At 43.1% G+C, this 128291-nt stretch overlaps 2 protein-coding genes across 3 annotated transcripts; one reads left to right on the top strand and one right to left on the bottom strand.

Annotated features, from left to right (window-relative positions):
• The first annotated feature begins 29865 nt into the window (after window positions 1–29865).
• TRPT1 (tRNA phosphotransferase 1) lies at window positions 29866–61699 on the top strand. Of its 2 annotated transcripts, XM_089652811.1 has the most exons (9): window positions 29866–30020; window positions 30240–30285; window positions 35753–35838; window positions 36759–36840; window positions 41021–41190; window positions 46701–46869; window positions 49241–49297; window positions 53038–53148; window positions 56833–61699. In XM_089652811.1, exons 3-9 carry the CDS (start codon window positions 35791–35793, stop codon window positions 56853–56855), a joined length of 660 nt encoding a protein of 219 aa, XP_089508937.1. In that variant the 5' UTR covers window positions 29866–30020; window positions 30240–30285; window positions 35753–35790; the 3' UTR covers window positions 56856–61699. The 2 variants fall into 2 exon arrangements, with proteins under 2 accessions (XP_089508937.1, XP_089508938.1); XM_089652812.1 differs by lacking the exon at window positions 30240–30285.
• Window positions 61700–62729: 1030 nt separating this feature from the next.
• On the bottom strand, window positions 62730–122599 carry FERMT3 (FERM domain containing kindlin 3). The gene is made up of 15 exons (XM_089652810.1): window positions 122028–122599; window positions 93101–93273; window positions 90877–91110; window positions 90663–90788; window positions 81654–81825; window positions 80503–80605; window positions 80278–80385; window positions 76181–76312; window positions 72809–72858; window positions 72604–72728; window positions 70033–70139; window positions 67680–67883; window positions 67428–67552; window positions 65372–65513; window positions 62730–63588 (listed from the first exon to the last, which is right to left on the bottom strand). The coding sequence occupies exons 2-15, from the start codon at window positions 93258–93260 to the stop codon at window positions 63409–63411; spliced, it is 1968 nt and encodes a 655-aa protein (XP_089508936.1). The 5' UTR covers window positions 93261–93273; window positions 122028–122599; the 3' UTR covers window positions 62730–63408.
• Between the last annotated feature and the right edge of the window lie 5692 nt (window positions 122600–128291).

Below are 128291 nucleotides of genomic sequence, written 5' to 3'. Positions count from 1 at the left end.
ACTGCCCGAGGGCCCAGGGTCAGTAGGGGGCCCCATGAGATGCCCCTGGTACCTTTTTCATAGGCTTTTTTGAGTTTGGGCAAGGGCACAGGGGCCCCATGATCCCCTATTGCCCAGGGGCCCCATGAGTTGTCAGTCCGCCTCTGGGATAGAGTGTTGCATGACCGGGCAATTGTCAGTGTGATAGCACGGAAAGCTGAAAATTGTGCTGGACTGGAAGGGGGTGAAAGTGTCCGGACTTGAAGTGGTTAATATGCCTTTGCTGCCCTATTGCTTCAGCTGTTAGCAAAGAGAAGAAGCCGGGAACAAGCTTGAAGTCACAAACTGGTGCTTTTCATGGTGGATGAAGGGGAGTTAGTCATATCCTCCCAACAGCTGGATGTACACTGTATTGTTCTATAGTCCTGGCTGCCGGGTTGGCAGGGGTGCAATGGGAAGATGATTATGTGCTACTGGTGGGGCTGATTTTAAATTCAAACTCATGCATAGAGGACCTTTAAAGTTGTATATTGTGTACTGATGGAGGACTATGTGCATGATATTTGGCTTTCTCAGGTTCACAGTGCAAAAGGCCTAAAATGAGCTGACGTACAAAAAGAATGTTAATATTTACAGATGTCTAAGTAAATATTTCAGTACCTAATCTGAATTGGCAATATCTGAGAATCTTTGTTTCTCTGATGGCAATGGCCTCTTTCAGCAGGATAATGTTCCGAGCCACACTGCAAAAATGGTTGAAGAATGGTTTGAGGAACACAGCAAGGAATTTGAGGTGTTGACTTGGGCTCCAGATTCAACACCTTTTACAAACAAGTACCAAATCCAATTAGTATGTAAAGCACAAGCTTCCTGGAGCAAACAAAAAGCTTCCTTTACTTTCTATGACTGAGCCAAATTCTCCTGTGTTTCTCAAGCGCCTCTTCTCTGAGACACTGCAGCTCACAGTGGGAGGTTTTCAGAATCTAGGAAACTGTGCCCAGGCCTAGGTGTAGCCAGGTGCTAATTGAATAAAGACAGGCTTTTGAATCAGCAGTGACAATGCTGATAGTTCCCCCCCCCCGCCACATTTTTTTATCATGCTGTAGTGCAGTGGTCTCCAAACTGCGGCCCAGGGGCCAGATGCGGCCCTTTGCTTACCTCTATCCGACCTTTGGGACAATATTGTTCCAACTGACACCAATGATGAGGCACCATTCCTTCCACTTTCACCATTAATGGAACACTCTTCTTCCCACTGATACCATCGATGGGGCACTATTCTTCCTGCTAAGACCAATGATGGGACACTATTCTTCCTGCTAAGACCAATGATGGGGCACTATTCTTCCTGCTAAGACCAATGATGGGGCACTATTTTTCCTGCTAAGACCAATGATGGGGCACTATTCTTCCTTCTAAGACCAATGATGGGGCACTATTCTTCCTGCTAAGACCAATGATGGGGCACTATTCTTCCTGCTAAGACCAAGGATGGGGCACTATTCTTCCTGCTAAGACCAATGATGGGCACTATTCTTCCTGCTAAGACCAATGATGGGGCACTATTCTTCCTTCTAAGACCAATGATGGGGCACTATTTCTCTCACTGACACCATCGGTGGTGCACTATGCCTCCAATTGATAAACCAATGACGAGGCACCATTCCTTCCACTTTCACCATTAATGGAACACTCTTCTTCCCACTAATACAATTGATGATTCACTATTCCTCCTGCTAAAGCCAACAACGGTGCACTATTCCTCCTGTTAAAACCAATGGTGGAGCAGTGTTTGTTCCCACTGATGCTGGGATATTTTTTTCATATGACCGTCACACCACCGCATAGAAAATCGGTCGTTCGTATGCGAAACGACAACATTTTTCACTGTTGTTCAACCGGATTTTTTCCTTCACAATATTGTTATCGGTTAAAACATCCTGCTCATCAACGAAGAGAAAATTGTTCGATCAGTGGTTCTGCAAAATTTTTGTATGATTTTCTTATCGTGTGTACGGGGCATTAGTGTCCATAGTGCAGTTTCTCTCCTCCTCCCTCTCCATCACATTCTCCCTCTGCATGGCAGTTTTATTAGGACAGATTTCTTCATCTCTCACTTTTCAAAATAGCACACTTTGCAAACAGCTCGCTCATCAATTTAAATACAACTCTCCGCACTGGCATGGGTGGGCATCCTATGATTTGTAGTTATGCCCTTGGTTGCAAGGATACATGGTTTAGCCTTGTCTACAACCTGCGACTAAAAGCGGAAGATTCCACAGATTTCTTACTTGGCCCAAAGAATACCTCCCCCAGTATGCATACAAATAGACATGAACAAACATTATCTGGAAATCCGATGAGAAATGTGTGCACAACCTGCTCAATGGTTTAAAGTGCTTTTTTTATTTGTTTAATAAAGTTGAGGGTTTTGTGCTTATTTTGGTACATCCAGGCTTAGCTATTAACAGAATACTGCGTTTTTAGTTTGTGTATCCCTTTCTCTGTAGTGAATAAAAATAGTGTTTGGTCCCCCTGGCATGACTTGTCAGATAAAGATAAATAGGAATGTGAAGACCAAATCCATCTTCATCTTGCTATTTAAAGGTCCCTAAAGTGATATTTAACCCAAAAACAAAAAATATTTATACTGAAGCTTACAAATCCATAAAGTGGTTGTAAATGCTCATGGTTTTTTACCTTCATACATTCTATGCAGCATCCCCCCCAGCCCCCCCAATATTCACCTAAGTCCCTTCTTGATCCAGCAATGTGCACTGGAGTCTCAGCTATTCCGGGACTCCCTCTTTTTGTTGGCTGAGAAAGAAGCAGGAGCCATTGGCTCCCACTGCTGTCAATCACAGCCAGTGAGCCAATGAGAAGAGAGGGGGGGCCGAGCCATGGCTCTGTGTGTGAATAGACACACGGAGCAGCAGGTGCCCCCAGAGCAAGATGCTTACTGTTGGGGCACCCAACAGGAAGGAGGGGCCAGAAGAGCCTGCGGGAGGACCTGAGAAGAGGAGGATCCAGGTTGCTATCTGCAAAACCACTGCGCACAGAAGGTAAGTATAGACATGTTTGTTATTTTTCTCTTAGAAAAAAAATAAAGTTTTAGAATGACTTTAACCTGCCTGGCGGTATGATTATTTCTGATTTTTTTGTGCTGAAAGCGGTACCATTTTTTTGCATGGAAATATGTAGGCTGTAATTTTTAGGAATAACTTACTGAAATCTGTCCGAACAAGAGTCTAGTAAACATTCCGGATATGATAAAACTTGAAACACGAAATCATAAATTATAATTTAATAAATAATCATAAAAAATAATAATATAATAATAATATATTTAATTCAATAATATAATCAAACCAAAAACACTGAAATTTGAAATAGAGAGGCAAATTCGCACATCGCTGAGCAAAGTCGCAAAATCGTTTTCAGTGTCTGATGACGAATTTCCCCACAAATCATTATCACTCAATTCTGCAAGTGGTTCTGATTTACTATCGCTGTTCTCTAGCTGGTCTACAACCACTTTTCACATAAGGGACGCTTTTTGGACATCATGGACGTTTCTAAGTTTCCAGGCAGAAAGAACAGTCAAAATGCAGGCAGGGCACAGGACAAAGCAGTAGGGCTAAATATATGTGAAATGCATTGAAACAGCAATGTTTTACTATATAATAATCATTTTTTAAAAAATGACATTTTTTAAAAATTTCAAATTTGCCGCTGGTTCTGGCGTCCGTACGTCCCAATGTCACAGGGACTAGAGCACGGAAGCCGGATGCTGGCATCGGCCGGAGGAGATGGCTGGGGACGCTGCAGGGGACACATCGTGGGAGCGAAGGACAAGGTAAGTGCTGCAGGGACTCCCTGAGCAACGCCGCATGGTAAGCCCGAGTGTAGCTCGGGGTTACCGCTCTTGGTACTGAAATTTTACCCCGAGCTACACTTGGGATTACCGCCAGGGAGGTTAAATGTGGTGGCTGCATGTGTTTTCTTTTTTCAACTCTTTTTCCTTGATTTTCAGCAGGTGATCTGGTCAGTCACACCTCCTGTCTTAGAGTGTCTTCAGTCCTAATAAATGAGCAATGGAGACACCTTTGAACAGCAGCATTGTAGCTCTTGGGAGACGGTAGTGTTGGATGCACTAGAAAATGTATGGTCTTGACTAACACATTCAAACAAAACTCCTCCTAATACATTTAGGTGTATAGCAGTTTTTTTTCCTTTTGGGATAAAGGTTTCACATAAGTGAATAAAAGCTGACCACTGTAAGCACCCCTGCCAGTATTAAATGGTGTTTCTCAACCCTCTAACTGCCACTTTTGTTGGACAACTTAGTCTGTTAAAGAAAGTTAAAGTGGAACTAAATGGTTTATAATTAACTTTATAACCCTCCCTTGCTGGTACCAGCATCTTCCCCCATGTGCTGGCTTTCTGGCCTTCTTCATTGGCTGGTATGAGATGGCGTCACTCCTGCACATGCACAAGATTTAGTCATTCTGGAACACAGGGATCTGGCCAGCCGCTGTAGGCTGAACTGCGCATGCAGCTCTGCTTCTGCAGCTGAAGGCTTCTGACTGTGAGCTGCATTGTGTGGAAAGGGGAGCACATGGGACACAAATGAAGGATGATTTTACTCAGGGAAAGAAAAGGTCATTTCTTGTTTACTGTGCATGTCATAATAACTGTAGCTGGCACTTGTTTACAGTTTTGTATCGGAGCCTTTAGTTGTATTTAAAGAACTACACTACACTAATATTCAAAGCTAACTCACCCACCCAGCCATGTCCCCATGCTCTGTGGCCATCTTAAGTAAGGGCAGATGATTCATGTAGCATTTACTTCCTGGAATCCATCTGTCCTTAGCTCAGGCATGCATATAGGAGAGGATGTGCTTAGCTGAGAAAGCCTTTCCTCCACTACTGAAGACACCTGGGATGGATGACATAATTTGCCTAGGCATGGAAACCAGGAAGTAACGGAAGAAATTCAAAAAAATAATTTAAAACAAGCAAATATGATACACTTTCCTATCTATGTACTAATGCTAGCAGCATAAGGATTAAAAATAGTCAATGTTGATTGAGAGAGTGAAGTTCCGCTTTAACCTCTTGTCAACCGCACTATAGCCAAATGACGGCTGCAGTGCGGTTGTCCAGTTCTGAGAGGGCGTCATATGATGTCCTCCCCAAACGCGTGCACTCACCAATCTCCATAATTGCTGTTTCCTACGAACACCACTGATCACGTGATGAGGTTAAACGCCAATGACAGGGGCCTGTTACCACGTGATCAGCTGTGTCCAATGACACTGCAGATCACCAAGTAAATACAGTTGCCGGTTATTGGCAGCACTGTTCTCATGCTGTCACAGTGCAGTGCCCCCCGTCAGTGCCCCCCATCAGTGCCACCCAGTAGTTGCACCCAGCAGTGCCGCCCATCAGTGCCACCAGTCAATGTCGCTAGTCAGTGCTGTCAGTCAGTGCTGCCAGTCAGTGTAGCCCGTCAGTGTCGCCCATCAGTACCGCCTATCAGTGCCCATCAGTACCGTCTATCAGTGCAGCATCATCAGTGCTGCCTCATCAGTGCCACCTCATCAGTGCAGCCTATCAGTGCCCATCAGTGCTGCCTGTCTGTGCCACCTCATCAGTGATGTCTATCAGTGCCCATCAGTGCTGCCTATCAGTGCAGCTCATCAACGCACATCAGTGAAGTAGAAACATTACCTGTTTTCAAAATTTCATAATAGAAACAAAGAAAAACTTTTTTTTTTATTTTTTGCCCTTTTTGTGTTTATAGTGCAAAAAATAAAACACCCAGCGGTGATTAAATAACACCAAAAGAAAAATCTATTTGTGTGAAAAAAATTATAAACATTTCATTTGTGTACAGTGTGGCATAACCACGCAATTGCCATTCAAAGTGTGACAGCGCTGAAAGCTGAAAATTGGCCTGGGCACGAAAGGGGTAAAAATGCCGGTAGTCAAGTGGTTAAGCGTGCCTAAGCAGTACCCAGAAAGGTTACACTTTGACTTGAATTCGTTCAAGAAGTAGCAGTGCAATTCCTGTGCCTTGAGCCTCAAAGCCGTTCATCTACAGAGCAAGCTCATCCAAGTCACTGATGCTTCTGACTGCTAGTCTCACAAATTTGGCTTGAGATTTGGTCATGTCACTGCTGCAGAGCTCAATGTTTTCCTTGCTGAAGAGGAAACCACAGTGGAAGGATCTCTCTCTGATTTTGTTTTATTCATTCTATGGATGCTTTATTCTAAAAAGTAAGACAGATAGACAGCTACTATGGATAGCTAGCCTTGTAGACTGGTGCAGTTAGTCTTCCCACCTGTAGGTGACCTAGAGCCATTATTGCATGGGAAGTGCCCTATAGATTAGAGATTTTATTCAGTACCTTGACAGAGGAGAGAATCTTAATGAACACCAAACTCTTGAAAGATTTCAGTGGCCATCTTGAGTGAGGAAACGTTTCAAATAAGGACCTCACGTAATTTTTTTTTTGTTTTAACAGAAGGTGACCTCACTTAATATTGGAGCGTTTCTGGCAAGTGAACAATCAGGTCAGGAACCTACTTGTGAGTGACAATATAATGCGTAGGGAAACATTTCATTCAAGGAGGGCCAGCTCAGGGCAGGATCCTTGTTCATCCTTTACACTCAGGTGGCCAGTACAGAGGCATGGAGCTGGTCCAAGCTGCAGAAGTATCTGGTACATATTCCATGAAGGGACACTACCCCCTCTAACTGAAGCTGTTCTCTGGTAAAACATTTGAATAATATTGAAACTATTATTCCGTATTACTATACATACAGTATATCAGTGCCAAAGTTTAGTTTGTCTGTCTCTTCAACAAACGTGCTGAAAACGTCTACGAGCCCAGGTGGTCTCTGGATCTGACTTTGAAATCACTTGACATCGCATTATTTCAAAGTTGGATGTCAGTGCGACTTTAGGTGTGACTTGGAAGACATCTGTGCATGTAAGTCACAAAAATCGCAAAAAGTAGTGCAGGAACTACATTCAAAATCAGTGCGACTCCGTCAGAGTAGCACCAATTATAATGGTTCCATTGCCAATCATAGAGTGCGACACTGCCAAATCGCATGACAAATTGAATCGGTGTGAACCAGGGCTGAAGGATATTGCTGCTGTATACTGTACATCAGGGGTCTCCAAACTGCGGCTCGTGAGCCGGATGTGGCCCTTTTCTTGCCCTTATCTGGCCCTTGGGCCACTATTTCTTCCACTGATACAAGGCACTACTCCTTTCAGTGACAAAGATGGGGCACTAGTCTTCCCACTGACACCAACAATGGGGAACTAATTATCCAACTGACAACAATGATGGGGCATTATTCTACTAACAACAATGATGGGACACTATTCCTCCCACTGACAACAATGGTGGGGCACTATTCCTCCCACTGGCAACAATGATGGGGCACTATTCCTCCCACTGACAACAATGATGGGACACTATTCCTCCCACTGAGAACAATGATGGGGCACTATTCCTCCCACTGACACCAATGATGGGGCACTATTCCTCCCACTGACACCAATGATGGGGCACTATTCCTCCCACTGACAACAATGGTGGGGCACTATTCCTCCCACTGACAACAATGATGGGGCACTATTCCTCCCACTGACAACAATGATGGGGCACTATTCCTCCCACTGACAACAATGATGGGGCACTATTCCTCCCACTGACAGCAATGATGGGACACTATTCCTCCCACTGACAACAATGATGGGGCACTATTCCTCTCACTGACAACAATGATGGGGCACTATTCCTCTCACTGACACTAATGATTGGGCACTATTCCTCCCACTTACAAAATGATAGGTTTTGAAGGTTTGGAGACCCCTTCTTTACACAGTGTGCACGTGCTTACTCCCAAGTAAGGTACCTATGATAGGCCCTGCCTACAATTACTTTATGTGTCACTAACAATATTTGTAGATCTGCAGCATAATTATTTAATGCCTATATACATCACAAGGAAAAGAAAATGACAGAGAAAAAGGCTCAATAAATATGCATGAAAATATTTATCAAATGTGTCATATGTCTGGTCATCCTATTCACAAACTTACTAAGGTAAGATTTCTTTATGATAAATATGTGCAACCTGCTACTAAAGCACTCATAATACTGATGGTGGGGCCTTAGGTCTGCATCAGCTTTTCCATTAATGTACGAGGGGCATTCAAGTCAAACCGGGACATGAGTTTATATAATAAAAGAACAAATTTCAAGGCGTGGAAACTGCATTTATTTTTCAACATACTCCCCTGCTACATTTATACACTCATCCCAGCGTTTAACTAATGCCTGGAAAGCTTTGGCATAGAAAGATTTGTCAGTAGACCTGGACCGTCTAGGAAAGCCTGCTTCACTTCATCATTGTGTTCACCGATCCCACAGAAAAATTTGTCTCTTGTGCAGTTTCATGACAGGTTATGTGTCGATGATCCAGGATCAGGCGTTCCATGCACTGAATGTACACAGGAATGACTGCTGTGGGCTGGGAACTACCATGGCCAGGATCGTCACTGATGGACGTACGGCCATCTTTGAAATGTTTACACCATTCAAATGTCTTACTGCGGCTGAGCGTCTCATCACCGGACTGTGCTTGAAGTCTTCTGTAGATATCCACGGGTTTTACATCTTTGTTCGCAAGAAACTTCATCACCACACGCTGTTCCATGCACGTGCTAACACTGTTCTCTGCCATTTTGATTAACAAGTTCTGGACTGGCCCATGACATGTGCGCCGCCTATCAGTAATAGGACACATTTGCCACTTACTACTGCGTGTAGGACCGCCACGCTAGCATCCCTTTTTATACCTGTAAAATGAAAAGTCCCGGTTTGAGTTGAATGCCCCTCGTAACACTGATCATACTCTGGCATGTCATAGAAGCTGCATAGCTACCCATGATGTGGATAGCAGACTCTCAGAGTTCTTTGCCATGTAACTAATTAGAAGTCTTTCAGACCTGAGGCAATGTCACGTGACAGCTTTTCATGCCAGCGATTTCATGCCTGCGATATTCCAAACAAAGCTGCATATGTGACAGGATCAGAGATGTTTCTATTGTTGTCTTCAGTCAAATGATGCAGCTCTAATGTGCACTCTGGAAATTTTTCTGTCAGTTCAAAAATCATGGAGTGAAAAAGCTCTCCTGTGACCCTGGCTCAGAGGTGAAGTCAGATAGCAATCTAATCAAAGTAATTGGGAGCAGAGGAACCATTGCAACCAGTGTATAACATTAACTATAAGTATATAGATGCAGACCAGTATGGAAATAATACAAGATTTACAGTCATGGCCGAAATTGTTGGCACCCTTGATATTTCTCCAGGAAATCATGTATTTCTCACGAAACGTATTGCATTAACACATGTTTTGCTATACACATGTTTATTCCCTTTGTGTGTATTGGGACAAAACAAAAAAAGGGAGGAAAGAAAGCAAATTCGACATAATGTCACACAAACCTCCAAAAATGGGCTGGACAAAAGTATTGGCACCCTTTCACAACTGCGGATAAATAAGAATGTTACAAGCATGTGATGCTCCTGTAAACTCACCTGGGGCAAGTAACAGGTGTGGGCAATATAGAAATCACACCTGAAAGCAGATAAAAAGGAGAGACGTTCACTTAACCTTTGCATTGTGTGTCTGTCTGTGCCACACTAAGCATGGACAACAGAAAGAGGAGACGAGAACTGTCTGAGGACCTGAGAACCAAAATTGTGGCAAAATATCAACAATCTCAAGGTTACAAGTCCATCTCCAGAGAACTAGATTTGCCTTTGTCCACAGTGCGCAACATTATCAAGAAGTTTGCAACCCATGGCACTGTAGCTAATCTCCCTGGTCGTGGACGGATGAGGAAAATTGATGAAAGATTGCAACGCAGAATAGTCCGGATGGTGGATAAGCAGCCCCAAACATGTTCCAAAGACATTCAAGCTGTCCTGCAGGCTCAGGGAGCATCAGTGTCAGCGCGAACTATCCGTCGACATTTAAATGAAATGAAACGCTATGGCAGGAGACCCAGGAGGACCCCACTGCTGACACAGAGACATAAAAAAGCAAGACTACAGTTTGCCAAAATGTACTTGAGTAAGCCAAAAGCCTTCTGGGAAAACGTCTTGTGGACAGATGAGACCAAGATAGAGCTTTTCGGTAAAGCACATCATTCTACTGTTTACCGAAAACGGAATGAGGCCTACAAAGAACAAAACACAGTACCTACGGTAAAATATGGTGGAGGTTCAATGATGTTTTGGGGTTGTTTTGCTGCCTCTGGCACTGGGTGCCTTGACTGTGTGCAAGGCATCATGAAATCTGAGGATTACCAAAGGATTTTGGGTCGCACTGTAGGGCCCAGTGTCAGAAAGCTGGGTTTGCGTCCAAGATCCTGGGTCTTCCAGCAGGACAATGACCCCAAACATACGTCAAAAAGCACTCAGAAATGGATGGCAAAGAAGCGCTGGAGAGTTCTGAAGTGGCCAGCAATGAGCCCAGATCTAAATCCCATTGAACACCTGTGGAGAGATCTTAAAATTGCTGTTGGGAAAAGGTGTCCTTCCAATAAGAGAGACCTGGAGCTGTTTGCAAAGGAAGAGTGGTCCAAAATTCCGGGTGAGAGGTGTCAGAAGCTTATTGATGGTTATAGGAAGCGACTGATTTCAGTTATGTTTTCCAAAGGGTGTGCAACCAAATATTAAGTTAAGGGTGCCAATACTTTTGTCCAGCCCATTTTTGGGGTTTTGTGTGACATTATGTCATATTTGCTTTTCTGCCTCTGTTTTATATTTGTTCCAATACATACAAAGGGAATAAACATGTGTATAGCAAAACATGTGTTAATGCAATACCTTTTTTGTGTGAAATACTTGATTTTCAGGAAAAATATCAAGGGTGCCAACAATTTCGGCCATGACTGTATATAAGAAAAGATGAATAATATAACATACATGCAATGCACAAAACAGTATATCATCAACAAGAGTCCTGGATGAATTGTTCTCATATACCCAGGTATATATACAGTAGTTTTTATTTTAAATCAGGAATCAGCTTTATGAGAATAAAAAAAAACATAATAGTACAGAAATTCCAGAATTGATTATCCATTAGAACATAAATCTATTGTTTTACCTCCAGCTTCAATGATACACACCAAGCACATTGAAGCAAAATCGGTAGGACAGCTGTAATGTTAATTTAGCACTACCCCCATAGGAGTTGCTGAAGATTTGGGTCCTCCTATAGTCCTGCACATCCAGGTAACACACATTTTCTCAGACTTGCATTCAGAGTCAGTAAACAGTCCTTGAGCTTGGTTTTATGTTTTATTAAGGGAGGTTGAACTGGGATGGGGTAAAGGGTGTATGGGATGCCCAAGGAACAGTGAACTGAGGACAAACTCTTTATCAACTACTGTATGTGCAAATCTTTACACAGCAGAAACTCTTCTTGGAGAGCTCTCCAACCCCTCTTGGTATACCACTCCAGATAATCCTCTTCTTATCCAGCTGTCTCTGTCCTGTGTGCTGATCTAGGTAGGTGGCTGCCTTCAAGCCTACCGCTGGGCTGGCTCGTTTCCTGGCTGTACAGGTGGTACTCACTCTGGGTGCTGGTGAGGCTGAGCTATCCTCCATTCCAGCTTCCTGCCTGTAGGTAGGCCTCTTCCCATTGGGCCCCCTCCCAGGCTCCTGATTCCCAGCTTCCTCACATCTTCCACCCGAACTCTCCTGCTGCTGAGCAGGCTCAGTCATACTTAGGGGCTGCTCTGGTCCACTGTCAAGCCTCCTGCTTAGGGATTGGCCAGAGTCCCTTGAGTAGGGGGGGGTATCAAGGAACTGATCTGCAAAGCCTCTCAGTCCGGACCCAAATTTGACACAGCTAACTATTGCCCAGGCTGCTACTCATCCCTTCCAACTGAAAAAATACTCAGCTAGCTAATTAGGAGGGTGCTAACATATGGCATAACAAAGAAAAGACAGTACATGGTCTAAGTAGTATTCCCAAACAAATGACCACCTGACCAGGGGCATATATCAGCCCACATGGAGTCTATCCATGACTAGGTCTGACGAGCTCAGGCCTGCAGAACTATATACATTTTTAATAAGGATACCTCCAGATGAATGTTGCAGTAAAAATTGCACCAGAACCTGAGGATGATCGAGATGCAGCGTCCATCTTTCTATCAAAGACCTGGATTACTTTTTTAAGCGGCAGAAGGGGATTACCCCCTCTCATTGCCTTTACAGGGTTGTAATAGCAAAAAAGTAAAAAAAAATAAATAAAGCTCAGTGTAAAAAAAATGTAAATAAAATAAATAATAGAAAAAATTATTTTTAATGTTCCCCATGCAAAGGTGAACGCATGCCTCGGTCCTTCACACATATGTAAACAGCAATTGCTTCACACATGTGAGGTATTGTCGTGAATCTCAGAGCGAGAGCAATAATTCTATCACCAGACCTCCTGTGTAACTAAACTGGTAACCTGTAAAGTCTGTTAAGTTTTAAAGTGTTGTCCATGGAGATTTGTAGGTACCTTAGTTTGGTGCCTTTCCACGGGAGTATGCAATTTTAAAGCAGGACATAGTTGATAGCCATTTGGCGTAACACCGTCTATTATATTTTACCAAACAATTGGGTATGATCTTTTGTTTTTTGTGCATTAAAATTCATTAAAGTGTAGATTTTCCCAATAAAATAGTGTTTGAAAGACTGCTGCACAAATATTGTGTATCATAAAAATATACAACATCCATTATTTTATTCTCTAGTGCCTCTACTTAAAAAAGATATATAATGTTTGGGGTTTCTAGGTAGTTTTCTAGCAAAACAATTATGATTTTATATGTAGGAGAGGAATGTCAGAAGTGTCCCTGACTGTAAATGGTTAAATATGGTAGAACAAGTTATCATGTGACCCCTGTATATCTGTTTGTATATAATAACAACATTTGGCTGAACTTTATAAGTATCGTAGTTGCAGTGTTAGGTAGGTCACATGATGATGTGTGGAGTTACTAACTTTACATGTTTCTGGGTCCAATGGTCCCCCTTCTTCAAGAGAAGGAAAATGAACATGGATCAGTATACAATGTAGAGGGCATTCCAGATATGTACAAATGTACCCACAGTACATTTCAGCATTATATAGTTGATGAAAGAACTCATATTACCTTCAAAATCAATGCACACATCTGTAATAATTCATTGCCTGGTAGAGTGTGTCCATGTGAGACCATCAAAATACGTTTTTCACATGTGCAGTGATTTTCTCACACTATAGGCTACAGTTGGGGGCTGTAACACTGAATAGTAAATGCAGATAATAAGAGATAACAATGACAAACTAAAGAAACATATGGATCTTTTTAGAATGAAGAGAATCTCAAGTCTATGTTTGTTTTAGAAATATATTCTTCTTGGCACACGGAGCCTAGGATAATCTTTTGTTTTTGTGTTGGTCATAGAAGAATAAACTTCTAAAAACAGGTCTCCTTTCTGAAAAAATGAATGTCAGTTAGCTATGTATGTTTATCCTGAAGCTTTATCACATGCAGCTGAGGGCCTAGGGGTTAAGGTATTTTGTGAGTTTGGTGGAGGAGGTTCCTTTGGAAGTTTTCAGTCTGAACAGAGAACAATTTGTGGTTGGGGTCAAAAATGAAGGAGCAATGACCAGAAGTTCAGAGCAAGCATCTCAAACTGAAACTTGACTTCATTTTATGTCAAGACCTATCACAGTAGATTTAGACATAAACAGGGGAAAAGTGAGAGAAGAAACAGAAAGTTAAAGGACGATAGGTCTCATCTAATGAAAAATGTAATGCCCAAGACTGGATTTCCATCACTGGCGTCAGTAGGTACAACTACCCTCTAGTAGGATCAATTGACCTTTTTCTTATTTTAATGGTCCTAACCTGACTTGCGACAATTTGTAAATAAGCCTATATGACATTACTGTATTTCCACTGATAAACTGAATAAAAAGTATGGCCAACGACTATAACTCATCAGCCTATCTACTCTACATCTTAGTCCCTAGTAGTTTCTAATCTGTCATGCAACTGGACCTCCAACTACCAGAAGGGGGCATCAGATGCTTAACCTGGCTCTAGCCTAAGCTAGTTATTGAGTACTAAAAAGTATGACCAACAATTATAGAGGGAAATATTTCCCCTTTGCGAATGTTGGCTATAGGCACATGCCTTCTGTGTCTACTGGTAAACCTGGTAACATATGGTGATGTAAGTAGTGAAGCGAGGACATAGCAGTGCAAAATGCGCCTTAATAACAAGTTACCAATTGCAGCCTTCTTATTTTTATTTAAACATATTTCATTGATGGGGTTAAAATGCAACCCTTTGATTCAGGCATGGTTACCAACAGTATCACTTGATAGACTAATGCTCAAGTATTTAACTTAACAATCTATTTCCCAGCATACACTTTTGATGTAATAACAGTTTATTTGCAGGTAGCAGGCCCAGTACATGTAATGTTATGTGGCCTAGTGTCATTTCCACACCTAAATGTGAATGGCAGTCACTTCTAGGGTAAACTACTTTTAAGCAATGGGTGCTTGATGATCATTGGGAAACGCAATGTGGCACTGGAACAAGGCTCCTAAATAGTAATAAACAAGGGTGGCATTTCTTAAAGGATCAACTCACAAAGCGCACAAATGTTTTCAGATAAAAGCAAGATGTTAGGAGAGATACTTCATTGAATTACCCTTTAAAATGTAAGCAGGCCAAGGTGATAGAGCAAGCCCCTGTCTTCAGACTCCATTGTATCTCATAGGAATTGGTGGTACACATAGTTTTTCAGAGAGATCTAGACTTTAATTCTTGGCTGCTGCCCTTTGCGACTCACGTTTTATTATGGACGATAGGCACCATTGTCGCTCCACATATGGTTACCACTGCTTCAGCTCCCCAGCCAACCACCCACACTTTAATAAGGCACTTTCTTTCCATGCTACAGTTGTGTCCAAAATTATTCAACCCCCAATGCTGTAAAGGGGTTTAGGGACTATAGTGTACATTTGGAATTGTATTCAGAATCAAATCCTACAAGGACGTTGTAACTACCCAAATGCAACTAAAATGACATCAATTGTTTATGTAATACAGTAGTAAATGGTTCTTATGTGGTTTCTTCATTGCCACAATTATTCAACCCCTTAAAGACTACCACTCTGAAGAACAGAGGTTCATACAGGTGCTTTCCATCAGGTATTGAAAACACCTGTGGATGTCACCGAGCAGCAATCAAGCATAATAAGCACCAATTAGGCAGCTTTAAAATGACTGTGATACTCAGCTCCTTCTAGACATTTACTGGTGTGGTTACAAACATGGTGAAGGCAAGAGAATGGTCCAGGAAGACAAGAGAAGAGGTGATTTCTCTTCACAGGAAGGGCAATGGCTATAAGAAGATTGCAAAGATGTTAAACATACCAAGAGACACCTTAGGAAGCATCATTCGCAAATTCAAGGCAAAGGGCACTGTTGAAACGCTACCTGGTCGTGGCAGAAAGAAGATGCTGACTTCGACTGCTGTGCGCTACCTGAAGCGTAGAGTGGAGAGAAGTCCCCGTGTGACTGCTGAGGAACTGAGAAAAGATTTGTCAGATGTGGGTACAGAAGTTTCAGCCCAGACAATAAGACGCACACTGCGTAATGAAGGCCTCCGTGCCAGAACTCCCAGGCGTACCCCCTTGCTGTCTCCAAAGAATAAGAAGAGTCGACTGCAGTATGCCAAAAGCCATGTGGACAAACCACAAAAGTTGTGGGATAGTGTTCTGTGGACTGATGAAACAAAATTAGAACTGTTTGGGCCCATGGATCAACGCTATGTTTGGAGGAGGAAGAACAAGGCCTATGATGAAAAGAACACCTTGCCTACTGTGAAGCATGGTGGAGGGTCAATCATGCTTTGGGGCTGTTTTGCTTCTGCAGGTACAGGGAAGCTTCAGCGTGTGCAAGGTACCATGAATTCTCTTCAGTACCAGGAGATATTGGATGGAAACGTGATGCAGTCCGTCACACACCTGAGGCTTGGGAGACGTTGGACCTTTCAACAGGACAATGATCCCAAGCATACCTCCAAGTCCACTAGAGCATGGTTGCAGAGGAAAGGCTGGAACATTTTGGAGTGGCCATCGCAGTCACCAGACTTAAATCCGATTGAGAACCTCTGGTGGGACTTAAAGAAAGCAGTTGCAGTGCGCAAGCCTAAGAATGTGACTGAACTGGAGGCCTTTGCCCATGAAGAATGGGCGAAGATACCCGTAGATCGCTGCAAGACACTTGTGTCAAGCTATGCTTCACGTTTAAAAGCTGTTATAACTGTAAAAGGATGCTGTACTAAGTACTAAGATTGAATGTCACTTGGGGGTTGAATAAAACTGATAATGCTGTGAGCACAGAAAAGACATTTGTGGTTATTTCATTATAACTGTTATGTTATATTTGTCTGACCTACAAGTGCCTCTTTAATGTAAATGTAAGCAAGATGACTGAATGATCAAAAGCAATGTCAAACTGGCCAAAACACTCAATTTCAGTGGGGGTTGAATAATTTTGGACACAACTGTATCTATTTGTAACACCCTGCTATAATGCAAGTTGCAGGATATTAAGAGAAACACAAGATGGCAGTGTCCTGCGATTCAATGGCACTAACACTCTGTAGAACAGCCCCATAGATCTTGTATGCTGAACCGCAGGACTTTTCTGGAGAGCAGTGTACCAGAGGACTACATTTCCCAATGGAACTGGCATGTGGGCAGTAGAGATATATATAGAAGTACGGGAGTATAGACAGGAAGTGAGAAGAGAGAGAGTGTGGAAAGAAGAAGCAGAGAGAGAGTTGTGATGACTGCCAGAGCACCAGACCAGGCCGCAGAGCTAGAGAGGAGAGAGGCAAGGAGGAGTCACTGACTGTCAGCCTTGTCACCCTGTTCAGCGAGACTTTCTGCTAGCAGGTGACCCGGAACACTGCATGTGTGACTGAAGAACCGGTGGGGGCCCCCATCTACAGAGAGTGAGAGACTGCCAGGACTTGAGTGACGCCACAAATCAGGTGCGAGAGTCCCACACACTAGCCAAACAAGTGAACACCGAAATTCCTATCAAATCCACTACTTTCCTGCACACAGTTACGGACATTGCATAGAGTTCCCCCTAGTTCCCCTGGCCTCTATTATTTAACACATTTGCAGCATATTTCAATAATCAGAGCTGACCGCAGTGCACGCCTTCTGCAGGCCAGACCACATAATGTTTCTTTACCATTGGCCTACCCTCTTAAAGGAACATCTTCCACTATTGCTATTAGTTACTGCACTCCAGACAGGAGTTGCCCTTTGCCAGCAAGTGCTTCTGCCAACTTCTGACACCTTATTGCCTAGAATATGCAACCTGATTAATGCATTAAAGGCACTCCACCCAAGTCAAGTGCAACTTAAAGGGATAATACTTGTCCTTTCTTCTTTTTGTTTTGTATTAATCCTTTGAGGGGCTGTCACCTTCATTTCTTCCCACTTAAAAGGTCTGGATTGTTGTGGTGCACCAACTGGGCCCCAACAAGAGTGCAGAGGATCCCTCACTGCATTTAAAGGGATGTCGATTACCCTAATTAAAGAGCTTTTTCCTGTCTAAGATTTAAACCTTGCCATCAGATCCCGAGGGCCCAAGGTGAGCTTTTTCAACCTTTGATAGTTTCCTTGCTCACTGGGAACTAGAAACAGCTCAGGTTTTAGGTTTGGGTTAACGTCTGAATTGCAGACCTGCCAACATTGATTGAGGTTTTGCTGTATATGTTGTTTTCTTTGCTTAGTGTTGCTAAGAGTGGTAAATTGCCATTACATACACATATACCATTTTATGCTGTTTGACTGAGATTACAGTCAAGTTCATTCTAAACATTATATCAGTTCACTCTAATCTGTGTGTGAGTATTTTTTGGTGATAATTTACTCTGGTTGGAAGAGTACTGTGGTGTCAGCCTGGGTTGGGCTTTCAGAGTGGAGTCCAGAGCGACAGGGAGCTCGAAAATAACTCAATGACTCCTAAGGGGGTAGCGCTACATATTTATTCTCATCCTTCCCACTTTATAGGAGCTCCTACTGCAAACCAGATCCAAGTACAGACTCCCACACTCAGTATGGTGGAATTGCTGGATCCTGCATCACTGATCCAAATTTGCTCATGTCAGTCCTAAAGGGTCTCCTATTTACTTTTATTGGGAGGTCTCTAGGAGAGTTTCAGTAATTTCTCTATATGTAGCGTCCTCTATATGGCCTGTTCTCTTTGTGTTTGGTGGATTGTTCCCAGTTAAAAGAGAGCAAGCCAGCATGTGTGGCGCGGTGTTGCATAATATAGTAGTGACCATAGGAGTGGGAGGCTGTGTCTTTGACCTCTTGGAGAAGACGTTTGATGAGTAGTGTCAATGTAGACAGTGTTTAAAATACTATTTGCTGTGCTCTCCTGAATTTGTAAGAGACTAGTGCGTCACTGAGACAGAAAGTTCCAGTAAACAGAGCTTATATTGTGCAACAAGCAGCATTTGTGTGGACTACATCTACTCCTGCACTACAAAGATGACCTGTCTAAAGGTAATGTAGTCAACTACAAGGTAAGTAGTTGCAGAAGGCAGTAGTTGTCTCTCTCTCCGCACTGCAAGAGTTAAATGCTTGTTTTGACTAGTGTTCCAGTAAAAAGCACATTTACCTACTTTTTCCCTTACTTCAGCAGGCTCCTCCTTCCATGCAGCCTGTTTCCCGCAGCCTCTTCTCTTTGGCCGGTGTTTGCAGCTGTGACATCATCAGGACCATCAGTCTTGCATTGTAAGTTGAGGGCTTATTCAAGTACAGACTGCAGGGCACAAGGAGAGAGGGATAAGTTAAGTCAAAGTGCTTTTTAGTGGTATCCTGGGCAAAAGCTAACAATGTAACCATTGCAGGGCCGCAGGAGCTCTACTGCATGGGTCATTTTTTTTGATCATATTCCCAGACTTCAGCTCCAATTGTTTCAGATAAATACACCTGTTAAAGTGAAGTTGTTTCATGCTGGTATGGGGATACTTCTGAGGAGCAGGGAGGTCATTTATCATTTAAACTGAGATCTTGTAGCAGTCTTATAAATACCACTCTGTTTGAAAAAGTATTTATACCCCTTGAAATTTTCCGCATTTTGTCATGTTACAACCAAAAAAGTAAATGTATTTTATTGGGATTTTATGTTATAGATCAAAGCGGCGTATCACTGTGAAGTGGAAGGAAAATGATAAATGGTTTTCAAAGGTTTTTTCAAATAAACATCTGAAAAGTGTGGTGTGCATTTGTATTCAGCCCCCTTTACTCTGATACCCCTAACTAATATCTAGTGAAACCAATTGCCTTCAAAAGTCACCTAATTAGTAAATAGAGTCCACCTGTGTGTAATTTAATCTCAGTATAAATACAGCTGTTCTGTGAAGCCCTCAGAAGTTTGTTAGAGAACATTAGTGAGCAAACAGCATCATGAAGGCCAAGGAACACACCAGACAGGTCAGTGATAAAGTTGTGGAGAATTTTAAAGCGGGTTAGGTCATAAAAAAAGTATCCCAGGCTTTGAACATCTCAGGGAGCACTGTTCAATCCATCATCCAAAATAGAATGAGTATGGCACAACAGCATGGCTGTCCACCTAAACTGACAGGCCGGGCAAGGAGAGCATTAATCAGAGAAGCAGCCAAGAGGCCCATGGTAACTCTAGAGGAGCTGCAGAGATCCACAGCTCAGGTGGGAGAGTCTACCCACAAGACAACTATTAGTCGTGCACTCCACAAATCTGGCCTTTATGAAAGAGTGGCAAGAAGAAAGCCATTTTTTGAAAGAAAGCCATAAGAAATCCTGTTTGCAGATTGCAAGAAGCCATGTGGGGGACATAGTAACATGTGGAAGAAGGTGCTCAGGTCAGATGAGACTAAAATTTAACTTTTTGGCCTAAAAGTAAAACCCTATGTGATGTGGAAATCTAACACTGTACATCACCCTGAACACATCATCCTCACTGTGAAACGTGGTGGTGGAAGCATCATGTTGTAGGGATGCTTTTCTTCAGCAGGGACAGGGAAGCTGGTCAGAGTTAATGGGAAGATGGAAGGAACCAAATACAGGGCAATCTTAAAAGAAAACCTGTTAGAGTCTGCAAAAGACTTAAGACTAGGGTGGAGGTTCACCTTCCAGTAGGACAACGGCCCAAAAACATACAGCCAGAGCTACAATGGAATGGTTTAGATCAAAGCATATTCATGTATTAGAATGGCCCAGTTAAAGTCCAGACCTAAATCCAATTGAGAATCTGTTGCAAGACTTGAAAATTGCTGTTCACAGACACTCTCCATCCAATCTCGCAGAGCTTGAGGTATTTTGCAAAGAAGAATGGGCAAACAATGTCACTCTAGATGTGCAAAACTGGTAGAGGCATCCCAAAAAAGACTTGCAGCTGTAATTGCAGCAAAAGCTGGTTCCACAAAGTATTGACTCAGGGGGGCTGAAAACAATTTCATGCCACACTTTTCAGATATTTATTTGTAAAAAATGTTGAAAACAATTTACCATTTTCCTTCCACTTGACAATTATGTGCCACTTTGTGTTGGTCTATTACATAAAATCTCAATAAAATACATTTACGTTTCTGGTTGTAACATGACAAAATGTGGAAAATTTCAAGGGGTATGAATACTTTTTCAAGGCACTGTATCTAATACTGCTTTCTGTGCAGTAAAAATTATGTCTCTCCCAAACAGGCCGATTAATATCAAAGCAGACTCTGCTGGTATTAAGTAACATATTTGTAACTACAAGTTATTAAGAAATTGTCAAGTGCTCATTAGAGTAAACATAGTCTGTTTCCAAAAGAGTTGTGTGCCAGTTTACTCACACCCTGTAACTGATAACAAGGCTGGTGTGGGGCATTGGAAATCTTTAGGTCTTGGTAGGCCTGCATGTCCATACATGGTTTATGCTTCTTCCAGCAGAACAAAAGTGATATTAAACCCTCATTTTTTTACGTGGTTTTAAAGTGGAAAGGTTTTTTTTTTACCTTAATGCATTCTATGCATTAAGAGAAGAAAACCTTCCTTTTTTTTAGTTAAAAAAAATGACTTTACAATCTCTTTAAATGCTAACACTTTCAGCAGCTGATTCAATCTCTTATGGAGTATGTAGCTTCCTTATCTTTTAATTCTTGCCTATGTTCCAGTTTAAGTTGGTGTCATGATCACTCCCCCAGGTTTCCTCTTTCAGGGTGTCTCTTTTCTCTTGCAGAATCCTATGGAGCCACCCTTGCATGCAGGGACTAGAGTTGTATCTTCCTTATAGCAAAGCTTCAGGCTCCACCCAAAAAAATAAAAGTCAGCAGCTACGAATACTGTAGCTGCTGACTTTTAATATAAATACACTTACCTGTCCAGGGATCCAGCCATGTCCTCACCAGAGCTGATTCTTCAGTCGGCTTCGGTTGCTGGTGCCAGCATCTTCAGTAAGGGAAACTAGAAGTGAAGCTTTGCGGCTTCACAGCCGGCTTCCTGCAGTGCATGCACAAAGCGTGCTACAGTTTGGGTATGGTCCCGCAGTGCTACAGTTTGGGTATGGGACCTGTGACTCGTCCCAGAAGACTGCAGGGGAGGGCGAACTTCTGGATCAGATCGCCGTGGTGCATCTGACACAAAATGGGAGCTGGTACCTGTCAAAATCAGGTATCCACCCCCCTTCCTCCCAAAAAGTGCCAAATGTGACAGGGGAGTGGGGGAAGAGGTAAACAAGCTGAAATTCCCCTTTTGGGACTGTGAGCATTAGGATAGCAAAGCACTCCCCTGCTTCTCCCTGCTGCTCCCTTCTTCCAAGACAGGAAGTTCAGGGAAGCAGTACTGAAACAGCAGGATCCATCAGTAATGAACGTTGTGAACTGTAGGTGCTGGTGTGAGACTTTTAACAAATAGTTTACCGGGGAATGTTTATATAATATAATAGTTTATTCTTTCCAGTACATCTCTTAAAGTTACAGGCACTCCACAGAACAATTTCCAGCCTTGACTCATTTAGGCTGCATTCACATAGGGACGTTTTGAATGGTGGGCAGAATCACCACGATTTTGGCTGTGATTTCAAAATGCTCTGCCATAATGACAAAGCACAGAATTATGTGTTCAGGTGAGTTACGACATTTGGGAGAAGATAGAGAAAACTTGGCACCCTTGATTCTCTCTTAGCGAGTCCCGTGGCTTGATTTAGAGTGGCCCGGGGCCTATGGAGGGTCTACTTTGTGTGAGAGGACGGAACACCCTGTGTTAGTATCACTGTTGGCAAAAGAGACTGTAAATTCTAGGGAAGATGACCTAAACTATTGGGATCTCTGGAGTGTTCTGCACTTGTGTGACCACTTTATAGACAGTTGGGAAATAAGAGAGAGTTCTGCACCATTCATTTTAATGCCACCTGTAAAATAATAAAAATAAATCATGCTGCAATTGTGGCAAACTGCATCACACAGCACGTGTCACCCAAAAGACATTCAGGAAATTCTTTTGGTCGACACGCATTGCATGATTCAGTGCAGTGGTCACACAAGTGCAGAACACTTCAGAGATCCCAATAGTTTACACCATCTTCCCTAGATTTTACAGTCTCTTTAGCCAGTGATGAAACTCACACAGGGTGTGTTCCTTCTTCTCACACAAAGGAGACCCTCCATAGGCCTGGGGCCACTCTAAATTAAGTCATGGGACCTGCTACATGAGGGTCAAGGTTTCTGCTCCCAAGTGTTCTCTCTCACCACCTTGGTGGTTCAGCCTTGCAGAGGGCTCTTTAGGTAGGCTCCAGTAAAACATGCCCTTGCTTATCAGGGCTGTAAGCATGTCCTTACAATGTGGAGAAAAATGTTGCTATAAAATGGGAGACGGCTGTACTCTGACAGGGCTCTTGAGCACATAGGAAGGAGAGCAAGCTGGGCTGCGGACTGATGTAGCTGTTATCTCTAAGGAGATTAACCCTTTTATGGGTACCCACCCAAGATCCAGTGGATTGTCTGAGCAAATGACTTTATCACATGGAGAGGTATGAGCTGGCAGCCTGGGGTTGGAAGGAGAGGTTTGTAGCGCTACCCCCGAAGGAACCACTTGTATGATGTCCACAGGCTCCCCTTTACTCACCTAGCAGCCAGGCACAGTGTATATCTTCAGCCAAATACACTCACACACACACTTCAGCTTGTTATCTTCAACACCAGTCTACGAGATGGTTTAAGTATGGATTTTATTGTAGAACTGGGGATAAGGATGGGGAATTGTAGTAGGATACTCCAAATCAGAACTATTCACACTGAGGACATCTAGCTGATTTCTTAGTAGAACACTGTAGATGTCTTGGCTGACAGTAGATAGCAGACTTCCCTTTGTCACATATAGCAGCAAGTGATTTAGGAGTGAGCAACGTCCCTTTAGCAGTAGTAGTTACAGGGCTGAGCTCCTCAACTAATAAGCCCGTGACAACAGACTGTGACAGCCCAAAGGTAACGTAGCTAGGTAAAGTCCTCTGCAGTAGTAGCACTTGGACACTACTCTTCAGAACACTAGCCAGTGTTCCCTTTTTCTAGATCCACACTGACTATCAAGCCCCAGGGGAGGGGGGGGGGTGGCAAGCACACAGAGTCCCCAAATTCCTCAATGTCAGAACTCACAAGACTCAAGGACAGAATGGCTGACTCCTTCCAATCGTCCAGGCGAAACCCTCCAGTGATACCAGACAGAGCTTTGGTGGACAGCTCCCCTCACTCAGCTTACTGAAGAACCAGGATCACTCTCTCTAATTCAGGTCCTCAGATTGACCCACCTGAGACCACATGGCAGCAGTTGCCAGGCGAGGCAGCCTGCCTCTAGCCTGGCTGGTGCAATTCACTCCTGGGAAAGACCCAGAACCCATGTGCTTCTAGAACATAAACACCACTCCCAGCATGCAATGGGACTGCCTTTCCTTGCAATTGGACAGGGCTGTATTCATGTTCATGCTGTTCATTTGTCTAGCCCCTCCCCATGTTCTGGAAGGCTCTCCTAGTTTCCTGAAGGCGGGCATAACTCAGACAAACTCCAACAGCATCATAGCAGCATGAGCAGACCTGACTAATCCACCACAGCACTCTGTCAGGCAGAATACCACACTGAATCTACATGACAGCCTCTCTAATAAGCAGAGAAACACAGCTATGCTTAATCTAACTATACACATCCTAGCACCTGACTAGTGTTGTATTGTCCGTATCTGCAGAAGTTCTTCAGTAAATGTTCATGAACTGTTCAAGTGCGTGGTCTGAAGGTCTTCTACAAAGGGGTACATGCAGGGCTGGTGCTGCCACTAGGCAAACTAGGCGTCCGCCTACAGCGAACTGCTCTTAGGGGCACCTGGGCACAGCACAGGCCAGCATTCTCTCTGTGTGGGATGCCACCTCATCATGAATGATCCTTCAGTTGAGAGTGGAAGTAGCAGAGGGGAAGAAGAAAGGTCAGAAGAAGGTGTCTAGGGCCAGTGTAGCAGCTGAGCTGCCACTCCTTTCAGTGTTCCTCTCAGACTCAGTCCCTTACTGCAAGCCAGCTGGCCACTGCTGATCACTGTGGAGTTCCAACCTATTCATCAGCAGAGGTGGAGGAGGTAATGTCTGACCAGGGGCGGACTGACCATTCGAGCACTTGGGCACTGCCCGAGGTCAGTAGGGGGCCCCATGAATTGCCCCTGGTACCTTTTTTATAGGCTTTTTTGAGTGTGGACAAGGACACAGGGGCACCATGATCCCCTATTGCCCATGGGCCCCATGCGTTGTCCATCCGCACCTGTGTCTGACTCTGATGTAGCATGTCTGTGGGTGTGACCCAGCCGGCCGGCCATCCATCACATGTGCAATGTGTCAGTGAGTGATGATATCATCACGATCCCACAGCTTGCTCTTCTAGTGCCTGCTGATCTGTGTTGGTGGTGGATCTTTCACTGTGTGGGATCACTCAGTTCAGCTGCCTGCTGTCACAGCCAGGGGCGGACTGACCATTTGGAAACTCGGGCACTGCCTGAGGGCCTAGGGTCAGTAGGGGGCCCCATGAGATGCCCCTGGTACTTTTTTCATAGGCTTTTTTGAGTTTGGGCAAGGACACAGGGGCCCCATGATCCCCTATTGCCTGGAGGCCCCATGAGTTGTCAGTCCGCCCCTGGTCACAGCATTGCCAGGAGAATTCCAGCCTGGGATCTGTCAGAGTGTGGATCCATCTTCCTCCACTCAGTACAACAGTCACCCTGCCACTGCCAGCTACAGATACAGTCCATCCTGATTCTGTCTTTAGTATTGGTGCTGTGGCCTCTTTTGGCATTTTGTTATGCAAATTAAAAGAAATGCAGCAGTTTTATGTTTTGTTGATTTAATATTTTATACTGCTTTTTAAAAAAAAAAATTTTTTTTTGGGGGGGGTTGGACTTAAGTAGCTGGTCTAGCAATGGCCCTGAGTAAATGCAGGGCATATCAGGAACAGGACTTGTACAAAAGGGAATAAAGAGATGTAAGAAAGCCACAATACAAGGGTTAAAGTTGGTGGGAGATGTGGCTATATTGCTGCTGCTACGAGTAACCAGCGCAGTGGTGCAGGATGCTATAGTAACCAGCCAGCTGGAGGTCGGTAGCTGGCATGGAAGATGGCGCCGCCCTGGTAGTGAAGGGGTTGGCGAGTTTGACCCGCTCCCTAGCAATCGGTACCCTATATAGGACCGACATCGCAGCACAAGGGACCTAGGGACCTAGGCTGGGGGCAAGAGGCAGTAATGAAGTGGATCCAAGTCAATTGTAAAGCTTATTAGCAACATAGTTCTGCTCTGAGAGTCTGGCGGGAACTCACATTGTCACTGAGATTGGGGTGACAAGCTATGGCTGTGCTGGTGAGCGAGACACAGGCTTCACATTGTCCCCTCAGAACTGCTGCATTCATGAGAGGAAGAGTACAGTGACATGAGAAAAGTGCTTAACCTCAAGTGTCTGAGTTAGGGTGCTGCTTTAATGCTGACTTTGCATGACTGCGGCCCTGTGCTCTCAGGGCATTTGTGAGCATGTTCGTGAGGGTCCCCGTATTGGGCGCTAAGCCCCGTCCACAGGGTGTCCTGCTTCCGATATCCCAAGTGCACTAGATTACCAGTCCCACACATTTTGAATCTGGTGAGAGACATGAATGCAGACTTGGATGAGCAAAACAGTGCTTCAGAAAGCATAACCATCCCCACCCCCCAAAAAAAAACTAAAGAGGTGAGAAACGGTGTGGGAAACAGATTAAAGCTGAACACCACAAAAAAACAACTTTGTAATGGGGCCCCTCCAGAACTGCAAGGATTAAATGTTTATTTTGTCCAAGGGGAACATAAAACTGCAATATTTATCCTATTCCTCCCTAAGTCCCCAGTCACACTGGATGCGAATTAGCATGTGATTTGCATGACTTGCAAATCGCATGCCAAGTTGCACCCTATCATCCGCAACTACAGCGGTCATATCGGTTCAGTTCCGACTTGGTCGGAGCCGCACCGAATTCAAACTAGTACATGTACTACTTTTGGTGTGATTTGCATAGACATCTGTGTTTGATGTCTTGCAAATTGCATCTGAAATCGGTATATCACCCAACTTTGAAATCGTGCGACTTCACTGCAAGTTGCACGATTTCAAAGTCGGGTTTGATGTGACCGGGGTGTTAGACTGGTTCCCCGTCAGTTGCAATCACTCTGACATCATCACATATAATGCAGAAACAGCAGTCCTGCACTGAAATGAGGACACCGAGGGCCTGCCAATGACCCAGAGCAGGTTCTCCAAAACGTTTTGTATTTCAATGGTTTTTATTAATTTATAACAATTAACACAGGATCAACAAATCACGCACACACAGGGGCTATCAATTTCACATAGAAGAATTAGAAAATTAGAGAAAATCAGTGCTCTAACAACAGGGCAAAAGATACGCCCACAGAGGGGCCATCAATGGCACTTAAATAACAAAACATAAATATAACACTGATAATAACTCAAACTAAAGGCAGCTATCCACTGTCACACCAAAAGCAAACAGAAAAAAGGGGGGAAAGGAAGGAGAAGTACAAAAGAAAAAATATAACCAAACCAAGAGCAGGGATCCAAGAACGCAACATCACATCCCCAGGCTAGCCAGGGAAGTGTGGGAAGGTATTGCAACCACTGCTCCCATATTTTCAAGAATTTACGTTGGGAGTCGTTGCAGATACTCGACATCTGTTCATTGAGCATCATAGTGGTCATACAGTCCCGCACCCCTGAAGAGGGACAAACGGGCGTTTCCATGCCGGAGCAATTGTTCTAGAGGCCGACAAAAACAAATAGGAAGCCAACTTCTGCTGATGAGACAAGAGGCCCAATATGGGACAATGAAGCAAAGCATATCGAGCATCCTGTCGTATAGAGAGATGGAACAAGGTGAAAAAGAGGCCAAACACACAAGACCAAAAACGAAGCAGCCTCGGGCATGACCACCAGATATGCAATACATCACCATGAAAGCATCGATCACTGCAGGCAGGGTTTGCCTGTGCCAAATGAGCCGGAACCCAAAACCAACAAAACTATACCTTGTAGGCCGCCTCCAGCGTGGTCGTATTAAAAGAGCATTTAGCTACAAGCGACCAGGCTCTATTCCAGTCCCCCAGATCCACAACCACTCCCAGGTCGCGCTCCCACTGAACGACATATGAAAGAGAAGTATGCGATGAGCGTCTATTCAAGGCTGCATAAAGAAAGGAGATGAGGTCTGTGGCGCCCGGCCGCTGTTGGCAAAGCAGTTTAAAGGCAGATTTCTGGTACGGGAAAACAGAAGTGCCCCGCAATGAGAGCAGCCAATGCCGCAAATGAAGGTAATGAAAAAAATTCCGCCGGAGGGACATCCCATGACTCCCGAAGAGAATTCCAGGTGGGGAAGGACCGAGAGGTCAAAAAGTGTCATACTTGTGAAAAACCGTTGGCCACCCACCAAGAAAACGCCCTTGGTTGATCTAAACCTGGTAGAAAGAGGGGGTTGTTAGTAATCGGGAGCAAAGGCAAGAAAGGTGACATTAGGCCACTGGAGTAACCTTACGAGTCCCACACTTGTAAACCATGGAGCAAAATCGGACTCAGTGCTGTGGGGCGCAGGGCAGGGGGAAGCCATAGAAGTGTCGAAATCGCAATAGGGGCACAATTAGGTAATTCCAGCAGGACCCAGAGAGGTATGTCTGAGGAAGCATACAACAGATAGATAGCGGGGTGATCTGGCTCGCCTGATATTTAGTTACATTGGGAACCCCAAGGCCACCCTGGAGTCTATGGACAAAAAGCGTAGTTCTGGATTCTCCAAACTTTTCGATTGTTTAAGTGGGAATAACAGTGCCCCATTGCTGGTATCAGTGGAAATAATAGTGCCTGTGACAGAGGTGTAGGTGGGATAGTGATTTTTACTGAGTGATTTGGAGGGCACACAATGAGTATAGCAAGGTTCTGGCAAAACAAAAGTTAAGTCCGTACCACAGGGTGGGACACACAACAAGGATCACCAAGTTCTGCTAGGCAACAAAGGGGGGGTTAGTCCATAGCACTGTCTGGGCCCACAACAGGGAGGCAGGTTCTGGCAGGCAATGGGTTATGTCTAGGTTAGCACACAACAAGGAGGCAGGCTCTGGCAGGCAATGGGTTAAGTCCAGGTGGGCACACTACAGGGAGGCAGGCTCTGGCAGGCAATGGGTTAAGTCCAGGTGGGCACACAACAGGGAGGCAGGCTTTGGCAGGCAATGGGTTAAGTCCAGGTGGGCACACAACAGGGAGGCAGGCTTTGGCAGGCAATGGATTAAGTCCAGGTGAGCACACAACAGGGAGGCAGGCTCTGGCAGGCAATGGGCTAAGTCCAGGTGGGCACACAACAAGGAGGCAGAGTAGAGAGGGTTAAGTCCTTGGCACAGGGTAGCAATTCACGGACTCACCAGCCAGCAGTGGCCTCAGCAGAGGAAGTCTAGGCAGATAGGCGCCAACTCCTCACGGGTCTTCAGAGGGCTGTGTGTCCTGGCCAAAGCTTCAAGACCGCTTCAAGGCAAAAGCACAGTTCAATGCATCTCCTAGAGAGGCCTGCAGCCATGAGCTGCTCTGTCCATTCTGACTCAAGCTCTGCCCATTCTCCCTCCCATAGGGACATTATATGGTCCTTTCAATTTGACTAAGCCCCTGGTGCCAACCATGCTGCTTGCGCTCCCTGCTGAGATCAACCTCATCTCCCACCCCCTGCGGGGCACAGGAACTCCAGAATTTAACAAAGCAGAAAAGCTGACTGCTGGACACACTAAATATATTTATTGAAATATATTGAATACGGCCAAAATTGTAGCATTACAAATATATGTCAATATATTTGGGAAGAATAATTTTAAAATATATTTCAAATATATTTTTATTTCATGAGCTGCATTTCCATGGTTACAAATTGTTACGATGTATATAAAAATAGAACAGCACTTTATATATGATGACACAACGGCTGCCAATAGTATAAGCCAAGTCTGCTGCTGATATTTCAATACACACTCCTATACAGAGCAAGTGTGCTTTTTAAAAATGAAATGCAGACAGCTGAATGTTTTGCTTTCTGGCTGCAGATCACTTCTAGGATACAGACTACAGCAGGTGCTGCCTGCTCTCCAAAACTACATTTCCCAGCATGCACCTAGGCACTTCCTGTACAAGGTCCCAGTCACAGCACAAGAGCAGGGCAGGGCTCAGGATCTTCCTGGAGACAGCAAACACTTCACCCATAGTGATCTGACTTGTACTGAGTTTCATGTTGGATTCATGCAGAGTTCGGTTACGAGGATTTCCCTGAATCCCTGAGCCCCTCCTCTGGAGGTCAGTTATTGATGCATTCTGGTACTTGTAGTTGTGACTGTAATTTTGTATTCTTGTTTTATGAATTCATCTTTTTCACAGACATTGTGGGAAATTGGGCCCTCCTAGTGCCGTTTGCAGCATTGGTGCCAGGCGAGTGAGGATCTGCAGCGGTTGGCTATTATCTGGGTTCTGTCTTAACACTTTCCAATGACGCTTTTTAACATTTATTTTTAATAGAAACCAACTTTCTGCCATAGGAAAGAGGGGCACCTTATAGCACCAGGTATGTAGGCAAAGGACATAATTTTTACACCCCCAGGTACGTGGACTATGAATGAATAAAGTTCCGCTGTCACAAACTGCGAGCAGGCAGCTCCTTATTGCAGAAGAGACATGCGATTCTCTGCTCACAGCATTCTTCAGCATGTAAACGGAGCTGCACAGTTTTATTATTATTATTATACAGGATTTATAAATGCCAACAGTTTGCTCAGCGCTTTACAAAATGAGGGCAGACAGTACAGTTACAATACAGTTTGGTGCCAGAGGAATCAGAGGGCCCTGCTCGTTAGATCTTACAATCTGAGAGAGTCAAGTGATACGAATGGTAACAACTGTGGGGGATGAGCTCATGGAGAAAGTAAAAATACAGTGTATTAGTTAGAAGCAGGATAAACGTCCTCCCTGCCTCCTGCTTCTGCGTGCTCCTTGGGAGCGTGCAGCACCGTGATCCGGTGCCCGCTGTGTCCTCCGGACACAGTGGAGCACCGATCGTAGTACGGGACCTCTGTGCGAGGTCCCGATCATGTGATCACTAATTGGCCAATCAGTGATCGCATGCAGAGTAGTAAGCAAGATGTCACTTCTGATATCATTGCTTACTACACGTGAAATCTGTGAATGACCACAGAGGTCACATGCTACAAGGTTATTCACAACATCCTTGTACTATGTGACAAGCTGTGACCAATCACAGCTCACACAGTAGTTCTCAATGGCTGCAAGAATGCAGCCAGAGAGAAGGAGAAATGGTTGCTTTTACAGCCTTTATGGGTGTAAAAGCAATCAGTGTAACAAAAAAAATCTTCATCACCCTCCACAAGTAGTACAGTGTCACCATGGACGTATTCTGCTACGTCTTTGCTAAAAAAAATCCCAATATGTGTAAATTAATTGGTTTGCCTGAAAGTTATAGCCTGAAAAAAAACAATATTTTTGACTTTTTGCTATAAAACATGTCCAGTAAAAAAATTTCAAAAATCGAATTTTGTCATAAATTTAGGCCAAAATGTATTCTGCTACGTCTTTGCTAAAAAAAATCCCAATATGTGTAAATTAATTGGTTTGCCTGAAAGTTATAGCGTTTACAAATGGCGGTATATATACTGGAAATTTTTTTTCCATACTAGTAATGGCAGCGATCAGCATCTTATAGTGGGACTGCAGGATTGTGCCGGTCATTCTTACACTGGCTAACTGACTAACTGTCACCGACATCCCCAGTGACACTAATACAGTCATCAGTGCTAATAAAAAGCACTGACACTGTACTAATGACACTGAGCAGGAAGGGGTTAACATGTGGGGCGATCAAAGGGTTAAATGTATGTGTTTTATTGCGTTTTACTGTGTAAGCACGCTGCTTTGTATTACTCTGCTATGCGGAGCAATACAAAGCAGTGTGCTGGAGCTGACAGAGGAGAGATCTGTATTTTTTAAATACAGACCTCTCTCCCTTCCTTGGCGATCACCGGGTGACGGCAGGGGATCTCTGGCTGGGACCCAGTGATGGACAGCTGTAGCTGCCAATAGCGGCACGAGTAGGGCACGCACGCTGTGCACATGCAGCTCCTACCTGGGAATACAAAATCACATATATGTGTGTGTGTGATTTTGCGCAGCCCTGCCACCCTGTAGCAGTAGTTCTGCTGTAGGGTGGTCGGGAAGCAGTTAGAAGGGTTTTTAGGGATAGATGGATAGATTTGGACATAGTCGGACAGATTGGGGTAAGGAATTACATAGGATGGGAGAAGTCCTGAAGGCGAGGATGGGAGGAGAAACAAGGGAGCTAGAGAGCAGGAGGTCTTGGGAGGACCAAAGAGTGCAGTTTGGTTGATATTATGAGACCAGGTTAGTGATATAGCTGGGGGCAGAGTTGTGGATGGCTTTGTAAGTTTTTAGTATTTTGAATTTTATTCGTTGGGGAAACAGAAGCCAGTGGAGGGATTGGCAAAGAGAAGTAGCAGACACTGAAAGGTTGTAAAGGTGGATGAGTCTGGCAGCAGCATTCATGATGGACTGAAGGGGGGATAGCCTATGTAAAGGTAAACCAATGAGAAAGAAGTTGCAGTAATTGAGACAAATGATAACCAAGGAGTGAATTCAAAGCTTTGTGATGTTATTCCTTAACCACTTGCCGCCCTGCCACTGTAGAAATACGGTGGCAGGGCGGCACGGGCAGGCAAAACCACGTTTTAAAACGTGTGTTTTGTAAACAGGTAGGGGGCGTGCGCGAGGCGCGCCACCGCCCTGCTTGTCCCGCCGATCACAGCCGCGGATGTCAGTCGCCGGGTCACAGCCGGTCCTTACCGGCTATGACCTGGCGATCGGCGGCAATCAGTGACAGAGAGCACAGCTGCAGTAGCTGTGCTCTCTGTCACTTCCCTGACAGCTCGAGAACACACTGACCTGGACAGAAGAGTTTCCCTCTCCCGATCAGCGGTGTTGCCTTCAGCACACACCCCCGCCCCCTAGTAAAACACTCCTCCTCACACAGATAACCCTTCCCTGCAAAATAAAGTTAACCCCTTCCTCCCCAGTGCCATTAGTACAGTGTCAGTGGTTTTTTTTTTGCACTTATCACTGTATTGGTGTCACTGGGGATGTCAGTGACCCCAAGTTAGTACCCCCCAATGTCAGAATGTCCGCCGCAGTCCCGCCATAAGTCCCTGATCGCCGCCATAAGTCGCTGATCGCCACCATTATTAGTATAAAAAAAACCTAAAAATCCCAGTATCTTTCCCGCCATTTGTAAATGCTATAACTTTCACGTAAACCAATTAATTTACACGTATTGTTTTTTTTTTTTACCAAAGACATGACGCAGAATGCATTTTGGCAGAAATTTATGACTAAATTTGATTTTTAATTTTTTTTTTACTGGACATGTTTTATAGCAAAAAGTCCAAAATATTGTTTTTTTTCCTCAAAATTGTCAGCCTTTTTTTTTATAGCGCAAAAAATAAAAACCGCACAGGCGATCAAATACCACCGAAAGAAAGCTCAATTTGTGGGGAAAAAAAGGATGTAAATTTCATTTATGTACCATATTGCATGACCGCTCAATTGTCCGTTAAACTAGCGCAGCGCTGTATAGCAAAAAAATGGTGTAAATTGCAGTATTTATACCATAGTTTGTAGACGCTATAACGTTCACAAAAAGCAATCAATATACACTTATTGGGATTTTTTTACCAAAAACATGTAGCAGAATACATTTTGGCCTAAATTTATAACCAACTTTGAGTTTACTATATATTTTTTATAGCTGAAAGTAAAAAATATTGTTTTTCTTCAAAATGTTTGGCCTTTTTTTGTTTATAGCGTGAAAAATAAAAAGAGCACAGGTGATCAAATACCGCCGAAAGAAAGCTCTATTTGTGTAAAAAAAGGATGTAAATTTCGTTTGGGTGCAGCATTGCATGACCACGCAATTATCAGTTGAATTAGTGCAGCGCCAAGTATCAAAAAGAGGCCTGGTCATTAAGGGGGGTAAATCTTCTGGAGCTCAAGTGGTTAAAAAAGGGTGTATTCTGGAGATGTTCTGGAGGTTGAGGTGGCATGACTTGGACAGGGATTGGATGTGGGCCTGAAAGGTGAATTCATAGTCCAGGGATACCCCTAGCACCCTGGTATGCGGGGACGGGTTGATAGTTGTGCCATCGACCTTGACTGAGAAATCAGGGGAAGGGGCACATGGGAGAGGAAATATTAAGAGCTCAGTTTTGGATAGATTGAGTTTGAGGAAGTGGTGTGACATCCATATTAATATGTCTGTTAGTAAATCAGTGATATGTGAGGAAACTAATGGAGTGAGCTGCGTGATAGAAAGATAGATTTGGGTGTCATCAGCATAGATATGGTTTTGGAAGCCATTGGAAGCTATCAGCTGACCCAGGGAGGAGGTGTAAATCAAGAATAAAAGATGTCCAAGGACACAACTTTGGGGTACCCGACGGTAAAAGGAATAGGAGAAGAGGAAGTAGAGTAGTAAGTGACACTGAAGGTGCGGTGAGATAGGTAAGATGAGAGCCAACAGAAAGTACAATCACAGAGACCAAGGAAATAGATTTTTTTTGAATAGGAGGGGTGGTCAACTGTACCAAAGGCAGTAGAGAGGTCCAAGAGTAAGAGTACAGAAGTGACCATTGGTTTTAGCTGTTAGTAAGTCATTTGTGAGTTTTAAGAAAGCAGTTTCTGTGGATTGTTGCTGGCGAAATACAGACTGAAGGGGATCAAGAAGGTTATACTGAATGAGGTGGAAGCTCAGCCGCATGTAGACTAGATGTTCAAGGAGTTTGGAGGCAAAAAGGGAGTAAGGAGATGAGTCTTAGGCTGTTAAAAGATAAGTTCACCTCTGGGAACATGTTACATGTTCCACCTGTTTTTAGGGTGGAACATGTAACATGTTCCCAATGATGCAGCTGCCGCTCTTTTTAAAAAAAAAGTGCGACTGTGCGGTGCTTGGCTATGTCATTCATTCACAGAGTTCCACCCTAGCGGCTGTCAGCTTGTAGTCCTCAGTGCCTGATGAAAGGGTCCTGGGAGACTCCAAAACGTTGCCTTGCTGTAACTATGTGATCGTTCATTAAAACCTTTGGACCCATATTGGTGATCCTCGGTTCGCTGGTGACATTCTCCCTTGCTGATTCTGTTCGGTTCCAGCTGACAGTCACTGCAGAACCCACAGAATACACACAGCCATTTTTAATGCAGGAACGTGTGCGTTTGGATTGTACACTTGTTTTCTGAACTCCCATGGAGCTCCACACGGTTCATTTATTCTTCCTGTCATTATATCTGCTTGCCCGTACATCCTGTGCGGGCAAGCAGAAATACTGACAGGTATGCAGGAGACCTGCATGGCACCAGCTATCTGCTGATCATTGGTGGAATGGTTTACAGGCTCCTTTAACAAGAAATAAATAAATGCACATTTTATATCTGCAAAAAAATTTGCATTTATTATTTTTTGTCAAAAGGTGAACTTTTACAGGAGAAGGGGTAGGAGCAGGTGGCTCAGCTAGCTGGGAGGCTAAGCCAGCTGCTCCTACCCCTTCTCTTGCCTGGCTCTCCAATGGGTGTTGGGGGGGCAGAGCAGAGAGCCCATGCCTGACAGTCACCGCTCTCTGCTCAGTGAAAACGTGTTAGTTGTGAGGCTTAGAGCTAGCAGGGGACAGCTGCAGCATCACACGGTAATGCCTCCAGTATGAAAGTATGTGTATGTGTGTGTATATATATATATATATTTTATTTTTTTTTTAATTACAACATTTCTCCTTTCAGGAAAGTGCATTTTGTAGAATCCCTTGTGTGACATTTCCCTGATTGATTGTCTCTTGCAGCAACACCACATGTATTATGTCCCCTCACTGATTTATCTTCCTAAAAGCAGATTTCTGATATCTGATTTTGCTGCTAACTCTCCAGTGACATGTCTAAGCTGTACTATTCTGTGTTCTTTATTACAGGAAAGAGAGATTGTTCTGCCTGAAAGGATTTGACAGTTATGGAGAGATCACACTCCAGTCACAGGAGGAGAGGAGGAAGAAATCAGGTAAATAAAGGAAGCTGTAAAATATCTCACTCAACGCTACCAATGAGGCATGAATGATGGCAGAAGTACAAGAGGTAAACAAGAATGTCATCCAGAAGAGAACACATGGTCCATTGTGTTGAAGACAGGTTGCTTTTACATTATATTAAATACAATGTTTTTTGCATTAACAGAAATATATCATGAACCTTCTACATTGAAAATGTTGGCTTGCTGAAGCTAAAGGTGCCTACAGACATTCCTAGTCCAGCCACCAGGTCTTAAATTATACACATAACAAATTATATTTCTAGTAAATAATTGTTGCACAGATCTGTGTTTGCATCTGTTGTAGAAAATGGCAACTCTCTGCCCAACTTCTCCAATTGGGTCAACAGACAATGGCAAAATCCAGTCTGGCCTACTGACTCCCTCTCTAATTGGCTGGAGATGTCTGTTACATTAGCCAGATAATATGAATGTTCTCTGATGTTTGTACGCACAGGACTGTTGAACTACTTCACCTTCCTGGGATATAATGGGCCAATGAGAACATACCATTGCTTACTGATAGCCTAGAACAGGCTATCCTAGAAGAAGACTTACATTTGTTTATTAGGCAGCGCAATGATGATTTGCAAAATTATACAACTCATAGTATCCAATCAGATTTCAGTTTACTGATTTTAGATCTGTAACATATACATTTTATTTGCTATGGATTACTTACTTTGAATACAATAACTTTGTACTTTGAATACAATAACTTTGCACTGCATTAAAAACAACATATAGCATATGCAGCTAGGGGCCCTATGCAGTTTTTCGTAACATAGTCATTTATACTTCTTGTTGGGGATTCAAGGATTTGCCACTCAAAAATAATTTCTATAGGATGGTTATAACTTAGATTGAATTACCAATCTGTCTCTCCCTGGCAGGATCCAGATGTGCGTTTATCAAAGCTTTTATCCTATGCATTGCGTCATGGAGCTGTCTCTATGGGCTTAGAAATGGAATCAGGTAAGTGGTGCTGGTTATGAATTTTGGAGAGCTAATATATGTTCAGTAAAACCTATCCTTTAAAAGGAAATCAGACTGTGAACTCTCACTGACACAATCTCTGACGCGTGTGCCACATAGTAGTGATGGGCTAGTGAAACTAAAATAATTTGTGATGTCACTGAATCGCAGGAGCTGGGGGGTGGCTGCTTCCATGAGAACTTGATTAGGTGTTTTGTGACAGAATCTTCTTTTACCTTTTAAAATATATGTTGTGGAGACAAAATGGATGCAAGCTTTAGGTTGATGTATCAGTATGGTATAGGAAACAGCTTTCAGTTTAATAGGGAGTAGTTGTATTATGGCAGAACGTATACGGTAACACAAGCCATATTGATGCCACTTTGACTGTAGACTGGTACCACTAACAGCTAGGGGGAGCAAGTTGAATATTTTTTTAGTAGGAGGCTGAGTAGCAGCCTGGAAAAATAGTCAGAGGGGTAAAATTTGGGTCAGGGCTGAGGGGCTTTACAGATCAGTTCTCTGATACCTCCCCCTGATCTAGAGACATGGAGAAGTTTCTAGAACTCAGTGGGTGGGGGTGAGTAGGAACTGGTCCTCACTCTTAAGGGATTCTGGCCATTCCCCAAGCAGGAGGCTTTGCATGGGGTCAGGACAGCCCTTAAAGTAGAATTAAAGGCCAAACTTATTTTTTTATTCCATTCTAAATAGTCTAATAAGGGAGAATTAGATCTCCTGTCAGATTTTTTTTTTTTTCTTTTGCCATCTGTGTCCCATTGTGGTGATTCCCTTCACTTCCTATCCCATAGCCAAACAGGAAGTAATAGGAAATCCCTGCAAATTAGGGGATTCCTTGGGCACCCGCAGATCACCAAAACTAGTGTCCCCATTGGAAGATTTCCCCTGTATTACTTTTTCTGGGGACAACCCAAAATTTGGGGTTTTCTTTTACTTTTCACTTTCAATGATAATAGCAAACAGGACAAATATAGAGGGTGAATCTCCCAAACTGGGTCACACCGCAAAGAAAAAAAAAAAAGACGGGTTCTAATCACTCTCCACTCTGTCCAAAACAAAAAAAAGATTTACCTTTAGCTATACTTTAAAAGCAACTGAGTCTGCTCAGTAGCAAGAGAGTTCAGGTGGAAGATGTGAGAGCAGGAGCTGGAGTGTGGAGCCTGGGAGTGTGGAGCCTAGGGAAGGGGCCTGCCCCCAGGATGGAGCTGACAGGGAAAGCTGAAGCTCACTGGCCCCTGGAGTGAGGACCATTTGTGGAGCTAAGGAAGGAGCCAGCCCAGCAGAAGGCCTGAAGGCAGCTATCAACCTGCAGCTTGCAGAAGAAGGACAGTGAGTACTTCTACACCAAATTAGACTGAAGTAGGGGAGAGGGCATTTAGGTGGGAAACCTAACTAGGCCCCAGCTGGACTATGCTTTAAAGCTTTGGCCTCTAGCTCCCCTTTGTCCAGGGATTTCTCCAGACAGCTGGATAGAAGAGGGCTATCTGGGGTTTGGGGTGGTTTGCCAGGAGAGGCTAGATAGGTCTCCAAGAAGAGAAACCCTTCTGAGTACTTGTACATAGTTCCAGGAAGTTGTCCTCCGTTTAACAGTGTCTTGGGCATCCCACGTATCCCTCATTCAAGTTCAAATCCCCTAAAATATCCAAAAAACCAAGTTCAAGGACTGTTTACTGTCTCTGGAGGGGAATATGTGTTGGCTGGCTGTGCAAGACTATAGGGGGACCCAAATCTTCAGCATCTCCTAGATTGTAAGCTCGAAAGAGCAGGGCCCTCAATCCCCTCATGTTTTGCATTGTATTGGTATTGTTTTGTCACATGTTCTGTCCCCCTTTGTAATGTACAGTGCTGAGCGAACTATTGACGCTTTATAAATACTGTATAATAATAATAATAATAACTCCTAAGGGGGTAGTGCCACATAAGGTAGATGGCTACACTCTGGGGACATTTACTAAAACTGGAAAGTGCAAAATCTGGTACAGCTCTGCATAGAAACCAGCTACCTTCCAGGTTTTATTGTGAAAGCGCTAAGGGCCAATTCATACCAGTGCATTTTAGCACAGCTTTAAAACGCAGATCAACAGAAAGTCATCTGGAAAAGAATACTGTATAATGTGTCCTGTTTACACCATAACGTTGCTTTGCGCTAAAATGCAAAATATATGTCAACGGATGTAAGAATGTCTGTCAACGGATATCAGCGTGCGTTAAAACGCAATTAAAATGGATGGAAATGTACATGCATTTTAGTGCAAGTCAGTGTGAATTAGCCCTAATTGAACGAGCTGAATTTTGAAGCTGTGAATAAATCAAAGAGTGCGCTAAATATAAGTAAATATATAAGTAAATACACAAACAGGGTGTCTAGCCGACACCAGCAATGACAGCCTCAAGAAAGCAGGGACAAGCCTCGCTCACCAAGATATCACAGCCGACAGTCTACGAGGAGCGTCCTGAAGTGACATCCAAAAGAAGCCCCTCCCTACTAGTTTCGCCATCCGACGTCCTCACGGGGCGTATGTGTGTATATGTGTATATGTATGTATATATATATATATATATATATATATTGAAAGAGCTCCATAAGTCCAAAGTTGGACTTATGGAGTTCTTTTAATTAATTGTGTGTATAAATATATATTTTTTATATATATATATATATATATATATATATAAAACTACATATGTGTGTATATGTAAAGAACTACATAAGTCCAACTTTGGACTTATGGAGTTCTTTTAATTAATTGTGTGTATAAATATATATTTTTTATATATATATATATATATATATATATATATATATATATACAATTTTTTCATTGTTCCATGAAAACTTTTTTAAACATAAACTGGCACTTATTTATAGATTTGTTATGTTCTAGCGATGCACTTTTAGCTATATATTTACATGAGTTTAATTATCTGAACTTATAGTGCTGGCAGCTCTCTTTACCGCATTTGTCAATTGAGCCTGAGCACAGTGAACTTTTTTTTTTAATTTTAAGATTTAAAATGCATAACCTGGCCATACATATCTCTTATTTTAACATATGCCCTTCCAGTGCCGCCTGCACGCATTCCCAAGTGTCTATGTCAATAATGACTTTAGTGTGGTCACCATTTGCGTAGCTATAGGCATTTGAGTGGGCAGCATGCATAGTCCTGTCTGTCAGGAGCTGTGACATGTTAATAGTGGTGCTACAGGAGCAAATATTGAAAGTAAGAGGTTTGGCATATGCTGATGTGTTGGTTTATGATTTGTCGTTTTCCCAGAAGTTTGCCTTGTGGCTAGACTATAGATGTTCAAGTATTGACAGATTATTTACAAGTAGTAAATGAGCATTATATTAAGATCTCACTGACCTCTTCAACTGCAGGCATTGTGAAGCAATTAATTCACAAAGTTCAAAGCAGAAGCACTGCAGTCGTTGTTTCAGCAGCATTACTGCCTTTGCTTCCCCCCTTTTAGAGCTCCTGCTTTTGGAAATTAGAAAGCTGAAAAACTATGGAGCCATTACTGGATGGGGAGAGCTGGACTAGATTAGAAAAGATTTTCAGTGCTTCCGCTGTGAAAATTGAGGATTAATTGCTCCACAGTGGCTGCAGATACAGTGGTTGGTAAGGGCTTCTTTTAAAGCTACTTCACGAATTATTAATAAATAACGGAATGTCCAAGTTAATATTAAATAAGTTTAATATCCATAATAAAGTCTCATTCACACTGGCTCTGAGGCCTGTACAGTGTGAATCGGCCGTTAAAAAGAAAAGTCCCATGCATTTTCTATCTAGAATTTTCGATAAAATGAAGAAGGTATAGAACATTTCTCAGGGTTTATTCCTTTGTGTTACCCTGTCCCTGTTTAAGCAATACATTTAGTGGTAGAAATGGTAAAACAAAATTGTCAGAAAAATGGCGTAAAAATATCTGATAAAAATGTGAGATAAAAGTGTGATAAAATAATTTAGGGTTACAGCATTTTTTGAAAATGCACACTGAAACTATGTTACTGCAAATGAATTTACATCATTTTTTTTTTCCCCCCCTCCTTGGCACTGTTCCTAACACTTGTTCTCCAATTGTTTCTCATTGTTCATTTCACACCCAAACCTCTTTTCATTAATATTTGTTGACACTTCACCCAATAATGTGTCCCTGTAGATGGCTTTGTCCCTGTCTCCTCTCTCCTCTCCCTTCCTCAGTTCCGTTCCTTTTCTCTCAATGACATTGAACGTGTAGTTAGATCCAATGACAAGCAAAGATTCATGCTAAGAAGCTCAGAGCCAGAAGGGAAGCTGGAAATTCGAGCAAATCAAGGACACTCCTTACAGGTACTGGTGAATAAATCTGTTTTCAGGTGTCAGTAACGGGACCTGTCCACACAAAAGCGATATTTCAGCTAGTGGTGGAGGATGGTAGGATAATTCTGCACCATGTATTGAACACTCCAAAGGCGAGATCTCCCTGCCATAATTCTTGTTATTATCCACCTGGGAGTTTGGGTGTTCCTGCCTACCTTTGTGTTTTTCAGCACCTGCATTTTCTATATTATAAAGAAACTAAAAAAATCCAGCAGGAAAAGAAGAAATGACTTGTGGCCACAGCAGGTGTGCAGATAGAGGAGCTTAAAGTGTTACTAAACCCAGGACCCTGCATTCACTATATCTGGTCTCCCAGGACCCTGCATTCACTATATCTGGTCTCCCAGGACCCTGCATTCACTATATCTGGTCTCCCCGGACCCTGCATTCACTATATCTGGTCTCCCAGGACCCTGCATTCACTATATCTGGTCTCCCAGGACCCTGCATTCACTATATCTGGTATCCCCAGACCCCGCATTCACTATATCTGGTCTCCCCGGACCCCGCATTCACTATATCCGGTCTCCCCGGACCCTGCATTCACTATATCTGGTCTCCCCGGACCCTGCATTCACTATATCTGGTCTCCCCGGACCCTGCATTCACTATATCTGGTCTCCCAAGACCCTGCATTCTCTGGTCTCCCTGGACCCCGCATTCACTATATCTGGTCTCCCCGAACCCCGCATTCACTATATCCGGTCTCCCCGGACCCTGCATTCACTATATCTGGTCTCCCCGGACCCTGCATTCACTATATCCCACAGTACACACAACATCGAAATGCAATTATTTTAGTAAGTATACACTGTTAAATACCTTTTCTCATCAGAAATTAGAGCAGTCTTGTGACTTCAGCTGAGCACTGGTTAAAGCTTGCAGGAGGAGTTTTATTTCTGCTCTAGGAGGATATAAAACCCTTGACCTCTGTCTTGATTGGCCCTGTGCTGATCGCATGCACTCTCCCAAGAAAAAAAAAAAACCTGTCTAGCAATACACACTAAACTGAGCATGTGCAGAAGGGCACGGGTTCAGTCTGTCTTATCACTGTGGACATTTGAGCAGGAGGAGGGACAGTGAAGTCAGGTTCAGACAGCTTTTTTACACAATGCAGAGGATTAACCCCTTAGGTTCCACTTTGCGTATAACAAGCATGCTTTACTGCATATACAGACTGATTTTACTGTTGTGGGTTTAGTTAGACTTTAAGCGCATAAATCTCACAAGTAGAATTCCCAATATATACACACAATTATCACATTGTTTAGTGCTGAAGTTCAGGCAGGTAAAAAAAAAACACTTAATGCAATTGTGTATTCCTTTAAAAATAATAAATTGTGTTTATATGCAACTAAGTAAAAGAATATGTCAATCCAACATTTCATATTCCTTATATGCCTGCTGTACCATGTACTTGTATGAAAAAGTTTCCTGTTCTTTTTTCATTGCTTCCCTTGTGTGAAATCCCTGGTATTCCAGCCTGTCCCCCCCTGCTTTCCTATTAAAGACTGACCACACTAGGTGTGAGAGTACAGTACAGTGTGTGTATGTATATATATGTGTGTGTATATATATATATATATATATATATATATATATATATATATATATATATAGTGAGGTACTTTTAGTCCCTGGATTTGTCTTGATCATCTTCCTCTGATCCCATACAGAGCAGAACTGACGTTGGGAGAAGGAATGCTTCTAGATACCAATGAGGCTTTGCTGCATGCACATATACAGGGAGCATAAGAAGAGAGCACAGTGGATGGCTTATCAGTGTGTAGTTGTTCGGTCATTGTTCGTTCAGCCTATGGATTTGGAGGGGACATCACTCTAATTACACATTAGGGGGGATTTACTAAAACTAGAGCGTGCAAACTGGTGCAGCTCTTCATAGAAACCAATCAGGTTTAATTGTCAAAGTTTAATTGAACAAACTGAAGTTAGAAGCTGATTGGCTACCATGCTCAGCTGCACTAGATTTTGTACTCTCCACTTTTAGTAAATCTTGCCCATTGACACTTGTTAGCAGTAAAACAAGAAAATGCTCACGGTAAAAATGTTGGTCCCGGCAGAGTGTTGTCGCTGTAGTTTGTACGTGGAAACCATATTTTTTTATATGGACAGTAATTGGTTCTAGGCAGCCAAGCTGACCAAAAAAGGAAACCAAACGACCCTATTTCCTCCCCATTCACACATTCAGTGTATATGGAGAAATTTTCCCTGCTAAGCTATTGTATTCTGACAGCGGGGAGACTTTGCCGCTGTCAGAATACACTGATTAGCACTGCAGACTGTGCTGATCGAACAGGGAAAATCTGACAGGGTCGTTATACAGAAGCAGATCAGTAGAGTACAACCACAGTGCCCATACATGGATCAATATTTGGATAATCTCTAGTGAACAAGCCAGATTTCAGTCCATATATGACCAGGTTTCCTTTTCTGCTCTCACAGAACAAACATTAGCTTGTCTGGACTATCTGCTAACTATATGCAGATAGCCACTAAAGGAAAACCGGACAAATCTTTAGAAATAGAATCATAAAGGCATAAAAGTATGTAGGTGCATAAAAAATTTAACTGAATCCCTTTAAAGCTGAACTCCAGTCGTCTCTTCAATCTTGCACGGACTGAAAATAACTCTGATTTCACTCTCCAATTTGAGCTTCTCACAGTATGCATTAGATCAGGGGTGGGCAAACTTTTTGATTTGAGGGCCGCAATGGGTTCATATATTGGACCCCGGGGGCCGGACCAAGAGTAGATGAATGATGTGTATGTGTCATCCATAGTAAGTATAGTAATATTCCCCCATAGTAAGCATAGTAATTAATCCCCCATATAGTAATTCATCCCCCATATAGTAATTCATCCCCCATATAGTAATTCATCCCCCATAGTAATTCATCCCCCATATAGTAATTCATCCCCCATATAGTAACTCATCCCCCATATAGTAATTCATCCCCCATATAGTAATTCATCCCCCATATAGTAATTCATCCCCCATATAGTAATTAATCCCCCATAGTAATTCATCCCCCATAGTAATTCATCCCCCATATAGTAATTCATCCCCCATATAGTAATTCATCCCCCATAGTAATTCATCCCCCCTATAGTAATTCATCCCCCCTATAGTAATTCATCCCCCCTATAGTAATTCATCACCCATAGTAATTCATCCCCCATAGTAATTCATCCCCCATATAGTAATTCATCCCCCCTATAGTAATTCATCCCCCATAGTAATTCATCCCCCATAGTAATTCATCCCCCCTATAGTAATTCATCCCCCATAGTAATTCATCCCCCATAGTAATTCATCCCCCATATAGTAATTCATCCCCCCTATAGTAATTCATCCCCCATATAGTAATTCATCCCCTATATAGTAATTAATCCCTCATATAGTAATTCATCCCCCATATAGTAATTCATCCCCCATAGTAATTCATCCCCCATATAGTAATTCATCCCCTATAGTAATTCATCCCCCATATAGTAATTCATCCCCCCTATAGTAATTCATCCCCCATAGTAATTCATCCCCCATAGTAATTCATCCCCCATAGTAATTCATCCCCCATATAGTAATTCATCCCCCCTATCGTAATTCATCCCCCATATAGTAATTCATCCCCCCTATAGTAATTCATCCCCCATAGTAATTCATCCCCCATATAGTAATTCATCCCCCCTATAGTAATTCATCCCCCCTATAGTAATTCATCCCCCATATAGTAATTAATCCCCCATATAGTAATTCATCCCCCATATAGTAATTCATCCCCCCTATAGTAATTCATCCCCCCTATTAATTCATTCCCCATATTAAGTCCCCAAGTCCCCCCTGTGTCAATTCACTTACCTTTGCTCCGCGCGTTCCTCTCGCCGTGTTCCCGCGCCGTTCTGGTGTAGCATGAAAATCTGTCTCCTATGAGGATCTGTCCCCCTCGACGTATTTGCGCATGTGCCAGTTTCAGGCATTAGCAGCCGATCGGCGATCTCCGGCACATGCGCAGATACGTCGAGGAGACAGATCCTCATAGGAGACAGATTTTCATGCTACACCGGTCTTCAGGGCGAACTGTGAGAGGAGCCTAGCGGGAGCCTAGCTCCGCGGGCCGGATTAAAAGGTCCGCCGGGCCGTATACGGCCCGAGGGCCGTAGTTTGCCCATTGCTGCATTAGAAGCAGCAGCAAGTTAGATAGCACCAAGCTTTCATTTTTTGAATTTACATTTTTTTCAATATTAAAGGTTTAGCATCACTTGTGTGCAGGGGTGGACTGACAACCCATGGGGTCCCAGGGCAATAGAGGTTCATGGGGCCCTTGTGTCCTTGCCCACACTAAAAGCACACACAAAAAAGCCTATAAAAAGGTACCAGGGGGGCATTTCATGGGGCCCCCTACTGACCCCGGGCCCTCGGGCAGTGCCTGAGTGCTCGAATGGTCAGTCCGCCCCTGCTTGCGTGTTACCTAAAGTGGTCTGCAGGCAAATCCAGCCTGCATAGAAATGCCCACTTCTACAGACTATCATCCACCCATCAAGGTATTTTGATACTTGCATAACTCCTCCCAGGATCCAGCCTGCTGCTTGAATTAGGGCTGAGGGTTCTTGAAAGGCGTACTGAGTGAGGCTGCTGTGATGTTTTCAGAAAGCTATATACAGAATCCTGCTCCCCCCCAACCAGCCATGATCTTCTTACCTTGTATAGAGAAGCACAGGGAATCAGTGATGACATCACTAGGTATAAAGTAAAGCGTGTAATGAAAACAAATATTTTATTTAAAAATGTAATTGGCATGTTGGTCAGGGGTAAAAGAGGAATCCGTGAAGGCAAAATATAGGCAGACTAAACTACGGCTTTAACTGATAGTAATGACATACTTCTAACAGTGGTTTTCTGTTTCTTCCATTTGCGAATGATTGCACCAACTGTTGTCACCTTCTCACCAAGCTGCTTGGCGATAGTTTGGTAGCCCAGACCAGCCTTGTGTAGGTCTTCAATCTTGTCCCTGACTTCCTTGGACAGCTCTTTGGTCTTTGCCATGGTGGAGAGTTTGGAATCTGATTGTTTGATTGCTCCTGTGGACAGGTGTCTTTTATACAGGTAACAAAATGAGATTAGCAGCACTCCCTTTAAGAGACTGCTTCTAATCTCAGCTTGTTACCTGTATGAAAGACACCTGGTAGCCAGAAATCCTGCTGAATAATAGGGGATAAAATACTTATTTCCCTCATGAACATGCAAATCAGTGCATAATTTATTAGATATGCATTTCTTTTGAATTTTTTGTTGCTATTCTGTCTCTCAGTGTTACAATACATCTACCATTCGATTGTTAGACTGATCATTTCTTTGTGAGTGGGCAAACATTCAAAATCAGCAGGGGATCCAATACTTAGTTCCTTCACTGTATACATATAGTATATTTATGTGCTATGTACGTGGTTTTTTTTTTTAGGTGGAGGTGGATCTCAGCCCACTGGGAACAGAGCTTCCTCCACAAGCAATACATGGGACTTTTCTCCATCACTGGCCATCAATTCTTCACAGCGGACTCTCTCGTATGAGCCGGACACACATTCACCTGACCATTGAGCTCCCAGGAGAAGGTGACAAAGTCATCAGTGGTGAGTGATATATGGCAGCAGCTGTTCTTCTTGGTATAAAGTGAAGCCCCCCATAGACCTTTGAGAGTGGTCAAACATGTATGAACAATCCAGCTGCCTTCAGGCACAGGAAACAGCCAGCGGCTCCATGAACAGCAGTGTTCTGCTTAGCAAATTATTCTTTTGCACATGAACAAAAATGGGGGGGTGTCCAGAGGAGTGATGCTGGCAATATGCTGTCAAAACAGCTTGTCTCGTAGGGGATGATTGGTTATCCATTCCAATCTTCCAAATCAATGTCTCCTGTGATAGCAGTGAGCTAAGCAGGGTCAGGACCTCTTCATAAACATGAGATTGTTGTCATTAAACGTCTATGGCTACCCTATCGCAACTGTGCTATTAATTGGTTATTATGAACGACTGCAGGTCATACTAAGAAGACAAACCTGTAATTTCTGCTATTCTGAGTATGTTTTCTGGAGTAGATATGGTCATCACTGACTGCCACTTTCATGCTGAAGGCTGTACAGTCTTCAGGGGCTCCTTCCATTGAACTGCATACTGCATCGTTGGTGCACTTGTAGGCAGGTCCCTACAAGATCTCAACCACAGCAACATTGCAGGAGGAGAGGAAGTCGGGAACCTGTTCCTCTATGGTTTCTTGGGTCACTGGCAAGCGATCCGGATGAATTCTGCCACCCCATGTGACTATGGCGGCCACCTTGGGTCAGGCAGGGTCTATTTAAGATGCTGGCTCCCAGCTTTAGCACACATTTTCCGAGTGTACAATGCAAGGACAGGTTACCCTTCTGTCAAGGAAAGTGAATAGTGTTAGGGAAAGGTAACTGATAAGTAGGGACAGGATAGGGTCATGGTATCCTCCCAGTTGGGTACAGAGCAGCCATGCCACATTCCACCCTCAGTGACAGACACTGTGGGCACACTAGACCTGCCCTGCTCTGCATTACTGTTCAGAACAGTTTGTATTTTTTGTCTGTAAATTCAAAACAAGTTCTGTTATCTGCAGTTACTCTGTGTGTTTACTGCTGCTGCACCACACTGCACTCACCCACATGCTTTCAAAAAGAGACCGAAAAGAACTGAATGGGAAAGCATAGCTAACTGGCACCAAACCTGCAGGTACACTGCACTGCTGCCGCAATGCGGTCACACTGTGCGATTTTGGTCTGAAAGCAGCCTTAGAAATTCTACCAATAGTCCTGAACTAGTCCTTTTACTCCCAACTCTAGGTTGTGGTTGGTTTCTATTATGTAATATTTACCATTATGAATGCTACTAGCAAAGCATAGGGGGAGATTTACTAAAACTGGAGAGTGCAATATCTGGTGCAGCTCTGCACAGAAACCAATCCAGCTTCCAGGTTTTTTTTGTCAAAGCTTAAAATGCTACTAAACCCAGGACACTGCATTCACTATATCTGGTCTCCCACAGTACACAGAACATGGAAATGCAATTATTTTAGTAAATATAAATGGCTAAATACCTTTTCTCATCAGCAGTTTAGAGCAGTCTTGTGACTTTTATCAGTGTCCAGCAGAGCACTGGTTAAAGCTTGTAGGTAGAGTTTTCATTCTCCCCTGATTGTCTTATGAGGCTGCAGGACCCCTGGCCCTCTGTCTGGACGGTGCTGATTGGCCCTGTGCTGACCACATCCAAAATAAAAAACTTTCTAGCAATACTGAGCATGTGCAGCTTGCGATGAGATGAATAGGGGACAGTAGAAGGGAAGGATCAGAGAAGACAGGATCAAACATCCTTTTTACACAATGCAGAACCTCTTAGGTTCCACAGTGAGTATAACAAGTATGTGTTACTGCATATACAGACTGATTTTACTGTTGTGGGTTTAGTAACACTTTAACTGAACAAGCTGAAATGATTAGCTGATTGGCTACCACGCACAGCTGCGTAAGATTCTTGCACCAGTTTTAGTAAATCTCTCCCATAGTGTTTATGTGAAACGCCTGTTTATTTTAATTCACTTAGGATAAAGATCCTGATTTTAAAAAAAAATTCACTTTTTTTCTCACAAAATTGAAGAAATACAGTCAGACTAAAAATGACAGATTCTTATATCGATGTTAAAACTTTTTTCTATATTGAAACTAATTGTATTTATTTTCCCTGAATCTTTGTATATATATACAACGAGGGTAAATTAATCTCTATGTATCATACTGCACAGGTAATGGATGGCTGGTTACTATGTACAAGCTATTCTGGGCTTTGCTAGTCTGTAATAGACACTCCAGAAAGTGACACCCTGGAAGTGGTGTCTGGTATTTCTCATTGTTGGGTATTTACTGGTTCATGAATATAGTATGTCATGAGAGTTGTAAATTGATGTAACCGTTGCTATGTGTCTTTGCAGGAATGCGTAGGGACTGTGAAGTAGCAATATTTATAGACCTTCCAAAGGCAATAGCGGGTGAGTCTGCTTCTTCTCTTCTCACACAGGCACTGTTTGCTTTCATTTAGTCAGCTGCAAGGTTTTCCAGGCATTGAACATACAGCCTAAGTGATTTGGAAATTAAGAAGTTACCTGCTGGGATAGGAAATGAGCAGAAATCTCCCAGCATTGACACAAGACTCAACGTATGATTTTAGTTTCCCCAGAGGGTTGTCTTACAGAAACATCATTGCTATACAGACATTACTAAGAGAAAATACCAGAACCTGACAGAGGCTCCAAGCTTCACACACTCTGCTAAAAGTGTTTTTGTTGCTGTCTATTTAAATTTCCTGTCACAGGTGACACCAGTCTCCACCAGGGGCGGACTGACAACTTATGGGGCCCCCGGGCAATAGGGGATCATGGGGCCCCTGTGCCCTTGCCCACACTCAAAAAAAGCCTATAAAAGGTACCAGGGGCATTTCATGGGGCCCCCTACTGACCCTGGGCCCTCGGGCAGTGCCTGTGTTTCCAAATGGTCAGTCCACCCCTGGTCTCCACAACTAGAAGTGAAGGGAAATTTCCCCAGTAAGGACCCAGACAGCAAGAAAAACCCAACAGAGGTTCTAATAAGATGTTTACAAGTTTAGATAGTCTTTGTTAATAATTTTAATTCTGAATAGTTCAATTCAAAGTGAATACCTTAACCACTTCAGGTCCGGCACCTGTACATAAACAGCCGGACGGGAGGAGTGCAGGGGCGGGTGGCCGTTTCTAAACGTCCTCCCGCTTCCCTGCCTGTGCAATCCGGTCCCTGCTGTGTCTGGAGGACACAACGGAACACCGATCGCTGTACGGGACCTCTGTGTGAGGTCCCAATCATGTGATCACTGATTGGCCAATCAGTGATCACATGAATAATAGTAAGCAAGATGTCACTTCAGACATCATTACTTACTACTAGTGAAATCTGTGAATGATCACAGAGGCCACATGGTACAAGGCTATTCACGACAGCCTTGTACCATGTGACAAGCTCTGACCAATCACAGCTTGCACAGTATTTCTCAATGGCTGCAAAAATGAAGTCAGAGAAAATGAGAAATTATTGCTTTTACAGCCTTCTTCACCCCCACAAGTAGTACAGTATCACTATGGTGACACTGTATTGCTAGAGTGACAGTATGTTACAAAAAAAATAATATTATAAAAAAATAAAATTGTAAAAAATTTTTTTGAAAAAATATAATTTTTGGTTATAAACTAATTTTGGGTTTTTTTTTTTTTTTTACTAAAAAGATAGCTGAATACATGTTGGCCAAGATGTATGAAGAAAGATTATTTGTTTGCAACATTTTATAAGAAAAACACTTTTTTTTTTCAAAATGTTTGGACATTTCCATTTATATAGCAAAAAAATTTAAATCCCAGTGGTGAATAAATACCACCAAAATAAAGTTTTATCTGTCTCAAAAAAATGCTAAAAAATAATACATATGAGTACAGTGTTGCATGACCACGCAGTTGTCATTCAAAGTGTGATAGCACTGAAAGCTGAAAATTGGCCTGAACAGGAAGGGGGTGAAAGTGTCCGGACTGGAAGTGGTTAAAGTATAATTAAAGGCAAACCCTTTTTTTTTTTTTTAGGTTTGGGAGATGGATTAGGAGAACACTTGCCAGGCTTTTATTCTGTCTGTCATTAGGGATATTCTTCCTCTCTATTTGTCCTCTGTACCAGTATCCATTTGGAGGGAATTCCTCTTTCTTCCTTCCAGTGGGACAGGAAGTGAAGAAAAATCTCCTCAATGGGACAGATGACAAAAAAAAAACTTACAGGGGTTTTAACCCTCCCTAACTCTATCAAAAGAAAATGTTTTGCCTTCTAGTTTGAAGCTGAACCTCTTATGAGCAGGGCCCTCTTAACTCTTAACTTAACCCTTTGTATTGTAAAGCACTACACAAACTGTTGGCACTATATAAATCCTTTGTAGTAATAATAATAATGTAATGAGTATAGGTACCTTAATTTTTGACCTGTTATTAGCCTCTTGCAGTACCTGTACAGTAGGGCTGGAGCCTGAGAGGAAGAAGCAGTACAAGGAGCCAATCATGTTCTGACAAGACGTATGTTGGTAGGAGGGAGGAGAAAGTAGACTGACTGGCAGATTAGCTAATCAATGTCCTGCTTCTACTTTCACTGTCCTGTCATAGGCTGGGCCATTACAGGACAACCTGGGCTCAGAGGAAGTGCGCTGAATGATGCTGACCATCAGACTGAGCACATCTAGTGGCATACTGGGTAGGAAGAATGCATAGATTGGAGTTGGTTTTATCACAATGCATTTTACCTTTAATGGACTATTATTTTTCATCTTATTTTTTTTCTGGAGTTCTGCTATTAATTTCAACTCTAGGCAAACAGCTAAACACTTGAAAGACCTGAAAACACCCATACAAACATACACACACACACACAAGCTTGTATTTCTGTCTATCCTGTTCTGGGATTTACACAGCTCTTCCATATAGCACAGTCCTGCCAGGCAGGGCAGGAGACATGATTTTTCTCTACTGCAGTTCAGTAGCACTTACTGGTACTGGACTTGTCTCTGCCAACCTGTGACTGGACAGTGAAAAGAGAAGCAGCACAGTGATGATCTTATTTCTCCGTCACTTACTTGTCTTGTCCCTCTCAACCTGTGACTGGACAGTGAAAAGAGAAGCAGCACAGTGATGATCTCATTTCTGCATAACTCCACTCTCTCTTCTATCAGCGTGTTCATTGTTAGCACCTGAGCACTGCAGCGCACCTGATTGGTTCGTTCTGTTACTTCTGATTCTGCCAGTCTGAGCTTTGCTATAAAGGGACTGCACAACGCCGATACCAGGTCAAATTCAGGTACTTGCACTGCTTGCAATAATATATATATATACATATACACATAGTGGTGTATGAAAGTTTTGTGCTGCCCTAGACAACACAAAAATTGGACGCCCCTCCCCTCCCTGGCAGAGAGAGCCTGCCAGTGACCAACAACACCCCTAACCTGCACCCCCCACCTGAGGGAGCCTTCCACTAACCCCCCTCGGCTATAGAGAGAGACAGTCGCCTTCACAGCTCTTGCCATCCCCAGGAACGACAGCTGGGCTTTGCATACACCATCAATCAGCCCGCAGCCTCTCTCACATCCCACCTGGTCCCCATGCCGCATATGTCCCTTCTTCCAGGGGTTAGTGCTGCCCCCCTAAACAATGCATCCCTAGGCAAATGCCGTAATTGCCTTGTGGTAAATACACCCCTGTTTGTGTGTGTGTGTATATATATATATATATATATATATATATATATATATATATAAAATATATTTATAAGAGGGCCCATAATTTAATTCAATAAAGAGGATCGAATTGGAGTGCTGCCGCCAGGGACGTCTCTTTTATCTAGTATACAGCATACAAGCTGGGTGAGCACCCTTCCTACAGGTATGCGAGGTGTGGGTAGTTTGGACCGACATGGAGGAGTGGCTATCCAGTGTTGCAGAAATCCTTTGTCTTCGCATTCACTGCATGTCCATGACTCAAAGTCAGAGGGTCCACATGACAAGTAAATAACATTTTGAAAATAATAGCTGTAGTGAAACCTTCCATATTTTTCTCAGGAAACGTTTCTTTTTTAATGTAAACATTTCTCAGAGACATCAAGGATTCCTGAAAGCTGTCAACTTTAGACAGTATTGAACCTGAAGCTTTTCTAAATACTTTAATTCTGTTTTTAGATCAGATCCCGTTCTTCTGGTCTGCAAACCACGTCCTGCTAACACCTGGTAATGTAGATGGTGTGCTTCTCCCTAAATATTTCCTAAAGGTTCTCCAGCTTAGACCTCAAAGTAAGTATCTTGGAAGTTTCTGTAAAGGAAACCTGGGCTAAGGGACATACATAGGTTGGCAATGCTGATCTCTAGTTCTGAATATGCTAGTCTGATTGACATGGTGAAACAGTCATCTAAAATACCACCAGTGTGCTCCAAGTATAGCGTTTCACTCCAGGCAAACCAGTCCACTAAACTTCCAGCATCGAGGGCAAGCTCCCAACGGCCACAAACTGCTCCACATGTACAGCCACTCAATACTTACAGATAAAGAAGGGGAAGCTGGTCACCTTACAGTATTAAACGCCCATGCCAATATTAATTGAAGGATCTGGTGCATGGAATGTACCACCTGAAGGTTACAACTTGTTTTAGGTAGGTAGGTAGCTTGGTTTTATTCCTGCACAGAGTTTAGTTGTAGAGTCTATGCAGAAGTGAAATGCGCTAGAGTTGTAACTTTCAGGTGGTAGTCTGTGCACCTGATTCTTCAATAAATTCTAACATGGACTTTTAATATGGTGAGTGGCTTCCCCTTCTTTATAAGTAAAAAGGTAACAGGGAATGGAGCTCCAGCACACAGCCTGTGATTGACAGCCTCAGCTCTGTTCCTGTGTTCTGTATGAAGGGAATGTGTCCCTTCTCTCCAATCAGCTTTCAGAGCTCTCCACACTGAGCTCTGCAAAATGTAACATTGGCAACCCACCCCCCGCTTTCTGAAAGCTCAGACAAGCTGTATAAATGTTGGCCTTTGAGACTTTGGACTATAGAGAAGACTGCAGATAAATAGGATTCACTTTACGTAGGAGGATTTGTTGAATCTTTGGGGATGTCACCTGAGTGAGGCTTGCCACTTCAATGGGTAAATATGAGGGTTTACAACCACTTTAAATACGTTTGCATTACTGACAAGTATGCAGATCTGAAATTGTGACTTGGACTTCGTGACTGTTTTTGATAACGGACTACTGAACGTTTGAATTAAGAATTTACCTTTAGTGACATGTTATACTCATATTTAAGGTGTAACATATAATTAAAGCACCCCAACACCGTCCCTCCATTGTGACAGCATGTGGGGAGTCCTCTACCTGCACCCGCTGATCTACAAGTACCATCTTCCACTGCAGCTGACAGTTTGTAGTTGTCAATGAACTTCCTTGACTTCAGTAACTGTCTTCCTATACGGGAGGTATGAGCAGACAGCTGTGCTGGCAGTCAGCAGAAGCCTGACTTTGCACCTGTGATCTGCTGATTGCGGGTGCAATGCTCTGCAGGCTCCTAAGAAAAAAATAAGTGCACATTTTTTACTTGCAAAAAAAAAGTGCATTTATGAATTTCTTCTTTAAAGCCAGAGAATAAGCATTTGTAGAAGGAGGTCAGCTATGGGAGACTGCAGTTCTCTAGAACCGGTAAGAATAATATAATGGCACGTCTTGTAAACAGATTTTTTATGGTTATTTTAGCTGGTCATCCTAAGAGAGATCCTAATTTTTAATTGGATCAAATCATGTTGTAGTGACCAAGATACCACATCCGCATAAACATAGCAACTTTTGAAACCAAGGCCGAACATCACACAAAGCTTTACTTAATTTTTATTGAAAGCTAGTAAAATGCAATAACATTCAGAAAAGTGATCTGTTTGACATTTCTAGGCATTATGCATTCTTTTAACCTCCATATGCTTCACTACTACTCCAACTGAACAGATAAAATGGTATTGGAATCCATTATCATAGTGAGTACTGGTAATTCAGTAACAGTACTTACTATGATAATACTTTCTTATACCTTGGAAAATTATGAAAATACCATTTTAGCTGACCAGTTGGACTGGTAGTGAGACATCTAGAGGGTGAACATCTGCATAATACTATGAAATGTGTCAAACCGTTTGTTAAAACATTTTATTGTATGTATTTAACTGCTTTCAATGTCTTTTATTTTATATTATCATTTTTTATATTAGTATGTGTCATGTGGTGCTGCTACAGTCAGGTCTTTTAAAAAGTCAGACTAAATTTTGTTTTTCCTCCCTTGCAGTATATGTCACTATATTTAGGCAACAGTGACATCCACTGGTGTATTGGAAGTATGACAGTTTTCCAAATAAATATAAAGGTTCTGTACACAGAAACTGCAGGATTATTGCTAATGCTTTGCTTCTGTTAAGGACACATACTGTATATATTAAAAAAAAATAAAAAAGTGAAGCATGATTGGCGCATACACCTATATTAGCCAATCAGGTTTATTGCTAATGCTTTGCTTCTGTTAAGGACACATACTGTATATATTAAAAAAAAAAAAAACACAAAAAAGTGAAGCATGATTGGAGCATACACCTATATCAGCCAATCAGGTTTCATCTTTTTTTTTCCAGAAATATTTTACTAGAAGCTAAGTTGTTCTGGGTAACAATTCAATATTTTCTTTTATTTTTATAAATCGGCCACTGTGTACTGAACAGGAGCTGTTCGCTGTTACCTTTTGAGTTCAAAGCTTTGAATCTGTATGTTTACCCATAGTTTATACAAGACCCCCTCAATATATCGGTGATGGGTAGATTTTGTAAAAATCAGCACAAAAATGATCTAATGTTTTCAGTGGTCACTGTCTCTTTAAATCTGGATTTAATTTTCCTAATATGCCAATTCCATGCCTCCTGCTAATCATGGCAGAAAATGCACCTATTCTAACTTTGTAGAACATGAAATGCATTGATGAACCTGTCCCAGATTGCTGAAGACACACCTCTTATCCCATTTCTTATGATTATCACACTGAATATTTGGCTATAGTAGATATAAAAATGTATTTCTACAAACTAGATGGGAAATTTCTGTAATTTTTACAAGACACTTAGGAGTGTGGTGACACATATAAAGTTTGAATGAAGATATGATATGTGCAGTACATGACCCCCCCCCCCCCATTCTTTATATACACTGAAACAGTCATATTGTCAGTGGATTTACTATTCCCACACATGAAACATTCTTTTTTCCTGGACCCTTGTCATAAAACAGAGGCATAAAAGGATAGTTTTTCATAGCCAACTGAAAAAATACCTTGTGAATGATCTTTGTGGATACCTTAATGTTTATTGAAAATTACTTAAAAATATAACAATTAACAGCACCTATAGAGTGTAACAATACAAATATAGATTGGCAAAGTGAACATATACTTAAAGAGAAGTATGGACTTATTTTTTTTTCCCCCAATTATACTTACCTAGGTGGATGCAGTATTGGTCCGATGCTGCATCCGTCCCCCGCCGGCTCTAAGTATGAGAACTCAGCGATCACATGACCGCTGATCGCTGAGTTCTCACAGCCGCTCAGAGCAGAGAGCGATGACTGCCAGTCACCGCTGTCTTCCCTCCCCCTCCAGCACTCACTGGAGTGCTGCGCTGTGGAGGGGGAGGGCTGGCTCAGGCTCTCAGTGGATTGCTGACAGGCAGAGCCAGGTGTCGCTCCAGACTCTGGGGTGGATCCTGACTTTGAAGTTGTGATCTTTCCCAGGTACGAACTGGCTGAGTGATGTCAGCTGGCAGCGGGCTTCAGCCCACTGTCGACTGAAAAGGAGTGCCACAGGATAGGTCCACTTTAATGGAGTGCATTGCCATATTTCATTGATTAGTAGAGTGGTGTAATGAAAAGTTCTTGATTAAACTTGTGTTCTTTTGTTCTTTCACAGGAAAGCTACTCCCACTGGAATGACAGAAAATCTCCTTTACCAAATACTTTTTTTTTTTTACTTTTATGTATATTTGCACCTAATTAACAAACATAAACTTAATAATGATCCACCAGAATAAGAGTGGAAACAGAATATTGGTCAATTTTTCCTGAGTACTGGATGAACTTTTTCCATTTAAGGCTGACATACTTTAAAGCTGAGCTTTGTTAGTGAGGGTCAGGTTGGCAGCTCCAGGGCTTGCACTTTTAAGATCTAAGTCTCCAGTGGTCTCTTCAATATTTTTATTCTGACAGGTTCCCTATAAGTAAAGTGGCAAAGTTTGAAAACTAACTTCCATGTGCCAGAAATATAGGAAGAGCATGGTGTGGGAGCTAAAATGTGATAATGACTACCTTTGATGTGGATGGCAATAGCCTTTTAAAAGGCGTCAAGGCTCTATTTATCTAGATTGCCACCTATGTACTGTAGTTGTTGTTATTTGTATTATACAGGATTTATATAGTGCCAGCAGTTTGCTCAGCGCTTTACAATATGACGGGAGACAATACAGCAACAATACAGTTCAATACAAGAGGGATAGGAGGGCCCTGCTCCTTGGAGCTTACAATCTAAGAGGGAGGGGCTGGTTGTACAAAAGGTAATAACTGTGGGGGAAGGACTGGTAGAAGGAATAGAAGATTCCGTTATTAGCTGAGGGCAGGATAGGCTTCCCTGAAGAGATAGGTTTTCAGAGATCGCCTAAAAGTGGGCAGAGTAGTCGATATTCTGATAGATTGGGGTAGAGAGTTCCAGAGGATGGGGGAGGCTCTGGAGAAGTCCTGGAGATGAGCATGGGAGGAGGAGACAAGGGAGCTAGAGAGCAGGAGGTCATGCAAGAGAGGACGGTTTGGGTGATATTTGGAGACAAGATTGGTGATACAATTGGGGGCAGAGTTATAAATGGTTTTATATGTTATTGTTAATGTTTTGAATTTTATTCGTTGGGCAATGGGAAGCCAGTGGATGGATTGGCAGAGTGGAATGCTGATATGTTAACAAACAAACAAATGTTAGTAACTTACTTTTAGAAAACAAGCTGGCCCTTATTTTATAGAACTATCTATTGACTATGGTTTATTTTCAAATGTCTGCCATCTGTCAGCTATAAAGAGGTCCTAAGCACAATGCCTGAGGGAATACGTAATGTGTAAACCTTCCAGTTCCAGGACTGGGACACTTGCATTCCTTGTAGTCAATGCATTAGATGGGGGAGATATTACAGGGTGAGGACTTCCTCAGTTGTGTCATTTTATTGCAGCGGTATAGCATAAATACCGTATCAGGGGCGGACTGATAACTCATGGGGCCCCCGGGCAATAGGGGATCATGGGGTCCCTGTGTCCTTGCCCAAACTCAAAAAAGTCTATGAAAAAGGTACCAGAGGCATCTCATGGGGCCCCCTCCTGACCCTGGGCCCTCGGGCAGTGCCCGAGTCTCCAAACGGTCAGTTCGCCCCTGTACCGTATACTGAAAAAAGCCCATCCACTCATTGGGTCATGGCTCCAAATCAAACAACACTTTAAAGTAAACCTTTCTTGACAGACTGGCTGCTGCCATTGATGAATATGTAGGTTGCCTGGCTGACCTACTGTTAGCTAGACTTTCCTGAGTTATCCTTCAGGACTTTTGACTGAGAGATGGCTGCACCTCTCACCTGCACACTTAGGCTTCTTTTACACAGATTTCAGCTTGTATAAGAGCAGTGTGAACAGCATGCTTTTACAAAGCATTTACAGAGCTTACAGCAATCTTTGTAGAAGCTTTTAAAGTACCTTTCAGTTTGTAAATGTTGAACACAGATCCTAATGGGAGTGCTGACTGTCACTTTAAACAAGCTGCTAGCAAGCTTCACCACTACTTGAAGCCTGTTTAAAGCCTGCTGACACCTGCTAGCAGCTTGTTTAAAGTGGCAGTCAGCATGCCCACTAAGATCTGTGTTGAACATTTCCAAACCAAAGCTGAAGGGCGTTTTAAAGGCTTAGTGAAAGCTGCTTGAAGCTTGCTGAAAGCTTTGCAAAAGCTTGCTTTTCTCGCAGCTCTTATACAAACTGAAGCCCTTGTGAAACAGGCTTTCGAGGAGCAGCTCCAATCCTTCAGTATATGTGTTTCTGCAAATACACCCATGCTCAGCTTCAATTATTTTTTCCCTTGTGGTCTTTCTGGAGTTGGCATAGACCCCCCTTGTGGGTGGGAACCACAGGTTGAAGGTGTAGGGGCATGGGGAGGGTAGCGCAGCTCTACACCCTTCCTTCATTTTTTGTAAACCTTAAAGTGATATGAAGCACAAACTGTTTTACATTGTCCCTTCTGTTTCTGTATATGGATGATGGCAGTGTAATTATTGTAATAAAAAAGACTCTAAGTAACTTTTGCCTATTCAACATACAGATGTCACTTGATCCAACTCTTTCCCAGTCTGTCTGCAGGGAAACAGTGGCAGGAGGAGCTTCTAATCCTCTACTGCTGGTCACATGTTAAAAAAAAAAAGTATTTGGGATACAGAGTAAAAATAAATAACTACCCGTAATATCAACAAATTGCTTTAAATCATTATACAAATATATAATTGAAATTAAATATGTATTATTTTTTGACAATAACATGGTATGAGTGGATTTCACTCCCCTCCAGCCTGTGTCTTAGAATAACAGGGAGCTGAAGCCTCCATCAATCAGGATGTAATATCCCGCCCCCATAGTGTTTAGCTGGTTAGTGGGCATGGAGTAGGAGGGAAGGAGAGTGGGCTGGCATTTATCACTGTGTTTATGCCCACATGTGTGACTCTATAATCACACGGGCTACCCAGATGTGATAGGGAGGAAATGCTCAGCATAAAAACTCATTGAAAACTGAACATGGGCAGTAGCTGCCAACACTGCTCTGCAAAATCCCCAATTGCACTGGGGACATGAAACGGAAGGGGAGAGATAGAAAACAGCAGGATCAGCCAGGTTTTTGCAGAATACAGAAAACTAGCACCATATTGACTGAGTATGAACAGCATGTAATACAGCATTTATTGATCGTTTTTATGATGTGGGTTTAATCATATTTGAATGGTTCTCTATTGGCAGCCATCAAAACCTCCTCCAGGAACTGCAGCTAACTTTTCCTCTTCTCCATTGTTTTCAGGCTAGTGGTTTTGACAGGCATGTTTCTACTTCAGTGTTTCTCAACCTTTTTTCAGTCAAGGCACCCTTTAAAATTATGGACAGTCTGGAGGCACCCCATTCTAAAATGTGAAAACATATTCTAATAGTTTTATATAATGCAGCAACATCCATACATGTTGGACACCCAACATTGGAGATGATTTATTCTTCCAAAGCAAATACACTTTTGCACACTGGTACTGACTAGTATTCCAATGTTTCTCTTCTCCCTTAGTTTTTATTCCTCAGTTTTTTTCCATCACTGAGCTAATGTGACCCCTGTGCTTATGGGGAAGGGCAGGGAAGGGTCAAAGTAGGATGCTGTGCAGGCAGCTGACATCTTCCTTATCAACTGATGATGTCATTGGTTGTCAGGACACCGGCAGCTAAACGGTCATAATGGCGCACAATGACAACCTGTGGCTTTGTGTAACTAAAATGCAGGCTTGCTCCACCAGCTGGCTTGTATACAAGTTTTGGACAATTTGTAGACATTTTGCCGAGGCACCCCTGAGGAAACCTCAAAGCACCCCAGGGTGCCTGGGCACCCTGGTTGAGAAAGGCTGTTTTAATTTAATGTGTGTTTGGAAGATGAACAAGATACTGGTGCGTATGAATCATGGCCTGGAATAGAGAGTTAGCTGACTGGCATCCTGCAATTGGATAGAGAGAACTTCCTGTTCCAAAAACATAAGAGGAAGTAAGTGGAAATCTCTCCAAAGTGACAGGAAATCTCCTCTAAGGCAAGGTTCACATCTGTGCGGGTGGTGCCGCTGCGGATCCACACAAAAAATCCGTGCAGCCGCACCACCCGCACAGAGAAATGTGGACTCACGGCGGGTGCCATTAGTTCTAATGGCACCCTGCCCGCACTGGAAAACACAACCGTACTGGGAACCTCGGTTCCTGTGTGGGCTGTGTTTTCAGAAGAAGTGCAGGGACTTCTTCCCTGTGTGTCACGGGGCACGGGAGTCCATTCAAATGAATGGGCTCTCGTGTCTGTGCAAAACACGAACGGCCGCATATATGTGAACTAGGGCATGAAAACTGATATCCCCAATGAGAAATTTCCCCTTAAGTCCTGTTGCAGTGATAACTGTAAATGTTGATTTCCTATTACTTTGTCGTGATAACAATGGACACCAGGACAAATAGCAGGGGAACAAGCAGCCAAAAAACATCAAAAAAGAAAGTTTCAACCTTACACCACTCTACCAAACAATACTGTAGCTTTCGCAATAAAAAACACTATAACTGTCTGAGTGCTACTTATGGTAGCAGAATAAATGATACTTTTATGTTGTAATCCATGTGGAGGCCGGGTAAACAAAAAACAAATCATTACAGTTCAGCTATGCAGTCTAATGCTAATTATTCCGGTTTACATAGCACTTCAGAACTTAAACAAAGAGTTGAACATCCATCTGGTATTGAGTTGTTGGCCTCATCCTTAAAACTGTTTATATTGATTGACAAGTAAATCTTCCCTTTTCCAAGCCAAGTTTAGTATTGCTTGATAGTAAATAAATGTCGGAAGCTTGGACTGATTCCGTACATGGTGTAAAGGCGTACCTTTAGGAAATGAGTATTGCATTGTTTTTCCGCACTATTTATTATATCATGAATGACTCTGGAGACAAATAATTAAATGTATTTATTTTTTATTCTGGCAACTTTTGTACAGTATGATTCATTACATTCTCCAGTTATCAAAGTCTTATTTGCAGAGTCACACTTTAATATTATAGACAAAGAGTTGTGCACTTCAACCAACAGTGAAAGCATATTATAAATTTACATAAGAAATTCAGGTGATGTACAATTACAGCATATATTATATATTTATGCAAGTACCCCAGGTATGTCGGTATGTTTGTAAATATAAAAAATATATATCCACGCTGACTAATGATACAAATCAGCTGGCACAAATAGGTAGTATAAAAACTTAAAAATAACTGAAAATGTGCAGTGCAGCGCTAAACAAATAAAATAATTACAGCATGATTACTAATATAAAGTGTCAAAAATGAATGTCCATAGAATAGATGGTGCAAACCAAGATAAAAAATGTGTTAAATTAATGTCCATCCACCACCATATAAAAGTGCTCTTGCTTGTAGAAAAAAAACACTTTCACTTTATGTATGCCGTCACCGTCTCCCAGGGAATTTCAAACTCACCAGAAATGTTGGCTGCCACTACAACAGTATAAACACCCATATGATTATTGGACGAAACGCGTCGGAGGGAGTTTTCAGTGCTGACTTCGCGATCCTGGGTCGGCAGCGGCTGTTTATGTAAGCTGGCAATTTTTTGATGTATGTTTTTTGATTTTATGCATTTGTACTCACCTGATACACAATAAATACTACACTATTGGAAGCATATTCTCTGCTCCTGGTGAGCTTTATTTTACCAGAGTCCAGGCAGACAGAATGACACGTATGCAACGATTTTCATGTCAAGATATGCTTGTTTCTGCTTAATCATATGGATGTTTATGCTGTTGAAGTGGCAGCCAACATTTCTGGTGAGTTTAAAATTCACTGGGTGACGGTGACGGCATACATAAAGTGGAATTGTTTTTTTCTACAAGCAAAAGCACATTTATATGGTGGTGGATGGACATTAATTTAACACATTTTTTATTTTTTATCTTGTTTTGCATCATCTGTTTTATGGACATTCATTTTTGACACTGTATATTAGTAATCATGCTGTAATTATTTTATTATTTGTTTAACGCTGCACTTCACATTTTCATGTCTGTAAATATGATCCTGTGTTTGGGTTATTTGGAAGATTGTAAACTGGTAAATCTCTCATCGACTCTGTACAGCAGAAAAGTAATTTTAAAAGGTTGGCATTGGTTATCTTCACTGTCTCGTAGGCTGAGTTGGATTACTTGCAGTTTCTTTACCACATCATCCTCTAGCCAAAAGCAGCTCATGAAATTATTTTTATACTTATAGTACCATTTTACCATATCTGATGCACCTGTGTTTTACAATCGTTTTGTAATGCTGCCTTGGACAGCTTCTTAACCTTTCAGTCTTTACTGCTCCATTGGAAAAGAACATGTGTCTATGGCCTAGAAGACTAAATAAATGATCTGTGGAAACCAAAAAAAAGTTCAAGGCAGCATAGCACTGACCAGGGATTTATAACTTAGCGCTCTAAGAGTTACATCCACAGCAAGTATTGTAATCAGACATACTGGGCTTTACAGCTTCACCAGATCAGAGAACATTGGACCATGACAGAGAATATAGGGCGGGGAATGCTGCTATGTATTGTCATCTAGGACTGTTTAAGGGCTCTAATTATTTTACACAGAAGCATGTGGTTGGATGATTATTGGGGGAACAATATAAAAACATTATAAAGCTTCATGGCCACCAGTCAGTTTATGGAACAACTCTTCATTGAGGCCCTTGGATCCATCTCTAGCTCGTGTAGACATAAAGATGTAACCTCCTATGTATTCATGGACAACTTTACATGGAGCAGACACACAAGTAAAGGCAACATTAATGTTCTCGGTGAACTCAATGGAAACCTGAAAGACAGACCATGTAAAGAACAAGATAAATCACTTACAGACAAATGCTTTTCTTTGAAAGCCAATGTAAAAACAGTGGATAAAAGTATAGTAGAACTACCCAAAAGAACCAAAACATTTTTAATTTCACTCTAAGGCTATCTTTTTCTAAATCTACATTCGAAAATAGCAGCTGGAATGTTATCGGTTGTTGCTGGTAAAACTGTTTCCTTTCCTCTTCTTCAGGATTATACATGTAGCTCCATACTGTATATTCATCCCTACTGTAGTTTCCTTTCTGGACAGTAAGAGGACCTATTTATACATAAGGCTCTATTCAGCCTCTATAAGGCTGTCTTTTATTGCTTCGGTCCATGAGGAGAAAATTTATTTCTCACTTTATTGTCACCAGGAAGTGAAAGTAAATATATTTAACTGGTACTCAACATCAATAAAATTGGGGCTGCAAGCAAATTTATGTAATTTTGGAAAGCTAAGACCTACATCCTCTTTTTTATTGCTGTTCATGTTGCTGTTGGAGAATTCCCCTAATTTCTTGTGCCAACAACAGTGTTGTAACCAGGACAGGAAATAAGGGGAAATCCCCCAACTAGCATGCAGTCCGCTATAAAAACTTGACAGGACATATCGAGGTTCTTTGAGTTACATTCCCATATGGAAGAAAAATATATTGGCATATATTTGAAATACTACAATGTTGGCCATATTCAATAAATAAATACAGTTTGTATATATATGCATATGTGTGTATGTATGTGTACACACACACACACACACACACACACACACACACACACACACACACACACACACACACACACACACACACACACACACACACTGAAATGATGTGTTTTTATTACAAAATATATGAAAAATATTTTTAAAAATAAATTTTCAAATATACTGTATGTCTTTAAAAATACAAATCTACATTTTTGGAATGCATTTACAAATATATGTAAAAATATATGTTAAAATTACTTTTTTTTATGCTAAAAAAAATGCAGACTATTTTTAGAAATATATATTTTTTAAATATATTCTTCAGATTTTTTTAACATATAAAAATATATTTAAAAAAATGTATTTTTAAATATATTCTTCAGATTTTTTTTATCATATAAAAAAGTAATTTTAACATATTTTTACATATATTTGTAAATGCATTCCAAAAATGTAGATTTATATTTTTAAAGACATACAGTATATTTGAAAATGTATTTTTAAAAATATTTTTCATATATTTTGTAATAAAAATGCATTTCAACATACAGTGTATGTGTGTATAAATTTTGATCCAACTATGGCCAGTTTATCCAATTTAGAGATTTGTCGATTAGCCTTGAGCAGTGGTGGTCAATCTAAAAATCACAGAGGGTCTCGTGTGTGTGTGTATATGTATATATGTGTGTGTGTGTATATATGTATATATATATATATATGTGTGTGTGTGTATATATGTATATGTGTATGTATGTGTGTGTGTATATATGTATATATATATATATATATATGTGTGTGTGTATATATGTGTGTGTATATATATATATATATATATATATATGTGTGTGTGTGTATATATATATATATGTGTGTATATAAATATATTTATTGAAATATATTTTTAATTATATTGAATACAGCTAAAATTGTAGTATTTCAAATATATGTCAATATATTTGGGAAGAATATTTTTAAAATATATTTCAAATATATATTTCTTCCATGTGGGTATTAATGGATAATTTGGAATGGCACTTTAAGTTGACTTCCTCACCTGTCTGATGTCCCAGTTAACATTCCATTGCTTCATATTATTGTACATCCAGGTTTTCACCACATCTCCAACATTCAGGTCAATTCTTATTAAACGGTTGCTGGCAATTCCCAGTATCTCATCCCGACGAGCACCTTTAAACCTATGGAGTAGTATGAAAAATATACAGTATTTTTACATCACAGTATTTGAAAAAGTATGTTCTTTTTCTGATTTAGATAACATTTTATATCAATACAGAGTTGTTCTCCAGTCTCTCTTCAAAGCAACCCCAGAACCCTATCCACATTTTATAGATGAACATATTGCTTTACATGCAGTTTTTTGCACTTCTCAAACATATGTCTAAAAACTTAGTTGCTGGCAATATATAATGGTAATTTCTGGCAAGTGCTAAAATAAACACATATTTTGAGTTGTTAATGCAATACTTACTTAAATGCAATTCTGACATACATGGATCAGAAACTGAATGAATTCCCCCATCCACACAAGCAAGGTAGTTGAGGAAATCCTCCCTGCGTTGTATTGTATTCTGACAGTAGGTACCCCACCACATTGCAGTCGATTGACTCTAGCACTGACTGAAGGAAAATTTTTCAACAAGCCGGTTCAAGAAAAATCGATTGTTAGGTCGTAGGTAGATTGAAATTTGGCCTGTCCCTGCTAAACCGGCTAAATTGTGATCCAACTATGGCCAGTTTATCCAATTTAGAGATTTGTCGATTAGCCTTGAGCAGTGGTGGTCAACCTAAAAATTACAGAGGGCCTCAAATGGGGCCCCTAACAAGTCCAGAAGGCTGCACAATAGCAGGACAGTTTCATACCTCAATGCCCAAAAATGTTGGTCCTGCTGCATTTTTTGAAGTGCATCACACTGCACACTGAAGTTGGAGTACAATAACCCTCAGCCTTGGTGCAATGAGTGCAGAACTAATCCCCAGCATTGGTGTCAGGGAGTGTAATAATAGCCCAAAGCACTAGTGTTATTACTATTAACTCCCACCTTGCATGGGTGGTCAGTAGCAATGCAATTTAATCCCCATATGATTTGACACCATTGGAACAGACCGGATTTGTCAAATGATTGCTACAGTCACCTTACAATACCATTTCGCATATGTTAAAAACCTTTACAAGGGTATTATTTGCGAGTTTTGCATAAATAATGCTTCACTTACACAGCAATTTATTTATAAATATACTTGGCAAAAAAAGTAAAAAGATTATTGAACTAAGCCCTTATTATAAATCATCATTTTTGGCAAATAACAAGTCTATACTGAACGAGGGTGCGTTTCTCTACGCACCTTCTGGCCAGTTGATGAATCTAAAATACAGCCTTCATTCAAATATATAAAAAATGTATGCTCAGCTGTAATTAATGCCTATTGGAGTGGAATATATATATATAACTGAATACCATTGCAGTTGTTTACCTTACATCCAAATGGTTAATACCACCAGACTAAAATCAAATACCACACCATTTTAGATGAAGTGACGGCATACAAGGAGGTAATGTAGTTTGATCGTAAACCTATCAGCTTGAATATATAATCTCAGTTAAGGAAATGGAGTTACCCCATGGACAAACTAATTGAATAGAATAATCTATCTTGCTACAGGAATGTAATACAGGTACACCCATCCACATAATTTATTAGTGTGCATTGAATACTAGATTATAAAAGACTTACCTGAAAACAAAGCCCTCCAGCGGAGCGCTGTCACAGCTCCCCGAGGCTCCCATCCTCATCCAGTCTTCCTTCCGGGTTTGCGAGCTGCGGCCATCTGATTGGCCGAGCCGTGATGCTGTTTCAACCACAGCATGGCTCTCTCAATGGACAGCACGCCATCCATTGAGCGCACAGTGCGCATGCGCTGGTAACATCACCAGCGCTTCTACAGTAAATATCTCCTAAACGGTGCACACTTTGGAGGTATTTACAGATACCAAAGTGAGTTTACTTCCACTTTAATACCAAGGGAAGAAATAAAATAGTTAGAAATAAAACATATATGTTCTAAAATAATTAAAAAGAATATCACTAACCTTACAACAAAATATGATATTCCAAAGTCTGGTACGGATTGCCAGTCCTGAATAAAACGTAGTTTTGCTTCTACTAGAGAAATCTGCGCTATATTCTGATAGGCCTCCAGGATACGAGGGGATAACTAGGGTAAAAATAGAACATTATTTTGAACCGATGCTCCATGTGTTCTCTTGACCTAAAACAGCACACACCATACAAAGATCACTAAATCATTTAGACTGGGATCCGTGTATAATTTTTCCCCTTGCCTGTTTAAGTTTGAGCTTCTTCTGGTAACGTGGTGACACCAAAGCAAGCATGTTGATGGATTCAGCTGCAGTGTTTTCATTGGATTTCTGGAGGTCTAAGAAGGAGAGAATGCTTTGTACTTCTGCATCATAAGAGGGATCACCCATAGTGCGTCCTTTAGCAGCCAGACGGCATCCAGACATCCATTGTGCATATTGCTGCTCCTAAAACAGATACAAAATGGTAGAGGATATAGATTGTGGCACATGCAATATACAGTATGAATCACTGTATGTTATACGGAGAGATAAGTGGAGTGTTTTCAGCACAAGCTGAAACCAGCTTCATACTCATTGAGCTTCAGAGGTGGCATTTGCTTAAAAAAAAAATCCCAATAACTTCTCCTTCCTTTTTTATAGGACGTCTTTTTAGATTTTTTTTGTGTATGTAGGGCAGTTAAGTTTATGTAATTGTTTTTTGCAAGTGTCATTTTTTTTTTTTATTCCTATTTGTACTGTGGCTTTACATTTTTTATTTTACATTTTTTCAGTCAGTTTTATGAGAAAAAAAAAATATAAACATAAAATAATGGAACCGTTTTTTGGCAGAAGAACAGGTTCAGAATAGTTAAAATGAAATACTGTAACCCTCAGGAGTTCTAAAAATTTAAAGCGAGATAAGGAAAGATAAATGGAGTTTTTTCCGTAAAAGCTGAAACCAAGTTCATACTTATTGAGTTTCAAAGGTGGCATTTTCTTAGGAAAAAAACAATAACTCCTCCTTCCTTTTTATAGGATGTCTTTTTTGATTTTTTTTTTTGTGTATTTAGGGGAGTTAAGTTTTTTTTATTTCATTGTTCTTTGTATGTGTCATTTTTCTTTTTTTATTTCTATTTGTACTGTGGCTTTACATATTTTATTCTACTTTTTTCACAATCAGTTTTATGAGGAAAAAAATATAAACATAAAATAATGGAACCATTTTTTGACAGAAGAACAGATTCAGAATAGTTGAAAGGAAATTCTGTAACCCTCAGGAGTTCTAAAAATTTAAAGGCCATTACACTCTTCATCAAATTTTACAAAAACCACCCTAATTACATGCCAAAAACATTAAAGCTGCTATATACACTCACCAGCCACTTTATTATGTACACCTGTTCAATTGCTCAGTAACACAAATTGCTAAGCAGCCAATCCCATGGCAGCAGCTCAATGCATTTAGGCAGCTAGACGTGGTTAAGATGACTTACTGAAGTTCAAACCAAACATCAGAATGAGGAAGAAAGGGGATTTAAGTGACTTTGAACCTCGTTGTTGGTGCCAGGAGGGTTGGTCTGAGTATTTCAAAAACTGCTGATCTACTGGGATTTTTATGCACAGCCATCTCTAAGGTTTGTAGATAATAGTCAAAAAAATAGAAAATATCCAATGAGCAGCAGTTGTATGGACAAAAATGCCTTGTTGATTTCAAAGGAGAATGGGCAGACTGGTTTGAGATGATAGAAAGACATCAGTAATTCAAATAACCACTTGTTACAACCAAGGTATGCAGAATACCATCTCTGAACGCACAACACGTTGAACCTTGAAGCAGATGGGCTACAACAGCAGAAGACCACACTGGGTGCCAGTCCTGTCAGTTAAGAACAGGAAACGGAGGCTGCAATTTGCACAGGCTCACCAAAATTGGGCAATAGAAGATTGGAAAAACGTTCCTGGTCTGATGAGTCTCAACTTCAGCTTCAACATTCAGATGGTAGGGTCATAATTTGGCATAAAGAACATGAATGCATGGATCCATCTTTCCTTGTATCAACGGTTCAGGATGGTGGTGGTGGTGGTCTAATGGTATGGGAGATATTTTCTTGGCACACTTTTGGCTCCTTAGTACCAACTGAGCATTGTTTAAATGCCATGACCCATGTGAGTATTTTTGCTAACCATGTCAGTCACTTTATGACTACAGTGTACCCATCTTCTGATGGCTACTTCCAGCAGGATAATGCAGCATGTGACCAAGCTCAAATCATCTCAAACTGGTTTCTTCGACGCGACAATGAGTTCAATGTACTCCACAGTCACCAGATCTCAATCCAATAGAGCACCTTTAGGATGTGGTGGAACAGGAGATTCGCATCATGAATGTATAGGCGACAAATTTGCAGCAACTGCGTGATGCTATCATGTCAATATGGACCAAAATCTCTGAGGAATATTTTCAACACCTTGTTGAATCTATGCCATGAAGAATTAAGGCAGTTCTGAAGTCAGAAAAGGTTATAACCTGGTACTAGCAAGGTGTACCTAATAAAGTGACCGGTGAGTGCAATTAGTTTGTCTAGCTCATTTTTCTACTTTGGTTGAGACTTACATTTTCACATCGTAGATAAACTTCATTCATTCCTTCTGGAGAAGGAACCAGGAGTCTAATACAGAACTTTTGCGACGCAACATTAACCTCTGGAATAACTTCACATCCTAGAGGAGCAGAAAGTAAGGAGAAGCATCATGTTGCTTATTATATATTTTTATATTTTAAATTATGATATACAAAGTTGGTATATATGTAACAAAAAACTATAAAAAAGAGCACCAGCCCAAATTAATAAAACTACTATCAGGGGGAAAAAGAAGCAGCCCTTCAAAGTGTACAAACACTCTGAAAAATCAAATAACAAATCAAGGGCACTATTCGCAATGTTAATTATACATATAAAAAAAACACAGTGCATAATTACAAATACTGTGTCTAATCTCACTACATAATCACACAAAGTTCATTCAAAGTCAATAATCCATGCAGTGATTTCATAAATATAACTCTCCTCTGCCGTGTGCCCAAAACCAGTGAAGATATAAAAGAATCCAATATTCATCCACTACATGTGATAAGGTAGGCAACTTACCAAATGCCTACCATTGTGAGCATAATACTGTATATATTCCCAAAGGTGATATCATCAAATTGGAAGACGGTCAGGAGTCAACACAGGCTCTTTTGTGTAACAAGGGATGCTACCTTAAATGTACTCAAACAAGAAAAAATATTGCTCCCATAGTGTAATCAGTTTATTAAAATTGGGAAAATAATGGCTAAAAGTGCACTCACATGACAATGTGCCCAAGGAACTCAAACACAGCATGGGATAGATGATCAACACTACATACAAGCTGGCGTGCATTCCACGGGTAGAATCCAACCCATGACTTGGAATAGGGACCTGAAGTGACGACAGCGGCCATGCCTCCATGCATTTCGCTGAATCGTGTCATCTATCCCATTCTGTGTTTGAGTGCCTTGGGGCACATTGTCTTGTGAGTGCACTTTTAACCACAACTTTCCCAATTTGAATAAACTGACTACACTATTTGAGCAATATTTTTTCTTATTCGATGTATTACAAGAGAGTTATACTAAAGAGTCTGTGTTGATGCCTGACCATTTTCCAATTTTCCAATTTGATGACATCACCTTTGGGAGTATATATTATGCTCACAATGGTGGGCATCTGCTAAGTTGCCTACCATATGGTACGTGGTGGATGGATTTTGGATTCTTTTATATCTTCACTGGTTTTGGGCACATGGCAGAGGAGAGTTATAGTCATGAAATCACTGCATGGACTATTTATTTTGAACGGACACTTTATTTATGTTATTTGCACGATTATGTTGTGAGATTAGACACAGTATTTGTAATTATGCACTGTGATTTTTTTTTATATGTATAATTAACATTGGGAATAACTCCCTTGATTTGTTATTTGATACATGTAACAAAATCTAAACAAAAATTAATCAAGGATAAACTGCAAGCAATGTTCCATTGCTCTTTAGGTCCCTTTCACACGAATGTTCCAATTGGGTCTGCCTGTCCTCTATTCTCCTTTATGGAGCAGATCAGATTGGATGTGGACACATGTCCGTTTACACTTTCTGACATCCAATCTGATCCTCAAAAAGGAGATGGATGGGGATCCGTTCCCCTTCCGTCCGTTGGATGGGATGGCAGTTAGATGGAAACGGACAGACGGTCCTTTTCCATCTGACCGCCCATAGAGGACAGCGGGCTGTGTCTGTGTCTGCTCTGCATAAGTGCAGCAGACACATACCTGTCATCCGTTTGCTCAGTGGAGATCATCAGACAGATTCCCAACTGAGAAAGCTAATGCGCTGAAGGGTTCACCCCATGTGAAATGGGCCTTAGGTTATGTAGGAAAGCAAATCCTATGTTGCCATTGCACAGCATAGCCTATTCTCCATATGTATGCTAGGCATACAAAGAAAACTTCTATAATTAGTTTATTTACAAATTGCTATTAATAATCACTGCACTTACCAGTGTAGCAGCAACTATGGGGATACCAGGTAAATTCCGGACACAAACTTGAGGAAAACAAACCTTTTATTTAACCAGCGCTGGTTGAGACTTTGTCAGACTCATGTCTGCAAAGCTAAGTGGCTTCAAAAACATCTCACGGTATACATATTAACAATTATGTCACAATGAATATTTTTCTTCTTTCACTTTCTGTACATTCAAAAGGCTTTCTAAACTGTGCAGTATATGGCCTTGAATGCCAGCTGCAGATAAGGATACCAGCTACAAGCTGGAACACATTATTTCACAGAAAATAAGGGAAGGGGGAATTGAGCTGGTGACCTTGGTTTTGCAAACAGAGGCTGCTAGAAGTGTTAGAGTTTAAAGGGGAATTCTGCAATATCTGGGTGCTGCCACACCAGCACTCCCCATTACTGGAAATAAGATGGTACCAACATTATAAGTACCATCCAATTTTCATTACAAAAGCCTTGATATATTGATAAACTCCCAATATTTGGTATTCACTTAGTATAATTAAAACTCAAGCTGTACTATCTGACAGTACACATAATGACGCCTTATCTGCAAGGGTTCCTTTTCTTTTTTGTAGGTTATTACCTTTCAGGGCCAGGAGAATCAGTGGCTCCCCTCTGGCCTCTTCTTTGCTTTTATAACAAGACACGTTGGTTCCTTTCAGCATCACCCAGTTTTGTTTATATCCTTTCAGAGTCATTTTTCGTGGCCTAGAAATAATATTATATATTGTTTACATGACACAAGCCCCCTAACACAAGGCAATAATATGGAGAGGACACATAGTCACCTGAACACTCGCAGATACTCTTGAAGTTCTGGCTCAAGTGCAATGCTTTCCTGTTAAAGAGGCAGATCAATGTAAACTTACTAAAATCCAATTTTTTTGCTTTGCAGCCTTAAATGAAGACAGACACAGTTTTTGTTTTATCCAGCTGTATTTACTCAGTGCAATGTATAACATTCAAGTGAAGGATAAAACACGAATATGTCAGAATTTTTTTTTACAAATTCAAAAACAGAATCACTGTTGGAAAGAAGATCACCCGTCTCCTAAAAAATGACTTGTAAACTCAAACAGGTGTAGCTAATCACCTTCTCAGTAACACACAAAGACATTTGACTTTCAACCGTTATCAGCTGTGGTCATTTTGATTAAGGCTCCTTTCACACTGTTGTTCCGATCAGGTACGCCTATCAGTTTCTCAGGCGGACCCAGTAGGACCATCCATAGACCTCTATGGACCAGCGGGTGTCAGCGGACAAGTGTCTGCTGACACCCGCCGGCATCCGACCTGATCCTGTACGCCAAAAACAGACGGATGGGGATCTGTATGCCAAAAACAGACACATGGGGATCTGTTCCCCAACCATCTGGTGGATCTGATCCGATGGCAGTCAGATGGAAACGGACAGGTGATCCATTTGCATCCGACTGCCCCATAGAAGACGGCGGGCAGTGTCTGTGTCTGCTCTGCTCAGCAGCAGAGCGGACACGGACCTGTCATCCGCCTGCCCAGCGGAATCAGAGGGGAGAGATCCCCCACTGAGCAGGCGGATCTGCTGACGGGTGTGCCCCATATGAAAGGAGCCTAACTCAGCATGGGGGTGATTCTTCTCTATAGCCACTGTATGTTACTTTGTGTAGCATACTGTTGATGGTTGTACTAGGATGGAAAACACTGCAGTAACACACAAGGCAACACTATAACATACAGATACTATATGTCTCTGAGTTTAACACTTCAATGTGCACAAGCAGGGGTTTTTTTTGGGGGGGGGGTCTAAAGATAGCCATTTTTCATCCAAATGAAGCAAGAAGCTCTTACATTTCTTTGCACGGACCATATAATGCATATAGCAATCTAAGCAACATACTAACTGCAGAAGAGGAATTTCTGAGTCAGAGTGTATAGGGAGGGTCAGGCTCTGTAGCTGACTCATACAGATGAAACTGGTTGCATTAAAGTTGTGTGCAGTGGCATTGATTGACACCACCTTGTAGTCAAGGAGGCATATATACAACAGTTACGGGTCTTGGGGAGGCAGACATGAAATGTGTCTGCACATTGCACTAGGGAGAAGAGGTAGAGAAAATTAAAGTGATATTAAACCCTGGGTTTTTTAAGTACTTTCAGCAGCTAATTGCTGATTTAACCACTTACTGATTATGTGGCTGCTTTATCTTTTAATTCAATTCTAGCCTATGTTTTAATTTGCGCTGGTGCCATGACCGCTTCCCAAGGTTTACTGTTTCAGGGTGGCTCCCCTCTTTTGCAGCATCCTATGGAGCCAACCTTGCATGCAGGGACTAGAGTTGTGTTTCCCTGCACTGTGTGCATCAATACAAACACACAGCCCCTTAGACTAGCATGGCAAGGCACTTCCCTGCTCTTCCCTCCTCCTCCAAACTAACAGACTGGCTGGATACTGTACTGCCCACTGTTTCCTGTGAAGACCAAACGGAGCAGGAGCCAACAGCTCTGAAAGTTGTAAACTGCAAGTGCTAGGGTAAACTTGTTAACAAATAGTTTACTAGGGAATATTTATTTTATTGTGTTCGATTTGTTAAGCTACAAAAATGCTGAAGGCTTAATAGTACTTTAAGAACAACATGACTGTCCACCAATTACCAGTGGGAGAAGCCAATGTAACAGAAACAGGTAAGGCTGGAGTACCACTTTAAAGTGATTGTAAATTCCCTTTTTCTTTAATACTAAACATGTTATACTTACCTGCTCTGCCCTAGGCAGGCGCTCCCGGGTCCTTCACTGCCCAACCCCCCCCCAGAGTGCCCACCATAGCAAGCCATTTGCTATGAGGGCACTCATGAAAACTTACTCCCAAGACACACATAGAGGCGATTCCACCATGCCCCTATGCTCACTCCTTACTGACTGTGATTGCCATTGGCTCCTGCAGCTATCTCTGAACCTGTGAGAAGGAGGAGAGCCGAGAGAGACACTGCTCCCATGTGCAGCGCTGGATCGGATCGAGATTGGACTGAGGTAAGTATAGGGAGGAGCGGGGGGCTTGGGGAAACTGCACTTAGAAGGGTTTTTATCTTAATGCAGAGAATGCAATTTGTTAAAAACCTTCAGCCTTTAGAGCTACTTTAAAGCATGCATTTATTTATTTTATATGTGCCTGGATTACAGGTTTAATGTGTCAAGAAAAAGGGTTTAAAAAAGTGAAAAATGCATATACTAAACAGGTGGTAATGGTGAAAGGTCCCCCTGCATTCATATGAGTTTTTATTTGGGAAAAGCAAATGGAAACCTTCAACCAGAAATAGGGTTGATTTACTAAAACTGGAGAGTGCAAAATCTGGTGCCATTCTGCATAGAAACCAATCAGCTCCCAGGTTTTTTTTTAATTGAACAAGCTGAAGTTTGAAGCTGATTGGCTACCATGCACAGTTGCACCAGATTTTGCACACTCCAGTTTTAGTAAATTCACCCCATTGTCTGTTATCCCCTACTACAGGGGGTCAGTATAATATGGCATGTCATCTCATTGAAGTCGTTCTCCAATTATTGCTCTGCACAGTTATTTAACAATCTTTTTAGATAGAGGGCCAAAAGTACACTATGGAGTAAAAATTGTGTTCTTTCCATTTTCCAAGATAATAATGGTAAAACACACTGCTATACAAATTAAAGATTGGTTCTCTAAACACAACAATAAAGTATAACTCCTTCCATTGACTTTCCAAATCACCTGCATCTCAACATCACTGAGCTTTTTTGTGAGGTTCTAGAATACAAATTAGATATTTCCTTCCTTTACCCCTCAAGGGACTTTCTTCTTGAAAAAAACCACTGCACACAGGTCAGGACTTAGCAGCACTTCATGGAGGGCTGAAAATATGGTGAATGCAGCAATTAGCACATATTGCTATTTAATTCACTTACCACCTGAATGGGCTGAATCAGGGGCAGACTGACCATTTGGAAACTTGGGCACTGCCCGAGGGCCCGGGGTCAGAGGGAGCCCCATGAGATGTCCTGGTACCTTTTTCATAGGCTTTTTTGAGTTTGGGCAAGGACACAGGGGCCCCATGATCCCATATTGCCCGGGGCCCCCATGAGTTGTCAGTCCGCCATTGGGCTGAATATGAGTGGGCTATTCAGATATTTTGAACAGCTAGTTTCTGACTTACCAAAGCTTCATTGGCAGTAGATGCCTCCAGTTTGACTTCAAGATGTGATAGTGCTTCATCCAAGTCTTGCAGAGCAGGGTCTTTGGGCAAATGCATGGGGTCAGAGGTTACTGACAATTTATTCACGTGATACTGGATGCAAGAAAACAGAAATTAATAATTATAATAATTTACCACATAATATTGTATGTCTAGTGAATACAGTTGAGTAAAGCTCAAAATCCCCATAATAGCTTTGATTTCCATACATGCAAATGTATTGGGAGCACTGCACAGTCTATTCCAAATAAAAACATGTAGAAACATGTTTAAAATTTGTTATTTCTTTACTGAAAGTTAAAAACTGGAATATTAGGCTGTTCAAAAAAATAGTAATGTCTGCATTTTTCTTTACAAACTCAAACATTTACTGTATAAACTGAAAAATACTTGTATTCAGATGCTTATATTTAGAAAAATACTTTATATTAGAACTAATATTTAGTCGTATAACCACTGTTTCTGAGAACTGCTTCTGTGTTGCATGGAGTCAATCAACTACTGGCACCTGTGAACAGGTATTCCAGCCCAGGAAGATTTCACTACATTCCACAGTTCCTCTGCACTTCTCGGTTTTACCTCAGAAACAGCATTTTTTATGTCACCCAACAAGTTTTCTATTGGATTAAGGTCCTGGCCACTCCATAGCGTTAATCTTGTTGTTATGGAACCAAAATGCTGCTCGCTTACTGGTGTGTTTGGGGTCGTTGTCTTGTTGGAACACCCATTTCAAGGGCATTTCCTCTTCAGCATAAGGCAACATGACCTCTTCAAGTATTCTGATGTATTCAAACTGATCCATGATCCCTGGTATGCGATAAATAGGCCCAACACCGTAGTATGAGAAACATCCCCATATCATGATGCTTGCGCAACCATGCTTCACTGTCTTCACAGTGTACTGTGGCTTGAATTCAGTGTTTGGGGGGTCGTCTGACAAACTGTCTCCGGCCACTAGACCCAAAAAGAACAATCTTACTTTCATCAGTCCACAAAATGTTGCACCATTTCTCTTTAAGCCAGTCAATGTGTTCTTTGGCAATTGTAAGCTCATCAGCACATCGTTTTTTCCAACAGTGGGACTTTGCGGGGGCTTCTTGCTGATAGCTTGGCTTCACATAGGCATCTTCTAATTGTAACAGTACTCACAGGTAACTTTAGACCTTCTTTGATCACCCTGGATCTGATCATTGGCTGAGTCTTTGCCATTCTGGCTATTCTTCGATCTATTCGAATGGCAGCTTTCTTTTTTCTTCCACGTCCTTTTGGTTTTGGTTTCCATTTTAAAGCATTTGAGATAATTTTAGCTCAGTAGCCTATCAGTTTCTACACTTCTTTATTTGTTTTCCCCTCTCCAATCAACTTTCTAATCGTTCTTCTGAACTTTGTCTGGAACGACCCAATTTATGTTCAGACAGAAATGCACTATACCCAGCATGTACAACATTTGCTGCCTTCGTCCTTAAATAAGGTCCACCTGTTTGCCACCTGTTTTTTCACAGATTGAATGACCTCACTAATAGAACTCCACATTGCTATTATTTTGAACATGTCCCTTTCAATTAATGATTCAATTACACAGAATCAGCAGCATGCATGTCATGACTGTTGGGTCTGTTGGTTTTCTATTACTCTACTACACCTACTACTAAATTATTTTCCATGTAGAAATATAATTTATACCAAAAACAGTGATTGATCTGGTTAATGGTGTTGGACTGCTATTATTTTGAACACAGCTGTATATACTGTATTTTTCACTCCATAAGACGCACTTTTTTCCCCCCAAAAAAGGGGGGAAAATGTCAGTGTGTCTTATGGAGCGAATATAAAGCAGCCGGTCCGGTATTTCTGCCGCCACCATGTCAGAATACCGGGCTGGCCGCTCAGCTGTTCTCTCCTGCAAGGCCTTACCTGTTCCTCGTTCCAGCGCTGCACAGTCTTCTCGCGCTGGATTCTGTGACAGCCGGGTGGCAACTGCGCATGCGCTGCGCTTTGTGAATGGTCCAGTGTTTTCTGGGACACATGACAGGTCCCAGAAGGCGCCGGGCCATTCACAAAGCGCAGCGCTTCTCGCGCATGCGCAGTGGGCACCCATCTGTCACAGAAGCTGGCGCGGGAAGAAGAGGGAAAGACAACGCCGCTGAAGTGGGAGCGGGTACCTGTCAAATTCAGGTACCCGCTCCCCCTCCCTCCCCAAAGGTCAGCAGTCTCTGGTCATCCCCTGTACTGTCTGCAGTCTCTGGTCATCCCCTGCACTGTCTGCAGTCTCTGGTCATCCCCTGCACTGTCTGCAGTCTCTGGTCATCCCCGTCTCTGTCTGCAGTCTCTGGTCATCTGTACTGTGTCCCTGGTATTTTCCCTGTACTATGTCCACAGTCTCTGGTCATCTCCTGTACTGTGTCCGCAGTCTCTGGTCATCTCCTGTACTGTGTCCGCAGTCTCTGGTCATCTCCTGTACTGTGTCCGCAGTCTCTGGTCATCTCCTGTACTATGTCCGCAGTCTCTGACTGTCTCCTCTATTTTGTCTGCAGTCTCTGACCATCCCTGTACTGTGTCCGCAGTCTCTGGTCATCTCCTGTACTGTGTCCGCAGTCTCTGGTCATCTCCTGTACTATGTCCGCAGTCTCTGACTGTCTCCTCTAGTTTGTCTGCAGTCTCTGACCATCCCTGTAATGTGTCCGCAGTCTCTGGTCATCTCCTGTACTGTGTCCGCAGTCTCTGGTCATCTCCTGTACTGTGTCCGCAGTCTCTGGTCATCTCCTGTACTATGTCTGCAGTCTCTGGTCATCTGTACTATGTCCGCAGTCTCTGACTGTCTCCTCTAGTTTGTCTGCAGTCTCTGACCATCCCTGTACTGTGTCCGCAGTCTCTGGTCATCTCCTGTACTGTGTCCGCAGTCTCTGGTCATCTCTTGTACTATGTCTGCAGTCTCTGGTCATCTCCTGTACTATGTCCGCAGTCTCTGGTCATCTCCTGTAGTATGTCCGCAGTCTCTGGTCATCTCCTGTAGTATGTGCGCAGTCTCTGGTCATCTCCTGTAGTATGTGCGCAGTCTCTGGTCATCTCCTGTAGTATGTCCGCAGTCTCTGGTCATCTCCTCTACTGTGTCCGCAGTCTCTGGTCATCTTCTGTACTGTGTCCGCAGTCTCTGGTCATCTCCTGTACTGTGTCCGCAGTCTCTGGTCATCTCCTGTACTGTGTCCGCAGTCTCTGGTCATCTCCTGTACTGTGTCCGCAGTCTCTGGTCATCTCCTGTACTGTGTCCGCAGTCTCTGGTCATCTCCTGTACTGTGTCCGCAGTCTTTGGTCATCTCCTGTACTGTGTCCGCAGTCTCTGGTCATCTCCTGTACTGTGTCCCCAGTCTCTGGTCATCTCCTGTACTGTGTCCCCAGTCTCTGGTCATCTCCTGTACTGTGTCCGCAGTCTCTGGTCATCTCCTGTACTGTGTCCGCAGTCTCTGGTCATCTCCTGTACTGTGTCCGCAGTCTCTGGTCATCTCCTGTACTGTGTCCCCAGTCTCTGGTCATCTCCTGTACTGTGTCCCCAGTCTCTGGTCATCTCCTGTACTGTGTCCCCAGTCTCTGGTCATCTCCTGTACTGTGTCCGCAGTCTCTGGTCATCTCCTGTACTGTGTCCGCAGTCTCTGGTCATCTCCTGTACTGTGTCCGCAGTCTCTGGTCATCTCCTGTACTGTATCCGTAGTCTCTGGTCATTCCCTGTACTATGTCTGCAGTCCATTGGTACAGAATATTTTTTTTTCTTGTTTTTCGCCTCTAAAACCTAGGTGCGTCTTATGGTCAGGTGCGTCTTATTGAGCGAAAAATACGGTACATATCTACTGACACAAATCTAAAAACTAACAAAGATTATATTCTTATCTGCCTTAAACACTCACATACTTGTCTATGAAACTACCAAGAGACTCCAAATATGCATGTCTATCACACCATTCAATCGTTTCTGGTAATAACAGGCCAAACTAGCTGCAAGTTGCTGTCAACACTCCACAAATTGCTAATATTGCGCAATTTTCAAAGACAGATGAGTGAAATACCTGAAGGGCAGCAAAAGCCATCATCTCCTCTTCAGTGCATTCTGTTTCCTCCAATAGCACCGCCCAACGGGCTTGCTCAAAAAGCAGGTTTATCCGGACAGCATCCATCTAAGAGATGTGCCAATTATTTATTTCATTAGTTTATCAATATCTGCAAAACTCTAGGCACGCATTGCTCTAAATAGGTTCTTTCTGCAAACATGCCTACAGTATATTATTTATTACCTTTGAGTCCAAGTCATGGAAAGTGAAATATTTAAACTGCAGCCATAGTCTGTCTCCTTCTTGTACCCCCTGCTGCATTAGGGATTTGGAAGAGTCAAGCCATCTGTAAAGCACAGAGTAAGAAAGTGAGGATTCTGATCCATCTTTGATCAGTGTCTAGGATTCTTGCTCTCCTCAGTCTATTGCTGATCTGCTGGTATGAGGAATATTTTCAGAAACCAGTGTTATGAGGATCACAGTTCCTAAAGCCAGATTCACCTTACTACATTAAGGTAGCACATGGTAAATGGTCCCACAATGCACAGTACCATATATAACTGCTTGTAGCATGTTGCAGTGGCATATATTTTGAATGGCACCCCAATGAAACTTTGTTCAGGACCCTACAGATGTGAACCATCCGGCATTGGGTTAAGATGTTTAAAAATTAGCAAAAGTATAAACTGTATAATAATCTAATCATTAATCTACTGTAGATCAAGGGTTTCCAAACTGCGGTCTGTGGGTCGAACATGGCTCTATGGTTGTCTGTATGCAGCTCTTGGGGGACTGTTCTTCCCACTGATACAAGGCAATATTCTTCCCACAGACATCAACAATGAGTTAGCACTCCTCCTACAGACACAAAAAGTGGAGAACTATTTTTCCCACTGACACCAATAACGGGACACTATTCCTTACACTAACACCAATCATGGGACACTATTCCTTACACTAACACCAATCATGGGACACTATTCCTCCCACTGACATGAATTATGGGGCATCTTTCTTTCCACTGACACCAACTATGGTGCACTATTCCTCCCACTGACACCAATGATGGGGCACTATTCCAGCCACTGACACCGATGATGGGGCACCATTCCACCCACTGACACCCATAATAGAGCACCATTCCACCCACTGACACTAATGATGGGGCACTATTCCTCCCACTGACACCAATGACGGGGCACTTTTTCTTCCACTGACACCAATAATGGGGCACTATTCCTCCCACTGACACCAATGATGGGACACTATTCCTTCCACTGACACCAATGATGAGGCAGTAGTTTTTTTTATTCCCACTGACCACCAAGCCTGAGGCATTGTCTACTCCCACGGACAGAAAATGAAAGCCATGGAAAACTGACCACACTCCATACCTGGCATGAACTGCAGATTTATCCACCACTGATGCTTGTTTGTATCTTTTCTGTATATCCTCAGGGGTGAGTCCAGTGTGGCAAACAGACAGAGCTTTGTAACACTCCTGGCCCTCAGGACTGGCTATGAAGTGTGAAGGTATCCCCCCTATCAGCACCTGCCCTGCATTAACTGTTATAAAAAGAAGAAAATAGAAATAAGATAGGGAAATCAAGGACATGTGTACTGTAGAAACAAGAAAGAAAAATATTCTTATGGCAACATTTATGACTGTTTCAGTTAGAATTTCCTAATACTGTATATCACTGCATTAATACTGTTACTGGAGACAGCATTGTCCCAATCTTCTGTGAAAGAGAATTGTGGAGGGCCACTCATTTGTGCCATTGTCAGATGGAAAAGTAGAAAGTGTGAATTACACACACACAGAGCCTAATGCAATCCTTTTTAAACTGCCCTTTCATACCCCATTGTGTCATTATGACCCCCAGCTATAACACTTATTTGAGATTCCCAAATCTAGCAATCTGGGCCATGAAGATAAATTAAACTCTGGATGATATGGTCCAGGCACTTTTGACCCTTGACAAACTGAAAGAAGTGGAGGCTTTAACCTACAAAACTCCTATGTATTTTGTTATCTGCACCTTTGCCATATCTTTATGGCCCGGTTTTGGATCACCTTGCCTAGAGACTCAGTCCTCTAAACTTGAGATGCCTGAGGAAACCCCTTCCCGGAATTTACATGGAGTTTTCTCATTTCTCCACTGACTGTGGTAACGTGTAGAGGGAAGTGGGTGAAAGATGTTCCAAACCTCCAGGGTGATGACTGTGGAATTACTCATTTATGCATTTGTCTCCTATTCTAGTCTTATTAATTACAGGTTTTCACATAGAATCTATCTTGCCCCTACCAAACTTGTGGCTATCCACCTGTCAGCTAAATGTTGGCATTGTACACTATCCTGCTAACTTTGTTAGCCCTGTGATATAAAATTTCTGCACGGGGGTCATCCAGTTTATAAAAGGGACATTATGTTTTAAATTCTTCTGTCTTTTTCTGCCTACTAGGACTTTTCTTAGTATATCTTTTTTTTATGCTCAAAAAGCTTTTTGCTTGCACTGCAAGAAACCGGATACACCCACTGTTGCCTTCTAGAAAGGACTGATCAATTCAATGATACCACTTTACAAGTCTACATATGAACATCAGTAACTATGCTGTACATTTGAAAAGGTGTGAAACTGTTGGCTATCTACGATTCATTCAAATGTTGAAAATGTACAAGAGTGTTTCTCAACCTTTTTTCAGTCAAGGCATCCCATTATAAAATGTAAAAAACCCAAAACCAATAGTTTTACATAACGTAGCAACATTCCCACATGTAGGACACCCATATTAGAGGTGATTTATTGTTACAAAGCAATAACCTTTGCACACTGGTACTGCACACTAGTATTCCACTATATCTCTTCTCCCTCATTTTCTCTCCCTCACTCAGCTAATGTGACCCCAGTGCTGACAGAGAGGGGCAGGGAGGGCAAACAAGGATGCTGTGCAGATGACCAACATCCTCCTCATCAACCAGTGAGGTTATTGGTTGTTAGGATGCCGGCCGCAGGAACATTGTATTGGTGCACAATGAAAACATGTGGCTTTGTATAACTAAAAGGCGGGCTTGATTAACCTGCCGGCATGTGTACAATTTGTGGGCAATTTTTAAGCATATTGCCAAGGCACACCTGAAGAAACCTGAAGGCACCCCAGGTGCTTGGGCACACTGATTGAAAATGGCTGATGTACACCATGTTTTATATGTCCCCTGTATGGTTGGGCGAAGGCTGTCCCTGTCCCCCATCCCGCTGAACACCAGTGACATGGTTGCTCACCCTTGGAACCTGTAAAAAGTGGAGGGATGTGGTTGTTTGTTTGCTGTTTTGACCACAAATCATTTTGTATGCAGGGCCTTGGCCGTATTTCCTAATATTATTGTGTGCTTGTCCAGGATCAATACCTTTCATGTTCACTGCACAGGCAGTTTGGAGGGGAGTTGTTTAAAATATGGTATTATATTTTATGCTTATGTGTAGTTAGTTTTATTGTCTTTTTTTACTTTGTATTAATTTAAAAAAAACAACAAACCTTTCCAGAGAGAAATAAGGGAGCTGCCATTGCAGACCTCATTCCCAAAATGTTTGCTGCCTCGCTGATATTCAGATCCACTGGGTTCAACACTATATGATCCACTGACCAGAAACAAGTGTGTATATTAGAGAAATTAAAGTAAGGTTGGAAGAGGCATGTTCTGACCAAGGAGCAGTGAAGAAACTCAGCTAGAGAGTTGTGTACCGTGGGCCAAAAGTGCACCCTGGCGTGTCCAAACCTAACCTCAATCACCCATGCTAAAAGCAAGAAGACATTGGAGACATCCTTTTTAGAGATGAGCGAATCGAACATGGCGAAGTGGAATTCGTTTCGAATATCAGGAAAAATTCGATTCGCGCCGAATCCGAAAATTAGCAAACTTCGGATGCACGAATCGAATTTTCCCAAAAATGGCGGCGACATGTGTGGCGACGGAGCGGGGATCTCTGGGAAGGCGCGCAGACAAGGCGCGCTGACCCATAATGCATTCATTCATGACATGTGATCGCATTAGCCAATCAGCAGCCAGCCAGCCAGCACTGTGTAATGGTGGAGCTATAAATTGCGGCCATCTTACAATTCTCCATTAGCCTCCGGTCATTCAAGAGAGACAGACCTGTCTGTATTAGGGACAGAGTTAGGGCCAGAGAGACTTTAGGGCCACAGAATCGTTACTTAGGGACACAGAATCGTTACTTAGGGACACAGAATCGTTACTCAGGGACACAGAATCGTTACTCAGGGACACAGAATTGTTACTCAGGGACACAGAATTGTTACTCAGGGACAGACACAGAATTGTTACTCAGGGACACAGAATTGTTACTGAGGGACACAGAATCGTTACTGAGGGACACAGAATTGTTACTCAGGGACACAGAATTGTTACTCAGGGACACAGAATTGTTACTCAGGGACACAGAATTGTTACTGAGGGACACAGAATTGTTACTCAGGGACACAGAATTGTTACTCAGGGACACAGAATTGTTGCTCAGGGACAGACACAGAATTGTTACTCAGGGACACAGAATTGTTACTCAGGGACACAGAATTGTTACTCAGGGACACAGAATTGTTACTGAGGGACACAGAATCGTTACTCAGGGACACAGAATTGTTACTCAGGGACACATAATTGTTACTCAGGGACACAGAATTGTTACTCAGGGACACAGAATTGTTACTCAGGGACAGACACAGAATTGTTACTCAGGGACACAGAATTGTTACTCAGGGACACAGAATTGTTACTGAGGGACACAGAATCGTTACTCAGGGACACAGAATTGTTACTCAGGGACACATAATTGTTACTCAGGGACACAGAATTGTTACTGAGGGACACAGAATCGTTACTCAGGGACACAGAATTGTTACTCAGGGACACAGAATTGTTACTCAGGGACACAGAATTGTTACTCAGGGACAGACACAGAATTGTTACTCAGGGACACAGAATTGTTACTCAGGGACACAGAATCGTTACTGAGGGACACAGAATCGTTACTGAGGGACACAGAATCGTTACTCAGGGACACAGAATCGTTACTCAGGGACACAGAATTGTTACTCAGGGACACAGAATTGTTACTGAGGGACACAGAATCGTTACTCAGGGACACAGAATTGTTACTCAGGGACACAGAATTGTTACTCAGGGACACAGAATTGTTACTGAGGGACACAGAATCGTTACTGAGGGACACAGAATCGTTACTCAGGGACACAGAATTGTTACTCAGGGACACAGAATTGTTACTCAAGGACACAGAATTGTTACTGAGGGACACAGAATCGTTACTCAGGGACACAGAATTGTTACTCAAGGACACAGAATTGTTACTCAGGGACACAGAATCATTACTCAGGGACACAGAATTGTTACTGAGGGACACAGAATCATTACTCAGGGACACAGAATCATTACTCAGGGACACAGAATCGTTGAATTAAAGAGTATGTCAGACAACACGCAGAGGAGTGGCAGAGGAGGCAATGTTTCAGGAGCGAGCAGACGTGGCAGCAGAGGAAGGGGTCGAGGCAGCACTAGTCGCAGCCAGAGGCCAGTGCTCCCGGTGTCATCCAGCGGTCGTGTCTCCACCGACAACCCTGCCGTCATCGATTGGTTAGCTCGGTCGTCTTCCTCTTCCCAGGTCACCTCTGACACCTACAGCCAACGGTCGGTGGGTACGTCAGACACAACCGTTAGTTGGCATGGCCCGGGAGCAAGCCCACTGAAATCACGTGTCCTCTACCTGCCCCTGTCCTTTGGTGTTCCCTCACCAAGCGAAGTATCGCATGCTGTGGGCTCAGTCCCACTGTACAGTGAGGAAGAGCTAACAGAGGGCGGTCAGGAACGGGGGGAGACATCCGCCTCTTCAGCAGCCAGGCGAAGAAGTACAGGCGAGGAGAATGGCTCGGTAGCCGGTCTAGAAACAGGTCTGTCTCCTGACCCACACGCAGCCGAGGGGGCTAGTAGTGAGGCGGAGACCCTAATTGATGATGATGAGGCTGATCGCACTTGGCAGCCTCGTCGTCATCTGCCAGGCCCGTAATCTGCCATGGGCCCCCGTACCAACTCCTCATGCTGCTGCCAGGCCCGTAATCTGTCATGGGCCCCTGTACCGCCTCCTCATGCTGCTGCCAGGTCCAGAGTGTGTCATGGGTCCCTGTACGGCCTCCCATTGCTGCTGTCTCGATCGCCACACTCTGCCATGTGCCACTTTCAGGTCTCCTCACACTGCTGGTGGGTTCCATTTTGTCATAGGGTGCTGGCAGATTACGGGCCTCCCATTGCTGCTGCCAGGCCCGTAATCTGTCATGGGCCCCTATACCGCCTCCTCATGCTGCTGCCAGGTCCAGAGTGTGTCATGGGTCCCTGTACGGCCTCCCATTGCTGCTGTCTCCATCGCCACACTCTGCCATGTGCCACTTTCAGGTCTCCTCACACTGCTGGTGGGTTCCATTTTGTCATAGGGTGCTGGCAGTCTACGGGCCTCCCATTGCTGCTGCCAGGCCCGTAATCTGTCATGGGCCCCTGTACCGCCTCCTCATGCTGCTGCCAGGTCCAGAGTGTGTCATGGGTCCCTGTACGGCCTCCCATTGCTGCTGTCTCCATCGCCACACTCTGCCATGTGCCACTTTCAGGTCTCCTCACACTGCTGGTGTGTTCCATTTTGTCATAGGGTGCTGGCAGATTACGGGCCTCCCATTGCTGCTGCCAGGCCCGTAATCTGTCATGGGCCCCTGTACCGCCTCCTCATGCTGCTGCCAGGTCCAGAGTGTGTCATGGGTCCCTGTACGGCCTCCCATTGCTGCTGCCAGGCCCGTAATCTGCCATGGGCCCCTGTACCGCCTCCTCTTGCTGCTGCCAGGTCCAGAGTGTGTCATGGGTCCCTGTACGGCCTCCCATTGCTGCTGTCTATATCGCCACACTCTGCCATGTGCCACTTTCAGGTCTCCTCACACTGCTGGTGGGTTCCATTTTGTCATAGGGTGCTGGCAGATTACGGACCTCCCATTGCTGCTGCCAGGCCCGTAATCTGCCATGGGCCCCCGTACCGCCTCCTCATGCTGCTGCCAGGTCCAGAGTGTGTCATGGGTCCCTGTACGGCCTCCCATTGCTGCTGTCTCCATCGCCACACTCTGCCATGTGCCACTTTCAGGTCTCCTCAAACTGCTGGTGGGTTCCATTTTGTCATAGGGTGCTGTATGGCCTCCCATTGCTGCTGCCTCCACCGCCACACTGTGGCTCCACACTCTGGTTTTGGCCCCGTGACTGCCCAAATGAGTGAAGTGTGCGGTGATTCTAAGATCGACGGCACTCATCTGCATGTCATACTGACTGACAGTATTATTTCTCTTCCCCAGCAGACTCCAAGGGCATTTAAATTAAAGGTACAGTGTTCTGCACTAATATAAAGGCTCTCTGAAGCCTAGAAACACCCTTTTTATAAGTTAAATTCGCAGCGAATATATTCGACTCGAATCGAATTTATTCCGCGAATTCGCCGAATCGAATTTTTGAATAATTCGCTCATCTCTAATCCTTTTCATCAGCCAGTTTTTTGCATGGACCCTGATAGAGCCAAAGCCCCAAAATGCACCCATCATGGTGCCGGTAGGGACATGTGCTACTGAGACCAATAGAGTAAAATCAGAAGACCCAGCAGCAAGCTCTAAGGTCTCTCCATTAGAGGAAACAAGCAGGTTATCACCTGGAGGAACACCTACACTGCTAAGCCCTGATCCCCTGGCCACATCAGCAGAGCTGCTGATATCGGTGGAGGCAGTAGAGATATCAGGGATGGAGCTATATGGATTACTCACCTTGATCTGAGTTGAATTTGATAGCCTGGCTGTACACAGAGGAGGAATTGAAAAGGGAGCTACAATAAGTAGCACATGAAGATACAGGGTTAGTTCCCAGGAGTTGTCTTGAACGGAGTTTGAAGCCAGACTTACTACACTGGAGAAGATTCATGCAACACACCAGAGAGAGGTGGCCATGCTCAAGATGGATGATAGTGAAAATAGAAGCTGCAGAAATAATGTCCACATCTGCAGTAACCCAGAGGCCACTGTAGAGAGAGTTCTCTGTACCACAGTAACAGCGCTCTTAAATGTACCTTTTGGACAAAGAGTTCTCTGACATTGAACCAGATCAAGTTCACAAGGTGGCAGGTCCTATGGACCACTTAGGGAACATGTAGAGGGATGGATTGTGCTGCATTCATTTTTGTACCCTAATGGAAAAAGTCATGCGGAGGGCCTGGGAGAAGAAGTCAGTCAAATTTGATGGCCGACATTTACATTCCCACCTGGTGTATCCTGCCAGACCTTGGATTTAAGCCACCTTCTGCACCCTCTACTTCAGTACATTCAAGTTGCTGGAGAAACGTACCGATGGGGCTATCTGTCCCATTTACACTAGAGGTAGACTGGTTGACTATTTTCCCTACACCGCATGCAAAACAATTTGCAGTTCTGTTTGACTCTCTGAACTTTTTTATTTCATCATTTTTTTTAGGCCAGGTTGCAGGGTATTATGTGCACATTACTCTCTACAACAGAGATATGTACTCTTTTGATGTGAGAACTTTCACTAGTTTATTCCTAATTGAAATGTCCAGGGAACGCATAGTAGTAATGTACTAGGAGAACTCGATACACTAGTGTTACCCTATAGTTCATTGTTAATCTTTTAGTTGTGATAAATTTTGATTCTTAAGATTTGGTTGCGATGGTATACAACCTCATGTGAGGAGAGAGCAAATATTATATAGGTTTTGTATGTGGATTGTTTCAATGGGAGATCACATCGGGTTGGGGGGAAGCACTTCCCAGGCTCAAACATTATACACACTGGGGTTGATCTACAAAAGGTAAATAGATGATGCACTTTGCAAATTGCAGTTGCATTCAGTAAATGAGCAGAAGCTGTGCTGATGTCCATCATCCAATCATGTGCAAGCAAAAATATTGCTTTTTTATTTTGCTTCCACATGATTAGGTATTCTTTGCAAAGTGATACTTTACCTCATTTATTAAGCTCTGAAGCAACTACATTTGAGGAGTGCAACTGCACTTTGCAAAGTGCACAGTCTATTTGTTGAGATACGCCCACTGTCTTAGATGTGACTTGGGAAGATTCCATGGGAAATATTATGGGATGTATGTGTTTATGTGTATTAGCTTAGTGGGGGGATGTCTCCAGCAGCCCTACCTCCTGATGGGATTGTCTGGTGGTGTGACATTTGAATACATGTGTGTCTCTTGTTGCTAAGTGTAGATTGCCCCACCCTGTGTCATTATGCAGGGAGGGGGGACTGCCCCCTGAGTGTATAAAAAGCCAGTTCGAGTTTCAAAAAAAGAGTTCCATGTTCAGACAGATTGCTGTCGCCTAGTTTTGTATGGTCAGGAAGTACCCAAGCGCAGACTGGGTCGGTTCCGTTCAGGGGTGGATTGACAACTGATGGGGCCCCTGGGCAATAGGGGATCATGGGGCCCCTGTGTCCTCGCCCACACCCAAAAAAAAACTATGAAAAAGTCTATAAAAAGGTACCAGGGGCATCTCATGGGGCCCCCTACTGACCCCGGGCCCTCAGGCAGTGCCCGAGTGCTCGAATGGTCAGTCCACCCCTGGTTCCGTTACAGGCCTGACATCCATAATTTGTACAATGAGAAGGCAGAAATGTCTGAAATAAGAAAACTAATGCAGCCACCACAAGGTCTGGAAAACTGCAAAAAAAGTTTTGGTTTAAGGTTTAGATACACTTTAGGTTATGCCATGTGAAAGGGACAATGTAGCAAATATAAAATAGATGTTATTCCAGTTTGGCTACAAAAGTGGAAAAGCATGTCAAGTAGTTAACAACAATCAGAAACTGATTCATTTTTTCAAAGTTTTGTAGCCTGCTGAAAAACAAATGTGAGATGTTGGACTTGCATATCATCAGGGCTGGATGTACCATTTGAAACAATATTCCTGTGCTTATATGGGTGGCAGAGGTAAAGTTATGATTTTTCCATGTATTGACCACATATTGTTTTACCATCATCAATTTAACAGTCATCTCATATAAGCTTTTTTTTCTCTACAACAATATTCTGAGCCAAGTAAAGAGCTGTAAAATAATAAAATTTCTGCTTAAAAGCAGCTATCCTAATAAAGGGGACTGGCTTTGGGTACAAACGATTGTGTGCCTACAGGCCCCAGAGATGTAAATCCATCTCTACATACCCTACTGCATTAGTTGGGCTATTGGTGCAGGCTTTTAATAAAAGTCTCCAGTGGAAGTAGAAGTTGACTTCATCAAATATACATACTATACATAGGTGGAAAGTGTTATTTAATTACCATTTGAAGGCTGGAAGGATGTAAGATCAAAGATCTCCTGAGTCACTGGGTCTTTTTCTTTCTTCTTCTTTTTTTCTCTTTCTTCTGGTGCTTTTAGGAAAGAAAGTTCCTCTGGATGTCTGATACCTGGTAAGAGTAGGTCTAGTGAATACTGGATGAGGCCAGATCTAAAGTGTCTATAAAGGAATCTGCTACTTATGAATCAGTCACTTACCCAGAACTTTACAGACTTCAGCGCAGGAACTGAATGTGGTACTGGAAAAGCAGACTCGAATCCTCAATGAACGCTGGTTAGGCAAAGATAAAATAATTGGTTTGTGCTGGGGCATGAAGTGGAGAAGGGCATCTGCCTGGATACCATATTTGTCCAGGGTCCAGTTTGTTTTCAGAAGCCACTGACGCTTCTGTTTCCACCACAAAGCATGATCAGACCAGTCCTGTGAAACACCTACATTGAGACACAGAAAGAGAGAGACATCCACTAAATGAAACAGGCACAAGTATTTTTTCCACTAGAGCTATGAAGAAAAATTACACAAGTGAAAGGACCCTTGGTTTAATATTGCTATTTCCTTCAAATGGAATGGAAATTATTTCTTCTCAGGCATCTCCTCACCCTGTAGAACACTTAGTCTGGGTATACACACATTGTTTTTTCTTTGTTCAATTCCTCCATCCATACAAGCAGCTAATCGAATTAAAGTTTTCCAGCAGTCCCATTCAACAGAAGTCAATCCAACTTCTGTTGGACAGATAAGGCCATACATAGATCAAAATTTTGGTAGTCCCTGTTGAACAAGCTGAATTTCAATCTGGCTTCATCCAGCTTTAAGGTCAAATTATAGCTATTTACATACCAGGTACACAGAGTGGTCAATTTTTAAAAGTTTGCACCCAAGATTCACACAGCTTTCACCCAGCATTTAGACATTTTCTAACTGGTTTTAACTGGAACATTATGTGTGAATCTTGGGTGCAAACATTTATAAATTGACCACTCGATGTACTTAAAAATGGAAACCTCACATCAAGCATTTTTATTTAGTATTTTTAGGGCCTACATTTTGACTTTGTTTAGAAAATGTGTACAGGCAGGGCATAATAGCTACATAGATTTCAGTGGGCTGCCCATAGACAAACTCATAGATGGATCAATGGGCAGCTTTCTCATGTTTACACAGCTAGCTGGCTTGGGGAAAGACTTGCAAACAAAGCCACAGCTCTACTAGGTTGCCAGCTGTGAATTCTACCTTTGGCAGGGGAGTCATTAATAATGAATATTGCTATCTGCTCTCTGCTAAACACTGCTAGGTTACTTCACAGTGCGCACTACATTTTATAGCTCATTCATAAAATGCAAGGCGCAATGTGGAGCCTGCCATACCTCCCAGGTTTCTCTTTGCTAAACACAACATAGAGTGATGTCTATGATTGGGGGGAAGTCAGTTACATGACTTTGACAGGTCATGTAACCAGGCTCTCCTCCAGCTTTTAACATTTTATTTCATTTATTCATTTTTATATATTGTATGTGTCTGAGTGTTGAGTGCAAGAACGAGCTTTGGGAAATATTTATCATAACTTGAGCAAAACCAGGTGGCTGGTGTTGACCAAAAAACAAGTTTGGTGTTGACCAAAAAAAAAACTTTTTCAAGGCATCTAACACATAGTTTGACAAATTGAGGTGCATTTTATGTGATTTTGCACATTCTTCTGTGTGTTTTAAATCATACCTGAAAAGTGCCATAAAACCTGGAAAAAATTTATGAAAACACATCAAGACGACATTAAAAGGCACGTGTTATTCTGTACCTTTTCGTTCAACTGTGATCTGCAGAATTCTCATTACTGTTTAGATTTTCTATGTGATCATGTTGGTATAATTAACCGAATAACTGGAGTAATAGGTACCAATAGATATAACTGTTACCTAAGGCTACTGTAGAGTCATATTAAACTACAAATCAAGAAAAGGGGCAAAAAAGGAAATTTACTTATATTAATTCTTAATCTTTTTTTAATTAATACTACAGTATATGAAAACATTTTCGTGACAGTAGATAATAAAAGGACTTATACTTATACAGCCAGGTCTAAGTATATTTACAGACTATTGCTGTAAAGAAAATTAACTCCATGCCTTAGCTTGCCTGACAATAATTTCCTGTACAGAGTCATACTGTCCACTGTCTGCTCAGCTTCTGCTATATTCTCTGCCTTTGTACAAAAAAAAAACTTCCTCTTTTGTATCCTTTATGTTATTTTGGTGTCTAAACTGTCAGCTATTGACAGGAATAGGAGGAAGTACACAACCACATAGCAGGCCTGGGATAAGCTGATTACATTAGAAAGAACATTTAAAGGATATAATCAATTTTCAGATAACAGTGTTAATATAAATTTGAAATTGTAGAATGTTATGGCAAACTGTTCATTACCTATTTTTTCCACCAATTGTAACATGACGCCTCCAATGTGTGTTTCCCCGGTCACACGAAGCGTCACTGGCTCAGCATTTTCTCCTAGTTCCTCAATATAGATCCTCAGCTCCCAAGAGGAATCTATGTATTCTCCACTTGATGTCTTAATTCCAGCCATTCTTCAAGAGTATCTAAACCAACAACAAAAATGTAATATATTTCAGCTTGCCAATCCTTATACGTCATGGCTGCATTAGTTTTCTGTTTTTCTTTCCTTTTTCTTCCCCTGGTGATCCAGCCAGTGTTAGGGTGGGTCCTCTATCTATGGAAGAGCAGTAGAGACATCCTTGGATAGCAGCACTTTCTGGAGAAGATAGTGTTAAGCTGCCCAAGCACTGTACGAATGTCAGGTTGTTCTTGATGAACTGGCCGAAATTCTCAAAGTGGGTGGCCCTGTCAGCCACCTCTTGCCCGATATCCCTCAACTGAAAGTTTTTTATTGCAGGATTTTCAGTTGACATGTGGCTTTTTCCCCAACTATGTTCATATGATGTTTTTGCACGAGAACATTTGCTATTTTAACATGTATTTCCTGCACCATACAACTTACAACACCTGCAGACACAGCTGCCTTGTTTTCTCACCAGACATAGTGGGGTTCATTTACTAAAGGCAAATAGACTGTGCACTTTGCAAGTGGAGTTGTACTAATTTTTCTTAGTAAATGTAATGTGGCAAAGCTCCACTTTATTAAAAAAAACATTGTTTCTTGCATGATTGGATGATGGAAATTATTATTATTATTATACAGTATTTATGTAGCGCCAAAAGGTATGCTCATCGCTGTACAATAGCAAGGGGGACAGAACATGAGACAAGACAGTAACAATACAATGCATGAGGGGTTCGAGGGCCCTGCTCTTTCGAGCTTACAATCTAGGAGAGCTTGATTACATTTACTAAGGTTTGGGAAAAACAAGTGCAAATGCACTTGCAAAGTGCACAAACTATTTGCCTTTAGTTAATCTACCCCTTTGAGTGCTCCCCAGTGAACATTACAGCAGTTTGTTCATACAAAAAGTGCTTCATCCAAAAAACTATGACCAATTAAAAAAAATTATCCTTAACCTTAGCCTGAACTCTAACCGTTAATAGAAAGGTTCACCTTTAATGAAAAAATAATATTTTTACAGGTAAAAAAATTTGCATTTTTGTATTTATTTTCTTACACCGGAGCTTGTAATGCAAGGATATCCAATCTTTTGACTTTCCTGGGTCACACATATGTCTTGGGCCACACATAAAATACATGAACAATAAGTAGAGCTGAGGAGCATAAAAAGTCTGGCAGATCACAAGTTAATGATCACTGATAGGGCTTAAAATTTCGAGTCTAGACCTACTAGCCAGGCACAAACCTTACTCTCCACCAGTTGCCCCACCCAAACTTGCCCAGGTCCGCCTCCATCCCCACCACCGGCACACCCCACCCCGACCCCACCCGCACCCTGCCCCCAACCCCATCCCCAGCCCTGCCCCCAACCACGCCCCCTTAAAGATTATGAAATTACATTTTTCTTTAGAATAAAGAGTCAAAAATATAAAAACGTATACAGTAATGTATATCCCAGCTCCCCTGTACTCCATTATAGTGATATGACATGTACACAGTAATGTATATCCCAGCTCCCCTGTACTCCATTATAGTGATATGACATGTATACAGTAATGTATATCCCAGCTCCTCTGTACTCCATTATAGTGATATGACATGTATACAGTAATGTATATCCCAGCTCCTCTGTACTCCATTATAGTGATATGACATGTATACAGTAATGTATATCCCAGCTCCCCTGTACTCCATTATAGTGATATGACATGTATACAGTATGTATATCCCAGCTCCCCTGTACTCCATTATAGTGATATGACATGTATACAGTATGTATATCCCAGCTCCCCTGTACTCCATTATAGTGATATGACATGTATACAGTAATGTATATCCCAGCTCCCCTGTACTCCATTATAGTGATATGACATGTATACAGTAATGTATATCCCAGCTCCCCTGTACTCCATTATAGTGATATGACATGTATACAGTAATGTATATCCCAGCTCCCCTGTACTCCATTATAGTGATATGACATGTATATAGTACTTACTCCTTGAGTCCCCCGCGGCGGTGGAGAGGATGTCTCCTCTCAGTGGAGGAGAGCGGACCTCTCCTGCACCTGTCTCCCCAGCGATGGTGCCAAAGAAGCCTGAAACTGGAACTCGGAAACCGGAACTCGACTTCACAATGAGGCTTGGAGCGCAGCCGCTCCATCATCTGTGCTCGCCGCTAGAGAATTTCTCCTCGCATTTGGCGAGCGGGCGAGTGGCTTTTTCAAGCCCTGTATAGATCATTAACTATCTGAGTAATAAAACCATTTTTTTGTGTTTTCTTTGCAGGGCCCTCGAACCCCTCGTGTATTGTTCTGTTACTGTATTGTCTCATGTACTGTCCCCCACTATAATGTACAGCGCTCAGCAAACTATTTGGCGCTATATAAATACTGTATAATAATATATATATAATACTGTATAATAATTATAAAAGTAAAAGAGGACACTATAAAACTAGAGCAATATCTGACACTGTTTTTGATAAATAAACACATTGATATCTGGTTCGATGGATGTAGTAGCACTTCTCAATGAATTCTCAAGGTGCTCATCAGATATTTTGGTTCTAATTTTGCCTTTTGTGTGCTTCATCCTTGAAAATAGCTGCTCAAAGACTGATGACATGAATAAGGCGTGATTGCGAAGAGTGGAATATTTTTCTTTGGAAAGATAAAACCTATGAAACTCCAGTAAAGAGATACTGTTAAATATTTCTTTGACTGCATGTGTTTGCTAAGTTTAAATGTATTTTTAACTGAAAAACCTAAAAAAAAATCTAGATTTTTAAGGAAGCTTACAATTTTGTGTCTGGCTGCATTCTTAGCTGTCTTGGACTGCATGCAGCCCCTGGGCCACAGATCGGATACCTCTACTTTAAAGCATTCTACCCTCGATCAACAGATGCAATACCAAGCTCCGGCAGAATCTCAGTACACTGGATGCCCATATCTTCCATATGGGCAGGCATTTATTGAATTGCAGGAAGAATCACTTAACTACAAGGGTACTCACCAGCACCCTTGCAGTTCATTGAGAACTACAAGCCGCAATGGCTGACAGTACTTGTAGTTTATTTATCACAGAACTTTGTGAATTAATGATGCAGCAGTCTGGGCAGAGCGTGCTGTTTTTAAATTTTGAGAGTGGGTCCCCTGCCTACTCTCACAGGGAGGGGGGATCAGGGGGGAAAGGAAGCAGGAGCTTGAACATGTGACATGTTCCACCCTAAATACAAGTAACATGTTCCAAAGGTGAACTTAGCCTTTAAACCCTCTCCTTAACCTTAGCCCAGCTCCAAAACCTAACCTTCAACCTAATTTCTAAGCCTACACTAAATCCTTGCTAAAAGTGCATGACCGTAAATATAAGCCTTTGCCAGAATTTTTATATCAGCTTGTGACAGGGAAATTGGCCTATACGATCCCTGGTTAGTAGGATCCTTGCCTGTTTTTAATATTAGAATAAAATGTTAACTTTCATCATAGAAGGGAGTCTACCCAAGTCTCTAGCGTCATTTAGCACCCTTAACAAAAAGGGCAACATGCTTTCATCATATTGTTTGTATACCTCAACGGGCAGACCATCATCACCCGGTGCCTTGCATGTAGGGAAAGCGGCCGTCTCCAACTGCAGTTCCCCCAATGTCAGTGGAGTGTCTAGCAAAATGCGACTCTGCCTTGATAACACTGGTAAGTGAATATTGGCCAAATAGTCAGAAATATCCTCAAGCCTACATGTTTGTTTTGACTGGTATAGAGAAGAATAAAACGAGGCCAATTTCGCATTAGAAGAGTATGGGGCAGTCACAAGCCTGCCATCCCCACCACGCAAGGCGCCAATGACTGTTGCCGGCTGCTGAGCCCTAGCTATCTTAGCTTCCAGTCTGTACACCCTCCTCATAAAACACCAACTTAGAGAAGGTAAATCTAAACCTTAAGCATAACCTAATCCCTAACCCCAAACTCATACCTAACCATTATTATAAGCACATTTGCCACAATACTAGCAACAATATCACACTGGCATCATGTCAAAATAGGTTGATATAACGTAAGGTGCTACTAGATAGGATTTATTTCTTTGCATTTAGCAGCATATTATATACATACACATATTAAATGGTAAAATCAGACGTGGGAAGTAGCATGAATGGAGCAATTCTTCCATTTTGCAACACAACTTTAGCTGTAAACAGTTATAGGGAAGTTTAAGAGGTTAAATTCCCATAAATGAGGATGGGCAGCTCAGTTCATACAAGTGGAACGTCATATGACACACAAGAACTGGGTACACTCCTCATTAAAACAAGAATGGAGGATAACTGGATGTTCTTCATATAGCTTGTCTAAAACTCTGTAAGCTGTCTGCACTTTTTTAAAGTCCTTTCTCCCATATGATGCTGCAATGATTTCCTCCTACCATCTAAATCCAAAACATGGCATCAATGCAAAAGATACAAAATCTCTCATTATCTCAGTCATGGCTAATCTCTTGAAAAAGCTAATTACTTGGTTGTCAAATTGTCGTGCAGAACAAGTATACTGCCAGTGAAGTAGAATTCCTAATCTGCATATCTGCTCCATGTTCCTGACACAGAACATTTTGAGCTAAAAGATAAGAATAACTGCCTGCCATCTGGAAGGTTCAGGATCTCAGCAATGGCAGCTCATGTATATGTCATGATAGGATTCCTTAGGCAAGCCATAGATGATTTGATTTTCTTTCCTGCAACCATGGGTTGATTTCCCCATCAACACTGACTGTGTAGATGTGGAAGTCAAGCAGAATCCCTTCCGAGGCATTATTGTGGGAACCTTCCTGGCCAGCAGAACTCAACTGCTAACAGCCATAGCCCTTGGAAGGAATCACATGTAAAAAATGTGATAGGCTGGTTGAGCCCAAGTCAGTTGATGGATCAACTTGGGTACAACCAGCCTGCCCATTGATGGATCGACTCTTGACCAGCCCTGATGAACCAGCCAAGATTAGATACATCTATGGCCATCTTAAAAGTGGATGTAAAAGCATCACTTTTTTTGTTTTGGATAAATTGGGAAAGGGTTATACAAAATATCAAGTTGTTATTTCTGTCTGAGTCTCTGCTGGGGAGCTGTATCTTTCGTTCTGTGCTGGTGAGCATTGTCACTAAAATAAAATGTGAGGGGAAGTCCAAAAATTTTGAGTTGTCACCAGAGCAAAACATAAACATCAGAGAATGGAGGGGTATAAATACAATTCTAATTTCAATAATTGAGTCAACTCATTTAAGTTGGTGTATTCAAAGTAACCATATACACATCAAGAAAAAGATTCCAAGACTCAGATATAGAGATCAGAGTCTTAGAGCAAAAAGCTCTGGATTTGCCACTGGGCATGCTTTGAATCTTGATAGTTTAGGTCCTAACCTTAACTCTCGAGCCTAAGGGGATTGAACAAGTGGCAAGCATTACCGGTTGGTCATTATATATGACAATTCTTTCAAGTATATAGGGTTATACATTCTTCTGATCCAGTTGTATTTGCTACTGGTTCAAGAAAGTACATCTGGATGCATTTTTGGGTGTATCAGGTTTACACTGTATTTGTGTTTTTTTAATTTGATGAAGTGGAGGGCACTGTATTGCTTATGTTTAGCAGTAATTTCATACCTACATTTATAGTGTGGTAAATAAAGAGTAAACATTTTGTACAGTTTTGTATACTAATTGAAGCCATGTGAGTAATTTTAGTAACTTCTTTTTTCTCTTTAAATCTCTATATTTTTTCTTGAGAGTAAAGGTTTGGGTAAATTATTCGATAAGGACAAATGTTTTGGTGACAACTGTCTAAAAAATTTTGAGGAGATTGCCCATTGATTCCTGTAGCATATACAAGTCAAATCTTCCCAGTGGGACACAGGTAGCAAAAAATAACCTGACAGCAGTTGGAAAACTGAAATATAAGTAGACAAAACCACATTTATTCAACTCTGATGCTTAGTACAGATGAACAAATTTGGTCTGGTGATATTTTATCTGGTTTGCCCCCAATCAAATGCAAAACATTTTCCTCACTTCACGAACTTTCTCAGTATAGCCTTTTTGCAAATTTTGAGGCTGTAAAAAGGAAAATAAAAAAATTGTTCGTTTCAGGGCTCCTGCTAGGACCGTAATATAGCCTGGATCACCACATGACATGAGTTGATAATTAAATGACATGCTTGTTTGCAAGCCTGTGTTAGTGACAGCCAGTAGTAAATCCAGGCTATTTACAAGAGATCTTGTTTAAAGCACTAGGGTCATTGGTTCGAATCTTAACCACGGCACCACCTGCCTGGAGTTTGCATGTTCTCCCTGTGCCTGCGTGGGGTTCCTCCAGGTACTTCTGTTTCCTCCCACACTCTAAAGACATGCAGGTAGGTTAATTGGCTCCTGTCTAAATTGGCCCTAGTATTTGTATGTATGTATGTGACCTTAGATTGTACGCTCCTTGAGGGTTATTGACGGATGTGAATGTACATAATATAAATACATGCACTTTATTAGGTATACCTGTTCAATTGCTTGGTAACACAAATTGCTAATCAGCCAATCACATGGCAGAAACTCAATGCATTTAGGCATCTAGATGTGGTGAAGATGACTTGCTGAAGTTCACTGTTCAGAATAGGGAAGAAAGCAGATTTAAGTGGCTTTGAATGTGCCATGGTTGTTGGTGCCAGGCGGGCTGGTCTGAGTATTTCTACTGGGATTTTCATGCACAACCATCTCTAGGGTTTACAGAGAATGGTCTGAAAAAGAAATAATATCCAGTGAATGGCAGTTGTGTGGACAAAAATGCCTTGTTGATTTCAGAGGAGAAAGGGCAGACTGGTTCAAGATGATAGAAAGGCAACAGTAACTCAAATAACCACTTGTTACAATCAAGGTATGCAGAATACCATCTCTGAATGCACAACATGTCGAACCTTGAAGCAGATGGGATACAGCAGCAGAAGAACACACCAGGTGCCACTCCTGTCAACTAAGAACAGGAAACAGAGGCTAATATTCACACAGGCTCACTAAAACCGGACAATAGAAGATTGGAAAATAGTTGCCTGGTCTGATGAGTCTCAATTTCAGCTGCGACATTCAGATAGAAAGGTCAGAATTTGGCATAAACAACATGAAAGCATGGATCCATCCTGCCTTGTATAAGCAGTTCAGGCAGGTGGTGGTGGTGCAGTGGTATGGGGGATATTTTCTTGGTACACTTTGGGCCCCTTAGTACCAACTGAGCATTGTTTAAATGCCTTCCTGAGTATTATTTCTAACCATGTCCATCCCTTTATGACTACAGTGTACCCATCTTTTGATGGCTCCTTCCAGCAGGATAATGCACCATGTCACAAAGCTCAAATCATCTCAAACTGATTTCTTGAACATGACAATGAGTTCACTGTACTCCAATGGCCTCCAGTCACCATATCTCAATCCAATAGAGCACCTTTGGGATGTGGTGGAACGGGAGATTCACATCATGGATGTGCAACTGACAAATCTACAGCAACTGCGTGATGCTACCATGTCAATATGGACCAAAATCTCTGAGTAATGTTTCCAACACCTTGTTGAATCTATGCCATGAAGAATTAAGGCAGTTCTGAAGGCAAAAAGGGGGTCCAATCCAGTACCAGTGAGGTGTACCTAATAAAGTGGCTGATGACTGTATGTAAAGTGCTGAGTAAATTGATGGCGTTATATAAGTACCTGTAATAGACAATAAAGGGTATGACAGTATGGTACCCTGTCACAATGTTAAAAGGCAGTCTGGGCCAGGTTTTGTAGAGAACAGGCACACTGATGGTGCTGTTGTGTGCTCGGTTCTCTGGATAATCAGAACTAGAGTTCAGGGCTCCACCCTCCCGAGGAGTCCCGTGTTTGTGTGTGCAAGGGAAAGATGTGCATGTCTGGCACCATGCTGATGGTGGAAACCCCTGCAAAGGAAGCTGATTGTTGTCAGCATTTTCTTTTCTGTTTTAATAAAATTGGGCCTACAAGTCCTGAAAAGGCATAGCTGATGTGGACTGCACTCACTGGTAAGCCCTACATTCAACTTTAACTGCCCCCATATTGTCACAAGGGTAAATCCACTCAAAAAATTATTCTTATTTATGAGTGATGCCCAGTAGACCAGAGAGATATATATCGAAAATAGTTCCCAGTTGTGTTTAGGTCCAACTGGGAATTTTGAGTTTTCCTGACATCGTATGTTCCAGCTCCTCCTGTTACATACTTCATAAAGTGAAACAAAATAGAAAAACTGCAGGAACAGTGGTAACCCCTCATAAATACCATAATAGGTGTGCAGAGCTAAGGAGCTCAAGCACAAAGATCTCTACAAAAGAGTCCCCAAGAAATATAAGAATCTGTTGGGGGATTTAACTATCCAGTATTTACCAAAAACATAAATTTTAAGTTTTTGGTGGATTGACCCTTTAAATACACATACATAGCTGCTAATTAGATTCTAATCTGAATGGTAATATTACAGTTAAACATAAACAGCGTGGTAGCTTGAGGGTGGAAATCCCCAGTGGCATAATACCTTGCTGTCTCATATGCCTTATTGGCTATTTCAACATTATATACTCTCTCTCAGCATTGTATATCTCTTCTCCTACAGTGCATAGTTCTAAACTCCAGCATCTGCTATCTCTTCCATCTTGAAAAAGGTGGGCTACATCCCACCAAAACATTGGCATTAAAAAAAACACATTGGAAAATCGTCCTCTTGCAAGTCCCACTGAGTGCAATGGCTGTCGGCCTCACCTCCTGCCTTAATATATTTTGTCTTCCAGCATCTCATCTCTTCATCTCCATCTCTCAACCCAAGCAGCATCCTATACTCCCCACAATCTAATACCTTTCCATGGCATTTTATCTCTCGTTCCTCCTAACACCACAAATCTCCAATATCACATCTCACTCTCTCTCTCTAAGCATCAGCAACTTCCTTCTCAGCAGCATAAATTATGGATCAGCTTGTAAAAATGAAAGGCCACCCCAGCATTTTTTGTACAAATACAGCTATATTGGGTGCAGACTCTTATGATCTGTGGCCTTTCCAGACATGGATGGCTTTTTGGAATTTTCTGTACATGAGTCAATCAATCCTGTGTTATTGATTGAGTTTATTTATTATGTTCTTTCCATTGTCTTATACAACATTACCTGGAGAAGGAGAGCGAAATCAGTGGTCAATTTGCTGGTAGACAGAAACTTTTAGGGTTTTTGTTTACTAGGCTCATGAGATGCTATACTTCAAATTTTGACCTTCTACAATGTACATATGGACCAGAAGCAGTGGTGGGCCAGTTGTTGTTGGGGACAGGCAGTACTTTTACAAGGATGTGGAAGAGGAACATCTTGTCTCTTGACTTAAGGTTAGGAAGATGCTGTCCTTTGTGTCGATAGTCATAGGTAGAGATGAGCGAAGTATTCAAAAATTCGATTCGACTGATTCGGCGAATTCGTAGAAAAATTTCGATTCGAGTCGAATATATTCGCTGTGAATTTAACTTAAAAAAGGGTGTTTCTAGGCTTCAGAGAGACTTAATATTAGTGCTGAACACTGTACCTTTAATTTAAATGCCCTTGGAGTCTGCTGGGGAAGAGAAATAATACTGTCAGGCAGTATGACATGCAGATGAGTGCCGTCGATCTTAGAATCACCGCACACTTCACTCATTTGGCCAGTCACGGGGCCAAAACCAGAGTGTGGAGCCACAGTGTGGCGGTGGAGGCAGCAGCAATGGGAGGCCATACAGCACCCTATGACAAAAATGGAAACCACCAGCAGTGTGAGGAGACCTGAAAGTGGCACATGGCAGAGTGTGGCGATAGAGACAGCAGCAATGGGAGGCCGTACAGGGACCCATGACACACTCTGGACCTGGCAGCAGCATGAGGAGGCGGTATATAGGGGCCTATGGCAGATTAGGGGCCTGGCAGCAGCTATGGGAGGCCCGTAATCTGCCAGCACCCTATGTCAAAAAATTCTACACACCAGCAGTGTGTGAGACCTGAAAGTGGCACATGGCAGAGTGTGGCGATGGAGACAGCAGCAATGGGAGGCCGTACAGGGACCCATGACAGACTCTGGACCTGGCAGCAGCATGAGGAAGCGGTATATAGGGGCCTATGGCAGATTAGGGGCCTGGCAGCAGCTATAGGAGGCCCATAATCTGCCAGCACCCTATGTCAAAAAATTCAACACACCAGCAGTGTGAGGAGACCTGAAAGTGGCACATGGCATGAGACACTGTGGACCTGGCAGCAGCATGAGGAGGCGGTATATAGGGGCCCATGGCAGATTAGGGGCCTGGCAGCAGCTATGGGAGGCCCATAACCTGCCAGCACCCTATGTCAAAAAATTCTACACACCAGCAGTGTGTGAGGAGACCTGAAAGTGGCACATGGCAGAGTGTGGCGATGGAGACAGCAGCAATGGGAGGCCGTACAGGGACCCATGACAGACTCTGGACCTGGCAGCAGCATGAGGAGGCGGTATATAGGGGCCTATGGCAGATTAGGGGCCTGGCAGCAGCTATGGGAGGCCCGTAATCTGCCAGCACCCTATGTCAAAAAATTCTACACACCAGCAGTGTGTGAGACCTGAAAGTGGCACATGGCAGAGTGTGGCGATGGAGACAGCAGCAATGGGAAGCCGTACAGGGACCCATGAGAGACTCTGGACCTGGCAGCAGCATGAGGAAGCGGTATATAGGGGCCTATGGCAGATTAGGGGCCTGGCAGCAGCTATAGGAGGCCCATAATCTGCCAGCACCCTATGTCAAAAAATTCTACACACCAGCAGTGTGTGAGGAGACCTGAAAGTGGCACATGGCAGAGTGTGGCGATGGAGACAGCAGCAATGGGAGGCCGTACAGGGACCCATGACAGACTCTGGACCTGGCAGCAGCATGAGGAAGCGGTATATAGGGGCCTATGGCAGATTAGGGGCCTGGCAGCAGCTATAGGAGGCCCATAATCTGCCAGCACCCTATGTCAAAAAATTCAACACACCAGCAGTGTGAGGAGACCTGAAAGTGGCACATGGCATGAGACACTGTGGACCTGGCAGCAGCATGAGGAGGCGGTATATAGGGGCCCATGGCAGATTAGGGGCCTGGCAGCAGCTATGGGAGGCCCATAATCTGCCAGCACCCTATGTCAAAAAATTCTACACACCAGCAGTGTGTGAGGAGACCTGAAAGTGGCACATGGCAGAGTGTGGCGATGGAGACAGCAGCAATGGGAGGCCGTACAGGGACCCATGACAGACTCTGGACCTGGCAGCAGCATGAGGAAGCGGTATATAGGGGCCTATGGCAGATTAGGGGCCTGGCAGCAGCTATAGGAGGCCCATAATCTGCCAGCACCCTATGTCAAAAAATTCAACACACCAGCAGTGTGAGGAGACCTGAAAGTGGCACATGGCATGAGACACTGTGGACCTGGCAGCAGCATGAGGAGGCGGTATATAGGGGCCCATGGCAGATTAGGGGCCTGGCAGCAGCTATGGGAGGCCCATAATCTGCCAGCACCCTATGTCAAAAAATTCTACACACCAGCAGTGTGTGAGGAGACCTGAAAGTGGCACATGGCAGAGTGTGGCGATGGAGACAGCAGCAATGGGAGGCCGTACAGGGACCCATGACAGACTCTGGACCTGGCAGCAGCATGAGGAAGCGGTATATAGGGGCCTATGGCAGATTAGGGGCCTGGCAGCAGCTATAGGAGGCCCATAATCTGCCAGCACCCTATGTCAAAAAATTCAACACACCAGCAGTGTGAGGAGACCTGAAAGTGGCACATGGCATGAGACACTGTGGACCTGGCAGCAGCATGAGGAGGCGGTATATAGGGGCCCATGGCAGATTAGGGACCTGGCAGCAGCTATGGGAGGCCCATAATCTGCCAGCACCCTATGTCAAAAAATTCTACACACCAGCAGTGTGTGAGGAGACCTGAAAGTGGCACATGGCAGAGTGTGGCGATGGAGACAGCAGCAATGGGAGGCCGTACAGGGACCCATGACAGACTCTGGACCTGGCAGCAGCATGAGGAGGCGGTATATAGGGGCCTATGGCAGATTAGGGGCCTGGCAGCAGCTATGGGAGGCCCGTAATCTGCCAGCACCCTATGTCAAAAAATTCTACACACCAGCAGTGTGTGAGATCTGAAAGTGGCACATGGCAGAGTGTGGCGATGGAGACAGCAGCAATGGGAGGCCGTACAGGGACCCATGAGAGACTCTGGACCTGGCAGCAGCATGAGGAAGCGGTATATAGGGGCCTATGGCAGATTAGGGGCCTGGCAGCAGCAATGGGAGGCCCGTAATCTGCCAACACCCTATGTCAAAAAATTCTACACACCAGCAGTGTGTGAGACCTGAAAGTGGCACATGGCAGAGTGTGGCGATGGAGACAGCAGCAATGGGAGGCCGTACAGGGACCCATGAGAGACTCTGGACCTGGCAGCAGCATGAGGAAGCGGTATATAGGGGCCTATGGCAGATTAGGGGCCTGGCAGCAGCTATAGGAGGCCCATAATCTGCCAGCACCCTATGTCAAAAAATTCAACACACCAGCAGTGTGAGGAGACCTGAAAGTGGCACATGGCATGAGACACTGTGGACCTGGCAGCAGCATGAGGAGGCGGTATATAGGGGCCCATGGCAGATTAGGGGCCTGGCAGCAGCTATGGGAGGCCCATAATCTGCCAGCACCCTATGTCAAAAAATTCTACACACCAGCAGTGTGTGAGGAGACCTGAAAGTGGCACATGGCAGAGTGTGGCGATGGAGACAGCAGCAATGGGAGGCCGTACAGGGACCCATGAGAGACTCTGGACCTGGCAGCAGCATGAGGAAGCGGTATATAGGGGCCTATGGCAGATTAGGGGCCTGGCAGCAGCTATAGGAGGCCCATAATCTGCCAGCACCCTATGTCAAAAAATTCAACACACCAGCAGTGTGTGAGGAGACCTCAAAGTGGCACATGTTTGAGGCATGATTCATGGCGGATTTAGTCAGTTGTGTCAGGAACTGGTGGTTTGAAATCCAGACTAATCCACGCCTGATTCATTTTCACAAACGTGAGTCTCTCCACACTTTGGGTGGACAGTCGTGTCCTCCGCGGAGTTACAATACCTCCTGCCGCACTAAACACGCGCTCCGATGCCACGCTACTGGCCGGGCATGACAGCCTTTCAAGGGCAAATTCAGCTAGTTGGGGCCAAAGGTCAAGTTTCGTTGCCCAGTAGTCAAGGGGATTGTCTACCTCGGTTGGCAGGGTGCTGTCCAAGTAGGCCCAAGCCTGTTGTTTGAGGTCCTGCTCCAGGTCCACCTGATGCTTCTGCTGCTGCTGCGGCTGGTTAGTAGTTTCCTCACTGCGCTGGTGAAGAAAGCTACTCATCATCGACTGCAGACTGAGGCAGCCGCTGCTGGTGGAGCTGCCACTGCTCCTACCACCCCACCCCTCCCCTGCTGCCATGGCAGCGGAACGCGAGCGCACAGGGCCCACAGTGTCTGAGGATGGACGTTGGCGCACAAAGGCAGAGACCAACTGACTACATAGGTGGTTTTTATAGTACGTTATTTTGGCCTCCCTCTCAGCAGGTGTGAAAAAGGCCACCATTTTGGAACGGTAGCGAGGGTCCAACAAGGTGGACAGCCAAAAGTCATCCCTCTGTCTGATGGTTATTATTCGGCTGTCGCTACGCAAGCAACCGAGCATGCTATGGGCCATTTGTGCCAAGGAATGCGAGGGACTCCCTGCCTCCATCTCCACAGCATACTGCCACGGTGCGTCTGGGTCCTCTGTCTCCTCCTCCTCCTCCTCTACCAGATGCTCCTGCTCCTCCACTCCTGTCCGCTGAGTGGAAAAACCACCCATTTCACTCAATAATTCCTGAGCACAAATGTCCTCCTCTACCTCCTCCTCTTCTTCCTGTCCTGCCCCCACAGGGGTCATGTGGCGTTGAGATCTGTGCGCCACGTCTACCGCACCCTGACCAGCCATTGTTAACAGCATTTGTTCAAGGACGTGCAACAGAGGAATGACGTCGTTCATCCCATAGTCCTGCCGACTCACGAATAGCGTGGCCTCCTCAAAGGGCCTGAGCAAGCGGCAGGTGTCACGCATGAGCTGCCAATGGCTGACATCGAAGTTACACAGGGGAGTACCTTTATCCGCTTGTAACATCAGGAAATCGGTGATGGCCTTTCGCTGTTCGTAAAGGCGGTCTAACATGTGTAGGGTTGAATTCCACCTTGTTGCAACGTCGCAGATCAGGCGATGCTGTGGAATTCCGTTCTGCCGCTGCAGCTCAAGGAGGGTGTGCTTTGCGGTGTAGGAATGGCTGAAATGCATGCAAAGTTTACGTGACATTTTAAGGATGTCTTGCAGTGGGATGGTGGATTTTAAGAACCGCTTGACAACCAGATTGAACACGTGAGCCATGCATGGCGCATGGCACAACCTTCCTTGACGCAGAGCAGACACCATGTTCTTTCCGTTGTCGGTCAACATGGTTCCGATTTTCAGTTTGCGCGGAGACAGCCATCTGTCGATTTCTCTGTTCATTACACTCAGAAGTTCCTCCCCTGTGTGACTACGTTCGCCAAGGCATACCAGGTGCAGAACAGCGTGACACCGTTGCGCCCTGCACATGTGATATGCCGGTCGGGTAATGGGACTTGGCACGGGGGTGGCGGCTGAGGACACGGCGGAAGAAGAGGTGGTAGAAGCGGACATCTTTGCCGGACCAAGGACGTGCAAACGTGGAGGCAAAAGCGGCGTGACCTGTCCAAGTTGCTGGTGCGGCTGTGACGGCACCACGTTCACCCAGTGGGCCGTAAATGACATGTACTGTCCCTGACCATAGTTACAGCTCCACACGTCGGCGCTGCCGTGCACTTTGGCAGAGACCGACATGCTCAAAGACTGGCCCACCATGTCTTCTACATGTGAATGCAGGGCTGGCACTGCCTTTTTGGCGAAGAAATGACGGCTTGGCACTCTCCACCGCGGCGCGGCACAAGCCATCATTTCTCTGAAAGGTGCTGAGTCCACCACTTGGAAAGGGAGGGACTGCAGCACCAGCAACTTGGACAGGAGGACGTTCAGCTTTTGCACCGTCGGGTGCGTGCTCGCAAACTGTTGTCTCTTGGAAACGGATTCCAAGAAAGACTGCTGACGGAATCCGTGAAGAGGAGTAGCAGGAGAAGGAGCATCTGAACGAGCGGAAGATGCCAACGAGCGACAACTCCCCTCAGCAGAGGTGTTGGAGCCTTGACTGGCTGATGGAGGGCGATTGACGTCGGGTGACGGAGCAAGTAACGGAGCGGGTGATGGAGCGGGGGCTGGGGCGGGCAGAACCGCCGTATCTTTATCACGATTTTCCCAGGCCACCAAATGGCGACGCTGCATATGCTGCCGCAACACTGTAGTCCCAACATGGGCCCCCTGGCCACGCTTGACTTTCTGGCCACATAGTCGACATACGGCTACGTTTACTTCCTCGGGCGGCTTGACGAAAAATTGCCACACCGCCGAGTAGGAAACTTTGCCCCCGATACTCCTCACTGGCTGACTGCTGCTTCCTCCGTGCACACCGGCACCACTACTGGCCGTGGTGGTAGGCTGCAGTGGAGCTGGTGCTCTACTCCGTGGACGTTTGGCTCCACTGACACTGCTGCGACCCTGCTGCTGTCTCCTGGGCAACCCACCGACTGTTTTGCTCGCTGCCAAGCTGCCACCCTCTTCTCCTGATGATGCGGAAGAAATTGCCTGATGACGACGAGGCTGCCAAGTGCGATCAACCTCCTCATCATCAAGTAGGGTCTCCGCCTCACTACTAGCCCCCTCGGCTGCGTCTGGGTCAGGAGACAGACCTGTCTCTAGACCGGCTACCGAGCCACTCTCCTCGCCACTACTTCTTCGCCTGGCTGCTGAAAAGGCGGATGTCTCCCCCCGTTCCTGACCGCCCTCTGTTAGCTCTTCCTCACTGTACAGTGGGGCTGAGCCCACAGCATGCGATACTTCGCTTGGTGAGGGAACACCAAAGGACAGGGGCAGGTAGAGGACACGTGATTTCAGTGGGCTTGGTCCCGGGCCATGCCAACTAACGGTTGTGTCTGACGTACCCACCGACCGTTGGCTGTAGGTGTCAGAGGTGACCTGGGAAGAGGAAGACGACCGAGCCAACCAATCGACGACGGCAGGGTTGTCGGTGGAGACACGACCGCTGGATGACACCGGGAGCACTGGCCTCTGGCTGCGAATAGTGCTGCCTCGACCCCTTCCTCTGCTGCCACGTCTGCTTGCTCCTAAAACATTGCCTCCTCTGCCACTCCTCTGCATGTTGTCTGACATACTCTTTAATTAAACGATTATGTGTCCCTGAGTAACAATTCTGTGTCCCTGAGTAACAATTCTGTGTCTGTGCGAGTAACAATTCTGTGGCCCTAAGTAACAGTTCTGTGGCCCTCAGTAACAATTCTGTGTCCCTGATTAACGTTTCTGTGGCCCCAAGTAACAGTTCTGTGGCCCTCAGTAACAATTCTGTGTCTGTGCGAGTAACAATTCTGTGTCTGTGCGAGTAACAATTCTGTGGCCCTAAGTAAAGTTTCTGTGGCCCTAAGTAACAATTCTCTGGCACTCAGTAACAATTCTGTCTGTCCCTGAGTAACAATTCTCTGGCACTCAGTAACAATTCTGTCTGTCCCTGAGTAAAAATTCTGTGGCCCTAAGTAAAGTTTCTGGGGCCCTGAGTAACAATTATCTGGCACTCAGTAACAATTCTGTCTGTCCCTGAGTAACAATTCTCTGGCACTCAGTAACAATTCTGTCTGTCCCTGAGTAAAAATTCTCTGGCCCTAAGTAAAGTTTCTGTGGCCCTGAGTAACAATTCTCTGGCACTCCGTAACAATTCTGTCTGTCCCTGAGTAACAATTCTCTGGCACTCAGTAACAATTCTGTCTGTCCCTGAGTAAAAATTCTGTGGCCCTAATTAAAGTTTCTGTGGCCCTAAGTAACAATTCTCTGGCACTCAGTAACAATTCTGTCTGTCCCTGAGTAACAATTCTCTGGCACTCGGTAACAATTCTGTCTGTCCCTGAGTAACAATTCTCTGGCACTCAGTAACAATTCTGTCTGTCCCTGAGTAAAAATTCTGTGGCCCTAATTAAAGTTTCTGTGGCCCTAAGTAACAATTCTCTGGCACTCCGTAACAATTCTGTCTGTCCCTGAGTAACAATTCTCTGGCACTCAGTAACAATTCTGTCTGTCCCTGAGTAAAAATTCTGTGGCCCTAATTAAAGTTTCTGTGGCCCTAAGTAACAATTCTCTGGCACTCAGTAACAATTCTGTCTGTCCCTGAGTAACAATTCTCTGGCACTCCGTAACAATTCTGTCTGTCCCTGAGTAACAATTCTCTGGCACTCAGTAACAATTCTGTCTGTCCCTGAGTAAAAATTCTGTGGCCCTAATTAAAGTTTCTGTGGCCCTAAGTAACAATTCTCTGGCACTCAGTAACAATTCTGTCTGTCCCTGAGTAACAATTCTCTGGCACTCCGTAACAATTCTGTCTGTCCCTGAGTAACAATTCTCTGGCACTCAGTAACAATTCTGTCTGTCCCTGAGTAAAAATTCTGTGGCCCTAAGTAAAGTTTCTGTGGCCCTGAGTAACAATTCTCTGGCACTCCGTAACAATTCTGTCTGTCCCTGAGTATGAATTCCGTGGCCCTAACTAGCGTTTCTTTGTCCCTAAGTAAAGTTTCTGTGGCCCTCAGTAACAGTTCTGTGTCTGTGCGAGTAACAATTCTGTGTCTGTGCGAGTAACAATTCTGTGGCCCTAAGTAAAGTTTCTGTGGCCCTAAGTAACAATTCTCTGGCACTCCGTAACAATTCTGTCTGTCCCTGAGTAACAATTCTCTGGCACTCAGTAACAATTCTGTCTGTCCCTGAGTAAAAATTCTGTGGCCCTAAGTAAAGTTTCTGTGGCCCTGAGTAACAATTCTCTGGCACTCCGTAACAATTCTGTCTGTCCCTGAGTAACAATTCTCTGGCACTCAGTAACAATTCTGTCTGTCCCTGAGTAAAAATTCTGTGACCCTAAGTAAAGTTTCTGTAGCCCAGAGTAACAATTCTCTGGCACTCCGTAACAATTCTGTCTGTCCCTGAGTATGAATTCTGTGGCCCTAACTAGCGTTTCTTTGTCCCTAAGTAACAGTTCTGTGGCCCTGAGTAACAATTCTGTGTCTGTGCGAGTAACAATTCTGTGGCCCTAAGTAACAGTTCTGTGGCCCTCAGTAACAGTTCTGTGTCTGTGCGAGTAACAATTCTGTGTCTGTGCGAGTAACAATTCTGTGGCCCTAAGTAACAGTTCTGTGGCCTTCAGTAACAATTCTGTGTCTGTGCGAGTAACAATTCTGTGTCTGTGCGAGTAACAATTCTGTGGCCCTAAGTAAAGTTTCTGTGGCCCTAAGTAACAATTCTCTGGCACTCAGTAACAATTCTGTCTGTCCCTGAGTAACAATTCTCTGGCACTCAGTAACAATTCTGTCTGTCCCTGAGTAAAAATTCTGTGGCCCTAAGTAAAGTTTCTGTGGCCCTAAGTAACAATTCTCTGGCACTCAGTAACAATTCTGTCTGTCCCTGAGTAACAATTCTCTGGCACTGAGTAACAATTCTGTCTGTCCCTGAGTAAAAATTCTGTGGCCCTAATTAAAGTTTCTGTGGCCCTAAGTAACAATTCTCTGGCACTCAGTAACAATTCTGTCTGTCCCTGAGTAACAATTCTCTGGCACTCAGTAACAATTCTGTCTGTCCCTGAGTAACAATTCTGTGGCCCTAATAACGTTTCTGTGGCCCTAAGTAACAATTCTCTGGCACTGAGTAACAATTCTGTCTGTCCCTGATTATGAATTCTGTGGCCCTAACTAGCGTTTCTTTGTCCCTAAATAACGATTCTGTGGCCCTCATTAACAAGTCTGTGTCCCTGAGTAATGGTTCTCTGTCCCTAAGTAACTTTTCTCTGTCCCCAATTATCGTTTCTGTGGCCCTAACTCTGTCCCTGTCCCTAGTACAGAGCGGTCTGCCTCTGTTCAATAACTGCAGGCAAATGAAGAATTCCAAAATGGCCGCTATTTATAGCTCGACCATTACACAGTGCTGGCTGGCTGGCTGCTGATAGGCTGATGCGATCACATGTAGTTGAGGAATGCATTATGGGTCAGCGCGCCTTGTCTGCGCGCCTTCCCAGACATCCCCGCTCCGTCGCCGCACATGTCAGCCGCCATTTTCTGAAAAATTTCGATTCGCGCGTCCGAATTAGGCTATTTTTCGGATTCGGCACGAATCGAAATTTTTCCGATATTCGACTCGAATTCCACTTCGGATACTTCGATTCGCTCATCTCTAGTCATAGGCTTATGGTTTCAAAGCAAGAAGATTAGGGATGTGAGTATGAAACGTTAGTAGACAAATGACTAGAAAGAGCTTTTTACCTTGTCAGAGGCACAGTAGTATCCTCCATCAGACTCCATGAGTTTCTAAAAAGGAGCTGAATTTGACTAACTGGTGTGGCAGTGACTGTATCACTGGCATTTTAGTCAGGTGACAGTTTAAATTGTGGACCACGTGAAAGTAGGTGTGAATTTCTGTTTTTTTTTCCATTACATTCTACAGTGAATTACTGGCAATTGTGGGGAAGAAGAGAAGTAAATTCTTCTTGTTTGTGAGGTTGAAGCCTCAAGGCCTCACCACCAGTGCTGCTTTTGCTTACAACAGAAGCAGCATAACTAGAAATTCATATTCACTAAAATGAATGTGGAGTGTTGTTGAAGTAGGGAGTGGGAGTTATCCTAACCCTAGAGGGCAAGTTACAAACCACAAGCCATTAGAGTCGTTAGCCACACTTCAGTTCTTAGGCACTTAACTTCTTCATACCTGGAACCAACAGACATCAGTGTTCCATATTCACCTTCTCAAGATAATTAACTGTTACAACACTTGACACATATTGGACTCTCTTTTATAGATTCTCTGCACCATTAAGGCTCATATCACTGAAGCCACGGCTTTATATTAAAGCAAGGTTTTGCCCTTGTGACTACCCAGGCCAGATCCCTAGGTTAACCCTGTTCCACAGTGGATCCTAATATGAGTATCCCGCTGTGAGGTGAGGGACATAAAGCACACCTGTCCTTCCACCAGTAGGATCACCATCTCCCACCACAGTCAACCACTTCCTCCTCAGGCTGGCCACCATCACTTGAGATTGTATTCCAACCTTTAAGAATAAAGAGCATCCTCTCCAAATGTACTCAACCACAGGGGTTACCTTGCACAAATGTTCTCACAACAGGGCACGTCTAGTTGACCTGGAGGGTAAATGGCTTTAACTCCAATTTTAAGGTTCTTCAGATACACCAAGGTACACTTTAAATTTGCACTCTCTAAGTAAATGACATTGACCACTTCTGTGATTAAATAAAATTCCTTTTACTGAGGCACATGTAAAATACAGATACATCTCTTGTCAATCCTCACATACGTGTGCACTAAGTTCACATAATTTAACAGAGGTAGAATTGGCTCTGTTGCCCAACATAACACCGTCCCTAGCAGTTTCCCAAAAGATAAGGTACATAAGGAACTTGGAATGTACTGCCCATACCTGTGATGGATAATACCATAGAGACTGGAGTCCCTGAAGATCGGTCCTTTTAAATTTCTTCATAGAGTTTGGCCAAAATGTATTCTGCTACATGTTTCTGATAAAAAACTCCAATAAGTGTATATTGATTAGTTTGTGTGAAAGTTATAGCGCCTGCAAACTTTGGGATGTATACTAGAATTTGTTTTTTTATACTACTAATGGCGGCAATCAGCAATTTAAAATGGGGCTCAGGGAGTGTGGTGGGCAAACTGACACTTACTGACACTGACTAACTGCCACTGACATCACCAGTGACATTAATACAGTGATCAGAGATAATACTATACATTGGCACTGTACTGAAACTGACTGGGAAGGGATTAACATCGTTCTGTGGCAGACAAATCTTTTATTATGATATTTATATTATGATTCTGAAAAAAAATTACACCTGGGGTTTTTCCCCTAGCGACAACTTTAAGACAACTGTAAAAATATGTTTTAAAATTTTCTTGACAATTTTTGCATTGGTAATTGAGAGCCTAATTGACTAAGAGATTGAATTATGCAATATGGTCAAAACTGAAAGAAAAAAGTCTTTTGTACTCCTCTTTCCTTTTCTTTTTCTGTTTTTTTATTGGTGTGGCAGTGGATAGCTGCCTTTAGTTTCGTCAGTTATACTAATGTTTTTGTCATTTATGTGCCATTGATAGCCCCTGTGCGGGCGCACCATTTGCTCCGTTGGTGTTAGAGCACTGTTTTTTGTTTTCTTTTCTTTTTTATGTGCAATTAATAGCCCCTGCGTTGCTCCTGTCCTAAACTGTTTATAAATTAATAAAAACATTGAAACATAAAACTGAAAGAAAAAAGTGTACCATTCCAATAAAATTTTACTGGAATTTTTTTTAAGCCTGGATTCTTCAGTATTCATGATTGATGAACTACATGGAGTACAAGAGGAAAACTAGCCCTAAACCTCCTAAGTCTGGCCCTCCAGTTTTGTTAGCCAACTCTGGACTTCAGCAGATGCTAAAACTGACTTTGCTTGATAGCCTGTGCACAAAATAATGTAGCCAAATCTAAGCCACGTGGGAGTAAGAAAAAGCCATGGCATTCTGTAGTTAAATGAAATCTGTGGTCACAGCATACACTTTCATTGTATTACATCAGCACTGTAATAGCTCTACAAACGAAACAAGTTATTTTTGCCAATCCAATATTGTTACTTGAAAAAAATCCCCTTTCTTTTTGCGAGTGCTGCCTGTCTGCTGACCATCTCTTCCCACAACATCCTGGTACATACTTTGCAGCTTCTCTTCTGTTTTTTAATTTCAATTTAAAGAAAACTACATATCTCACAGTACCTTGCTGATTCCTGTACTGACTCCGCCTCTTGAAACTCCTCCTCTCAGCACCTCTGTAGTTCAGAAGACAGGCTCTGTGACATGTGTGACACAGCAGTGGCTATGAACAGGGCATAGTGACTACGTGTCTCAGAATTCAAGGAAGTGAATATGTGGGGATCTTCACAACGTAAGTTTACAAACTTCAAGAACATTCATATTAACCACTTGCCGACCAGCCACATTACATATACTATTTTGATTTTGGGTACGGGGCGCACGCGAGGTGCGCGACCGCCCTACCCGCACCGCCAATCGACAGAGCCCGGCAATTACTGGCAAACACTGACAGGGAATTGTTTTCAATGCAGCTCTCCTCCCTGTCAGTTTGAGCACACTGATCCGGATCGCTGAGCTCAGCCTTCCCGGATCAGTGTGCTTACAGTGAAGCACACCCTCCCACCCCCTAGTAAAACACTCCACTCACACAGTTAACCCTTTGATTGCCTTCTAATGTTAACACTGCCACCATTATTAGTATATAAAAAAAATCCCAGTATCTATACCGCCATTTGTAGACGTTATAACTTTCACATAAACCAATTAATTTACACGTATTGGGTTTTTTCTTTAGCAAAAACATGTCACAGAATACATTTTGGCCTAAATTTATGACAAAATTTGATTTTTAAATTGTTTACTAGACGTGTTTTATAGCAAAAAGTCCAAAATAGTGTTTTTTTTCCTCACAATTGTCAGTCTTTTTTTTATAGTGCAAAAAATAACAAACGCACAGGCAATCAAATACCACCAAAAGAAAGCTCAATTCGTGTCGAAAAAAGGACGTAAATTTAATTTTGGAGCAGCGTTGCATGACCGTGCAATTGTCAGTTAAAGTAATGCAGCACCGTAACACAAACCACTTCTGTAATAGGACTAGGCTTGAAAAAATGAATATATAATACGGAAATGATTATATGATTTTAAATTACGACCTTAGATACACTTTAACACAGCCATTGACTGTTTTTGACCCATGTGATGTGTGACAAAATCTGACAGATTAAGTGTGCTATGCTTATAAGAGGATGAGAAGGAGTGAGTATGATTGTGATTCATGATCACATATGGCTTTATCAGCAAAACCATTTATCATCATGTGAACGCTGACAAAATGATCAATAGCTTTCTTGACAGCTGCAATTGTATTGTATTCTGGGTGCCGCTGATGTGCAGCAAGAAACAAATACCTTTCCTAGAGAAGACAGGACAAGGATGCTTGAAGGGTTAATGCACACTGGGCATACAAAATGCTGCTTATCATGGGCGTAGCATCAGGGGTCTCAGGGGTCACAGTTGTGACCCTGCTCATGCTCCAGGGGGGGCCTGTGCTATCTCCCTTTCACTAGGACGGGCAAAGCGGAATCCAGAGCAAAGCAGAAGCTCTGAGGTTTAGGCTCCATTTTCAAGTCCTGAGCTGGAGAGTAGCGGAGGAAGGATGGGGTTGGCCAGCCCTGCTGGACGGGAAAGCGTCAGTGCTGACAACCAGGCGGGGATGGACACCGAGCTGTCACTGGGCTGAGCAAGGGAGGAGGAGGAGAGCACCGCCCAGGAGCTGGTACTGCTGTCATTGGGGAGGTAAACACAAAAATTCTCACAAAATCTTGTAACATCTCCTGAGGGGCCCCCAAGGGACTGTGTGCTCCAGAGGCGGCAGATTTTACTGTGACAGATTGAGGAGGATAAGCAAAGGGGGAGCTGGATGGGAAATCTGTCATTCTCAGCGTAGAGGGGGAGGGGCGATAATGTGGGGAAGTCATCTGTCCTTACAGGAGGAGAGGGTCATCTATGATTAGTTGAAGTGGGGGGCTCTTGAAGGGAGGGGTCATCTGTGAATACCAAGAGGAATCAGGAAGGCATGCATCATTACCAGGAAGGGAGGTGTTACCTTTCCCTAATATCCTGCACCTCCATATCACTGCAGCCTAGCCATGAGAAAAGTAACTGGGTGCTGTTTAATAACGTATAAAAGTAAGGTGTTTTTTTCTGTAGCCTCCCTAGCGGTCTGATTATGTCAGTATTTCTGTGCTCAAAGCGATACATTTTTTTGCATGGAAATATGTAGTTTTTTTATTGTAGGCCTGTAATTTTTAGGAATAACTCACTGAAATCTGTCCGAACAAGAGTCTAGTAAACACCCCGGGTATGTTAAAATTTGAAACATGAAATCATAAATTATATTTTAATAAATAATCATAAAAAATAATAATATAATAATAAATTTAATTCAATAATATAATCAAACCAAAAACACTGAAATTTGAAATATAGTGCCAAGTTCGCACATCACTGAGCAAAGTCGCAAAATTGTTCTCAGTGTCTGATGACGAATTTCCCCACGAATCATTATCACTCAATTCTGCAAGTGGTTCTAATTTACTATCTCTGTTTTCTAGCTGGTCTAAAACCGCTTTTGACCTAAAGGGACGCTTTTTGGACGCCATGGACGTTTCTCAGTTTCCAGGCAGAAAGAACAGTAAAAATGCAGGCAGGGCACAGGACAAAGCACTAGGGACAAAATGTATGTGAAATGCTTTGATACAGTAATGTTATACTATGTGATTTTAGTGTATTTAGTGAATGTCATTTTTTGTCATTTTTAAATTTTCCACCAGTTCCGTCCCCGTACGTCCCGACGTCGCAGGAAACGGAACCCAGAAGACGGATACCGGCATCGGCCGGAGGACATTGCTGGGGGCTGCAGGGGGGACATCGTGGAAGCGAAGGACAAGGTAAGTGAAGAAGAGATTCCGGAACAACGCTGCAGGGTATTCCTGAGTGTAGCTCGGGGTTACCGCTTGTGGTACTGAAACTTTACCCCGAGCTACACTCGGGAATACCTCCAGGGAGGTTAAAAAAGGAGTGATATCTGCAGTGGCGCACTCTCTGATCAGCCCCCCACCCAGCCCAGTGCAGTACCCCCATCCCTCCCCTGCTCAGCCCTGCACGTGCACACAAGGTTCGGGCAGGCAGGACACACTGTGAGCTGCTGGCTGAAAGCGGTGGGCTTGTATGTGGATCTGGAAGTCCAGACGGCCTACTGAGTTTCCTCTTTTACATACAAACCTACCGCTTTCACCCGACAGCTCAGAGTGTGGTCTGCCTTCCCCCACCTTGTGTGCACATGCAGATAGCAGGAGAGAGAGAAGAGGGAGAAGACCACCATACAGCTATCATATCTTGGCACGCAGTGGGAGCATCTTGGCGCACCGTGGAAGTTAGTGGGGGGCCCCGGGTCAACTTTTGCATCGGGGCCCGTAAGCTTCAAGCTGTGCCTCTGCTGCTTATACAGGTGTTTTGCGTTTTCTTCTTCAGCCTGTAGAAGCAGCCCTATGTTAGCCTATGTGTCCATGTACATTAACCTCTTGCCGACCGCGCATAGCCGAATGACGGCTTCACCGCGGCCGGCCAGTTCTGAGTGGACGTCATATGACGTCCTCCCAGAACGCGCTCTCCTGCGCGCCCCAGGGACACAGCTGATCACGTGATGTGGTGAAAGGCCGATCCCACCGGCCTTTTACCACGTGATCAGCGGTGTCCAATGACACGCTGATCACAGGGAAATGCAAGTGCCGGTTCTCGGCTGCACTTTCCTCACGCTGTCAGATCGTGAGGAAAGTACTGCCGAGAACCGGCAGTTGTCAGAGCGGGGATCGGCACCGATCATCAGGGCACTGATGATCAGTGCCCTGATGATCGGTGCCCAGCAGTGACACCCGCAAGTTCCGCCCAGCAGTGCGCCCACTAGCCCCGCCCACCCGTTCCCAGCAGTGCCCCCACCTGTGCCCAGCAGTGCCCCCACCTCTGCCACTCTGCAGTGCCACGTACCTGTGCCCAGAAGTGCCACCTACATGTGCCCAACAGTGCCACCCACCTGTGCCCACCCACCTGTGCCCACCAGTGCCACCCACCTGTGCCCACCAGTGCCACCCACCTGTGCCCACCCACCAGTGCTGCCCACCAGTGCCACCCACCAGTGCAGCCCAGCAGTGCTGCCAGTCAGTGCCACCAGTCAGTGCCCAGGGGTTGTGCCAGTCAGTGCCGCCAGTCAGTGCCCAGAAGTGATGCCAGTCAGTGTCGTCTATCAGTACCTATCATCAGTGTCACCTATCAGTGCCGCCTATCAGTGCTGCATATCAGTGCCGCCTATCCGTGACCCCTAATTAGTGCTGTCTATCAGTGCCGCCTATCCGTGCCACCTCATTAGTACTGCCTATCAGTGCCCTTTAGTGCTGCCTATCAGTGCCCATCAGTGCCGCCTATCAGTGCCCATCAGTGCCGCCTCATCAACGCAAATCAGTGAAGGAGAAAAAATACCTGTTTGAAAAATTTTATAAAAGAAACAAATAAACTTTTTTTTTTTTTCAAATTTTTTGCATTTTTTTTTATTTTTAGCGCAAAAAGTAAAGCGCCCAGTGGCGATTAAATACCACCAAAAGAAAGCTCTATTTGTGAGAAAAAAATGATCAAAATTTCATATGGGTACAATGTTGCATGACCACGCAATTGTCAATAAAAGTGCGGCAGCGCTGAAAGCTGAAAATTGGCCTGGTAAGGAAGGGGGTATAAGTGCCTGGTAGGCAAGTGGTTAAAGAGTTTACAGGCATATTTTAGGAGAAGTATTTAGGGGCAGAAAAAAAATCCTTCTGAATCTCATTTTTGAGAGGCGCTTTCAGGCAGCAAATATACTTAACGCTCATAAATGCACATAAATGCGCATATCTGTGTTTTCAAGTATACATTAAAAAATGAGCAGAGGGGAATGTTTTGGAACAAAATGCTCATAAAAGTAAATGCCCATAAACGCTTATAAACTCTTGCGCAATATGAGCCACTATAAGCATTTTTATGCCCCTTTTTCTGCCAGAGGTTCTGGCATTTTCTTTCGGTGCATGGACCCTAAATAAGCCTCCCTAACCCTCATGAGCCATTTCACCCTAAAAAAAATACTTTAATTTCTGCACTGACTTCAATGCATTTTTCTGAATAGTGAATTTTTCTAAAATATTCCAGATTTCACCTAAATTTTGGCAAAGAGAACCCCCCCCCCAATTTTGGTCATTATTGATTTTACTTAACGGATTGAGTGATTAAATTAAGCATTATATCTAGCACCTAGCTGTTGCACCATAGACCAGGGCCAAGACTGGGAAAGACTGTTTTAGAACATAGTGTAGGGGTCTCGGGTATATTACACACAGATTGCAAGGGTTAGGAAAGCATAGTACACAGGTCAGTAAACAGAGTAAACCAATAATTACACTACCAATCAACCAATTAATCTCCATGTACAGCTCTCACCCCTCCCTAAGCCCTCTAAACAGACCTCACATCTCAGATACAGCAGAAATTCAGAGTAAAAGGAAGTCCTCCCATCAGATGCGTCATATGATAGAACTAAGGAGAGCCTCCCTCAGCTCGGAACTGAAGTTGCGCATGACAGGCGACAAAAGTGGCAGCTGCACTGCAGACCTGATATGAGGTGGTATATAAAAGTTTAGTAACATGCCAACATATGGCAACACAAGGCTGAACACACAGTCACAGGGAGCACATAAGACAGTGTGCCAAAAGACATCATCCTGTGTACATCAGGAGCTGTGTAAATGGTGCTATTCTAACCACGTGCGTTACCATGTCTGCTTTTTGATCATGGACAGCAAGTTAGAACATAGAGCAAATGCGAAACTCTGTGTGAAACTGGGCAAATCTGCCACAGAGACGTTTGACATGATTTAGCAAGTTTATGATGATGCTGCAATGAGTCGTTCGAGGTGTTTTGAGTGGCACACATGCTTAAAGAGCAGAAGAACATCACTGGAAGACAACGAGAGATCAAGAAGACATTCAACAAGCTCAATCCCCAAAAATGAAAAAATGTTGAAATCATTCGGTAACTTGTGCATGATGATCATTGAAGAACAATATACAACATTGTTGCCATTGTCAGTGTGGCATACATTGTCAGTGTGTCCAGGCAATCCTCATGCGTGTTGCTGCCAAGTTTGTCCCCAGGCTGTAATGATCTCACTTCTGCACCCACCCTACTCACCAGATTTGGCTCCTGGGGACTTTGCCTTCTTCACAAAGATGAAGATCCAGCTCAAAGGTCCCCATTTTGGCAATATTGCAGAGATCAGTAGCTCAGATACAGTAGATTTGCATCTCTAGTACAGCCCCTTGCAGAAGGGAGCAGAGAAAGAAGAAATTATTTTTTTTTAAATAATTTTTTCCATAGCCTTTTGTATAGTCCATGCTGCAATGGAAGACCATGAGAGCGGTGGGTAGGATCCTGTGGTTGGATATCAATGGTATAGACATAATGTCAGGTATTAGTACAGTTGCTGTAGCTTAGCTTTTTTAAGGTGCAATTCTATGTTTTAGGTTTCTAGCATCCTTCTATTGCCAAAATGGTTTACTATTAAGCAACTAATTGCACATATGATTATACATTATACATGTGATATTTGGGGAGTTTGAAACCAGTGCTAGAGTTCTTATCACACGTCTCTGGACCTCTTACTTCCAAACAAGCCCTCTAACAGCTCATGGTACATACACTGGGCAAAGTCTGTCTCCGTTTCATTATAAGAATTCTAACAAATTGAATTGCTCTTACAGTGTTGATAAGTCTTATTACATGACCATATATTAACATTAAATGAAAATTTAGCTTACCTTCTTGTTCTTATTGGAAATATCTTTAGTGTCTTTTCAGTTCCTCTGTTTAACCCACTTTCTGAAGAAGTTTATGAGCTCAGAGATCTATCAGTGACATTACCGTTCCCTTTATGCACTGTCTCCTCCCTTCTTTCCGGTCTCACTTGGCCCACTGTTTCTCTCTTTTATCTTGTAGTTGCCTTCTATCATTCATTTCTTTTCATCCTTTTTAGCTGTCTTGTATTTCATTTTTGTGCACCATTTTTCTTCCTAAAATATGTTCTGTTATGTGTGGCGTATTCACCCTTAAATGTGCATTTCCTGTGTGGTTTCTGTTTTTTCAGCTTTCCCCACAGCCTTCCTTTTTGTGATTGTGTGATCTCGTTAAGACTTTTTGGCTTATTTCAGGTCTCTTCTTAACCTTAGTATTGCCCGGTGTCTCTCTTGTCGTAGCCTATTTGTCATCAGACTCTTTACTTTCTTTAGCTCAGCAGTGTTCTCTGGTCTTCAGAGGTCTCCTCAGCTTTTATCCCCAGTACAATGTTGCCCATACCCCAGTTATTTCCAGTGTGCTGTGTTGCTTTGCTCATCTCGGCTTTTGCTGTGTGATAAAACACTGAGCCTACACCAATTTTGGTTTCTTCCTCCTTTCAGTTTCCTCTCTTAGCAGCACTTCTCCTTTGCAACAGCCTTTACTGTTCAACTGAATTAGTCTCTGATGGCCTGTATACTGCAAACAGCAGACCGTTCTATTTGGGAAAGTTAGGTATATCCAGGTACTACTAGTCAGCCATGGAAAATGTTTCTAGAACCTTTGGTAGACGTTCTCTTCCATTTTATCCAGCTTTTCTGATTGCACAAATTGTTGTGGAACAGTCTGTATCTTCACAGCTGGGAACCATGAGGTAATTGGTAGCACAGGTATAGGTAGACTGAGACAGTCTGTAGATTTATAGCTGGGGACCATAAATAAAATTTGCAGCACAGGAGCAAAGGAGCTCTATTCACAAATCCTGAAACAGGATTGTGACGATCGTGGCATCAGACCCCAGCCCTTTTCACCAAACTCGTGACAGAAGGACTAGCCAATCTAAAACTGCGCTGTCACGTGCGTAATAATGCCAAGCCCAGCTGCTCCCTGTACAAAGATTTTCCAGCTAATGGACCACAATCTGTGTACTTGCAGCCTGGGAGCGATTGTTACTGGGTCAGGTTAATTACGCAATTAACCCTTCACACTGCCATCTCCTTTTTGTACAGAGAAAGAGGAAACTCAGCAATATCAGCAATAACTCTATGATGTTGAATAATCATCTGTATACCACTGTCACCGCAGGCAGGATATACAGAGGTTTAAACATACACAGTAGCGCTCTTCAGAGACAGGGGTTCTTAGTTTGCACTAAAGAGCTTTAGAAACAGTTCAACACTTTCAGAAAGTAAGATTTATTACTAAAAGGTTAAAAGGGTGCAATAAAAATATTTACAGAAAAAGATGTAGCCAATATATATATATAAATCTATAGAGAGCAATAACTCAGCAAAGAGATAACAGAAAGGAATTTAGAAAGATAAAGTCCTGGTTTAAGCAGCTGTCAAGTTTTCTGAGCAAAAGGGCCTCATCTCCCAAAGTTAGTTCCGATGTTAAAAGGGAGCTTCTTCAACTTCAACTCAACTCAGCTTAGCTTAACTGCTCTAAGCATAACAGCTTTATCTAGGAACTCAGCAGGGTGTCTCCTTGAAGCAGAGAACCAATCGCCTCACTTGGGGAGGGCGTTGCAGGCAGAGACCCAAGCTAGAACCAAAATCCCTCCCAGTTTATATCATGATCAATAACGTACCCTCGGTGCATGTAGCATCCTAGCCACTAGTGGATTAATATGCAGAAGCATCTGCTGAACGTCTAGATATGAAATATGACATACCTGTTTGGGACGGTTAAGGAGATATAATTTTCTGCACTTCTGCAGATTTCAGCTAGGGGGTGTAATATATCAGGTGACTTGTATTAAAGTGACCGATCTGAATATATGCCTGGTCTCCTTGTAAGTCTTTCATGTTCCAAGATATGAAATCATAGGGGAAAGTGGATTTTGAATGTGATGACGGCTTATCTGGAATGTATTTGAAGCTCAGTGAAGGACTTGGTTTATGGCTTTACGACATCTCAGATTGAGAAGCTAAAAGACACCTGGGCACCAGCTAGTGGGATTTATAACCATTAAGCTCTCCTGCTGAGCCTGTGATCTCTGGCATCATACAGACTACATTCCTGAGGGAGGGGGGAAATTGGAGGGAAGCTGGTTTGGGAGTAGAAATGATACAAGATGGAGGATCCTTAGCAAAATGGCTGATCGTGTCCATCTCTGTATGCACAATTGCTACAAGGATAAGTGCAAAGGTTCTGTCCTTTTAAGAGCAGTCCAGCATCCCGTCTAGAAGAGAGGACAATGGATCCTTAAAGCTCACAGATCAAATCCCTCATAGGGAAAAGACAGTCTCTCTAGGGCTCCAGACAATTTAACAGCATCCCAGCCACCATCTGGTCACATCTTCCGAGGGATTGGTCAGGAACTGCTAAATAATCAGACTGGTCATTGAAATTTTCCCTTCCTAAACTCCAGAAGCTGCCTAACTAGAAGGGCTGTACATACAGTGGTGTATTTTGGTTTTGTGCTGCCCTAGGCAAGACTATAATCAGGTGCCCCCCCATCCCCATCTACATTTGTCCTAACTCTTCCTGTTTAAGATCCAACCCTTAAGGACAGGACGGGGGGTGGCAGCGTGATGGGGGGCAGCTTGACTGGAGGGGAGCAGCATGACGGGGGGTGCGGGACAGGAGGGGGGCGTGGGACAGGAGGGGGGAGTGTAACTGGAGGGCCACGAGACAGGAGGGGGGTAGCGGGACAGGTGGGGGGCAGTGGGACAGGAGAGGTCGAAGGGACAGGTGGAGGGCAGCGGGGCAGGGAGGGCCAGCAGAATTGGTGGAGCAAAGGGGTAGTGGAAGGGGGCAGCGGGACAGGTGGGGAGCAGCAGAATGGGGGGGGCAGCATAATAGGAATAGGGAAGCACCAGTCCTCAAAGCTCTCACCTTTCCAGCAGTGACTCCTCCAGATGGTATCAGGATCTGGTGCCAGGAGCAGTAGCTGAGTCTGTGTTCCATCTCCACCAGGATCTCTGGTGGCAGCTGCAACAAAGAACGAGGTGCTCCTCCACCCTGATCTTGTCCTCTTCTTCCTGCTGCTCCACAGTCCCTCCACTGGCACCTCCTGGCCTCACCCACCCTGCACAGTCTGGTGCACACTGCAGATCCTAACCAGAGCCTCCCTGACAGCGAGCCCCAGCCCTCGACCTCTCCCTGCACACACTAGGAATCTGCCTACCACTCCGCCTTCCCCTGTAGCCGGTTCCCTTACTTATGTGTTGGTTGCCCCCCACCACTCCCATGGTGTCCCTTCTGCCTTCCCCCTGTACAATGCCGCCTGAACCAAACGCCTTGTTTGTTTCACGGCAAATACACCCCTGGGTACATACAGTTGTGTTCAAAATAATAGCAGTCAGACATCACTAACCTGATCAATCACTGTTTTTGGTAGAAATTATATTTCTACATGGCAAATAATTTACTAGCAGGTGTAGTAGAGTAATAGAAATCCAACAGACCCTACAGTCATGACATGCATGCTGCTTATTCTGTGTAATTGAATCACTAATTGAAAGGGGCATGTTCAAAATAATAGCATTGTGGAGTTCTATTAGTGAGGTCATTCATTCTTTGAAAAACAGGTGGCAATTATTGCCCTTATTTAAGGAAGGAGGGCGGCAAATGTTGTACATGCTGGTTACAGTGCATTTCTCTCTGAAATTCTGAGGAAAATGGGTCGTTCCAGACATTGTTCAGAAGAACAGCGTACCTTGATTAAAAAGTTGATTGGAGAGGGGAAAACATATAAAAAAGTGCAGAAAATGATAGGCTGCTCAGCTAAAATGATCGCAAATGCTTTAAAACGGCAACCAAAACCTGAAAGACGTGGAAGAAAGCGAAAAACTACTATTCGAATGGATAGAAGAATAGCCAAAATGGCAAGGACTCAGCCAACAATCAGCTCCAGGAAGATCAAAGAAGGTGTAAAGTTACCTGTGAGTACTGTTACAATTAGAAGACGCCCATGTGAAGCCAAGATATCTGCAAGAAGCCCCCGCAAAGTCCCACTGTTGAAAAAAAGACATGTGCTGAAGAGGTTACAATTTGCCAAAGAGCACATTGACTAAAGAGAAATGGCGCAACATTTTGTGGACTGATGAAAGTAAGATTGTTCTTTTTGGGTCTAGTGGCCAGAGACAGTTTGTCAGACGACCCCCAAACACTGAATTCCAGCCACAGTACACTGTGAAGACAGTGAAGCATGGTTGTGCAAGCATCATGATATGGGGATGTTTCTCATACTACGATGTTGGGTTTATTTATCACATACCAGGGATCATGGATCAGTTTGAATACATCAGAATACTTGAAGAGGTCATGCTGCCTTATGCTGAAGAGGACATGCCCTTGAAATCAGTGTTCCAACAAGACAACGACCCCAAACACACCAGTAAACGTGCAATATCTTGGTTCCAGACCAACAAGATTGACGTTATGGAGTGGCCAGCCCAATCCCCGGATCTTAATCCAATGGAAAATTTGTGGGGTGACATCAAAAATGCAGTTTCTGAGGCAAAACCAAGAAATAGAGAAGAACTGTGGACTGTAGTCCAATCATCCTGGGCTGGAATACCTGTTCACAGGGGCCAGAAGTTGGTTGACTCCATGCAACACAGATGTACAGCAGTTCCCAGAAACAGTGCTTATACAACTAAATATTCATTAAGTGATTCAAAGGAAAGCAAAATCTTCAAACATTTTTCAGTTTATATAGTGAATGTTTGAGTTTGTAACGAAGAATACAAACACTGCTATTTTTTTGAACAGTCTAATATTCACTTTTCTTTTTTTTTTAGAGGAACAACACAAATTTGATATATTTTTCTTCTTGTTTTTATTTGGAATAGAATGTGTAGTGTTTCCAATGCATTTGTGTGTATGGAAAAAAAAGCTATTAGATTTTGAGCTTTATTCACTTTTTTCAACACACTGTTATTATTTTGAACACAACTGTATATTAATTTGTGTCAAGCAGGAACAATACTTTCCTTATACTGAGACAACATGGACTAGATATGCTAAAATGAGCTTAATCTGCCACCTTGCTCCTTGCCTACAGAGTTTACTTGCAGTGCATATAGGACTTTATCACTGGTCACTTAACCCTGAGCATTGTTACATAGGGGAGGTCACATGCTCCTCATACCAAAAAGCCCTATTTCTAGAAGCCCTTGAGCAAGGGGTGGTTGTAGAGAGGCACAGTCAATTTGTCCATTCAGTGTCACTTTCAAATGTTTTTACTGTTTTAGATATGTATTAGTGTAGTTATATTCCCTGTGCTGTTTGTTTTCCTTTCCTTGTAATGATGGGCTCACATGTTGTTGCTGCACCTTGTAGTGTCATGGCTGATCAATTACCCTATGTCCATGGTGTTCTACAGCTAGCCTGTCCCTTTTTGCAAAAGGGACTAGAAAACTTCCTCTTTCAGATCAAATTCATGCCTTGCCATCCACTCTGTGTTGCATCACAAATGTGGGAGTGCTTCTCCTAATGTAATTGAAAAACATCCTTCATCTGCATGTTAAGCCTTCTGTATGTCTGTGAATGCTCTGCCTGCTTGTATCTGTGTCAGATCTAATTACAATGCAGCTCTCACCTGCACCAACACTAGACTAAGAGATGAGAGAGCCATGGATTTTGGGGTATGTTGTTTCTTTACAGGAAGTGTCAGTTCTTAGACTAAAGACAGAAGTCACGCAGTTACCTATGCAGCATGCCGCATGTTTCTACACAAACAGAAACTTTTGACACTGGAATGCGAAGTTACTCTACTATAGGCTGCGTGTACAGGCCAGCAAATTGTACCATGAAACCACATGATCAACGCACATTTTATGCAGGTGAAAATGAAGGGTGCTGGTTTTTAATTCCTTTAAGCCAGCCATACATGGCTAGATTTTCTTTCCTTCAGTCTGTGGTAGAATGAGAGAATCAGCTAAACAGCATAGATGATGGCATCTTCACAACCAGCTTTTGTGTTCAGCGACCACAGCACCTGCAGCTGCCTGAATATGATAGAATGCAGTCACTGTTTAGCCAATAATTTTCCACTTGGGTCAGTGACTTTTTTAATTGCT

Source organism: Staurois parvus, unplaced genomic scaffold (assembly GCF_062004578.1).
Source record: "Staurois parvus isolate SC_StPar_1 unplaced genomic scaffold, SC_StPar_1.0 ptg000694l, whole genome shotgun sequence".
In the NCBI taxonomy this organism is placed as follows: Eukaryota; Metazoa; Chordata; class Amphibia; order Anura; family Ranidae; genus Staurois; species Staurois parvus.
This window is presented reverse-complemented; position numbering and strand designations above follow the sequence as displayed.

Bases quoted from the DNA above. Each gene is read 5' to 3' on its own strand.
- TRPT1 (XM_089652812.1), top strand. From the start codon at position 35,791: ATGGAGAGATCACACTCCAGTCACAGGAGGAGAGGAGGAAGAAATCAG. The intron at 36,841-41,020 runs GTAAGTGGTGCT...GTGTCCCTGTAG, and splicing joins GGGCTTAGAAATGGAATCAG to ATGGCTTTGTCCCTGTCTCC. The intron at 46,870-49,240 runs GTGAGTGATATA...GTGTCTTTGCAG, and splicing joins AGGTGACAAAGTCATCAGTG to GAATGCGTAGGGACTGTGAA.
- FERMT3 (XM_089652810.1), bottom strand. From the start codon at position 93,260: ATGGCTGGAATTAAGACATCAAGTGGAGAATACATAGATTCCTCTTGG. The intron at 90,789-90,876 runs GTAAGTGACTGA...TACTCTTACCAG, and splicing joins TGAAGTCTGTAAAGTTCTGG to GTATCAGACATCCAGAGGAA. The intron at 80,386-80,502 runs GTAATAAATAAT...CACATCTCTTAG, and splicing joins TCCATGACTTGGACTCAAAG to ATGGATGCTGTCCGGATAAA.